Raw genomic sequence first — 144,179 nt, forward strand, 5'->3', positions numbered from 1 at the left:
TTTATTCTCTATAAAAATTGGAGCTATCTCCAAAATTAAGAGTTAGAGTTAAAAAAGGACCTAGGTGTAATTGAGTCTCAGTTTGGAGAACCAATTAAAAAAGGAAATAAACTGTTAGAATACAAGAGATGTTAATATATAAAGTATTAAACATAGATATAGTAAACCCAGATTAGTATTTCAGGGTAATTCAGGCCAGAGCACATATACCTGAATTAGTAAAAATTGTTGTTCTGATTGAAAAAATTCTGGGCTGGATTTTCTGAACAGCAGCAATCATCGTTGCATTGCTGCTCTGCTTAAACTTTCCCTCGGTCAATGTTGCTCCACATTTCATGTTGAATCTTCCAAACCTGGCTTTACCAGAAACGTGGAGCGGTGCCCTTGGAGAGCTCCATCGCAGCAGAGTTGCGGGAAGACAGGACACGCCCCCTTTTTACAGCACTAGCTGCCATATGGTCAGTTTAAAGGTCCAGTTTGAATGTTACTGAGTCAGATGACAGCTGGGTGAGGTGGCAGTTGGGTAAGGAGGTACGTAGGATGGGTGGTCAGGGGGTTGTAGACAAATGGAGTGGGGCGGGGAGAGAGGTAGTCAGATCTGAAATTACCCAGCAGTTGCACTAGGTATTTTCTGTCTAACTATTCAGGTAAGTAAATTGGAACTGTCCAAGTCTCCAACTCAGAGTCGGAGACATTCGCGGACGGTCCCGAGGAGCAGAATTGCCCATCGGCAGTTCAAACTTCCTGCCCAATACCCACGAACATCAGCACACCAGGACGTCTGGAGGGCAGCTCCAGTCATACGTTGAGCTGTTTTGACTATTTTATCTGGTCAAATTGTACCAATAGAGGGGATAAGCTTCAATGGCAGATTGTTTCTTCCCCTTGACCTGCATAAATTAGAATAAAAATGTTTTGTCATGCTTTTGTTGTTAAAAGGTTAGCAGCCACCTGATATAGTGAAAGGATATTTGGTTGTATAGGGTGACACCTAGTGGGAAAATGTGCTCAAAATTCGGAGAATCTAAATATCAGAGATCATTTAAAATACTAATTTATACTTCTTGACGTTCAAGGGACGTCAACACTGGGGAAAGAAAAATGTTTCTATTTTTGAAAACTTGTCTAGCAATCCTGGCGACTACAATGCAGAGAATGACAATAGACTAAAATTTGGTGAGAGATAAATCTTGAAGGCTTTTATAGAGGAGGGAGGTTTAATGAAGGAGCTCCAATGAGTAGGGCCAATTTGGCAAAAGTTAAAGATGATTAATTTGCCATCAATGGTGGGGTGAATTTAGGAGTGGAATAGAAAGGGCCAGAGTCAGAGGCTCTAACTGTGTGTTCTGGAGAAATTACAGCACTGTAGTAAGTAAATTGCAGAGAATGGTAGAATGAGGCCACAGAGGGAATTAAAGGCAATTTTGAATTTAACAGGTTGGAGAACCAGAAGACAGTTCAACCTACAAGGATGGCAGTGGTGGATCACTGATTTATTGCAGGATAGTAAGGGTTTTGGACAAATTGCTTTTCTGGAGGAAAGCATTAACATACTTGAGTCTGGAGATAACAAAAGCAGGTATAAGGGTTTCCAAGACAGAACAACTAAGGCAGGCAACATTGCGTTGGAAGAAATTGGCTTTGATGATGGCAATATCAGCTCAGGGTCAAACAGAATACCAAAATTATAAGCAACCTGTTTCAGCCTGTGTGAGACCAAGGAGAGGGATAGAATCAGTGACAAATGATTAATTTGTTTATTCCAATGTTAAGCTGGGGGAAGGTTTTGACTCATGCAAGTCAATATCTGACAGCACAGAGGCAATCGAGGTGTTGAAAGAAATTGTGGAGATAGAGCTGGGTATCATCACTGCATGAGAGGTAGCTGATCCTGTGTGATACCTTTTTAAGTGACAGGCTCAGCAGTAGCACTCTTGCCTCAAGTCAGGAGTTTTATGGGGTTTTGGTTTAATCCTGACACTTAAGCATCTAAGTCCTCCACCTCTAGGTCACTACGACAGCATTCTGCATTAGTGACATTATGAACCACATGCCAAACTTATTTTGACTGCACTGTCTAGCTCTACAACCTGTACTATCAAGGAAAAGAACAAAATCATGAGAACATCGCCATCCCTCGATCACACACCACCTTGTAAAATACTTTTCTTCATGATCTTTGCAAAATCCTGGAATTCCCTGCCTAACATTATCGTGGGAATGTTATCAACACCAGTGACTGAAATGGTGGAAGAAGGTCCACCACCAGTGCCACACCCAAGGCTACCATAGATGGACAATCAATACAGCCTACAGCATCACCCATATCCTAATGACATTTAGCTCATCAAACTTTGCCCCCAGTTTATTTCTTCTACTGTGCAGGCCCTTCAATTAATTTATATCTGAGTAAACAATCCACAAAGTTACACTCTGCTTGAAAAGTAAATCAAACAAAATTCCAGTAGATCTATTAAACTCTCTATCTTACATTGTTCCATCATTACTCAGTTACTGACGGGATAAAATGTCCGGGTCATCCTCTATGAAACTGAAGACATTTGATCATCATCTGACCAACAGGTTGGCTGCGATGATGGGAAAGATCTTTCAATCAAAGGATAAAAGGCTGATAAATGCTATACATTAGTGGACTTCCAATAGTTGTGACAGATCACAATGCAGTACAAGGATCCATGAACACATGTTGACCAAATAAAGTTCCACAGGAGGAAGAATAGCTGCAGTGTGATATTTGTATAAACAGAATGTCATATGGTTGAGCTATAAGTGTAGAATAAAGACAGACCAAAGTAATTTGTATTTATATTGTGTCTTTCAGGATATCCCAAAATGCTTCACAGAAAACGAAGCACTTTTGAAATGTAGTCTCTGTTCTAATGTGGGTGAGTGCAGCAACCACTCAAACAATGCAAATATGTTAGTGATATATTATAGAAAATGCTGGAAATACACAGCAGGTCTGAATGTTGTATTGAATAAAGATCATAGACCTGAAACATCAACTGTTTCTCTCTCCATAGATGTTGCCAGGCCTGTTGCGTGTTTCCAGCATTTTCTGGATTTATTTCAGATTTCCATTTACAATATTTTGCTTTTGTAAAATGTTAGCGGTAATAGTTGAGGGATAAATGTTGGCCATGAAAACAGGAGAACTCTTCTGTTCTTCAAATATTGTCACGGGACCTTTTATTCCCTTAGTGCTGCACTGGAATATCTATCTGGATTATGTACTCAAGTCTCTGAAGTAGTCTTGAACCATGACCTTCTTGTTCAGAAGGGAGTGTCACCATTGAGCCAAGGGTGACACCTAGGATTAAGATTTCTTTCACTACAAGTTGTTCCCGATTGCTCAAAAATTATTTCTAGTATGAATATTTCTTTTTGCAGCATTTGGTTCTAGACATGAAATGATATCGACAAGTTTAAGTCAAACAGTCCCCCTTATATACTAGAAAAAAGCTGAAGATTGTATTTGAAAGTCTCAACACTGGCTGAGCTGGGAACCTCTTCTCTTTGGTAGCGTTCCCAAGAAAAGTCCAAAGTTTGCAAAAAGCAGAGCCAACGTTTGACAAGACAATGGAAGCTGTGTCATTTGTTGGCAGAAGTTAATGTGGGATGAGATGTTTCAGAACAGATTCCAGTTTTTAAGTTTTGTTGCCTTTTAAACACCAGAAAACCATTCATGTCTATTTTAGTCACTTGATACAAATTGCCTTCCTGCACTGATTACAGATGTTAACAGCAAAGTATGACAGTTTGTATAAATCAAAACTTTTAAAACAGTGTAGTACAGCAAATGCAAAAAATTGATAGCAGTAATCAGACATGACACCAAAACAAATTCCCTTTTCAAGCAAACTAAATGAATATGAAAGAAATGATGCAAATAGCAGAATTAAAACAAACAATGCCTCTTGCCTATTTGATCCACAAAGAAAATGTCATACATGTTCTGAAGAGAAAGGGAATAGAAAGAGGAAACGATTGAGAAGTGTTCCCAAGGATCAAATAATTACAATGGAGTGGATTTTCAACTTGTCATCCAGTGTAAAAATAGCATTGCGGATTGGCTGCTCATTATAGAAAGTGGGCATTTTTACCCGGTGAAGTGTGCAGATCAATAAACAAATATGATAAACTATACAAAACTTAACATATACAAGTGGAAAGTATTATCATATGTTAAGTGTTCTCGGTGCAAACAAATATACCACTTTTACAGCTTAATAAAGGAATATTTTTATAAATGATTAAAAGGCTCATTCCTAGAATTGTTGTAGATAAATAAAACCATAGGTAGACTTTGTTCTCATGTAGCAGGAAATTGAGATCTGAGACAATAATGATCTTGCAAGCCCTCAAATCTGTTTGAGCAGGTGTCCATACTACAGGTCTTGTTGGAGTTCTGCTTCTGATTTCAAACCACCTCAGGGTTGCTTCACAGGAAAAACCACTGATTAACGTTTCTTCCATGTGAACTTCCTGCGGGCTCCCTCCTGACCAGGCTTCTTCCGCTCTCTCACACGAGGATCTGGAGTCAGCAAGCCAGCTGCAAGCAGTTGAAAAGAAAGTGAATGCAAAAGGTTAACTTTTTAGCTAAAAGAATTCCCAAAGGTATTGATCCTAATTTTTACTTCTCTTTATGAAATGATGTAAATGGGAAAAGAATCTAACGCACATTGGTTTAATCACTACTGTATATGTCGCAAGTTAAAAATCATTTTTAAATTTGAAACTGTTCAATGTTGCAGTGGCTTTCTATATGAACTGCATACAATTTTGAACTGATTAATACCCATGCCTGGATAAAAATCTCAAAGCATAAAATAAATGTTCATCTTTCTTTTTAAGGTGTACAAGTCACATTGGTGTAAAAATAATCCACTACCTCCAGGGTTTGGTGAGGGGGTGGGGGGGCAGCATCTGTGCAAGAGATCAGTTTCAATACGTTTTTTTTGTTTTCAATGCATCTTCCAAGGATGTAGTTTCTTAACAATCTGCGATGTACCTAAAATGGCAGCTCTACAGTAACTTGTGCTCAAAACCATTCACCATTATTTCTAATATTATTGCAACCAGTATCCAAACTGGTTGCTACCAATTTTACTTCAACAAAAGTAATACAAAAATTGGATGACAAAGTTGGTATAATGAATTTTATATTTGACTTATCTTTATCTGTTTTTTCCCCACAAACTTTCAGTGTACTGAACAAAATACATGCAATTATATCTATTTTAAAATTAGTACCAGAACACAAGGCAGAAAAATAATCCTGAGAGACTGGTACTTTTTTTTTGAGCTGGACATTTTAAACTTTGCCTCAATCTAATTGGAAAGGAAAGGCTGTCCATGTAGTAATATTTGCAACCAGCGGGTACCAGATGTAAACTATTTTGGAATTTAAACTGACATTTTAGTTACCTTGTCTCATGGATTCCACCTCTTTCTCAGTGATAAAGCTAAGCAGAGCCCTTGAAGAAGCCAAGCGAATAGCTCCTGCCTGTGCAGACGCGCCACCTGCATATACTGTACATTCCATGTCATGCATCCCAAGTCGATCCAGGAATTGGAAAGGGAACATCAATTGTTCTCTGGAAATCACAGGGGAAAATATATGCTAAAACAAAAGTATTGTACTTATATTGATGATATAAATGCATTTCTCATGGTGAGTCAGAAATTACACTGTTTAGAGACAGGAGATGCTGGTTACTGAATGAAAGTTGAGACATGCACTCAAACAGTTCAGTATTTTGTGATTGGTTCCTACAATATGTGAACCAGTAATTTTGTGACACTGAATATGCAAAAATTGAATGCATTGTTCATGGATAATTATATTTTAATAATGATGTACATTGTGTTTTCCTCAGTCACTTGAAGCAGATGAAGAATTAAACTTGTTTTCTCACATTATAGCTACATAAATAAATCTGGGCACATATAAGGTTACAACTTCAATTAAAATCATTTAAATATAGTTATAAACATCCTGTTAATATAGTTAGATACATCCTGTTACCTCAGATAAAGTTTTTCAAAAGTTCACATTGGTTTCAGAATACTAATAATGGCTTCCATTACTGGATAGAGGGAGGATCAGCAGCTTGCAAGAACTGACACTCTGAATGGCCAGTCTCGCTAAAATGAATGAAAAAAAAAGACATGTTTTTGCAGTTCTACAAGGGTAAAAATGTGATATTGCTCAAAGGATTTAGATGGAAGTTCTGGGAGTTGCAGTGCACATAATTTGAAAAGGTATTGGATTCTGGGAATTGTAGTTCATAACCCATTTGAGCTTTTCTATTCACTGGCTTGAGGAAGTCCAAGCCCAAGTTGAAGGGTCAGAGATCTGAAACATTATCTGTTTCTCTACACAAATGCTGCCTGACCTGCTGAGTATTTCCAGCATTTTCTGTTTTTATTTCAGATTTTCAGCACCTGCAGTATTTTGCGGTTATAGAAGCACTTTTATGTTAGTACTGGAAAAAAGGTTTCAAAGTTCCCAAGCTCAGGGGTAAATCAATATAGTGGCCAAATCAATCTTCCAAAAATATTTTGAGTGATTTATTTGGTTCCTTTTTTTTAAAAATTGGTAGCAGTTTGTTGAACAATTCTTGACTGATTGTTTAAAATTGCAAATGGAATAAAAACTGAGGTGCAACAGAGGAAGCACGAGTGCTGAAATGTGATTGAAAAGTACGCATCAGATATAACATATACACTTATATACACCAAAGGATCTCCAGTGGCTTTGTCTGTGACAGGTTGAATGATACACTGCTTCACAAGGATACCAGCATATACTGTACTATGTAATGTTCATTTTACAGTAAGCTTGACTGGTGTCCCTTTAAGGCATTAAAGTATAAAGAGCATCATGTCATTGAGTGTTTAATTTTCTTTTGGCTAGAGAATTGGATGGATTTTGGTAGCACTATTGAGTCCTGCGATTTAGTAGCAAAGTAATATCCAAGTGATTAACATCCCTGAGGGAGAATTCCTTGGGTTTCACAGCACTGAGTGAATGGTGTTAGAATTCTGTGGCTCTGGGTGGAGTTCCCAGGATGGGGGAAGAGAAGGAGAGCCTTGGATGTTATAGTATAAGGGTTAGGTGAGGGGGGAGGCTAGCAGTAATGGAAGGTGGGAAGGAGAACCACTTCCCTACTAAATGATCACCTCAGACCTATCCCTGGTCTCTCAGGATCTGTTTGTAGCACTAAATGTACCTACAAAATATTTGACATGAACATATAGTAAAATCACTTCTATATATCAAAATGTTACAAAGTCCAAGGCATAATGCCAAGCAATATTTAATAAGTAATTTCTCAACACAATGTTTAGTTACCAGACAAATTCTATTGTGGCAACTGTGATGATAGCACAAATCCAATCTGCACTAGTCTGGAACTATTTTCTATGCTATTATATATGCGTAGTAAACCTATTGCATTTTTCACAGAAAAGAATTTGTGGTAGCCAAAACAAAGCAATCACATTTGAAAACAAAACACAAAGCTATGCTTTGCAATTTTTAGACTGTGTTTCCTAAACCTGCCCATTATAAAACGTACACAACTCTGAAGTAAGTTTTCTTAGACATCGAAGTGTTGCAGAAGAAAATATTTGTTCCATCCCACTAGAAACAATTAGATGATTACCTTTCCTGTAGTGATGGAAAGTACAGCAAATAGTCCACCCCATTCACTGTTATCTTTCCACTTCCATGATCTCGAACTATGGCTGTTGCTTTTGCTGTTTTTCTTTGACCTAGAGTTAAGATCGATTATGATTATTAACACAACTCTGTTTCAATTTTCCTCAGTTAAGTACATCTAACAGACAAACTCCTTTGGCCAAGGGATATTTCTTTCGGAAGCTGCTAAATTAGCTGTTCACTCACTCGTGTTAAGTTCAAACATTTTACACTTTATCTATTTATCGAAATAAGAGTCAATCCATTGTATTTCTGGAATAAACAAAGTTTACGGCCCAAGACAGGTGAACTTTCTCATCTCCCAAGACTAATATCTCATAACTGAAAGTACTTTCAAACTGCTTCAAAAAAAAGTTATTTTTCTGAAATGTTGAACATTTCTATAAAAGAAAACTCCATCACCCATGAGGCCAAATGCTTTGCCCTGATTTTTTAAGGAGGTGCATGTCCTTTCTCAGTTAACGCTGAATTGAAATACTTTGAAGTATCAAATCAGAGATTCTGGAGGTTAGGAATGCAGACTTGAAGGAGTTCGGAAGCAGAGCAGCAGGGGAGAATATAGAGCAGGTCCTGGGAAGAGGCCTCAATTGGACAGCCAGGCATAAGGCAGAACAGCCAGAGTCCAGAGGAGCATCAGGAAGCAAGGTTTAAACAAAACCTAAAAAAAGTGATGTCAGCACAAGGGAAGCTGATTGATAAGTAGCTGGTGTTTTTTTTTATTGTTTAGTTTACTTATGTTAAGTTTAATTAGGAGTTACATAAGGGTAGAATGTGGTGGCCACCATGCACCACAGGTAGCTCAGCTATACAGGGGTGGGGAGGCAGAAAGATCGGGGACACATCAGTGATAGGAAATTCAATAGTTAGGGGAACAGCCAGGTAATTTTGTGGTTGCAGATGTAATTCCAGGATGGCTTGTTGACTCACTGGTGCCCAAGTCCAGGATGTCACTGAGTGGCTGCAAGAACATTCTGAGGGGGGAGGTTGAACAGCCGGAGGTCGTGGTCCATATCAGTACCAAAGACATGGTAGAACAAGGGATAAAGTCCAGGAGGCAAATTTTTGTCAGCTAGGGGAAAGATTAATAAGCAGAACCTCAAAAGGTAATAATCTCCAGACTGCTTTCAGTGCCAGGCACTAGTGAGTATAGGAATATGTGGATGAATATATGGATGAACATAAAGTAGATGAATATATAGCTGCAGAGTTGGTGCAGGAGGGGAGGCTTTATATTCCTGGGGCATTCTGTGGGTGGTGGAAAATGTACAGGCCAGAGAGGTTGCACCTCAACAGAGTTGGGACTAATGTTCTTGTGGAGTGGTTTGCGAGTTGTGTGAGGGAGGATTAAAACTAATTTGGCGGGGGAATGGGGGGCATAGATGTAGAAAGGAGAAACAAAGTGCACAAAGGATTGGGGGATACAGAGAGCAATAGGGAAAGAAATAGTAAGGTATTAGATGGGATCAGACTAAGAGCAAATACCGGGAGGTCTAAGATACATTTGAAGCGCATGTGTGTAAACACACAAAACACAGTAAATAAGGTTAATGTGCTGCAGGTACAAATAGCACCATGGGAATATGATGGTGTGCAAAATAGGAGACTTGATCCCAGAAAGGGTAAGGTTAAATACTAAATATTCCTGGATACAAGATATTCAGAAAAGATAAGGAAGGAAACAAAAGAGGATAGAGATGGGGGTGGTGACAATATTGATAAAAAAGAATATTACTGTGCTGGAGAGAAAGGATGCCCTGGAGAGGTCACGGACAGATGCTGGGCTGACTTATACGCCGCGATCTACTGTATTTTGCATCTGACTTTACCAAAGATGATGCTGTCAAAGAGAAGGCAATTGAGATACTGGATGGGCTAAAAACTGATAAAGAGGTGGAACTAGAAAGGCTGACTGTACATAAGATAGATAGGTCACTAGAGTCCAAATGAGATGCATCCAAGGATGCTGAGGGAATTAAGTGTGGAAATTGCCATAATCTTCCAATCCCTCTTAGATACAGGTGTTGTGCCAGAGAACTGGAGATAGAAAATGTTACACCCTGGTTCAAAAAAGGATGTAATAATAAACTCAGCAACTACAGACCCAGTCAATTTAACCTGGGTGGTAGGAAAGTTTTTAGAAACAATAATCCGGGGCAAAATTAACAGTCACTTGGACATATGTGGATTAATTAAGGAAAGTCAACACAGATTTGTTAAAGGCAAATTGTGTTTAACCAACTTGAGTTTCTTAAAGAAGTGAAAGAGAGGGTTTTTGAGGGTAATGCAGTTGATGTGGTTTTTAAGGACTTTCAGAAGTGATTTGACAAAGTGCCACATAACAGGCTTGTCAGCAAAGTTAAAGCTCAGGAAGTAAAAGGGGCAGTGGCAGCATAGATATGTGAATGGTTAAGCGACAGGAAACAGTGCAGTGTTGAACGATTATTTTTCAGGTTGTCGGTAGTAATAGCATTGTTCTCCAAGGGTCAATACTATAGCGCTGCTTTTGGTGATGTATATTAATGACTTGGACTTGAGTGCACAGGGCACAATTTCAATATTTGCAGATGACACAAAGTTTGTGAACAGTGAGGGGGATGGTGATAGACATGATTTTGGATGAAAGACATGAAACAGAGATTAGTGTGAACAGTTGTTTTTTGACAGAAGGAAGGATTCCCAAGGGTCGGTATTAGGAGTACTGCTTTTCTTGATCTATATTAATGATCTAGATTTGGATATGCAGGGCACAATATCAAATTTTTCAGGTGACACAACTTGGAAATATTGTGAACTGAGGAGGGTAGTGATGAACTTAGAGGACATAGACAGAAACATAACATAGCAACATAGAAAATAGGAGGAGTAGGCCATTTAGCCCTTCGAGCCTGCTCCGCCATTCATTATGATCATGGCTGATCATCCAACTCAATAGCCTGCTCCCACTTTCTACCCATATTCTTTGATCCCATTCATCCCAAGAGCTATATCTAACTCCTTCCTGAAAACATACAATGGGCAGAATTTTGCCGTCGGCAAGCAGGGGGCAGGGCCTGCTCGTCGACACGTAAAATGACGCGGGATGACGTCAGGCGGAACCCCCGACGTCACCCCACCCCCTTTAAATTTTCAGGAAGGCGGGGGCGCAGCAAAATCAGCTGTGGGCCCGCTGACCTGTCAATGGCCACTTGATGCCATTGACAGGATCATTTAACCAATTAAAGGACCTGCCCGTCCAACCTTAAGGTTGGTGGGTACGCCAGGAGCCCCGGCGGCAAATAGAGAAAACATGAAACCTCATTTGACAGCGGGATGAGGTTTCATGCAGGGTTTTAATTGTATAAGGTTTAAATTGTAATAAAGTTGTTCTGTAAATTATGAACATGTCCCAACTCATGTGACATTGTCACATGAGGGGACATGTAAGGGAATTTTTTTTTCTATCTTTCAAAGTCCAGGCGATCCCCCTGAGGCTGCACTTAGCCTCAGGGAGATTTGCGCTCTTCTGTGCGCATGCGCGAAAGAGCGCACTCTCAATTTCAGGGATTCCCACCTGCCCGCACAGGGAGCGCATAGTGCTTCCTGGCGGATGTCAAGCTGGGTGGGCCTTAATTGGCCTGTCCACGTAAAATGGCGGTGCGGCCCCGATTGCTGGCAGCGATCGGCTCTGCGCCCGCTGGAGATTGGGTTGGGCCCGCCCACCCAACAGGCAGAAAATTCTGCCCAATGTTTTGGCCTCAACTACTTTCTGTGGTAGCGAATTCCACAGGCTCATCACTCTCTGGGTGAAGAAATTTCTCCTCATCTCAGTCCTAAATAGTCTACCCCATATCCTCAGACTGTGACCCCTGGTTCTGGACCCCCCCACCATCAGGAACATCCTTCCTGCATCTACCCTGTCTAGTCCTGTTAGAATAGGTTTCTATGAGATCCCCCCTCATTCTTCTGCGCTCCAGCAAATATAATCCTAACAGATTCAATCTCTCCTCAGATGTCAGTCCAATGGAATAGATGAAATTTAATGCAGAGAAGTACAAAGTGATATATTTTGGTAGGAAGAAAGAGGGAAAGGCAATATAAACTAAAGCGTATAATTCTAAAGGGGGTGCAGAAACAGAGACTTGGGGTATATATGTGCAAATCGCTAAAGGCAACAGGGGAGGTTGAGAAAGCAATTTAAAAATAACAGAAGGGATCCCAGGCTTTATAAATAAAGGCATGGAGTACAAAAGCAAAGAAGTTATGATAAATCTTTATAAAACACTTGTTTGGCTACAACTGGAGTAGTGTGAACAATTCTGGGCACTCCACTTTAGGAAGAACATGAATATCTTAGAAAGGGTGCAGAAGAAATTTACTAGAATGGTTCCAGAACGAGGGACTTTCAGTTACATTAATGGATTGGAGAAGCTGCAAGTGTTCTGCTTAGAGCAGAGAAGATTGAGAGATTTGACAAAGGTGTTAAAAATCATGAGGGGTCTAGACAGGCAGGTAGAGAAACTGTTCCCATTGGCGGAAGGGCTGGAAGGGTAAAGAACCAGAGGACACAGATTAAAGGTTACTGGCAAAAGATGCAAAGGTGATGAGGAAACACTTTGTTATGCAGCGAGTGGTTATGATTTGGTTGCACTGCCTGGAGGCAGATTCAATCATGGATTTTAAAAGGGAATTAAATGGGTAATTGAAAGGAAAAATATTGCAGGGCTACAGGAAAAGGATGTGGGGATTGGGACTAGCTGGACTGCTCTTGCAGAGAGTTGGCATGAACTCGACAGGTTGCATGGCTTCTTTGCATGCTGTAAACCATTCTGTGATGATTCTATTCTGGCATGATATGGCACTATAAGAAGGCATGTTCTTAGTATAGATACAGAGTGTCTCCATGATCAAATTATTCTCAAAAGAGAAAAAGGATATTTCTGACATAGATTTCCACAAAGGTCTGTAGAGAATATTTTCCAATATTAAATCTTCTGGTCTCAAATGCTTACAGATCAGACATAGTCTAATTGAATGGTGAAAACAAATTCAAGAAGCTGTTCCAATGTTACTCCCTAGAATCCTATGAACTAGAGTCTTTACGTGTTTGTCCATGAATTACTTTTTGAAATGTAGTCACCGTTTTGGAGGCAAACATGGCAGTTAATTTGTGGACAGGAAGGTCTGACAAACAGCAAGAAAGATAAATAACTGGTTAATCTGTTTTTAACAACGTCAAGTCAACTATAACAGGATGAGAATGGAGCTGGCTTGGGTCAATTAGAATCAAAGGTTGATAGGCAAAACGGTATCTGAAAATGGGCTGCCTTTAGAGAAGAGTTAGTTCAGGCACAGACAAGGCATATTCCCACAAAGTGGAAAGGCAAGGCAAACAAATCCAGATCTCCTGGATGACAGAAGGGATTGTGATTAGCAATTAAGATGAAGGAAAAAAAGTGCATTTATGGCAGATGTCAGATGGACATTACAACCGTGAACCAGGCTGAATATAGAAGGTTCAGAGGAAGACTGAAAAGCAAATAAGCGAAGCAAAACAAGAATATGAAAAGAGGCTAGCAGCTAATATAAAAGGGAATTCAAAAGTCTTCTGTAGGCATATAAATAGTAAAAAGGTGAGTGGGGCCAATTAGGGACCCAAAAGGGGAGTTATGTATGGAGGCAGGGGGCAAGGCTGAGATTTAAAATGAATACTTTGCATCTGCCATTACCAAGGAACAAGATGTTGCACAATCACAGTGAATGAGGAGGTAATTCAGACATTTGAAAAGTTTAAAATTGATAAAGAGGTGGTATTGGATAGGCTGTCTGTACATAGAGCTGTGAAGGCAACAGGACCGAATGGAATGCACCCGAGGATACAAAGAGGAGTAAAGACGGAAATTGCAGAGGTACTGGCCATAATTTTCCAGTCTTTCTTAGGCTCAGGGATGGTGTCAGACGAATGGAGAATTGCAAATGTTGCATCCTTGTTCAAAAAAGGCTGTAAAGATAAGCCCAGCAACTACAGGCCATCAGTTTGACCTCAATGGTGGGGAATCTTCTAGAAACTATAATGCAAGACAAAATTAGTAGTCACTCTGGCAAATGTGGGTTAATTAAGGAAAGTCAGCACAAATTTGTTAAGGGAAAATGGTATTTAACCAGCTTGCTGGACGTTTTTGATGAAGTAACAAGAGGATTGATCAAGGTAATGTTGCTGATGTGATGTACACGGACTTCCAAATTACATTTGATAAAATGCTGCATAACGGATTTGTGGACAAGTTATAGCTCATGGAATAAAAGGGACAGTGGCAACATGTATACAAATTAGCTGAGTGACAGGAAAGAGTGTAATGGTTAATGGATGTTGTTTGGACTGAACAAAGGTTTGTCGTGGTGTTGGGACCCTCGCTCTTCGTGATATATATTAATGATCTTGACCTTGGTGTACAGGGCACAATTTCAAAATTTGCAGGTGATAGCAAACTTGGAAACATTGTGAACTGCAAGGAGGATAGTGTAGGACTTCAAAATGGACACAGGCAGATTGGTGTACTGGGCAGACAGATGAAATTTAATGCAGAGAAATATGAAGTGATTAAATTTGGTAGGAAGAACGCAGAAAGACAACATACAATAAAGGGTACAATTTTAAAGGAGGTGCAGATTGGGTATGTATGTGAAATATTAAATGAAGATGGCAGGATAAGTTGAGAGAGTGGTTAATAAAGCCTACAGCATCCTATGCTTTATCAATAGGGCCATAGTGTACAACAGCAAGGAAGTTATGTTAAACTGTATAGAACACTGGTTTGGCCTTAATTGGAGTATTGCACCCAGTTCTTTAGGAAAGGTGTGAAGGCATGATGGGAGAAAGAGCATGTGTGTGTGTGAGAGAGTGTATGTGAGAGAGAGAGAGAGAGAGAGAGAGTGTGAGAGTGTGTGTGAGAGAGTGTGTGTGTGTGTGAGAGAGAGAAAGAGAGAGAGAGAGAGAGAGAGAGCAGGCAGAAGATTTATAAGAATGGTCCCAAGGATGAGGAACTTCAGTTATGTAGGTAGATTGAAGCAGTTAGGGCTGTTTTCCTTGAAGAGAAGGTTGAGAGGAGATCTAATAGAGGTATTCAAAATCATGAGCGTTGGGCAAAGTAGATAGGGCAAAAATGTTTCTATTGGTTAAGGATCACGAACAAGAGGGCGCAGATATGATATGATTTGGCAAAAGAAGCAATGGCAACGTGAGGAAAAGCTTTTTCACGCAGTGAGTCGTTAAGATCTGGAATGCACTGCCTGAGAGAGCAGTGAAGACAGATTCAGTCGAGGTATTCAAAAAGGAATTGGATTGTTATCCCAAAAGTGCAAGTGGCATTAGCAAATTACCCCTAGGAGAACCAATATTGACATAATGGCCAGCAGCCTCCTTCTGTGCTGTAACAATTCCGTGATTCTGCGGTTGTGTTAGTTAAAGGAAAACAATTTGCCTAGAAAACAGGAAGAACTTCCTGCTCCTCTTCAAATAGTTCTATATGGTCTTTTGTATCTAACTAAGTTGGACGGCGTTTTAATTTAAAGTCTCATCCAAAAGAAGTCTTGAAAAGCTGAAGTAACACATAATTAAAGGCTGTCTGTGGCACTGACTGTGCCAATACGTAACATAATGCAGGTGCAACAGAGGTGCCCTGGGCCAAGCTTTACGCAGTGCTGGAATTAGAAGCAGCAGCCATACACTCTAGAGCCATAGCACCCTTCAAATTTACCATGTTACACAGAACACAGAATTGTACAAATCTGTGATCTAAATTTTATACAAATGTAAGATTTAATAATCTTTAGTGTTTGAAGTTCATTTCTATGACTCTCCTCAGGTGCTCATAGTTGATTTGGTAAAATAAAAGGAACTTTATTGAGGATTGGGAGCTTGGGTGTGTCTGCTTCTATATTTGTAACTGCTACTATAATGCATACCAAGTTCAATGTTCTATGTGCTGCAAGGATAAAATCTGTTGTGAAGTTCATATTGTATACATCAACAGTCAGTCATACTCATGCTGACATGCATGCCTTCTAGTAATACAGCTGTGACCCGCAACCAATAAATGCAGTTATCATTTATTCAGTTTTCATCGCATTGCAAAGTTGAGAAATTTCAAGCAGTCTGGTTTAATTTACATTACTGAGGAGTCCAGAATCTGTGAACCATATGTATAACTGGAATATATAACATGGCAAACTCTATGTACAAGATGACGCATGTCATATAAACAGCTGGAAGTCAGCCAAACTCCTTTCTTGCACAATCTTTCTTCCATTAGATGCCGTCTGTTAACTTAACTTCAGTAGAATTCCCATCCCCAAAGTAAGTAATATTATAAGTCTCACACACATTCAAAGTTCTGCTTAGCTGAAGAACGTGATGCATAGTTCTACTGAGATTTTGTTTTGGTGAGATGCCAGTAACTGAACACCAGAATGGCACTTACAGGCACATAATTATTTTAACAAAAATATAGAATTATGTAGAAAACTCTTAAATTTGAAGAATAAAGTACTTGCAATATATTTCCTCCAGAGCTAGCTTTCCCTTAATGGCTAATGGAACAGAGCTTGAACATGTGAATGGTGTACAAAAAGAAAACAAATGGGTCTTACCATTTAATAGTAATGGCATATCAATGGGACTTCAGAAGGCCAGAGCACCAGACTAGTAAAAAGGAACCTGAACCTCAACATATACTTTGCTGAATAGACAGAAATGAATGCCGGACTCTATGGCAGATTTTTTTTTTACCTTCTCCTTTACTGAAAGCTACTCCATTCTCATCAAACTGTAAAGGTTCAATTATCTGTTTCTTGGACTGATCTTCCAGCTTTCTGCGAAATTTCAACACATATTCTTCCTTAATACTGCAGTATGGTAAGGACAGCATACGCTCCAGTAACTGAAGAAAGTGCATGTACTGTTTAAAGCATAAAAGGAAAGACTAATGTTACTTAATAAAGGTCAACTATTTATTAAACAGGACAATCGACAATTAAACTCATTATCTCCTGCACAGTCCTACACTTAATATGGCACACATTAGCTCTGGCAGTTCCAAAACTGGGATTGGGTTGTAAATGGATAACAGTTGGGTTGGGAGAATAGTTTGAGCAATTTGCATTAATATACAGTAGAAACAATTTTCTAGCAAGGCAGCAATGAAATACCCACTAAGTAGGCTTTGATTATTCACCATGACTAGAATAGAAGCTGCAAACTAGCTTAAAACTCTTTTCTTCCACAGAGAATCGAGACTCTCAAATTAGAGCTGATGGATAAAAATTGTGTGGGATGTGGACAGAGATTGGTGGTTTGGCACTGGCTATTACATATCTCCAATTCATCTGGGAGGGATGTCAGTACATTGTTGGACTTTAACAATTAAAAGGATATCAAGTTAGAATTCTCACTGGATTGTGCACAATATTTTTTAAAAGTCTACAAACCACTGCCTTAAAAAGATTTTCCTTACATGATACAATTGTTTTCTAACAACAAAGCCTTCTGTTATGTGTTCCTTAACCTAGTGGAAATAATAGTGAGCCTTTAGACAAGTTTAGGAATATCATACCTAGGTAAACCCACTGGAGGCATGGTTTGCCAGAAAGGTACAAGTTCTTCTCTTGTGTCACCAGCAAGTGATTATTATACAGTTGTCTTTTTAAATGAAAAATGGCAAACTTAAAAATAACCAGAAGTCAGAAAGATAATACATACACTTCAGACAGGCATCTCTTTATAACGAATTAAATTTGAGCTCTAACATTGTTATTAATCTGTAATTAAAAATATTGGCTATTTTACAAGGTAATACATTCTATGTCTACAGTTATGCAATAGAAACAAGGAGCATGGACACATGAAAGCATATAATCAACTGCACAGCAGTAAACATTTAATTATTAAAAAGAAACAGCCAGTCCCTCCAGACCAACAATCTACAAGCAATGCTTTGAATGGCTGGAGAAGTGACAGCAAAGGAAGAGAAAAAGATTGTGCTTAATTCTTCATTAGCCTCCTTGTTAGGCTAGTGTAAAAATGGAATTAACCTAATTACAGGCCAAAGGGCTGTTTAAGTAGCATTTTACAGCTGTTTGATTAACCAGTTTGCACATATCTTGTACCAAGCAAGATCTATCTGTAAACATTCCATTCAAGTTTTAACACATGTTAAACACATTCATACTATGTTAAAGACATATAAATGCAAGTTGTTGTTATTTTATAATAGACTTATCTTCAGATTTTACATTTGGTTTGTCCTAGAACAAAAACTGAAAGGTATCAAAGCCAACAAGAATTTTCACATAATTAAGGTTTAATTGGATTCATAAAACCTGATTTTTGAGAATACAGTTTTGATAGGCAGAAATTAAGTGCACAATTTTTTGATAACTTTGAATTCAAATGAACTCTAATTTTATTTAAATTGATTTAAAACATGCTAATTTTAGTGAGGATAAATTAAATTGTATATAATTTAATTAAAAGAGATGAAAACAGGAATTCAACCAAATTAACATTTTTCTCATGTATGCTCTATTTATACTAGAATTCCAATTTTATTTTAAATGATATTGCATATAGTATTCTCTATAATGAGTATTCAATGAACATATCATAATGCCTTTTGAGTAGGGATAATTTCTTCAACTCAAATGTATGCACGTGTTTGTGTACATAAGAGTATAGGCACAGTTCAAAGTTCTCCTCCCGTAAACTCTTTTAAAAATATTGTCCACCTACAATAAGAAATTGTGAATATTCTAAACAAAGAAACTACCAAAATGTCTGGAGTTTTGGCATTAACTCTGCACACTCTGACTGCTTATTCAGGATAAACCAGATCACATGCAGCCTTGTGTTCTATTTGACCTGGGCCCGAGTTTCAACCTCCCAAATTTATTATCTATACTTTTGTTACCTACAGGCCTGGCTTCTCCAATGTCTTCCATGCTGGCCTCCTGAGTTCCATCCTCCACAAATTCTAGCAAACAAAATATTTCGACCCACATTCCGTCCTGTTCACCCATTTTCCTCATTCATTTGGTTATATGCCTTTCAAAACATTGAATTTTGAACTCCAGACCTCATGTACAAAATCTTTCACCAACCCTCTCCTCTCCCAGCTTCTCGCAGACTTATGTCTTGTCCTATTACCAATTATACTGATTCCAGCCTCCTATTTATTCAACCTGCCTCTATCTTGCATTGTGTCAGAGATTTTAGGCATTTCAGCTCTATACTTTGGAACTCTGCTCTAAATTCCATCCTAAACCCCTCCACTTAATTATTATTATTATTTTTAATCCAAATAATTAAATAAATGGTTCACTATGCTTTTTGACACCTTTGCTAACTCTTCAACCTGCCATCAGTTTTTTTTTGTTTGCGGAACTCTCAGATTTAGTGGAAGTCGTTGCAAATATGCAGTGCACGCAGTCTAGAGTACACCAGGTCAATACTCCTAGCTGGAGGAGATGCGTTTTTGTTATGTATTCAATGGGTCCAGTGGTGATCTGGATGAGTCTAAGTTGAGCAGAAATCCTTATTCTTCCTGGTGTTTCCCAATTAATACTATTTAGCTCCAGCTAAGGCTGAACTTTCTTCTTGCCCTCTGCTCCCTCCTACCCTCCCCACTATACTTCTCCTTATTTTCCCTCTCCTCCACCATAACGATAGTCTATGGTTGTGTTATCATTCCTTGGGCAACAGTGACTGCCCAGTATCTTACCAGAACACATTTCTTTATGCATTAACTTGAAGAGCAGTGTCAGTAGGCTACTCAACCATGCATGTCATCACAGATAAATTCACCAAACATCCACTCGCAAGCATCTTCCAGCAAGGACACCAACAGCGAATAGGAGCAAAAGTTCTAGCTTCCACTGGTTCTTTGGGCAATTTTGGCACCCAAACAGCTGTCCTGACTGAAGGCAACTAACTCAGTGAGGACTAGATGTTCCTGTTCCATACAACTCGATAGCACATTCTGTGACATATTTACCCACTAAGGTAGCAAATCAGATGTTAAGACTGCCATCAACATCAAGTTTAACATGAAGGACCTGAAAAGAATGCTGACCCTTGATCAACAGATCAAGAGAGGCCTACTGGGACTTTAGCAGCAAGTTAGCAGACATATGAATCTTCCATCAAGGTGGCCAGATATGGCAGATGAGAAATGGAGGACAGAAATTGACCTTTACAAGTAAAGAAAATTAAAAATTGTCTTAGCAAAATTAAATGATTGTATGGTATGAGAAGGAAGAGCAGTTTCAATTCCAAGTATATGGCTACCCTTCAAACAAAAAAGGAAAAGGAAACACATTTTGAGACCTTTATTTACAGCAGTTTCCTTACTGAATCTAGGTAATATTTTGATAGTATCAGCTGTACACTAGACACCTATAAAAATGAATGGAAATTTAAATAATCTTAGCAAGCATCAAGTATTCATGCATTCAATCAACAGTGTATTGTAAATTGTTCACTGTGGCACTTTAGACATCAACTATTATATCAGAAAATTAATTGTAGGATTATCAACAACTGTCGTTTCCACACAGAGCACCCGAGAGTATTGATACTCTATGTCAACACGTTACATAAAAATACCTATTATCTTAACACAATTTTTAAAAATAAGATAAGTTAAGCAAATGTGTGCCTCCAATTCTCTCATGAAAGACAATTAGGATGGGCTGAATAAGGACAAAGAAAATACTTTCTGAACTCAATTCCTGTCTTTAATTTGAATCTTTGAATATTTTTAGCTTTTAGCCAATGGCGAAATTGCTGTTTCAGGGTCCAATTCCAACAAGAGTTCAAATTAATCCTCAAGTAAAGCTCACTGGAAACTACTAGTAAGGTGGCTTTATTCAACATTACAGAAACCCACTTTGTCATATAGTTCAATTGTTTTGAAATTAGTCTTTCTAAAAATAATTTAATAGCCTCATTAAACTTTTATGAATTAGATTATGGTAGGCATGCAAGTTTTAAATACTCCGGGTAAACATCGGAGAACCTCTGGATCATTTGATCAACTGTAGTAATTATGAGAAAGCTCAACCACATGCATATAAACTCTGTAAACTGAATGTAAAGATGGACAGGATTTTTCCCAGGTTGCCAAAAGTTCCATTCCATTCATTTTCTGCAAATTCTTTTCCCCTCCAAATTTATACTGGTTGCTGAAGTTAGCATCCAGTTGGACTTTCACAATATTAAAATCACAAATTATCAACTTTAGAAACAACCTATAGGAAAATCCAGTGACATTTTTTGCAATTCTGCCTTATACTGCAAAGGCCAAATCTTTTAAGTAACATATAGTCCATAAAACACTATTACTCACGTCATGGTCAGAAATTTGTTCAACCAGCATCTCTTCCAGTTCTTCCTTTATCAACCATCTACTTCCAACTAAATTTCTATTCGGGAAAAAAAGAAAATCCAGTGATTCTACCTAATCCAGTGATACCTAAAAACTCTTATTCAGGTTTGCAATTACACTTCTCTATGTAAGAACACTGGTATTAATGGAGTTGTAGCCTGTGCATATGATCACAATTCAAGAGTTTAAAAGGGAAGGGATTTTTCCAATTCCATTGCTAGATATAAAAGCGTAGTTTAATCTACTTATTGAGAAAATAAAGTGCTAACTACTTAGATAAACTGTGACAAGGAAACTATGATGATATTATTCTAAATACCACAATACATGTGTCAGAAACAGGTAGGGAGGATTTTACAATAAATAAATTTCAGCAACTTGATCGTGAGATCATTAGCATTTTTAATTTAAAGATTTTTATCAGTGTGAATGAAATACATCAGTAAGATATTTGAATACTAAACATACAAATTTTTTTAAAAAAGTGTAATTTCAAATGATACGCAAGGTTGAGTGGGATCAACTACGACAGATGATGTGTTAAGTCTGAAAACGACATAACCCAATCAGAAACAAGAATCAATATTAAACAAAGCCAATTATACAGGTATGCGGGGACAGCTGGCTAAGGTTGATTTAGTAAATACATTGAAAGGCATGGTGGGAAACAAATAGTGGGAAAATGTTGAACCAGAATACATTCCACTGAAAAACAAAAACTCAGCAAGAAAGATCCAACGTTAGCTTATTGAGGTGGTTAAGTATAGTATTAGATTAAAACAAGAGGCTTATAATGTTGGAAAGAATTGTAGTAGGTCTGAGGATTGTGAGTGTTTTAGAAACCAGCAAAAGGCCACCAAAAGGATGATAAAAGGAAAAAAAATAGAATGAGAGTACAGTCAGAAATACAAAAACTGATTGTGAAGAGCTTTCACAAATATGTGAAAAGGATGACAGTAGCTTAAGTAAATATTGGTCCCTTAGAAGCAGAGACAGAAGAAATGATCATGGGGAATGAGGAAATGGCAGAGACATTGAACAAATATTTTGTGTCCATCTTCACAGAAGACACAAGTTATATGCCAGAAATAGAGGGTAACTTAGGTGTTAATATGAGTGAGGAAATTAAGGTAATTAATATCAGCAAAAAAAAACTAGAGGAACTCAAGGGACTAAAATCAGACAAATCCCCAGGGTCTGATGGTCTACATCCTAGGGTTCAAAAAGAGATAGCTACAGAGATAGTTAATATGCCGACTACAATTTTCCAAAATTCCATAGGTTCTGAAATGGTTCCAGCAGATTAGAAGTTATTAATATTGCTATTCAAGAAAGCAGGGAGAGAAAACAGGAACTATTGGCAAGTTAGCCTGTCAGTCATTGAGAAAGTGCTGGAATCAGTAATGCATTTAAAAAAGCATGATTAGAACAGATCAACATGGTTTTACAAACGGGTTAGATTTGAGGTTGTAACTAGTAGGAGTAGATGAAGGGGAACCAGTAGATGTAGTATACTTGGATTTCCAAAACGCATTCACTAAGTTTTTTTTTTAATATTCATTCATGGGATATGGACTTTGCTGGCTGGCCAGCATTTATTGCCCATCCCTAATTGCCCTCGAGAAGGTGATGGCGAGCTGCCTTCTTGAACTGCTGCAGTCATGTGTTGTAGGAACACCCATAGTGCTGTTAGAAAGGGTGTTCCAGGATTTTAACCCAGTGACAGTGAAGGAATGGTGTGTGACTTGGAAGGGAACTTGCAGGTGATGGTGTTCCTATGCATCTGCCTCCCATGTTCTTCTAGGTAGTAGAGGTCATGGGTTTGGAAGATGCCACACAAAAGGTTAACAGAAAATAATGGAGTTTGGGGTGATATATGAGCATTATTAGAGGATTACCTAACTTAATTGCTTACTTAAGGAAGCAGACATTTTCAAATTGGCAGGCTGTGACTAGTGGAGTGCCGCAAGAGTCAATGCTCAGGCCTCAACTATTTACAATCTATATTACTGACTTAGATGAAAAGATGGAGTGTAACGTATCTACGTTTGCTGATGATACAAAGCTAGGTGGAAATGCAAGCAGTGAGGAGGATACTAAGAGGCTGCAAGGAGATATAGACAGGTAAAGTTAGTTGACAGCAACATGGCTGATGGAGTATAATGGGAAAGGATCAAATTATTCACTTTGGTCATAAAAATGAAAAGCAGAATATTTTTTAAAAGGCTTGAAACTTGTAAATGTTGATGTTTAGAGAGACTTGGGTGCCCTCGTACAAGGAACACAAAAAGTTAGCATGCAGGTACAGCAAGCAATTAGGAAAGCAAACGGCATATTGGCCTTTATTGCAAAGGCATTAGAGTACCAGAATAAAGATGTCTTGTCCCATTTGTACAGGGTTTTAATGAGATCACACTTAGAATGCTGTGTGCAATTTTGGTCTTCATATTTAAGGAAGGATTCATTAGGCTGGTCCCTGGGAAGAGAGGGTTGTCCTATGATGAAAGTCTGAGTAAAGTGGGTCTATATTCCCTGCAGTTTAGAAGAACGAGAGGTGATCTCATTGAAAAATTCAAGATTATGAAGGGGCTTGACAGGGTAGATACGGAGACGTTGTTTCCCCGGCTGATGAATCTAGAACAAGTGGATACAGTTTCAAGATGAGGCGTCGATCATTTAGGATTGAGATGGGGAGAAGTTTCTTCACTCAAAGGGTTGTGAATCTTTGGAATTCTTTACTTCAGAAGGTTGTGAATATGCCATCATTGAATATATTTGAGGCTGAGATAGACAGATTTTTGGTGTCTCAGGGAAGGAAGTGGGAAAGTGGAGGTGAAGCCTAAGATCAGCCATGATCTTAGAGGAGCAGGATCAACAGCTCGTATGGTTCTCCTGTTCCTATTTCTTATGTTTAAGTGGTGATGTTGTTGCTGCTGCAGTCACCGACTTACAGCCAGTCAGCAGTTTTGGAAGATCTCTGTGTTAGTTGGAACTTGTTGCCAGGCTCTCTCTCACGCAGTTTCCCCTTCATTCAATTCCTCCAATGTTCCTCAGATCCTTCGAGGGCCCTCCCAGTGTGCCTGCATTAGATAATTTTGCTCTTTCCTAGTGCTCTTCTTAGTGTCAAAGGTTGGGAAATTTCACAGTTTCCCTTGTCCTCCGAAGCCAGTCTACTTGTGCAAAAAAAAAATCCTGATTCCAAGTGGAATCTAGGTTATTGACAGATGGCAGTGCTCTCAGTATATGCCTTGCTGGATTAATAAAAAAGTGATTTCTAAAACAGACAAATCATGCCCCAAAAGAAAAAGTGCACCCTAAACAAACAGCAACGAGAAATAGTTTACTCACAACTCTTGGAATTCGCCAGCAGTAAACTTTGAGGGGGTTTGGTCGAGGTGGGGAGTGGGAAGAGAGGAGGCGGGAGTGAACATCATAGATGCTTGATAGTTTGGAAATTGGACCATGTTAGCCGATTGCCATCTACTCTCCATTCAAAAATTAGGATCCACAAGGCAAAATATTACAGTAAGACTCTTCAAAGAAAAATGCACAACAAAAAAAATTGTCATCTATTTATCAACTGGATGATATCTTAGAGGTACCAGAGAAAGTGTTTGAAAAACAAAGATGCAACTTTCATTCAGTGTGCCCATCTGTGTCATGTTGACTAAAATAAACCCCATATGCATAACCACCATGTGGATTGCAAAGCAAAATGTTTTCAGCAATGATTTCTGCTTGTTAGTGGTATTAATGAGCTTTAGGGTCTATTGCTGCTGATTACTGAAACAACAGTCAGATAATCTGCAAATGTGCAATGTTGAGCAGCACTGGCTTCAATAGATCTCCTTTAAGTCACTTCTGAATTTGGCATAATTCTTACTGCAGTCCCCATTCCCAAGAAAACACCAGATGGCATTGTTGTGCAAAACAGGATCAACGCTGCAGCAAATTAAATTACAACGTCAGTGTCAATGATTCATGGCTGGGCACAGCAGGCAATGCATTTGCCTGGATGAGATGAGCAACGACCTAACCTTAATGTTCATGGGAGGAAGGATACTTTGACGCATGGACAGTTTCCAATAAGCCCCATCTTTGACATACAACTTAAGCTTAAAGAAACAAAAAATACACATTATGTTTGGTGACAATCTAATAAAACATCATGTTACATGGCACCTTTATAAATGTAGGAATGGGAATATGGGTATTTTCAAGCTACCTTGTTTTCGCAAGAAACCCGTGAAACTGCTGAGATGAAGTAACCTAACATTTCTGCGGAAAATTAATAGTTTTTAAATTATTGAAATCACAAATTAGTGCACTAAGGCAGAAATTACTAACATGTGGCATGGCAATTCCTCAGAAACCAAAAACAGTGCCTGAACCAGTACTCATTTATCAACATTGGTAAAGATCCATGGAGGTGTTTGAAAGCTGCTGCGGTGACAAATCGCTGTTTAAGGACAAAAACAGCTGCATAGGTAAGTCCCAACATACTCACTTACAAAAGAAGCCTGTTGAAAAGCAATTTCTCTCATCTGGAGTAAACAAATTTATTGGGGTGATAATTTGGTACTCATAAAGATGCATTAAAACAAATCACCTCTTCACACGAGCCAAACAAGACACAATGGTGATGATGGAAATGGAAAGGTAAAGCTATGCACTTGGGGGCCAGAATTACACAATATTGCGCAATTCTCGATTGAATGATCTGACTGCAAAGCAAAAACTGATACGTAACATTAAAGAGTTAATGAAGCTAGTAAATGGATAATGGGAAGAGATTTTCACTGCCATGGAATGGCAATTCCATGAATCATATAACCAATCAAATGTTGTGAACCTTTGTGGTAGCCATGGGTAAAATACTAAACACGACAAGCTCCTGCTAGTCCTCGAAGTATCTAATGATCATAGGAGTACAAAAAAAGAGTAGAAAGGATTTACGAATGTATTACTAAAATCAATTAGGAAAGGGGCTTTTTTTTTTCCTACAACAGAAAATGAAGCAGGGAAAGCAGAGAACCTTCTCAAATATAGCACTACTCCAGAATGGTTTTCCTCTTACTCTTCTTCCTCCAAAATAAAACTAGCTATTTTAATACAGCCTTATAAAAATCCAAGGAAAATTATCCAAATTAGGGGCATAATTTAATCTGAAACTATTAATGGCTGCAACCTATGCTGATAATGTCAAAAAAGCTTAAATTTCAATAAACATCATTACCCAAGTGTTTCTAATAATGTCCTAGCCAAATTCCACACCATGAAAACATGCAGATATACAAAACAGTAGATGCTTAGGCTCTCGAGGAATGTAGGCATCCTTGTAAGTGTCAGTTATTGCTCACTTCGTAGCACTCTCACTGAGTCAGAAGATTGTGGGGTTTAAGTCCCACTCCAAGATTTTCAGTGCAACAATATAGGCTGACACTCCAGTGCAGTACGGTGGGAATCCTTCACCGTCAGAGTCGTTAAAGAGAGGTCTTGTCTGCTGTCTCAGATGGGTGTAAAAGGTCCCATGCCGCTATTCCAAAGAAGAGTAGAAGAGTTATCCTGGTGTCCTGGCCAATGTTCATCTCTCAATCAACAAAATATTATCTGGTCATTATCACACTCCTGTACGTGGAGTCTGCTGTGCACAAATTAGCTGTCATGTTTCCTATGTTACATAGTGACCACACTCCAAAAAAGTACTTCATTGGCTGTAAAGCACTTTGGGACATCTGGTGGTCATGAAAAGCACTATATAAATGCAAGTCTTGTTACAGCAGAGCCACACTGCTAATTGGGATAGATTCAGAACAGATCTAGCAGCTCAAAACTGGGCATCCATGAGGCATCATGGGCCATCAACTGTAGCAGAATTATATTCAACCTCAATCTGTAACCTCATGGCCTGGCATATTCCTCACGCTACCACTACCATCAAGCCAAGGGATCAACCCTGGTTTAATGAAGGGTGCAGGAGGGCATACCAGGAGCAGGACCAAGCATACCTAAAAATGAGGCATCAACTTAGCGAAGCTATAACACAGGGTGACATGGAAGCAGCATGCGATGGACAGAGCTAATCCCACAACCAACAGATCAGATCAAAGCTCTGCAGTCGTGCCACATCCAGTTGTAAATGATGGTGGACAATTAAACAATTAACCAGAGGAGGCAGCTCCACAAATGTCCCCATCCTCAATGATGGGGAACACAGCACATCAGTGCGAAAGACAAGACTGAAGTACTTTCAGCCATCTTCGGCTGGAAATGCCAAATGGATGATCCATCTCACACTTCTCCGGAGGTCCCCAGCACCACAGATGCCAATCTTCAGCTAATTCAATTAACTCCACATGATATCAAGAATTGGCTGAAAGCAGTGAATGACTGCAAAGGCTATGGGCCCTGACAACATCCCAGCAATTGTACAGAAGAGTTTGGTCTCCAGAACTAGCCAACAATGTGGAAAATTGCCCAGGTATGTCCTACCCACAAAAAGCAAGACAAATCCAATCCTGCTAATTACCACCCTATCAGCCTCCTCTCAACCATCAGCAAAGTGATGGAAGGTGTCGTCCACAGTGCTATCATGCAGCACTTACACAGCAACAATCTGATCAATAATGCTCAGTTTGGGTTCTGCCAGGGCCACTTGGCTTCTGACTTCACTACAGCCTCGATCCAAACATGGACAAAAGAGCTGAACTTGAGGAGAGGTGAATGACTGACCTTGACATCAAAGCAACAATGACTGAGTGTGGCATCAAGGAGCCCTGGCAAAATTGAAGTCAATGGGAATCAGAGGGCAAGCTCTCCACTTGTTGGAATCATACCTAGCAGAAAGGAAGATGGTTGTGGTTGTTGGGAGCCATTCATCTCAGTCCCAGGAAATCGCTGCAGGAGTTCATCAGGGTAGTGTCCTATGCCCAACCATCTTCAGCAGCTTCATCAATGACCTTCCCTCCATCATAAGGTCAGAAGTGGGGATGTTCGTTGATGATTGCACAATGTTCAGCACCATTTGCAACTCCTTAGGCACCAAAGCAGTCCGTATCCGTATGCAGCAAGACTTAGACAACATTCAGGCTTGGGCTGATAAATGGCAAGTGACAGTCACGCCACACAAGTGCTGGGCAGTGAACATCCCCAACACAAGAGAATCTAACCATCTCCTCTTGACATTGAATCATATTACCATCACTGAAACCCCCGCTAATATCATAGGAACACAGGAGCAACATTCGGCCTGTCGAGCCTGCTTTGTCATTCAAATAGATCGTGGCTAATCATCTACCTCAACGCCACTTTTCTGAACTATCCCCATATCCCACAGGAACATAGGAGCAGGAGTAGGCCTTTTGGCCCATCAAGCCTGCTCCGCCATTCAATTAGGTCATGGCTGAACATCTTGGGATTACCAATGATCAGAAACTGAACTAGACCAGCAACATAAATACTGTGGTGACAAGAGCAGGGCGGAGGCTGAGAATTCTGAGGTGAGTAACTCACCTCCTGACTCCGCAAAGCCTGTCCACCATCTACTAGACACAAATCAGGAAATTGATAAAATACTCTACACTTGCCTGGAAGGTTGCAGCATCAACAGCACTCAAGAAGCTCAACATCCAGGACAAAGCAGCTCTCTTGATCAGCACCCATATCACCAATTCAATCATTCACTCCCTCCACCACCAACGCGAAGTGGCGGCAAAATGTATGTACCACATATAAGACGCACTGCTGCAACTCACCAAGGCTCTTTCGACAGCACCTTCCAAACCCATGATCTATGTCTACTAGAAGGACAAGGGAGCAGACACATGGGAACACCACCACCTGCAACGGCCACTCCAAGCAATATACCATCATGACTTGGAACTATATCACCATTTTTGATCGTTGCTGGATCAAAATCCTGGAACTCCCTTCCTAACAGCACTGTGGGTGTACCTACACCACATGGACTGCAGGGGTTCAAAAATTTGGCTCACTACCGCTTTGTCAAGGGCCATTAGGGATGGGCAACAAATGTATGCCTTGCCAGCGATGCTCATATCACATGAAAAAAAATATGTATCTGCTGCTCCAACGGCAGCCTATTAATGTGGAAACCCAGATTGCAAGAAAAAGTTTACTTTTTATTGTTCCATAATATAAACTAAATAGTACAATTTAGCCAGCACCTGGGTTTATTTCTAGAAGGATACAATTCAAAAGTAGAGAAGTTATGCTAAACTTGTGTTGAACCCTTATTAGATTACACTTGGAATATTGTATACAGTTCTGGTGCGCCATATTATAAAAGGATATAGGCACACTGGTGAGGGTGCAAAAAAGATTTACAAGGTCAATACCAGAACTGCGAAGTTTTAACTATCAGGAACGGCTGAACAGGCTGGGTCTCTTTTTCTTTGAAAAGAGAAGGCTTACTTAATACAGCCCTTTAAAATTATGAAAGGTTTTGATAGAGTTAACAAAATCTGTTTCCTCTTGTGGTTAAGAACAAAACTAAAGGCCATCAATATAAGACAGCCACCAAAAAATCTGATAGCAAATTCAGAAGAAATGTCTTTAGCCAGAAGGTGGTGAGAACTTGCCAGTTCTTTTGTACTGGGAGTAGTTGACGTGAATGGTGTAGTTGCATTTTGAAGAAAGGTAGGTAAGCATGAGGGAGAAAGGCATTGTGAGTTGTGCTGATAAGAGTTAGATGAGGAAGGCTGCGAGGAGACCCAAGTGGAGCATAAACGCTAGCATGGACAAATGTAATTCTATGTAAATCCAGGTAATTTTAAAGGGGGTGCAGGAACAGTTAGACAAAGGAGTGTATACACACAAATCTTTGAAGGTGGCAGGGCAAATTGAGAAAGCTGTTGAAAAATGCAAATTGAATTCTTGGCTTTATTAATAGAAGCATAGAGTACAAAAGCAAGGAAACTATGTTAGCCTTTGATAAAACACTAGTTAGACCTCAGGTGGAGTACTGTGTTCAATTCTGGGCATTGCACTTCAGGAAGAATATCAAGGTCTCAGTGAAATTGCAGAACAAATTTACTCGAATAATACCAAGGATGAAGATTTCAGTTGCATGGAGAGACTGGGACAAGTTAGGACTGTTCTCCTTCGAGCAGAGAAGTCAATGGGAGATTTGAGATTTTGATAGCGTAAATAGGGAGAAACTGTTTTCAACGGCAGATGAGTCCGTAATCTGTGGATCAGATTTAAGATGATAACTAAAAGAACCAGAGGTGATTTGAGTAAAAAGTTATGCAGCCAATTATGATGATCTGGAATGTACTGGCTGAAAGGGTGGTGGAAGATGATTTAATAATAACTTTCAAAAGGAAATTGGTTCCCTTCAAGTATTTATCCAAATTACAGGACTATGGGGAAAGAGTAGGAAAGTGCTACTAATTACAAAGCTCTACCAAAGAGCTGACAAAGGCGTGGTGGGTTGAATGATCTCCTTTTGACTGTAACATTCCATGATTCTATAATTCAACGATACAGTATACATTACAAATAAAATGTTACTGTTAAAAATAATTTAATGACAGATATGCAGTAGTTCAAGGAAACTTGCAGAATTGCCAATTCTGATTTTTTTTTTACTTAATATATTTTACACTCCAAGTTCTCAGATCTGATTTAGTCTTGGTTGACTACAAACTATATTATGTCACCTTTGTTGAAAGTACCCAAACTAGTGTGTGAAAATAAATCTATCAAGTAAAGTCTTGCTCATCTCAGTTGGTGTTATACTACCCAGGAAAGAGAGAGTAACCAAGAAGTGCACTGTGAAGAAAAGGAAACAGTAAACCAATTCAGCTAATTACCAGGAAGTGTGGTAATGTTCTTATCAATAAAATTGAGGAACTGTACTTTTCTTGTTACAAAGAGAATGAAAAGCTACATTTAACTGCACAATATGCCCAATAGGTCAAGGATGGTGTGGCAATGGTTTGAAACTTGACTAAACTGATGGGATGAAAGTGTCTTCTTTCTGGTGGTCTTCAACTAAATTAGTCTGCTGAGTTTCAGTCCAGGGCAGAAAAACCTGTAATTTAGCAAGTCATGTTTTGGTTTCTTTTGGCCATTTTTCCACAGAAATGATTTGATATGGATGTGGTGGTGGAAGAGAGTAACTTTAAATATCATGTATTAAAGTAAGGAGTCTAAGGCAGAAAGTAGTTAAGGTTCAAATGAGCTAGCTTTAATCTCATTTTCTCGTAGACTGTAAATAATAAACACCTCTTTTTTAAACTTGTGTCAGGGAGTCATCATTCCTGGGGACTTGGCATGAAATCTAGTCAACTGGCCTTTCCTTTCAACCTGTGAACAGTGAAAGATAAAACAAACACAAGATGCTACAGAGTAATAAGGCTGCAAAAGACAGAATATTTTTCCTTTATTGGCTGTGCATTTGCTCTGCCTTTTTTGCCTCTACCAGGAGCTGTGTGGCTGTGCAGTGTTGGGAGATGTAGGGAGTTTTATGATGGTCTGGTCATCAAGGTATGGGGCAAGCTTGATGGACCAGCTTGTTTTCTCCCTCTCCATCAGTACGCATGTTCATAAATTTCTGACAACATTCATTTGCATAATCACAAATATAAAATCTTCAATGAAGGAGAGCAATCAGGCAGCTTAACAAAATGCAATTGTTTCCTGACTTTCCAATAAAAGCACTCTTTGATGCATTCAAGTGTGGTAACCTGGTGCAATTTTATTGATACAACTAAAAATGGGTTTATCAACAAAATTCACCATTTTCAATAAGAATCAAGTTCTCCATCTGTGAGTAACTCAATTTAAAATCACTTTAACTAAACTGAACCATGTAATTTCATCAGTGCACACTATTTGATATGAAAAACATGTAAAACATCCCTACTGGTGCCTATGCGCCTAAAGCCTAAAGAAGTTAGTGCAATCTGAAGAGCCTTCCCTCACTCATGCAAAGGCATCTCATAACATTGACCCAGGGCATGGCCAATTTTGTGGACAGGGCTTGATCCCACTGAATTGAATCTTAAGTCAGCACAAAAAAAATGTGGTACATACAAAAGTCAGTGGTTTTGGCTGTAACTCCTTTACATTTAAAATTCCCCAGTCTTTTGTATTGGTTCGACCAATTTTGTCCCGATTATGCTGACATTATTAGCGGATGCTCTATCCTGGACTGATGTTGCAGAAATCCAAAACAGTATACAACTACTAAAGCTACCAAAATAAAAAGTAACTTTTGCTCCAGATAACCCACACTCAAAAAATACAAGATCTCAGGTGCAACTGGCAATTCTGATGCCAATTGTGCCAGTTTTATAAAGTATGCCCCAACCCCAGCATACTACCGAACACAAAACCATGAATTGGGCAGCGTTTTAAAAGTATTTTTTTTAAAAACACTTTGCTTTAAAAGTATTGTTATATTTAAGAATGCTAACTTGGTAAAGTTTGACTAATACAGCAGAAAATGGGTTTATCACAAAAAAATAAGCATTTTAAATCACAGTGTCAATCCATCGCCTGTGAATAACCAGATTTTAAATTACTGAAAATTACTTTGAAAAAATATAGTTGGGATATAGTAGTAAGTTCCTTCGAAATTTTTAAAAAAATCATTCAGAAACTTTTCAAAACGCATCTACTAGTGTTTTTGTGGCCAAAGGTTCAGTCTTAATAATCGCAGCCTCCTCGAAGGCCTGCAAATGAGAGCAATTAGCAGAAACTAGTGGTGATTAATTCACCTTGGGGGTGTGGTCAATTTTGTGGTAACAATCATTACAGAGATACTAGGGAAATGTTCTGAAAAGAAAACAGTGCGATCGAGAAGAAATTCCAGATCTCCTCCCCCACAGCCACTGCTTATATTTCCTCCCTGTAGTGATAAAGGGGAAGTAGGGAAAGCTATGGTGCCTTACATTAAGTTTGACATTTACCTGTGTTAGTTGGCGTTGATATTGCTTTGATCACATTGTAAATTTATTTTAAATCCCCTAATATTAATTGGAAGAATTTATATGAATAATTTTCTAAGAATCAATCTAAGGCTTTGCAGGATACATAAAAGATAATTTTATTTGTCTCGCAAATCCTATTACTACTCTACTGTAGCCCTGTATGATATCCAAGATGATATCTTACTGTAAACTCTTTCAATTCAAAAGTAACGTTCACGTACAAACATAGGAACTAGGAGCAGGAAGCGACCACTCGGCCCCTCAAGTCTGCTCCGCCATTCAACAACATCATGGCTGATCTGACTGCAACCTGAACTCCACATTGCCACCTACCCCCGATAACCTTTCGCCCTTGGTTACCAAGAATCTATCCAGCACTGCCTTAAAAATATTCAAAGGTTCTGCTTCCACTGCCTTTTGAGGAAGAGGGTTCCAAAGACTCTCTACCCTCAGAGGAAAAACTTCTCCTCATCTATGTCTTAAATGGTCGACCCCTTATTTTTAAATAGTGAAGCCTAGTCTGGATTCTCCCACAAGAGGAAACATCCTTTCCACAACCAACCTGTCAAGACCCTTCAGGGTCTTATATATTTCAATCAAGTCACCTTTTACTGTTCTAAACTCCAGTGGTACAAGCCTAGCCTGTCCAACCTTTCCTCATAAGATAACCCTCCCTTTCCAGGTATTAGTCTAGTAAACCTTCTCTGAGCTGCTTCCAATGCCTTTACATTCATCCTTAAATAAAGAGAGCAGCACTGTACACAAAGAAGTTCTATTTTCTTCAAAACAAAAATAGCTAACATTTTAACTTGCACAGTTGATGACTTTAACCAATAGTAAATTATTATAAACAACAGTTATAAACAGAGGCAGGCAAAAATATCAGATAATTAGGTTTAAATGATTCTGATAGGCTGAAAATTGCACAGTTACATTTTTCATGGTAAAATTATTCAAATGACTTAAGTAATTATTGTATATCAACATTAGTTATTGTGATTCACATGATTGTAAGTAATTCTTTCCCCATTGAAAGAGTCAAAGAATAGAACTAGTAAGTGAAACAGCCACTTATTTAAAATAAAAGGATGTTTTTTTGCAATTCTTGCTTTTCAATAGATCTATCCGAAATGCTGTCCACCCCCTCTAGTTAGGGTATGCAAATATGCTTTATATGTTAATAATAGATAGTTTTAGGATGCCTTCAATTTAAACACTCTTCCACAGTTATTGACAACTTGTCAAGAGGTTCTGGGTAAATGATTTGGTTCATTTTAAAACATTGATAGAAGGAAAAGAAAGACTTGCATTTATATAACACCTTTCACAAGTTTAGGACTTTTGAGCTTTAAAGCCAATGAAGTACCTTTGAAGCGAAGTCACTATTGTAATGCAAGAAACACTTCAGCAATTTGATGACAACAAGGTCCTATAAAAAGCAATGTGATTATGACCAGATAATCTCTTTTGAGTGTTGGTTGAGGGGAAAGTATTGGCCAGGATTGTTTACCCCTACTTGAAAGGGCAGACGAGACCTTGTTTTAACATCTCATCCAATAAGCAGCATTCCAACAGTGCAGCACTCAGTACTAAACTGAAGACTAGCATATTTTTTCCTCTTTTACCCTGTACACATTCACTCTTGCAACCAGAAACTTACACTGGCTTGTTATCCAAGGAAAATAGGCCATTGACTCTCATCTGATCTTCATATATCTGGATGTTTAGAAATTGTTCATAGGTATCCTACAAAAATTTAATGAAAAGGCTTTTGAGATTGGTTTTTAGTATAAAGGTAAAAAGGTAAAATTCTATTTCATGCATTATAACAATCAATTATAAACCAAAGCTTTTATACAGTAGGACAATGTACCTGATATGGGAGAAGCCAAAAATAGGGATGCAACAAGGGCTAGTATTTCTTGTATTTTTTTGTATTCCAAGAAATTTAAAAGATCATTCTTGACAAAACAGTAATGCTGAACGTAAGCATTGAATGATGAAAATACTGTTTATTCTAGATATTGAAATCAGCGTGTGGACATGTGTACAACTAGTCAAGTATATACAAGTATGCTTGAAACCCATTAACTCCAAAAATTCACATGCAAACACAGCGTAGGGACGTAGCACAATTATTGAGATTCACTACTTAGTACAAAGACATACAGAGTTCATTCTGGGGAATCAAGTGCTGCCCTGGCATGCTGCCCTGGCATGCATCCCTCGCACAGGCAATCAAGATGGGGGGCAGGGTAAGCGAGGGAAGTGGCCATGCATTAGGGACACCTGTATAAACTCACCATGCCTCTGCAATTGAGACAGATCAGGTGCAGCCACAGTGATATGGTTGGGTTCAGGCTCCTAGCCTGCTCGCCCAAGCAAGTAACGTAGAGGCACCAAAGGACCATGAGGCGCTCCATACCTTACCCCCCCATCCCCCCAGCACAGACTTCGAGTCTGCCACCACTTTATTGGATCGCTGAGCAGTTGGACTGTACTCGTTGTACAATCTCCTCGCCAACACTGGCCATGTAGCAGTCACTGCTGGAGGCCCTCACAGCCCCTTGCAATCTCAGCATCCTGGTTTGGACCAGTGACGCCCATGTCGCAGGTTGATAGGGCAGGCATGCAGTGCACTCATCTCTGGCCATCCGAGGGGTGACCAGCACTCTCCAGGAAGCATTAACGGGCTGTCACACACGGCCAGCAAAGTACAGCCTTGATAACCACATCTCTCTCTCTTTCATGCTGCAGGAGGACCACGTCAGAATCATGGATCCTGGTGACCTAGCTGTATGCCTGATGGCCTACTGAGACCGTAGAAGACGGAGGAGAGAGCGACTGAGGCACCTGGCTGGGCAAAGGCAGGAGTAGCAACCTCATGAAGAAGGGGCAGCAGGGGCTCCCACACACACTGCCCAAGAGCGACAGGGAGCCATGGCTGGTCGGCGCCTAGTGACACTCAGGGTCTATAGATGCCACCTGCAATTCCCGCAGATGACTGAGAACCAATGTCGTCGACAACTGCACATGTCTAGGGACCTGGTGGCTCACATCTGCCACTTACTGCAGGGCTTGGCGCCAAGCATGGAGGGCACCCACTGCCAGTGGCTGTGAAAGTGATCGTGGCGCTCAATTTCTACGCCAGTGGCTCCTTTCAGGGTCCATAGGTGACCTCTGTGGGATTTCACAATCCACCACCCACAAATGCATCCATAAGGTCACGGATACCATCTTCTCTATGCCATGCAACGTTGTGCATTTCTCCCGGGACTGGGTCAGCAGGATGCAAGGGCCATTGGATTCGTCCTGATCTCAGGATTCTCACAGGTGCAGGGTGCAATTGACTGCATTCATGTAACGCTCAGGTCTCTGTCGCTACACTCGGTGGACTTCATCAACTGCATGGGCTTTCACTCACTGAACGTGCAGCTGGTATGCAACCACCAGAAACACATCCTGCAAGTGTACGCAGTTTCCAGGGAGTGTGCACGATGCCTACATCCTGAGTCGCTCGCAGATCCGTGCAGTCTTCTAGGATCCACAGAGGCTGCAGAGTTGGCTCCTTGAGGACAAGAGCTACCCGCAGAAGCCATGGCTGATAGTGCCCATGCGGCCGCCTCAGACTGCAGCAGAGCGACGCTTAATGAGGCTCATGCAACAGCTTGCAACTTGGTGGAGCAGACCATCAGGATGCTGAAGATGCTGTTCCGGTGCCAGGACCGGTCTGGTGGAGCCCTGCAATACAGTCCGCAGAAGGTGTCACGCATAGTCATCGTTTGCTGCGCCCTTTACAACCTGGCACTGTAAAGGGGTGAGAAGCTGGCTGAGGAGGAGATACACGTCTCCTCCGATGAGGACGACGCCCTTGGTGGTGATGATGACGGGGTTGAGGCTCTCGCGCTTGCTGGACGAGGCAGGCGCGCTCAGGAGGGCCTCATAGCTGCTAGATTTGTGGAGGATGATGATGACATGCAGTCCCCAGAGATCCTCACATCGCAGTTGTGAACGTTTGACTCCAGTCTGACTTATTGCAGCATCAATACCCTCTATGAGAATGCTCCTGTCATGGGGATGCAATGAAGGCCCTAATAGTCGCTTGAGCGCAGGGGGATGATGACAACATGCAGCGAGGGCAATCCATAGATCTCCACACAGCCACTGAATGTCTGACTCCTGTCCGGCCCAGGGCAGATTGCTTGCGCTCCATGATTAGGGCCATCTCAGAGACGCAGCCATGAAACTTTAGACGCATCTGATGCTGTGTCCACCTTCAGCATCTCAGTCCTTCAGGAGCTGGAGCACAGCATCACTGGTCGCAGATGCTGATGTGATGGGGGCCAGCCCAACCTTAAAGGTGCTGAGAACACACAGAGAATGAGAGAGCTCTGTGGCGCCTTCCCACTACATTCTGACAGCAATGACCAGCACCAGCAGGCATCAGTAATGTTTCCAGGGAGTGTGAGGCTGGACCATCACTGTGTTCTGAAGGCTGAACAGAGCACAGGGAAGAGGCCCTGGACTAAGACACCAATTATCTTGTGCAGAAAGGTTTCACATCTCAGTGGCAAGAACACTGCTCATCAGAACAAGGAGCCAAAGGCAGGGTGATATTCTTAGGAGTTTATTGACAATAGTGAACAGTATGTACAAGTGATCAACACCCATGCCCAGGCTGTGCAACCACTGTTACCTAACTTTCCTAACCCTGCTGCTACATCTTGGTGCTCCCCAGACATCCACAACAGAATTGGAGGCAGTCTGCTGACTGTGACACCCTGTCTGTGATTAATTTGGCGGGTGTCCTCTGGAGGGCCGAGACTTGGAGGGCCCCAGCCTGCTTTCAGGGTCCTGCTGTGTGGCAGTGGCACCCTCCTCAGCCTGTGAAGCTGGAGCTGCAGAGGTCATGATAGATAGGATTCGGATGGGCCGGACACTCCCAGAGTCACCTGAGTGGGTGGCCCCCTGAGTGTGCACCTGCTGATCATCCTCCCTATAGGTGCCCGAGGGCCCCTGGCTGACTCAGTGAGCGGAAGGGGTAGCTGGAGTGTGATCGAGCTGCCCAGCACCCCTCTCGCGTCCACACTGTTGGAGGTCAACTTTGGCACCAGCGATGGCATTGAGCCCATGCAGCAGTGCAGGAATAACATCCTGGGCCAAGGTCTCCGTGGCGACTGCCATCCTGCCAGTGTTGACCTCGGTGCGTTGCAATGCTGGCGCTATCACCTCAGCCTGAAGACGAACGGGGTCTTCCATTGTGCCTTGCAATCTGAGGAGTGCAGCAGACATCCCTTCCTGTTATTCCCTAGCTTGCCTTTGCAGCTCCAGAGGCTTGTCATCTGATTCGGACTCAGCAATGTTCTGGCACCCAGCAATCCTCCAAGTGCTGGACAGCTGGCACCTGGGAAGTTCCTGCCTCTGCCTGCTGTGGATCAGAAAGTGCGACGTACTCACCAGATTGGGATCCCGAGGCTACTCTAAAGCTGGATCCCACCGAGGTGTGTCTCTGCGCTGGTGGAAGGTGTGGGTGAGCCCTGTGACAGACTTCAGGGAGGGTGCCTTCAAATTCCTCTTCAGAGGTTTCTTTGGAGCTTGATTGGAGGCCCTGGGTCATGGATTCTGTCAGCTATTTGGCAGATGTGCCCGCGAAAGCATGGGGAGGTTATTAGTGCATGGCAGTGGCCTGTGACAGAGGGCACATCACTCACAGCATGGTTGTCTGATGGATGTTGCACTGCTGCATCCTCGCTTGGTAGAGCAGTGCCGACCTTACCGTCAGCACAGGACCGGTCCCGGTCATCGCCAGGATGAGAGAGTTGGCAATGATGAAAAGAGTGACTTACCCTGGCAGAACGGAGGAGATCATTCATCCTTTTGCGGCACTGGGTGGCTGTCCTCCTCTGCAGGGTGTTTGCGCTGACCATCTTCTGCCGCCGCCTCCCAAGCCGGTTTGGTGACATTGCTACCCATCCTGCGGCCAAGAGGGGGTAGAGCAAATCTTGTCAGGCCTCTATGGCATCCAGCAGTCGCTCGAGGGATCTGTCGTTGAAGTAGGGGGCTGCAGTATTTTTTCCTTTGCTGGCCATGTCTCCCAGGCAGCAGTGGTGAGCTGGTGGCGATGAGCATTTTGCTGGTGGCTGCCTTTTAAAGATGACGGCTGGTGTGATGCAACAGTGGGGTGATAGCAGGTGGGCGAGAGAATCCGCCCGCCATGGAAATGGCATGTTTCACGGGAGTGAATAAATAATGGGGTGGGCTCGGGGCAATACGGCGTGAAAACCCACCATTTTTGTTGGCGGGTAGGAGCTGCCTGCTACTGCACTTAATGCAATTCTGGGAAAATTCCGCCCCAGATTCGGCTGCAATATCCCATGGTACAGTCTGCAGGCACTCAAACTACTGTAATACAAAAACCAACCATGGTACTGTGCTCCAACAATGAAAGAGAAAACTAGAGAAAGAGTTGGATACTTTTTAAAAGAAACGTTTGCAATTACAATAAGTGGTATGATACTGTGATTATTTTTCCACTATTATTTCTCAAATTTTCCAATAAATAAAGCTTTTATGTATTAGCAAAGAACATTTAACACATTTTTTCCCCAAAAAGACTGTTATTTAAAGTCAAACAGATTAAGGATTGTAAAAACTAAATTCCAACTAATGCATTAATTACATTCACTTCATTAAAAAGTCATTTTATTTTCAGTCTGATAGAGGATGCACAGTGGGACACCGTGGAATAAATGCCATATTCCACTATATTCTGTTTACCCAGCAAATGGGCTGAGAAAGTACTTTTAAAAATCAATTTAACAACTTAAAACTGCTTGGAAAAGATAAGAGACTCCTTAATACTATCACATAGTCAAATCTTTTTCTCCCCTCTCCTATACCTTCTTCTATATGACTGTGAAATGTGTACATGGCTGTCTAGCAATGAGCTCAGGCCTAAGATGTTGCAGCGACTCCAAACTTTGATCCACCCCTCCCCCCAACAAATCTGGCATGAAATTCTTCCACATGTTACATTTAGACCATGGGGACCACTATGGCAATTGTCTGAAGGGACAAAATGTTACACATGGAGGCATTTCTAATTAATCATGACCTGCATTAGTGCATGGTGAATAGCACAGACATAAACTACTATGTATCTGTTCCTAGAATTGGTTCAGTTTATTAAAAATGCTGCCAGAAATCTGTTGAAAAGAAAAATCTGATCAGGAATGAAAGGTCTACGAGGGAATAACTGTATGGCAGGGATCCAGCAATTACTTGGAAGAACTGTAATAGTAGTGTGATATCATGATTTTGCTCAGATCATGGATAGCTTGAAACAGAATAATTATACCATTCACAGTCATTCAGAACAAAGTGAAACAGCTAGAACAATTCCATGGGAAATTCAAATATTGGAATTTAATTCAAGGTTTAAATTTTTTGATACACTCATTTAATTGTATGAGCAGCATGAATGCCAAGTGAAGCAGTTTACAGCATCTGAGCCAGTTATCAACATAAATACATCCTCTTACTTATCCATTGTTCTATCAGCAGTATTTGAAAGAAAATATTTTGTTTAAATTAGGCAATGTAAAAAATTCTAATACAAAATCCCAGTTAAAAGTAAAAGCAAACATACAGATATTTCAAGTTGTGGTGGCCAACTCTAATCTTAATTACAAAAAATTTCATCTTCCTTTTATAGATTTCCAGATTAACCTAATTTAGGTTCATTTATACAAGTTACAAGACTAAAAACAACACAGGTTAGCAGAAATTTCCCAAATGATGCATGATTTCAATCTAGGACCAGAAATGGTACTCGTGTTGCTCCCTTTATAGCAATCCCCAAAAGGCAATGCAGCTGACCTTAACAAAGATATTCCTAGGTCAGTCTGGAGAGAGCAAGTCATCACTGAGGTACAGAAAATATATGAAATTATATAAGTCCTTACCAAGTAACAGTATAGAAATAATTTCTGTTTTAAAAGAATTGAACTGAACACTTGTAACAACAATTTGCCTTTATATAGTGGCTTTAAAGTAGAAATTTATCCATAGTCACTTCACAAACATAATTAGACATAAATCGATATTGAGCCGAAGAAGATGACACTAGGACAGGTGACGAACAGCTTGGTCAAAGAGGTTGGTTTTAAGGAACATCTTAGAGGAGACATGCTATAGAAATGGAGAGATTTAGGGAGGAACTAATGACAGCTGAAGGAGCAGCTGCCATTGTGTGGCAAAGGAAGTGAGGGATACACAGGTTAGAGATGGAGAAAATAGTTAAGAAGTGTGTGTTGAGGAAAGAGTTGCTAATTTCCTAATGCTAAGTGCTATTTTATCTGGTAGATTAAAGGGTGCTCTCATGTAAGGGAGGGGTATGATGCAGGTTGTCAGAAGTGAAATATTTCCCCAGCAAAAAAAAATTAAATTAAATTAAAATGTGCAATACATTGTGCAACAGCCGTTTACATTATGACATTGACTTCAGCGCAGGTTTTCAATTCAACCAAAGAAAAAATGATAAATACCCAAAAGGATTCTACTTTTGGAGTACAACACAGCACTAAGTTCCGTTCATCATGGCAAATATCTGGTGGCTTGAACCCCTGCTAGGCTAAGTTGATTGTATGTCTTAATTTGTCATCAGACGAATCTATCTTTAATCATTGTCTTCTGGACGTAAATGGTCTTAACTCAAAGCTGAAAGAATACAACTTGGTAGATTTGCTTGTAGAATGGCATTATTTCATCTGAAGAAACAATTTCAAATCCCAACTTGAACTGATACTATTATTCAGCACCCACCATAACCATGTTTCACTAGTTTTCAGCTGGATAATCAGGTGGAATGTCTTGAGGCGGCCACATACCTTAACTTAAGAGAGGGGATTTGTCAGGGATGCAAAGCTTTGCTTCTGCTGGCTGCTTCAGAACGGCAGCAAATATCCATAGGGAAGTCAGTATTTGAGATTATTCCATCATCCTGGTTAAATTGAACAGAGAATTGATGTGCAAATAAAATGGAGAGGCTGGAGGAAAATAAAGCACGGTGCGCACCACATACTCTCCATGCTTTATCATGGACACTTGCCTATAAATAGTATTATTACCAGTAAAGTCAACTTCAGAGATGCCACAAGCAACATGTTAAGTGTGTCAGTTGTTTCCTGCCACAGCAGACCTAATGATTGTTATCACTGATGTGATATTGGACTATGTGGCCAGAAGATATGGGAGATGGAAGCTTTGTCATATTAACGTTTACAAGCTGCCCAGGACTCAAAGAATATGGCTGAAATCCACCTTTACGAGGCCATCCTCTCTCTTGATGACAGCTTACTTTTTCAGCCAGCACCTCAGATGCCTGTTCACGTGGGCAACAGGATACAGGACCAGGGCTGCCCACGCAGCGAGAAGCTTAGATAAAGGCCACCTTGATCCCAATACCTCAACAGAGCTTGGTGCCACTGCCGCTTCTTGACTTTACGTGTCACCAGGATAGATTAGGAACAAAACTGAGAAGCACCTGAAGTTGGCGTGTGACTTCACTCGCCACCAACCCCCTAAACTGAATTAATATCTACTGTAGCATTGAGAATTAGAATTGTGTCCAGTGCCATATTTATACAATATCTGCATTTAAAAAAAATGCTTGCTTAAGGTACAAAGATTTTGCAAATTGTAAGGATAGTTATGTGAAATTCTCCGGTTAGTCAGTGTGTAAAGAGGGAGAATCTCAGCACAAGATGGGGAAAGACTAGAGATAGCAGTCAAGTTGTCAGTGAAATGAATAGATGTTTAATTGTATAACTAATTTTTATACGAAAATATACTTATGTTACAGTTTATGCATGGAATTTATAAAACACTGCTGGAAGGTTTGGGGGTGGGGGGGGCGTGCCTCAGAAGCAAAAAGGTGGAGAATCTCTGTTTGATGTCATCTTATTGAATCATTGCTTCCTTAATCAGAAAAGTTACCTGAAATATCATTAAGGGAATGGTGTAGTACATTGGCTCATTTCCTCTTTCTCCTGCCTGGAAGAAAAATGTTTCTAATCACTTTCATCAAAGCTTGTTTCAAACAATGTTAATGGACAAACAAAGTTTGAGCTCAACCTCTTGCTGACTGGACAAGCTACGCTGATAAACTATACCTACAGCAAACAAAAAAGGGTTAAGTTAGGTGCGCTTCAACTGCAAATGGAAGACTTTCTGGGACAACAGCTTTTGTCTTTTATTATATTGTCAGTATTTTGGCGGTCAGTGCATTTCAGGCAGCAAATTTATTTGAATTTATTGTGTAATAGAATGTTGTTAAATTGAGTGCACTTCAGGCACCATATTCCATTCCCCTAAACGTAAATTGCATGGGGAAAAATTTGGAAGTTTTAGAATCCAAAGAGTAAGCTGATCTGCACTGGAGTGCTGCTTTGGCCTGCATTAGAGTGCTTCAGTTGGAGTTTGGTGAGAGGGGGGCTTTTAAGGATTAATTTCTATCTAAAGTCTAATCTTTCTTTAATTTAGCAACTAAATTAAAGTTGCTCTTTGGGTTGTGAGAAGATGAGTTTTAGTCCAGCTTTAAAACAGAGGGTTATACAGGCTCTGCTTGTAGCTGCAGCTAGTTAATTAGTTAACTGGCTTAAACAGGTTTTCAGAAGCTAGATTCAGACAGCATAAAAGCAGGCCATCTGCAGTGCTGCTTTGGGTTGCATTAGAGTGCTTCAGTTGGGGTTAGGTGAGAGAGGGAGTTCGCAGAAGAGGGAAGGAGGGATCCTTTCATTTTCTACCTTTCCTCAGCAAGAAGAGTGGCGGCCTTGGTAAGTAGGGCCTGGTAAGTATTTCTTCTGTCCTTAACAGCCTCTAAACTAGAGGAAGCGAAAGTAACGGGAGCAATTTAAGAGTAAGTCATGGCAGGGCAGCTCAGCCAAGTGAAATGCTCCTCCTGTGCGATGTGGGTAGTCAGGGACATTTCCAGTATTCAGGGCAACCATGTGTGCAGGAAGTGTCCCCAGCTGCAGCTACTCAAAATCCGCATTTCGGAGCTGGAGCTGCAGCTGGAGTCACTGTGGAGCATCCGCAAAGATGAGATCTGGATAGCACGTACAGTGAGGTGGTCACACTGCAGGTAAAGAGTGCAGAAAGGGAATGGATAACTGGTAGTCAGAATAAAAGCATTAGGAGTCCCCTGAGTCCATCTCTCTCTCCAACAGATTTTCCATTTTGGGTACTGCTGGGGAAGATGGTTTCTCAGGGAAATGCAGCAAGAGCCAAGTCCGTAGCACCATGAGTGGATCAGCTGCACAGAAGGGGACAAAAGTTGGGAGAGCAATAATGATAGAGGATTCTACCGTATGGGGAACAGATAGACAGTTCTGTGACCATAGACGTGACACCAGAATAGTATGTTGCCTCCCTGGTGCCTGGGTCAAGGGCATCATTGAGCAGCCGCAGGACATTCTGAAGGGGAAGGGTGAACAACCAGAGGTCGTAGTCCATATCGATACCAACGACATAGGTAAAAAGAGGGCTGAGGTCCTGAAAGCAGAGTATAGGGAGCTAGGAAATAAATTAAAAAGCAGGACTTCAAAAGGTAGTAATCTCAGGATTACTCCCAGTTCCACATGCTAACGAGGTCAGGAATGGGAGAATAGACCAGATGAATGCGTGGCTGGAGAGATGGTGTAGGAGGGAGGGATTCAGATCCCTGAGGTATTGGGACCGATTCTGGGGAAGATGGGACCTGTACAAGCTGGACGGGTTTCGCCCCAGCAGGGCTGGGGCCAATATCCTCGCAGGGGTATTTGCTAGTACTGTGGGGGGGGGTTTAAAACTAGAGTGGCAGGGGGATGGGGACCTGAGAGGGGAGACACAAGAGGGAAAGAAAGATAGGAATGAAAGACAGAAAAGCAGAAAGCAAAAGTGGAAGGTGGGGGAAAACAAGGGCAGTAGCAAATAGGGCCATAGAACAAAAAAAATGGTGTAAAAATGTTAAGAAAGACAAGTCTAAAGGCACTGTATCTGAATGCACGGAGCATTCGCAAAAAGGTAGACTAATTAACAGTGTAAATGGGTACAATATGATTGCGGTTACAGAGACATGGCTGCAGGGTGACCAAGGCTGGGAACTAAATATCCAAAAGTAGCAATATTTAGGACAGACAGACAAAAAGGGAAAGGAGGTGGGGTGGCGTTGTTAGTTAAGGATGAAAGCAGTGCGATAGTGAGAAAGGATATTAGCTCAGAAAATCTGGATGTAGAATCAGTAGTCTCGGTGAAGCTAAGAAATAACAAGGGGTGGAAAACATTAGTGGGAGTTCTCCACAGGCCTCCAAACAGTAGTGAAAAGGTAGGGGATGGTATTAAACAGGAAATTAGAGATGCATGTAACAAGGGTGCTAACGTAATCATGGGCTACTTTAACCTACATATAGACTGGACAAATCAAATTAGCAATGATACTGCGGCGAATGAATTCCTGGGATGTGTACAAGATGGTTTTTTTAGACCAGTACGTTGAGGAACCGACTAGGAAACAGGCGATCCTAGATTTGGTATTGTGCAATGAGAAGCAGTTATCTTCCTCCTACCTCTCCCTGGACCATGACCCCACCACAGAACATCAAGCCATTGTTTCCAGGACTGTCACTGACCTCATCTCCTCTGGAGATCTTCCTCCCACAGCTTCCAACTTGATAGTCGCCCAACCTCGGACAGCCCGCTTCTACCTCCTACCCAAAATCCACAAACAGAACTGTCCTGGCAGACCGATCGTGTCAGCCTGTTCCTGCCCCACGGAACTCATTTCTCGTTATCTTGACTCCCTTCTCTCTCCCCTTGTCTAGTCCCTTCCCACCTACATCCGTGATTCCTCTGACACCTAACGTCACATCAACAATTTCCAGTTCCCTGGCCCCAACCGCTTCCTCTTCACCATGGATGTCCAATCCCTCTACACCTCCATCCCCCACCAGGATGGTCTGAGGGCCCTGAGCTTCTTCCTTGAACAGAGGCCCGAACAATCCCCATCCACCACTACTCTCCTCCGTCTGGCTGAACTTGTTCTCACACTGAACAATTTCTCCTTTAACTCCTCTCACTTCCTCCAAATAAAAGGTGTGGCTATGGGTACCCGCATGGGCCCCAGCTATGCCTGTCTCTTTATGGGGTATGTGGAACATTCCTTGTTCCAGTCCTACTCCGGCCCCCTTCCACAACTCTTTCTCCGGTACATCGATGATTACTTCGGTGCTTCTTCATGCTCTCGTCGGGACCTGGAAAAATTTATTAATTTTGCTTCCAATCTCCACCCCTCCATCATTTTCACACGGTCCATCTCTGACACTTCTCTTCCCTTCCTTGACCTCTCTGTCTCAATTTCTGATGATAGACTGTCCACCAATATCCATTACAAGCCTACCAACTCCCACAGCTACCTCGACTACAGCTCCTCACACCCCGCTTCCTGTAAGGACTCCATCCCATTCTCTCAGTTCCTTCGCCTCCGTCGCATCTGTTCTGATGACGCTACCTTCAAAAACAGCTCCTCTGACATGTCCTCCTTCTTCCTTAACCGAGGTTTTCCACCCACAGTCGTTGACAGGGCCCTCAACCGTGTCCGGCCCATATCCCGCGCATCCGCCCTCACGCCTTCTCCTCCTTCCCAGAAACATGATAGGGTCCCCCTTGTCCTCACTTATCACCCCACCAGCCTCCGCATTCAAAGGATCATCCTCCGCCATTTCCGCCAACTCCAGCATGATGCCACCACCAAACACATCTTCCCTTCACCCCCCCGGCGGCATTCCGTAGGGATCGTTCCCTCCGGGACACCCTGGTCCACTCCTCCATCACCCCCTACTCCTTAACCCCCACCTATGGCACCTCCCCATGCCCACGCAGAAGATGCAACACCTGCCCCTTCACTTCCTCTCTCCTCACCGTCCAAGGGCCCAAACACTCCTTTCAAGTGAAGCAGCATTTCACTTGCATTTCCCCTAACTTAGTCTACTGCATTCGCTGCTCCCAATGTGGTCTCTTCTACATTGGAGAGACCAAACGCAAACTGGGCGACCGCTTTGCAGAACACCTGCGGTCTGTCCGCAAGAAAGACCCAAACCTCCCTGTCGCTTGCCATTTTAACACTCTACCCTGTTCTCTTGCCCACATGTCTGTCCTTGGCTTGCTGCATTGTTCCAGTGAAGCCCAACGCAAACTGGAGGAACAGCACCTCATCTTCCGACTAGGCACTTTACAGCCTTCCGGGCTGAATATTGAATTCAACAACTTTAGATCTTAAACTCCCCCTCCCCCCATCCCCACCCCGTTTCTCCCCCCTCCCTTTTTTTTCAATAATTTATATAGATTCTTCTTTTCCCACCTATTTCCATTATTTTTAAATCTAAAACTAAAACTTTGTTAGCCTTTCCACCCCACCCCCACTAGAGCTGTACCTTGAGTATCCTGCCTTCCATTCTTAATTAGCACTTTTCTTAGATAATATCACCACCTTCAACACCTCTTTGATCCTTTTGTCTGTGACATCTTTTGATTATCTGCTCCTATCACTGCTTGCTTATCTCCACAATCATCCCACCCTCAACTTCTCTCTCCCCCCGCCCCCCCACCTTAGACCAGTTTATATTTCACCTTTCTCCTAACTATACTCAGTTCTGCCGAAGGGTCATGAAGACTCGAAACGTTAACTGATTTCTTCTCCACCGATGCTGCCAGACCTGCTGAGTTTTTCCAGGTAATTCTGTTTTTGTTATTAATAATCTTGTTGTGTGGGGTCCTTTAGAGGACATTGACCATAACATGAAAGAATTCTTCATTAGGATGGAAAGTGAAGCAGATAGTTTCCGATCCGAAACTAGGATCCTAAATCTTAAAAGGAAACTACAAAGGTATGAGGTGTGAGTTGGTTAAGATAGGGGAACTTCATTAAAAGGTGGATGGGCAATGGCTAATATTTAAGGAATGAACATATGCATTGCAACAGTTATACATTCTTTTCTGGTGCAAAAATACAACAGGAAAAGCAGCCCAACCATGACTAACAAAATAAATTAAGGATAGTATTAGATCCAAAGAGGAGTCATATAAAGTTGCGAGAAAACGTAGCAAGCCTGATGATTGGGAACAGTTTGGAATTCAGCAAAGGAGGACCAAGAGATTGATTGAGGGGAAAAATAGAGTATGAGAGTAAATTTGCAAGGAACATAAAAGCAGACTGCAGAAATGTCTTTAAGTATGTAAAAGGAAAAAGATTAGTGAAGACAAATGTAGATCCCTTACAGTCCAAAATGGGAGAATTTATAATAGAGAATATATAAGGAAATGGTAGATCAATTAAACAACTACTTCAGTTCTGTCTTCATGGAGGAAGAAACAAATAACTTTCCAGGAATGCTAGGGAACCAAGGGTCTAGTGAGGAGGAGGAATTGAAGGAAATTAGTATTACTAATTGCTGGAGAAATTAATAGGACTGGAAGCTGATAAATCCCCATGGCATGATAATCTACATCCCAGGGTACTAAAGGAGGTGGCCATGGAAAAGTGGGTGCGTTGGTTGTCATCTTCCAGAATTCTGTAGATTCTTGAACAGTCCCAGCAGATTGAAGGATGGCAAATGTAACCCCACTATTTAAAAAAGGTGGGAGAAAACAGGGAATTACAAACCGGCTAGCCTAACCTCAGTAGTATGGAAAATGCTAGAGTCTATTATAAAGGATGTGATAGCAGGACACTTAGAAAACATCAACAGGGTTGGGCAAAGTCAACATGGATTTATGAAAGGGAAATCATGTTGACAAACCTACAGGGATTTCTTGATGACGTTACTAGCAGAATATATAAGGGAGAACCAGTGGATGCGGTGTATTGGATTTTCAGAAAGATTTTGATAAAAGTCCCACACAAGAGGTTAGTGTGAAAAATTAAAGCACTTTGGATTAGGAGTAATATATTGGCATGGATTGAGAATTGGCTAGCAGACAGGAAACCAAGAGTAGGAATAAACGGGTGTTTTTGGAGTGGCAGGCAGTGATTAGTGGGGTACTGCAGGGATCAGTGCTTGGGCCCCAGCTATACACAATATATATCAATGATTTGGATGAGGGAACCCAATGTAATATTTTCAAGTTGCTGCTAACAACATGAAACTTGGTGGTAATGTGAGCAGTGAGGAGGGTGTTAAGAGGCTTCAAGATGATTTAGACAAGTTGAGTGAGTGGGCAAATACATAGCAGATGCAGTATAATGTGGATAAGTGTAAAATTATCCACTTTGGTAGGAAAAACAGAACGGAAGAGTATTATTTATATGGTGATAGTTTGGGAAACGTTGATGTACAAAGGGAACTGGGTGTCCTTGTACACCAATCACTGAAAACAAGCATGCAGGTGCAGCAAGCAGTTAAGGCGGTAAATGGGATGTTGGCCCTCATTGCAAGAGGATTTGAGTACAGGAGCAAGGATGTCTTACTACAGCTGTACAGGGCCTTGGTGGGACCACACCTGGAGTACTGTGTGCAGTTTTGGTCTCCTTACCTAAGAAAGGATATATCTACCATAGAGGGAGTGCAGTGAAGGTTCACCAAACTGCTCCCTGGGATGGCAGTATTGTCGTATGAGGAGAGATTGGGTCTACTAGACCTGTACTTACAGGAGTCTCAGGTTACAGGGTAGGCCATTTAGGACTGAGATGAGGAGAAACTTCTTCATTCAGAGGTGGTGAACCTATGGAATTCTCTACCAAAGAAGGCTGTGAAGGCCAAGTCACTGAATATATTTGAAAGGGGTATTAAGGGGTATGGGGAGAGCACGCGAGTACAGCGTTGAGATAGAGGATCAGCTATGATCATGTTGAATGATGGAACAGACTCGAAGGGCCGAATGACCTACTCGTGCTCCTATTTTGTGTGTTTCTGGTTAATGTTGAAACATACTAATGATGTAATATGTTAATAAGTGCTTCACAACTAATTAATAGCATAAAATATCAGTGAAAATACTTGCTAGGCTGATGATTTTTGGCAAAGAGAAGAGTTAAGAATAAGCAAAGATTACTTGTAAATTAAATACAAAATATCCCGTTTTTAAGTCTCTTTAAAGAAAACAGTGTTACCAGAAGTTGAAGAGATTCATTCACAGCAGTGTCATTCATTGGTCTCCTTCCCAAGTAATAAATCAAAATCAAGCATTGGAAACAAGATATGGCATAAAAGTACTCAAGTTACCATTTCTTTCACAATGCAAAATTATAATCTTCCTGAGTCAGCTTTTTTTAAAAACCAAAAATAACATAGCCTTATGTAATCTTATGTTATATGTTTAAATACATTTTACAGTGAAATAATTATTGATTAATTAGCAATGATTTTGCTGTTCCACTCCCAACTGACTGAATAGTTATGGAGAAGTGGGGGGAATGCAGAGGAATTGAAGTCCACAACTATCCTGTTAAAATTCACTCCTCTCCAACTAATTTTAGTTTTGGACAGCCCATTTTGCTGAATACTTCAATATAAAAACTATTTTAAAACATAATCCAAAATACATGGAATGCAGATAAAATAGCTAATCTAGCATACAGTTTGAAAGTTTAAATGATGACTGAATGGAAGGTTAAGCATAATTTGAGATTTGCACTGTGTTCTGCCCAACCATGTGAAAAGCTGACAGTGCCACATTTCAGCTACATCACCTTCACCGACAACTAAAATGTGGTGTTGCATCCTCTTGAAAATTTGTGTCTGCACTCTGAAGCGTTGTACATTATTTCTTGCCACTGCAGGGGTTCAAGTCCATATGGAACCGTCACAAATATTACCACAGATCAAACAGGCAGCATTTCAAGGCAGATTTGACATACCTATTTAAATGAACAGCAGGGGGCCTTGAGCTGCCTCAGGCTATAGAGGAATAAAACTCTGTGGAGAAGCCTTTGCTGCAGTCCCATTACTCAGCAAAGGCACTTTCTGCATTTATCATTCATTTCATTTCAGCTAGGGCAATAAGCTCATTTGCCCAAGGTCAATGAAGAGTGAAAGGGTTTCAAGAAATTAATGCGCCTGACAAGCCGAGATTTTGTCTTGTAGCTCTCCTCAGAAACAAGAGAAGACCCAAAGTGAATTCCTACTGTGCCTAAAGGTTCAAAACCTGTGTTTTAATACATTCTACAGACAGTATTCTGTAAGATTTCGAATATTAATGTGTTAAATGGGATTTGACAGTCATCATCCAATGTAACACTGCAGATCATAACCATCAACGAACTTAAACTAATCTCATTAATGTGCTCAAGAAGGACCGAAATCATAGCTCTTAACCCTCAGAAAAACATTTTGAAATTAAATCGGAGGATGGATCATAATCATTGATGGCTAAGGTAACAAACAAAAATCAATTTAGTCTGTGAAACTCCGCATAAAACAGCCCAGATTTAGCAGATGAGTAGCCCATGTTGTCAGAAATGTAAATACATCACACTGATCAAGTCTTGTGCTGGATTTTACTTAAGTATGGACTGCTTTTATGTTGTCTATGTAATGATATTCATTAAACATTTGTAAAGAAAATAGCTGTACAGTTTTTATAGTATTTTTGCCACTTAATTTTTGTGCAAGATTGTTTTGCAAAAACAAACATACCAGGGTTATTTATTCTGTTTTTCTGTTTTTATTCCAGGTAATTCTGTTTTTATTTATTCTATACCATTTTCCTGTGCAATACTCACTGGTCAAAAGCAGTTTAAAAATCCTAATAGTGAGCATTATACTGAAAATCATGCAGCCCTTAGCCAATTGGTTAACATCTGGAAATGAGAAAAGATTTGGCAAGTCTGTACAATAAAGCTAAATCAATACAACGATCTGAACTACAGCATCTAGATGGCATAGCTTCATTTTCTAAATAAACCTATGCCAAGCAAAATTTTTTAGAATGCCAACTACTTGCCATACTTTAGAGCTCCTTTATATTTTTCTAAATTACATGATTATTTTTGTATCCCATTAGGATGCCTGCATTAACACGATATAATAAAATACTTATGAGACAGGATATTAGTCTCAAAGGAAGCAGGTATCTCCTGTGGCTTTGAGATTGTTAAAACATGCAGCATACCAAGTCACCTAGCTGACTTAACATGTTAACATTTCAGCAAGTATTTTTAAGCTTTTCACAATAATGGATTAGAATTGAATTTTAGGCACAAATTTACCAACAGCTTCATATTGGAGAATGCAGTTTATAGGAAATTTTGAAAAAAAATAGTTCTAGCTATCTTTCATGAACCATTGGAAAATGGCTACTTTGTAGGCCAAATCACATTTTTCATACATTCTTTACAGCGCCACATTGTTCCCGTAAAACTTAAGTTTATTTTTTGATTCAAATACATTAAAAATTATTTGCATTGCAATCTGGGAGCATTATACAAATCTAATATATGAATTAATAAAACATGTAAGCCAATTGCAACCAGTGGGATTAAAGCTGTGTAATGGTTCTAAATTGTTTATTGGTAAGTACAAACCTGAGAGTAAGTACAAATATACACTGAAACAAATGCAAGGGCTACACAGTAATATATTCTCTAACACTAATTGTTGACTTCTACTAGGACTGAGACATTGATAAATTATGGATGTGATATTTCAAAATGTATAACATCAAAACTGACATCAGGTAATAGCGGAATGATTTACAGAAAGGATTTCCACATTCTGATTCCAAAACTTGTAAGCAACATTTGGAAAAAGATCTCAAAATGGAACATAAGAAGCATTGTTCAAGTGTTTTATGAACATCATCGTTACTCTGGATCAGTGTTAAACCCTCAACACAACCTTGGATAGACAGATAAAAAGCAAAATACTGCAGATGCTGGAAATTGGAAAAAAGAACAAAACACTGGAAAAACTCAGTAGGTCTGTCAACATCTGTGGAGAGAGAAACAGAGTTAACGTTTCGAGTCCGTACAGCTCTTATTCAGAGCTGGATATTTATTTACTCATTTGTGGTTTACAAATATTAGAAACTGAGTGAAAGAAAATATGCAAGAGGAAGTGTGTGTAAGGGAGCAACAGAAAAAGAAAAGGGAGAAAGTAAGTAAGGCAGAGAAGAGAGAGCAAGTGAGTGGAAGAGGAAAGCAATGCAGAAGAGAGAGACAGAGAAAATAGTTAGAAAAAGAGAGCACACATGCTACACATGCTAGTCAAAGTACATCTTTTCCAACTATATAATATGGTTGACACTTTAGGTAAAGGAAGTCAGTGAGAATATTGCAGGTGCCTTAATTATAATCATTCAAAGTCCTGTTGATTCAGGAATCATTCCTTTACATTGCAAAATTTCACATGTCACTCTGCTAGTTAAGAAAGATCAGGAGAATACCAGAGGATTATAGGCCAGTTAGCCTAACACCTCTTGCTGGGAAATTACTAGGGTCTATAATTAAGGATAGGGTGACTGAACACCTTAAAAATATTCAGCTGATCAGTGAGTCAGCAAGGATTTGTAATGGGTAGGGCCACCTGACAATCCTGACTAATCTTTTTGTACAGCTGACTATAGTGAACAGGGGACAGTCTATGGATGTTACTTAGTATGATGAAAGTATAATAATTTTTATAATATTTTCCTGGTTTATTGTGAAGCAGGTTTATGGGGGGATGGGTATAACTGGGTGTGTGTGTGAGATTTAATTACATTTGGAGTCATGTAGACTGCAAGTTTGAAACCAAAAGAAGCTAGGTGCTTGACATGCTAATGAGTAAACATGGATGCTGGTTTAGCATGTAAGGTGTGAAGAGAATTTGCATTTTTAGATCAATGAAGAGATTTGGATTTCAAAGGGATCTTAGTCTGTTTACAGCTAGCCAGATAAGCAAGGCTAAGGAATGTGTTTATTTTGCCCAAAGGTTAATGGCGATATATTGCCAACATGAAAGTTTTTATATTATGAGGAAGATACAGTTTCAAAGACATATGGAACAATAGAATTTACATATTAAAAAGAGAGAAACATATATAAAGGAGACCATGTAAGATCTAAGAGGAGTGTGTGAAATAGCTTTAATAAACCATAAGCCTGCTCAATAACGAAACTGAAGTTGGGGAAAAGCCATTTGGAATTCTGCTCCAAGTGGGTATTGTGTTAATTTGCTGGTTCTGTTTTAAATCTAAAATCTATTTTGGACTGTTGCCCTAAAGGGGGTGTAACTGGGGGTAAGGTTAATTAGGAATTTTAGGAATTATTATAATAGTAAGTAATTGTAGTCTTACGTATGTGCTTGAAATCTTTTATATTTTAATAAATATTTTAATCTAATTTTTAAAATCTCTAAAGATCTTGATGGACTTATTACTTCTGAATTCAGCGCACGTATCTCATAATAAATACAAATTGCAAAATGTTATGATAGCGCGACCAAGTTTCCTTTGTGGATTTGGTCCACCTGCCACACATCATCTGCCACACAGCATAACAAACATATTGACTTCTAGAAGGTGTTGGAAAAAGTTCCACTAAAAGAATGCTAACTAAATTTGGATTTCATAAAGGCAAATTATTGGTCTGGTTAGGTAATTGGTTGAGTAGGAATAATAGACAGGAGCTCTAATTGGTCGGATGTGACTGGCAGTGTACTGCAAGGATCTGTGTTGGGGCCTCAATTATTCATCGCATTCGCTGAACTTAGATGATGGAATAGAAAGTCACATTCCGAGTTTGTTGAAGACACAAAGGTAGGCAGCTTTGTAAGCAGTGTAGATGGAAGCTTAAAATTACAAAGAGCTATCAATAGGTTAACTGAATGGACAAAACTGTGGCAAATGGACATTAATGCAGACAAATGTGAGGTGTTCACTTTGGACCCAAACAGAAGAAAACAGAGTGCTTTCTAAATGGTGAAAAGCTAGAAATAGTGAAGGTCCAAAGAGGCTTGGCAGGGGGCCATGTATATATTTCATTAACATGTACAGAAAATAATCAAAAAGGCTAACTGGAATGCTGGCCTTCATTTTTAGAGGACTAGAATATAAGGGGACAGAAGTCATGCTTCAGCTATACAAAGTTCTGGTTAGACAACACTTGAAGTTCTGTGAACAATTCTGAACACACCTTAGGAAGAATACACTGGCCATGGAGAGAGTGCAACACAGATTTACCCAAATGATACCTGGACTCCCAAGGGTTAAATTATTTGGAGAGATTACATAAACTAGGGTTGCATTCCCTGGAATTTGTAAGGTTAAGAATGATTTGATTGAAGTTTACAAGATATTCAGCAGAGCAGATAGGGGAGATGGAGAGAATCTGTTTCTGCTGTTTGCGGAGTATAGGGCAGGGGGCATTGTCTATAAATTAGACAACCAGATCTTCTAGGAGTGGTTCGGAAACACTTATAAATGCAAAGTGTGATGGAAGTTTGAATCTCTCTTCCACAAACAGCAATTGATGCTAGGTCAATTGTTAATTTTAAATTTAAGATTGATACATTTTTGTCAACTTTAGTATTAAGGGATATGGGTCAAAATTCTGGAATTCCCTTCCTAACAGCACTGAGGGTGTGCCTACACCATATGGGCTTTTTCAAAATTCATTTACAGGATGTGGGCATCGTTAGCTAGGCCAGCATTTATTTCCTGTCCCTAATTGCCCTTGAGGTGGTGGTGGTGAGCTACTTTCTTAAAAGGCTGCAGTCCCTGAGGTGAAGGTACACCTACAGTGCTGTTTTGAAGGGAGTTCCAGGATTTTGACCCAGCGACCATGAAGGAATGGTGATATAGTTCCAAATCAGGATGGTAAGTGGCTTGGAGGGGAACTTCCAGGTGGTGGTATTGTCATGCACCTGTTGCCCTTGTTCTTCTAGATGGTAGCAGTCATGGGTTTGGAAGGTGCTGCCTAAGGAGCCTTGGTGAGTTCCTTATAAATGGTACACACTGCTGCCACTGTGCGTCGGTGGTAGAGGGAGTGAATGTTTGTGGAAGGGGTGCCAATCAAGTTTTGTCTTGGATGGTGTCAAGCTTCTTGAGTGTTGTTGGAGTGGCACTCATCCAGGCAAGTGGGGAGTCAGGTGGTGAGTTACATGCCAGCGGATACCTAGCCTCTGACCTGCTCTTGTAGCCACAGTATTTATATGGCTAGTCCAATTCAGTTTCTGGTCAAAGGTAACCACCAGAATGTTGATAATGGGGGATTCAGCGATGGTAATACCATGGAATGTCAAGAGGCAATGGTTAGATTCTCTCTTGTTGGAGATGGTCATTGCCTGGCACTTGTGTGGCGCGAATGTTACTTGCCACTTGTCAGCTCAAGCCTGGGTATTGTCCAGGTCTTGCTGCATTTGGATATGGATTGCTTCAGTACCTGAGGAGTTGTGAATGGAGCTGAACATTGTGTAATCATCAGCGAACATCCCCACTTCTGACCTAGATGGAAGGAAGGTCATTGATGAAGCGGCTGGTGATGGTTGGGCCGAGGACACTGCAGCAGTTCAAGGCAGCAGCTCACCACCACCTTCTTAAGGGCAATTAGGGATGGGCAATAGACGCTGGCCTAGCCAGCGGTGCCCACATTTCATGACAGTAAGGGTGGATTTATGAAGTTAGGTCACAGGTCATTCATGATCTCACTGAATGACAGAATGATTTGCTAAATAACCTCCTCCTGTTCCGAGGTTGGCAGTTCTCTGATCACAATTTGTGAAAGTATATTAATTGTCACTATATTGTGCCATCTTATTGAAGAGTTAAGTAATTCATACTAGTGTATTACATTTAACAGATAATTCTCAGTGAATTCTAAAGTGATGATTGAACTAAAGAGTTTGCTCTCAGTTTATAATGCCAGAAATTCCAAAAGCAAACAGACTTTGCTTAATGTCTTTAAAATCACTTATAATACTTTCATATCTTTAAAAATCGGTATTGATTTTCATTGCATTTCTGTTTGAAGATAGAAGTAATGTCATGTGATGTAGGACAAAGTATTATTGATTTTTTTGGCCGAGGAGCAGAAGGTATATTGAATTTGTGACACAAGACCCATAATATTACCAGTATCCTTTTAAAAACAAACTACAAGGTGTATATTTCCTAGTTGTAATCTATTTGCAGACTTGCAAAGGTAAAGTACGTAGTTTAAAAAATTGAACCAGGATGTATTAGGATTCTGGGTTGGAATTCATATGTATAAAAAATCAAAACAGCAATAAGGCATCATATAAATCTGTGTTTACTTCATCAATTCTTCATGGTTTATAATACATTTACAGGTTACTTTAACATGTTTTGCTTTATAAATATCATGAGTGACTGTACCTGCATTCATGTACAAAATATACACATCATAATTGTTTGTCTCTATTTCCTCTTTCGTATGTAAACTACAACTCAAATAGTACAAAATGCGTGTAAAAGAACATTAAAATTTTACTGGGAGAGGGAGAAAGAGGCAGAGAGATGGAGGGGGCTGTGGGAGAGGGAATGTAACAGGACAATCCAGACTTATTCTTTATCAGTCATTGCTCTTTGAAAGAAAATGCAACCTTTTACAAAGTAAAAGCTGCAACAAAAAACACATCAGCCCAAACACTAATTCCTTGTCTACCTGTACACGGAAAGCAGTGGTAAGAAAAACAGATGCCAACTTGGGTCAAATAATGTCTTACCCCAGCACATCAGCAGGAAATGTACTCAGGACAAACATATGCAATAGCAAAAATACTGCATTAGTGCAATCACAAGCAGTTTGCAAAACCCATTTTCCTACCCCCTACCCCAGAAAACACAGCTAAAATTTCCATCAAGTTCCATTTTACCTCATTTATTTAACCAAAATCTAAGTTTGCATCAGCAGAAAGTCTGAACTTACACAAATAACACACCTTTTAGACCAATACTTTTTTCACAAGGTTTGAAAAGGCACAGTTAGTTTACATTCAACTTGTGCAATTCAACTGAGCCCAGTGACTCAGAAAGATGGTACGCCAGATATGTCGGCTTGTTGATTGGTTACCTTTTGACAGCTTAGTTAATTGGATAACTGTCTAACTCAGGAAGTCCCTCAATAGAAATTTGGACATAAATAATTTCAGAAACTGTTTTTGTGCCAATATTGGGAGTAGCAGCTAAAAAAAAACCACAATTTATTTTCAACGTTCAAAGACTGAACCCATCAAACCACTCAATCCTGCAGTACACAATAACACTTCCTTCAATAGAATTCACTTTTCTTAAATAGGCAATATTTCAAACTTTTAATGTTCAAAACCATATGAAATATGATATTTCTATATATATTTTATATATAGTTATATCCCTTTTTGAATTTTTGAAATAAGATTTAAGCTATGAAACTAATGAAAACTGCAGTCAAGTAAAAAAAATCCAGACAGTTAATGATTACCTTATTCCAAGACTTTTCATATTCATTTATGCTAACACCACCAAAGAAGAAAGTAGATACATGTAGAGGAGTTAAGCAAGCCAAAATGTGGGAAAAAACAGTAGCAATTTGATTCATAAAGCTTGAAAGAAGTTTAGTAAGACACCACACTATGTAAATTATAAAAAGAGCACACAAATGTACATGTTTGGTGGACCACGCTATACTTGTGTCAGACTTCACTGTAATGTTTTATTTGACTGGCATAAATTTCAAATCATAATGAATGGGACTTGGTGCAGGAGAGGATACAGGCAAGCAGAATTTTGGATGAGCTGTAGTTTATGGCAGGAGAGCATGAGTAGCCATGTCTGGATTTACTTTGACAATGGAAATAAAACCAGTATGTTACAATATCAGAAATGGTTGGTTGTTTGCACATACACTTGCTCTCAAATTTTATTTAATTTTGAGAAGTAAATATTAATTTAAAAGATGCAAACACAGTCATTTAAAGATGTAATAAGTTATTGCCATTGCACCCGAATTGTTTGTACACTTACATGCATAAGTGAATAGTAGGACTGCTTTCCTGTGTAAAAAAGGTAACTGAAAGGACGACCATCTTCTCCCCATTGGATAGCTGTTAAACGTAGAAAAAATTGTATTTTAGTTTATCTAATACATATTTAAATATTCTAATGACAACAGTGAAGTAAATTTGTATCTAGCATTTTCAGTGCACCGAAGTACATATTGGGAATTTGGATGTCTGCTCATGATTTCTTGTCTTTTAATATTAGGGATCCAAATTTCCCATATTTGCCAATAACTCTGTATTTGAAGTGCTAAGGGCAAACATTTACAGTGCTATTATTTCAAGACAAGCTTATCAATACCAAATGCAACCATGTCAAATTTGCTGTCAACACAGAATTAATTACCCAATTGGATGCTGCTTGACTGTTAGCCAAACAGCCTTTTTTTTACCATTTTCAATAATTTTATATGTTGTAAAGACAAATATGCAAAGAAAATGACAAAAAACTAATCTTTTTAATATCGTGATGATTTTTCTCCAGGGTTGCACACTGCATTATCCTAGAGATTGATCTTCCATTCCTGGAGACTCCAGGGCAATCCTGGAGGGTTGGCAACACTAACTATTGCTCTTCCTGACAATTACCCAAGGCTGAATTGGACTCATTGCAAATTTGGTCTTCTATCTGACCAGGAGATAAGCTTCCAACCAAATAAGCACACCATCACCAAAACCACCTATTCCCACCTCCATAACATCATCCAATTCCACCATTGCCTCAATTCATCTGCTGTTGGAGCTCTCATTCATGCCTTCTTTACCTTTAGCCTTGGCTATTCCAATGCACTCCCAGCTGGCCACCCAGGTCCTACTCTCCACAGGCTTGAGGCCATCCAAAATTCTGCTACTCATATTTTAACTTGCACCACTCCCATTCATCCATCACCCTTGTGCTTACTGACCTACGATGAAGTTATTTAACCAGGAACTAATGTTAAAAATCTCATCCTTGTTTTCAGTTTTCTCCATGGTCTCACTCTTTCCCATCTCGCTAATTTCCTCCAGCCCCACACCTACAACCCTCTGAGACATTTGCACTCCTCCAATTCTGGCTTTGAGTGTTCCCAATTTAATTGTTCAAATATTGGCAGCCAATCTGTCAACTCCCAGGTGTTACAATCATGAAGTTTATAAAATTATGTTTTGGAACTGTATTTTTAAATTTAGGGTCATGAGATCTGTTCTGAAGTTTGTCTGACAGTATGCCTGGGTGGTTTGATAAAACAATGGAAGGCTTAGATTGTTTTACTGAAAATGTGCAAGGTATTTATACTTGGAGACAGTGTATGCGTGTGTGCATGTTTGTTTGTGTGGGGAAAATTGTTTGTATCCAGGAAACTGGCCCGCTCCTTCAGGGGTGAGCCGATCCCGATAGTGGCCTCCATCCGGGGAGGCGCCACCTGGCATTTCGACACAGTTGGCTACTGGAAGTGTTCAAGGGGCAGCCGCCATTGCATTAGGATGTGGTATACAGGAGTGCGCTACCAGCTCATTGAGAGAAAGACGCACTCTCTGCAGATAAATCCCTCACCCTAGCACTGAGGCGCAGCCAAATCAGTCCACTTCAAGCCTGCATTTCCCCAGAAAGAACAATGTACTCTGCTTTTTGATTAATGTCCTTTCTTCCTTTGTGTTATCGCAAGCTGGAGCAAATCAGGCAATAGCCTCTATTATAGTAGCTGATGTGGCTCCCACATTGCAGGTTTTTTGCTAAAGTGGCCCTCACTTGAAAAATCGTGAAGATCTCTGCTTTAGAGGCAGAGACAGGAGAAATTATAATGGGAATAAGGAATTGACAGAGATGTTAAACTAATACGTTGTAGCTGTCTCCATCCTAAAAGATATATTAAAAAAATGGAAATAGTGGGGAATCAAAGGTCTTGTAGGGTTGAGGCATTTACGAAATCAGTATTAGCAAAGAAATGGTACTAGAGAAATTAATGGGGCTAAAAGTTGACAAATCCACTGGACCTGAAGGTGCACATTCTCGGGTTTTGAGAGGTGGCTATAGAGATAGTGGTTTGATCTTCCAGGATTCCTCAGATTCTAGAACTCAACATGGATTGGAGGGTAAACCCCACTATTCAAGAAAGGAGAGAGAAAGACAACAGGAATGATAGGCAGTTAGTCTGACATCAGCAACAGGGAAAACGCTAAAATTTATTATTTGAGACATGGGAGCAGGGCACTTAAAAGTCATAACTTTTTTTGAGGTTGAAATAAGCAGGGTAGATAAAGGAGAAACCAGTGGATGTAGTGCATTTGAATTTTCAAATAGCATTCAGTAAGGTGCCACACAAGAGGCTATTACACAAAATTAGGGCTCATGGAATGGAGGGTGATACATTAGCATGCTCTAAGGATTGGTTAATGGACAGGAAACAGTAGAATGGGAATGAGCGAGCCATTTTCAGGTTGGCAGATTGTTAGTCAGGCAGCACAAGAATCAGCACTGAGGCCTCAGGTATTTATAATCTCGATCAAGGTGGAAATCAAGCAATCTAGGGATAATGCAGGAAAACGGGTTTATGATCTTATTGAATGGCAGAGTAGGCTCAAAGGGTCTATTCCTGCTCCTACTTCTTAAGCAAGTTGGTGTCAATAATAACACTTCTGTGAAGTGCCTTAGGATGTGTTATTAGGCTGAAGTCACGATTAAATCCATGTTGTTGATGATAACTATTGGGAAAGATACAGGGTACCACTGACATCTGTATCTGCTACAAAAGCAAGAGCTAACACCTTTTAGAGCAGGGATGTTCAACCTTCTTGCATGAGGGGCCACATTTCAATATTTTTCTCACTCACAGTGAGCACATTTTGAAAAGTTAAAGCATTAGAAATGTATCTTGCTATTATCAAAACAACAAAAAAAATGTGCATTTTTATGAACAAGCTATAAACAAGACAACTAATTTATTTGTTTACTTTCTTGTAACAATATTGAACACTGGTTTAATGAGATACCTGGCACTGTAGTCACTTGGTGGTAGGTAATTCCTAAATGACCCGACACTGCTTAAAACAACTGCCTGTCATGTATTTGACTACCTATACAGAAAATCATAGAGGGCACTATCAACTTCCTGACAGTTTCCTCCGCCAGTGACACCTGCCGCCTCCTTATAACCTCTTCCCCTACCACTTTCCCCCAGCAGGAAACCTCTTCCTTACCACCTCTTCCCCACCCTCCTCCCAGCAAGCAGCCTCTCCCCTGCAATCTCATCCTCCAACCTCTTCCGAGCAGACAGCCTCCTACTTGCACTCTCTTGCCCCTCATTCCCTCAGCAAGCAACCTCTCCAGTGCAATCTCGTCCCCCCACCTCTCCCGAGCAGACAGCCTCCCTTTTGCACTCTCTTTCCCCTCCCCTCCCAGCAGGCAGCCTCTCTTGCTCCCTTACAGACATGTCATCACCGACACGGCAATGCTCGGGCTGAAAAAAAGAGTTGATTCAAAAAGCAGATTTCTTTTTGGCTGTTTTCCATCTCTGGGCACACTGTTCAAAAACCCAAAACTGGAAGAGGGCTAGGTGCCTGACCTGCCTGAGGGAGGGTCTGTTTCTGAGGTGTGGTTTCAGAACACTGCTGAGATGAGCATTGCCATTTTTGGCTGCAAAGCTTTTAGTTCCAAAAGGTGGCCTTAATGAGCAAGAAATTGTGGATCAGCTCAGACCTCAGACTCACCTTCCCACGGCTCACTGCTCCTCCAATCACAGACTGTTTTCCTCCTGCATTTGCTGCTGATAGCTCACTAGTAAGCAGCATATGCAGGAGAGAAACAGCCTGTGATTGGAGGAGCAGCCCCTTGCAGAATCTGTCACTTCCATTTACCTGTATTTTGAACACTGGTCCGTGGGCCAATTAGAAACCCTGTTGTAGAGCACGGGAAGGAAATTGCAGGGCAGGGGGTTTAAGAGGGCAGAATCACAAAAGATCAGGGTGGGGTTGGAATGTGTATGAGATGTTACAGATAAATGCAGTAGCTATTCCATAACATGCCCCGGAAGAGTTTCAAAAATATTAACCATGGCAAGTGGCCATCTTTTGGGTATGTTACATGATTATCCTCCACCATTTCCTTCATGCTATTTATTGCCGTGACCAACAGCAATGTAACCTTCTTACTGGTCTTCATTTACCATTGAACATATTGATCGGAGATGTAGTAGTCCATTTTTCACTCCCCGAGTAGCGCACATCCAAAAATGAACATTGGGCACAGAATGTTACTCAACAAGAGGACAGATCAAAGAATGCAGTTATAGGTCACCAAACCATGCGAAAATATGAACTTACGAATTAGGAGTAGGTAACTCGGCCCATCGAGGCTGCTCCACCATTCAATAAGATCATGGCTGATCTGATTATATCCTCAACCCCACATTCCTGTGTACGGCCGATAATCTTTCACCCCCATGTTAATCAAGGATTTATCCTTCAAAATATTGAAAAACTCTGCTTCCACCACTTATTGAGGAAGTGAGTTCCAAAGACTCACGGCCCTGAGAGAAAAAAATTCTCCTCATCTCTGTCTTAAATGAGCAACCCCTTATTTTTAAACAGTGACCCCTAGTTCTAGATTCTCCCACAAGAGGTAATATCCTCTCCACATCCACCCTGTCAAGAACCCTCAGGATCTTAAAGGTTTCAATCAAGTCACCTCTTACTCTTCTAAACTCCAGTGGATACAAGCCTAACCTGTCCAACCTTTCCTCATAAGACAACCCGGCCATTCCCGGTATTAGACTAGTAAACCTTCTCTGAACTGCTTCTAATGCATTTACATCTTTCTTTAAATAAGGAGACCAGTACTGTACACAGTACTTCAGATGTGGTCTCACCAGTGCCCTGTACAACTGAAGCATAAACTCCCTACTTTTGTAATCAATTCTCCTCACAATAAATGATAACATTTTATTAGCTTTCCTAATTGCTTGCTGTACCTGCATTACTAGCCTTTTGTGATTCGTGCACGAGGACATCCGGATCCCTCTGAATCTCAGAGCTCTGCAATCTCTCACTATTTACATAATAAGCTTCTTTTTTATTCATCCTGCCAAAATAGACAAATTCACATTTGTCCACATTATACTCCATTTGCCAGGTCTTTGTCCACTTAACCTATCTATTTGTAGCCTCTTTAAATCCTCTTCACAATTTACTTTCCTACCTTTCTTTGTGTATTCAGCAAATTTAGCAACTATTCCTTCGGTCCCTTCAACCAAGTCATTTATATAAATTATAAAAAGTTGAAGCCCCAGCACTGATCCCTGTGGCAAACCACTTGTCACATCCTGCCAACCAGAAAAAGACCCATTTATGCCAACTCTCTGCTTCCTGTTAGCGAGCCAACCATACCAATATGTTACCCCCTATACAATGAGCTTTTATTTTCCGCAATAGCCTTTGATGCGCCACTTTATTAAATGCCTTCTGGAAATCGAAGTGCAGTACATCCACCAGTTTCTCTTTATTCACAGCACGTGACTCCTTCAAAGGACTCCAATAAATTGGTTAAACATGATTTCCCTTTCACAAAACCATGTTGACTCTGCTTGATTGCCTTGAATTTTTCCAAGTGCCCTGCTGCAACATAATAGCTTCTAACATTTTCCCTATGACATATGTTAGGCTATCTGGCCTGTAGTTTCCAGCTTTCTGTCTCTCTCCCTTTTTGAATAAAGGAGTTACATTTGCTATTTTCCAATCTAATAGAACCTTCCCCGAATTTAGGGAATTTTGGAAAATTTAAACCAATGCATCAACTATCTCACTAGCCATTTCTTCCAAGACCTTAGGGTGAAATCAATCCGGACCTGGGGATTTGTCAGCCCGCAGCCCCAGCAATTTGCTCAATAGCACTTCCCTGGTGATTGTAATTTTCCCCCGAATTCCTCCCTCCCATCCATTTCCTGATTTACAACTATTTCCGGGATGTTACTTGCTTCCTCTATAGTCAAGACCGAAGCAAAATACCTGTTTAATTCATCTGTCATCTCCCTACTTTCCATTGTCAATTCCCCAGACGTACTTTCTATAGGATCAACACTCACTTTGTTAACTCTTATCTTATTTATCTATAGAAACTTTTACTATCAGTCCTTATAGTACTAGCTAGCTTTCTCTCGTCCTCTAATTTTTCCCCCCTCATTAATCTTTTTGTCATTCTTTGCTGTTCTTTATATTCTTTCCAATCTTCTCATCTGCCACCCGTCTTTGTGTAATTATATGCTTTTCCTTTAAGTTTGATACTGTCTTTAACTTCTTTTTAGTTAACCACAGATGGTGGGCCCTCGCCTAGGAATTTTTCTCTCTCAATGGAATGTATCTATTCTGTATACTGTGAAATATCCCTTTAAATGTCTGTCACTGAACATCTATTGACCTATCCCTTAACCTCATTTGCCAATTCACTTTAGCTAGCTCCGCTTTCATGACCTCATAATTGCCATTATTTAAGTTCAAAATATGCCACTAAACTTCTGTTGTGCTGCCATGGGGGTGCTTGATGGTGAGAGGGTAGAGGGAGCTTTACTTTATGACTAACCTTGTGCTGTACTTGCCCTGGTAGTTTTTGATGGGGACAGAAATGAAATTTCTCCCTCAAAATTAATGTAAAATTCAATCATCTTATGATCGCTGCTACCTAGGAGTGCCTTCACTATGAGGATATTAATTAATCCTATCTTGTTGCTCAATACCAAGTCTAGTATAGCCTGCTCCCTGGTTGGCTCCAGAACTTGCTATTCTAAGAAACTATCCTGAAAACTTTCTATGAACTCCTCATCGACACTACCTTTGCCCATCTGATTTTTCCAGTCTATGTATAAATTAAAATCCCCCATGATTATTGCTGTACCTTTCAGACAAGCTCCCATTATCTCTTCTTTTATACTCTGTCCTACTCTGTTGTTACAATAGGGGGCCTGTACACCACTCCCACAAGTGACTTCTTGTCTTTATCATTCCTCATCTCAACCCAAACTGCTTCTACATCCTGGTTTCCTGAACTTAGGTCATCCCTCTCTATTGTGCTAATACCATCATTAATTAAAAGCCACCCCTCCACCTTTTCCTAACTTCCTGTCCTTCCTAAATGTCACGTTTAATATGTTAAATGTTTAATATTCAAGTCTCAATCTATGTCATCCTATAGCCATGTCTCTGTAATGGCTGCCAGGACATACTTATTTATTTCTATTTGTGCTGTCAGTTCATCTGTTTTGTGTCGAATGCTATGTGCGTTTAGATACAGAGCCTTTAGTTTTATCCTTTTATTATTTTTGTAGCATCTAGCGTTATCTGATTTACTCTTAGATTTGTACTCTGTCCTGTCGCTGTCTGTTTATCATTTCCCATATTAGTACCTTTCTCTCTTGCTTTGTCTCTACTCTTTGGTTTACCACATCTTCCCAAATTTGATCCCTTGTCCCCACTAATCAGTTTAAAACCCTCTCTACTTCCCTAGTTATGCAGCTTGTGAGGACACCAGCCCCAGCACGGTTCAGGGGTCGACCATTCCAACGGTACGGACCCCACTTTCCCCAATACTGGTGCCAGTGCCCCACGAACCAGAACCCATTTCTCCCACACCAGTGTTTGAGTCACGCATTCATTTCTCTAATCATATTTGTCCTGTGCCAACTTGCACATGGCTCAGGTAATAATCCAGAAATGATTACCTTTAAGGTTCTGCTTCTTAATTTGGTGCCTAGCTCATATACTGACTATGTAGAGCCTCATCCTACATGGACCACGACCACTGGAGCCTCCCCCAACTACTGCAGGTTCCTCTCCAGCCCTGAACAAATGTCCCGAACCCTGACACTGGGCAGGCAACACAGCTGCCTGGACTCTAGCTCCTTGCTACAAAGAATAGTGTCAATCCCCCTCACCATGCTGTCCCCTAATACCACTACATCCCTTTGTGGTCCCCCACTTGAATAGCTACCTGTACCACAGTGCCATAGTTAGTCAGCTCATCCACCCTACAGCCTGCACTCTCATCCAAACAAGCTGAATGAACCTCAAACTCTGTTGGACAACTGCAGAGGCAGACACTCCTGACCTCTCGGTGCCCTTACCTGCCTCAGCTACAGTCACACCCTCCTGTCCCTGACCACCTTCCAAATCAGAAGATCCTATCCTAAGGGGTGTGACCGCCTCTGGATACAAAGCATCCAGGTAACTTTCCCCCTCCCTGATGTGTCACAGTGTCTGCAACTCAGCCTCCAGCTCAATGACTCCGAGTCGAAGCTCCTCAAGCCACAGACACTTACTGCAGACGGGTTTGTCCTGGATAACACTGATAGCCAGGAACTCCCACATGCTGCAGCCATGACACATCACCTGTTCTGTCATGCCTATGTGCTTGAATTAATTACTTTACTATTTTATTTAATTATTTATTTTCTTTTATATATTTATTAATCTTAACAAATTCTGGCACTATTTCAAACCTCAGGAATAGAATAGACCTTGATCACTTACCCAGGTACTCACCAAACATCTAGCTTCTTCCCTGTAGCAGAGCAAGAACCAGTTCCTACAGGGTGAAAGAGTTAGAAAAAGCAAAGAAGCACCTCCTTCCCCATCTCAACAAACTCCCTCAGCTCACCAAGCTCCCGTACCCCCTTACATGTTCTAAACAAAGGGACTAACTGAGTCACTGGGTCCTCTTTTCACCCACTCTTCTAGGTGATGGTTGCTGTCGCTGGGTCCTCTTTTCGCCTGTTCTTCTAGGTGGTGGTTACTGTCTCCGGGTCCTCTCGCTCTTTTAGATGGTGGTTACTGTCTCCCGGTCCTATGTTCACTCACTCTTCTAGTTGGGGGTTACCGTCTCTGGGTCCTCTGGCTCTTCTAGGTGTTGGTGGTTACTATCTCTGGGTCCTCTCATTCTTCTAGGTTTTTTTAATGAAAAATATACTTTATTCATAAAATATCTGAAAGAACATTATGAAACATTTCTAAATCACCATCATAAAAAGTGCAATCATATTCATCTTTTACGCATGTATCACGAGGTGCTTCAATACAATCAATGACTATTACAGTCATTTCAATATGGTCATTACAGACAGCCAGACAGTGCAATGGTATTGGAGTTATCAACATACATCATGTTGCACTCTGAGGTGCTTCAATACAATTATAGTACGATCCTTTGTCCCCCTTCACCGTCTGTTCAGACGGCCTGGTGCTGGGGATATGGTTCGGAGTGACCGGGGCATGCGTTAGAAACTGGAAGGAGTGAGTGGCTATGGTGGAAAGAAAACTGGGCATGTGGGAGCGATGCTCCCTCTCCACTGCGGGTAAGAACCTGGTCATCAGGTGTGAGGCACTCTTGGTGTTGCTGCACGTGACGCAGGTCTGACCCATTCCTCACTCCTGTGCGATGGCGATTACCTGAGCCATCTTTCACTTTATCTGGAGGTCGAAAATGGATCTTGTCCGCAGGGCTGCGATGTACAAGCCTCTAGATAAAGGGTGAGAAAACGTGCCCAACATCATCCTCATCCTGAAGGCCACCTTTGTGTGCAGCTGCATCAAGCTGTGCATAGACCCTTGGTACGCAAACACCAAGTGTCACTATGTGCTGAGGTTCTACCTGTCCCCGGTGTTGTGAAGGATGGGTCTGACCACGCTGCCACGGAACGCTCTAAGTAGTTGGACCGTGTCTTACTACCTGTCTCACGTGGAAAAATTTATGCAGAGAAACACCTTTGACCACAAGTCCATCGGGCAGTGGTCGACACGTAACGTGCTAGAGGCCCTGCGGGAAAAGGAGATGGTGGATCCTGTCGGATGGTTCCCCGAGCAGACTGTCAAAGTCATTTGGCAGAATGCCTCATTGCCGGAACTTTCCAACAAGCACCAAGATGTAGCTTGGCTGGTGGTGAGAAAGGCTCTCCACGTCAGATCCTTCCTATATGCCAGGAGTCTCACCCCCTCTGCACATTGCCCTCGAGGTGGCTGTGGGGGGGAAGAGATCGTTGTTCGCCTCCTTGTGGAATGTGCCTTTGCAAAGGTGGTGAGAAATGCAGTGGTTTTGTCGAGGTTCATCCCGAGCAGTGCTGTGACACAGGACTCTGTGCTCTACGGGCTGTTCCCAGGGACACACACTGAGACAAACATCAACTGCAGCTGGAGGATCATCAACTCGGTGAAAGACGGTCTTTGGTCTGCCCGAAACTTGTTGGTCTCCCAGTGCAGAGTTGCCCCTGACCAAATGTTGCAGACTGGCACATTCCAAGGTCCAGGACTACGTGCTGAGGGACGCACTAAAGCTTGGGGCAGCCACCATAAAGGCGCACTGGGGAAAGGTGGCTGTCTAAGACCTTTCTGCCATAGTGCACCGAGTGACTGGGAAAACCCCCTCAGGCTGCACAGCTCGCAATGAATGTATGCATTGAATACTAATTGTATTACAATTGTATTGAAGCACCTCTCGCTCTTCTAGGTGGCGGTTACCATCTCCGGGTCCACTTTTCACTCGCTTTTCTAGTTGGGGGTTACTGTCTCTGGGTCCTCTTTTCACGCGATCTTCTAGGTGGTGGTTACTGTCTCCGGGTCCTCTTTTCACCTGATGTTCTAGGTGGTGGTTACTGCCACTGGGTCTTTTCCACTTGCTTTTCTAGGTGGTGGTTACTGGCTCTGGGTCCTCTTTTCGCCTGGTCTTCTAGGTGGTAGTTATTGTCTCCGGACCTCTCACTCTTCTAGGTGGGGATTTACTGCCTCAGGGTCCTCTTTTCACTCACTCTTGTAGGTGGTGGTTACTGTCTCCGGGACCCCTTTTCACCCACTCTCTTTGCAGTGCGGCCAATTTCAGTAACACAGCCTTGCATAATGTGCACTTCTGTCTCACCTTCCAATACCAGTACAGCTAAGATCCAAATAGTCATTGAGTGAAGGAAATTAAACCTGTATGTTGAATGTCTTGATGCCGCTTAAATGCTTGATTTGCCCAGCTTGTATTGTGAAAAGGAGCCTTTTTCCCCACCTAAATAATAAATTGAGTGATTGACATTCATAATCACCTTAAAACCTCCCACCTTCAAAATCCTGCACGTCACTGTTAACCAGAAACTGAACTGGACCAGCCACATAAATGTCATGGCTACTAAAGCAGTTCATGAGCTATGTATTCTGTGGTGAGTAGCTCACCTCTCAATGCCCCAAATTGCCACCATCACCTGCAAGGCTACAATGTGATGGAGGCAATTTGGGGCATGTGCCTCGACGGGTACAGCTGCAAGGCTACTTGTGAAGCTCAACACCCTCCAGGAAAAGCATTCCACTTGATCAGCATTTCACACTATAACCGAAATATTCTCCCCCTCCACCACCGATATAACGTGGCTGTAGCATGTAGTATTTACAGATGCACAGCAGCAACTCACCAAGGTTTATTTGGTAGGAACTCTGAAATCTGCAAATTCCACCAGCTAGCAGGACAAGGACAGCAGGTTAATGAGAACACAATCACCTGGAAGTTCCTCTCCTAGTTGCACACCACCCTGACTTGGGCCGTATCAGCATTCCTTCATTGCTGCTGAATCAAAATCCTGAAATTTCCTTACTTACAGCACATAGACAGAGGCAGATCAAAGAGGCGCAGCACCACCTTTCAGAACAATTATGGGTGGGCAATAAATGTTGACCCTGCCAGCAACAATAATATCCCAGGAATGAAAAAAGGCTCCTGTCTTTCATCATAAAGTTAAATCTACAACATAATGAAGATAGTTGTATTTTTATGAATTTTAAACTGTTGGGCTTTCCTTATTATCTTGCACTTAAGTGAATATCCTGCTCAAGTTAAGTGTACTTGAAAATGCAACATTAAAAAGAAAAGAGCAGCAATTCAGCAAAACAACTTATATTTATGTAGCACTTTTAAATGAATGAAACATCTCAAGGCACTTCATAAAAGCATTATAAATCTAAGTTATGACACCAAGCCAGGAGGCATTAGGTCAAATGGCCAAAAGTTTCAAAGAAGTTATTTTTAAGCAGTGTCTTAAAGGAGGAAAGTGAGGTAGAGACGCGGAGAGGTGTAGGGAGGACATTCCAGAGCTTGGGGCCTAGGCAGATGAAGGCATGGCCATCAATGGTGAAGCAATTAAAACTGGGGATGCACGAAAGGCCAGGATTAGAGGAGCGCGAATATCTTGGAAGGTTGTGGGGCTAGAGGAGATTACAGGGATAGGGAGTGGCGAGGCCACAGAGGGATTTGAAAACAAGGATGAGAATTTTAAAATCAAGGCGTTGCATGACTGGGAGCAGACATAGGTCAGTGAGTACAGGGGTAATAAGGAAACGGGACTTGGTGTGAATTAAGACACGGGCAGTGTTTCGGATGACCTCAAGTTTATTGAGGGAAGAATGTTGAAGACCAGCCAGAAGTGCATTGGAATAGACACATTTAGAGGTAACAAAGGCATGAATGAAGATTTCAGCAGCAAATTAGCTGAGACAGGGGTGAAGTTGGGTGATGTTACTGAGGTGGAAATAGGTGGCCGTAGGATGGCATGAATGAAGTCAGAAGCTCATCTCAGGATCAAAATGTGACACTAAGGTTGCAAACAGACAGGCTTAATCTCACACTGTTTGCAGGAAGAGGGATTATAGAGTTTCTAGTTAGGGAGCAGGGACCAAAAACAAATGCTTCAGTCTTCTCAATATTTAATTGGAGAAAATTTCTGCTCATCCAGTACTGGTTGCCAGATAACCAGTGTGATAATCTAGCAACAGTGGAGGAGTCAAGCGAGATGGTGCTGAGGTAGAGCTGGATATCATCAGAATACATGTGAAAATTAACGCTGTGCGTTCGGATGATATAATTGAGGGGCCGCATGTAGATGAAAAATAGGAGAGGCCAATGATAGATTATTGTGGGAATGCCAGAGGTGACAATATTGGAGTAGGAAGAGAGGCTCCTGAAAGTGGTTCTCTGGTGAAGGTATTTAAGATGATGGGGGGTGGGGGAGACTGTGGCATAGTGGTAATGTCACTGGACTAGTAATCCAGCAGCCCAGGCTAAAGCTCTGAGGACATGGGTTCAAATTCCACCATGGCAGCAGGTAACCATGAAACTATCATCGATTGTTGAAAAAAAAACAATCTGGTTCGCTAATCAGGAAATCTGCCATCCTTACCTGGTCTGGCTACATGTGACTCCAGACCCACAGCAATGTGGGTGACTCTTAACTGCTCTCTGAAATGGCCTCACAGCCACTCAGTTCAAGGGCAATTAGGGATGGGCAACATATGCTGCCCTTGCCAACGACACCCGCATCCCATGAAAGAATACATTTTTAAAAATTGGGAGCAGTCCCACACAGCTGGGTGATAGTGGAGAGGAGTTGGAAGAGGATGGCGTGATCAATATGTCAAAGGCTATGGGCAGGCCAAGAAGGATGAGGAGGGAAAACTTACCTTTGTCAGAGTCACATAGGATATCATACATTACTTTGATAAAAGCTGTTTCAGTACTGTGGTGATGTTGGGGTGAAACTAGGATGAAAGGTTTATTTGGCAGGAACTCTGAAATCTGCAAATTCCACCAGCTAGCAGGACAAGGATAGCAGGTTAATGAGAACACAATCACCTGAAAGTTCCTCTCCTAGTTGCACACCACCCTGACTTGGGCCGTATCAGCATTCCTTCATTGCTGCTGAATCAAAATCCTGAAATTTCCTTACTTACAGCACATAGACAGAGGCAGATCAAGGAGGCGCAACCTTTCAGAACAATTATGGGTGGGCAATAAATGTTGACCCTGCCAGCAACAATAATATCCCAGGAATGAAAAAAGGCTCCTGTCTTTCATCATAAAGTTAAATCTGCAACATAATGAAGATGGAGGATTTTAAACATGCAGCCCTGGAAAAGATAGGAATAGATCTGGGAGGCAACAATACGTTTCATGATTTTAGAGAGGAAAGGGAGGTTGGAGATAGGACAGTAGCTTGTGTGGACGGTGGAGTCAAGGGTTGTTTTTTCTGAGGAGTGGGATGATGATGGCAGTTTTAAAAGGAGAAGGGGACAACACCTGAAGAGAGGACACTATTTATAAATATCAGCTAACATGGAGGCTTGGGTTGGGGTGGGTGGACAGGGGACAAGGGACGGGCTCGGTGGGGAAGCTGGGTGATCAGCAGTTTAGTGGGAATAGGACTGAGGAAACAGAAGGTAGGTCTCATGGACAAGCTCGGAGAGAGCATGAAGGGAGATAGAGAAACTAGAGAAAGATGCGAGTTCAGGCCTGGGTATGGGGGAGCGCTAAAGGAAGTTTGGCCAGTGGACTAGTGGAAGGGAGGGATGTGGCAGAGGCAGCTGATCAGATTGTCTTAATCTCCTCACACTTAAGTTCCTCACACTTGTTGGAGGTAAGGATGAAGGGGACAGGGGTTTAAGAAGACAGTCTTCTCTGAAGACAGGAGAAAAGAAGCTGGGACTATCACAGAATTGTTACAGCATAGGGGGCGGCCATTCGGCCCATTGTGTCTACACTGGTCTCCGAATGAGCAATTCACCTAATTTATGTTAAAGATCTTGCTACCTCTCAAAAACTGTAGCAGTTTGATTTTTTCTCCATTTAGCCATTACTACAAGCTTTCATAACTGTAATTACTAATTACCAATTAGCACTGAGCAGTAGACAGCTTGGTGGTTCACAAACTATTGAGTTTCATCTGTTCATACTCATTTTACATAGGATCTGACTGCCAAGAACGGTAGATCACCCATTCCAGCAGACTTGGCTAGATTTGAACTCCACAGTCAGATATTAAGGAACAATAGTTGACAGACATTTTTTTAGAAGACAAACTAAGTTTGCTTCTTTTCATATCAAAGTTTCAGGGGAAAAAAAGGTTTCAATGCACAAAGTAGATGTGGATTTTTTTTATTCCAATGCATTCAGGATAGAACATTTCATGAACAGGTGAATGAGTAATAATTGAACCATGCAAATGACAGATGGTTACTTGATCTATTCCACTCCCCCACTAATAACACAACATCTACTAGTGGCAACACAAATTCCAAAATCCCAGCATGAGACTGTCAACAGTTTTTCTCATGGAAGAGCACAAGAAATTAGCCCTGGAGAGATTTTGCACTGTCATTCATTGTGAAGCTTACTGTAGACAGTTGATGGCTAAACTAGTGACTGTTAATGTAAAAAAAAACGACCCTCTACACATTCCATTTTATATTTTGCTGTAGGAGCTGAAAGCAAAAGAAATCCTAATTACAGCCAAAAAACAAGGTAAACAAAACAATTTTGTAAGACCATCAGTATAGTTCTGCCTACTTAAATGTGAGTAAGGTGCAATGCTCTAGAATTACTTACACAAATCCATTCTCTCCTCTTCTAAGACTTTCCTTAAAAGACACTTCTTTAACCACTTGAACTTTTTTTGACTACCTCTTCACATATTTATTTCTTTGGCTCAGCATCCATAAATTTCTGATTCCGCCTCTGAAGCACTTTGGGATGATTTCCTATATCAATAGGCATTATATGAATGCAAGTTCTAGTTGATTCTTTCATCTACCATTATTATTAAATGCCAAGTTGTGCCAGAGGACTACAGAGTTGTAACCTCTGTTTAAAATGGAAAGAAAGGCATAAATCGGGTAATGATGCTAGCTGGGCCAACATTGATAATGGAAAGCTTCTGAAGGACATATGGGGAAAAGATTAGAATTCACCTAAACACGAATGGGCTAATAAAAAGATAGCCTGCATGAATTTCTAAAATGCAAGTCATATCTGATAAATTTAAGAAACAGTCTGCACTGATAAAAGAAACACTATGGATGCTCTATATGCGTTTTTGAAAGACATTGATAAAATTAAGGGCTATTTTAAGAGTGAGTATGGCAGCATCGAAAGGCAGTTGTTAAAAGTGTTGACACTAGCTGGGCTAGCTCTGATCCATTCTTGCCAGCTTCCATGCTGCTCTAAGAACAGCCCCAGGTTCTCTTGTCACCCTGAGCAGAATTTTACAGGCCCCAGCCAGTCAATTGGCAGCAGGGACGCCCATAAAAATCCCAGGTGGCCCTCATGCCTATTTTACAGGAGGCGGATGAGACCTAGGGCTTCTGCCCTTACCCCAATTGAGGCCCATTAAGTGGCCAATTAATGGCCTCCCCTCCTGTCCCTGCCATGGCACCTCCCAGCATTTACTTCTATCTAGGCTCCAGGACTACCTTGTGGGACTGCTTACGTTCCAGCAGTGGCCATTGCTCCCAGTGGTGCTGCTGAGACTACAGAGCTGCTTGCTAATCAGATTGGCCAGCAGCTCTCTGAGACAGAACTTCTGCCCGAGTGATGGACAGAAGGCCCACCTCCAGTCAATTAACACTCCATGAAACGAAAACAAAAATACCTGGAGAAACTCAGCAGGTCTGACAGCATCTGCGGAGAGGAATACAGTTAATGTTTCATTAACATTAACTGTATTCCTCTCCGCAGATGCTGTCAGACCTGCTGAATTTTTAAAGGTATTTTTGTTTTTGTTTCGGATTTCCAGCATCCGCAGTTTTTTGCTTTTAACACTCCATGAAGTCTTAAATGGCTGAGGGGCAGCTGACATTGGTAAGGATGCATTCCCCATCAACTCTGCAAGTGACAGGGCAGGTAACTCCGCCACCTGTTAAATTCTGCACCAAGAAACTGATGCCCCACATCTGTGGTACCATTCCAGCAAATCCTCTCTTCCTCCTACCTACAGCCTTGACAGCCTTCCTAAAGTGTGGCATCTAGAATTGGACACAACACTCCAACTGCAGCCTAACCAGTGATTTATAAAGATTTAGCATAATGTCCTTGCTTCTGTACTCTCTATCTCTATAAAGCCAAGAATCCAGTGAGATTTTGTAACAGCCTTCACAATTTGCCTTGCCACCTTCAAAGACTTGTGTACTTACACCATCAAGTTCCTGCAGCCCATTGAAAATTGTACCATTTAATTTATATTGCCTCCCTTCATTCATCTGACCAAAGCACATCATAATTTTCAGCCTTAAATTGCATCTGCCATGTCTGCCCATTTTACTTGTTTGTCCTTCTGGAGTCTGTTGATGTCCCCACTGTTTACTACATTTTAGAGTTTCGGATTATCTGCAAACTTTGAGATTATAGTATACCCAAGTTCAAGACATTCATATATGATCAAAAAATAAAGCAGTGGAGCTAAAACCGACCCCTGAAGGATACCAATGTATATTTCAATTAAAGCAAAATACTGTAGATGCTGGAAATCTGCAATAAAAACAGAAAATGATGGAAATACTCACGATTTAGCAGCATCTGTGGAGAAGCCCAGTTAGACCTGACCTGAAATGCAAACTGTTTCTCTTTTCACAGATACTGCCAGACATTGAGTATTTCCAGCATTTTCTGTTTATTACTTTTATACTTCACTCTGGGATAAACTGATAGATGGTTGTGAAAAGCCAGAAATACAAAACAAACATAAGTTTATACCTCAATTTCTAACACATTGGTTGTCTCTATTGATGCCCACCATTCATGGATATGCTCAACTTATGCTGTGTTTCAGAATCCAGGTTGGTTAATGAAGGTCAAAAACAGTAGGCGCCTGAAATATAACTGGAATGATCCAATTAGCACTGCTCCCAAGTCAAAGATCATTCTTGACTATTGCCCGTTACTTTCTCTCTCTGAATCAAGGTTTTAAGGTTGTGTAGTAGCTTTAAAAGTATAGCTTTGTCCAAGGCCTTCTGGAATCATAAAGCCACAGAAGTCAGTGTGTATGCACTAGCTGTTTGTCAAAGAAATTCAAAAAATTAGTCCCACTGCCCTATTCTCTCCCTATAACCCTGTATCAGATGCTTCCAATATTTATACAACTTTCCCTTGAAAGATACAATAGCTCTTTCTTATTCAATCTATTAAACCCCTTTATAATTTATAAAACTCCTATTATTAAAACTTCTATTATCTCAGCCTATGCTCCAGTGTAAATTATCCAAAATCTTATGTCTCTCCTCCGAATTATAGCTTTCATCCCAGCACTATTCTGGTGAATTGGTTAATGTGCTTTTTATAATGGGGCATACAAAACTTCACATAATACGCACTACAGCCTAATCCATATTTGTACAAATTTGTTACATTTTTCCTTTTGTACACTATGACCCTATTTACGAAAGCCAAAATGCTATTGACCTTTCTTATGGCTTTTTCAATTTACACTCTAACTTTAATGGAGTTATATATTTGAACACCTTGTTCATTCTGTCCATCCACTCAGTACACTAGCTCAGAAATCTAGGTAAATCATGTCATTGGGCTTTCCCATATCCAGTTGGGATATCACATTCTCACAAGTCAAGGAAGTTGCTCAGGCAGGTTCAGGTTATTTTGAAACCGCGTTAGCTTATACCTATCTGGCTATTTTCTTACATGAAATCCTTAACTTTGCCACAAATATTTGATTCTACTAAGATATTAATTTCTGTACAAGGTTTCTGCAGCTGTAGTCATTCACATTTCTTTTGCAGTCTTTCTTCCACCACCCCCTCAACAGCCTCTGCATTCACAGAGTCGCCTTCTGCCGTTTCATGTGCCTCTAATGGAACTCCACCACCACACACATCCTCCCTTTGCTGAACATTTCCTTCCCAACAATGAGCACAACCCTGAGCTTCTGATCAATGGCCACTTGCATTCTCTGTGGCACTTCCACTCTGACTTTGGTCTCCTATATTTTCCCATGAAGCTCAACGCAAGCTGGAAAAACAGTGCTCTTCTTTTAACTGGACATTTCACAGACTTCTGGCCTTCACACTAGATTTAATTAACATCAGACCATCACCACCAGTCCAACTTTCTCATGGAGACTAGGTGCTGGCAATGTAGGATGAGTATACCAGTGCTTCCAGATTGGGGGCTGGTGCTTGGGATGGGGATCCAATCTGTTCACGGCCCGTGAGATAAACAACTTGTTTTAATTAAACATCTTTAATGCAATAAAACAACCATAGGTACTCCACAGGAGCATTATAAAGTAAAATATGACACAATCACACAAGGTGATATTAGGGCAGATGACCAAAATTTGGTCAAAGAGGTTTTAAGCAGCATCTTAAGAGGTGGAAAGAAAGATGGAGAGGTTTAGGGAGGGAACGCCAGAGGTTAGGGCCTTGACAGCTGAAGGCACAGTCATCAATGATAGAGTGATTAAAATTGAGGATGTTCAGGAAGCCAGAGTTAGGTGCAGATATCATTGAGGGTTGTAGGGTTGTAGGAGATTACGCAGAGTTTTGGGGGGGGGTGGGGGGAAGGCATGTAGGGATCTGAAAATAAGTGAGAGATTTTTAAAATTGAGGCACTGCTTAGCTGGGAACCAATATAGGCCAGCAAGCTCAGGGGTCATGCTTGAACAGGACTAGTGTGAATTAAGGCACAGGCAGCAGAGCTTTGGATGACCAAGTTTGAGGAGGGTCAAATGTGGGAGGCCTGTTAAGGAGTGGCAGAATTGTCAAGTTTAGAGCTAATAGCTGCATGGTTGAGAGTTTCAGCAGCAGATGAGATGAGGCAGATGCAGAATCAGGCAATGTTATGGAGGTGGAAATTGCTGGTCTTAGGGATGCATGGATGTGTGGTCAGAAGCTCATCTTGGGTCAAATATGACAGCAAGGTATGAACAGTCTGGTTCAGGCTCAGTTAGTTCCAGGAAGAGGGATGGAGTCAGTGTTGAGCTTGTTGCAGGTACCAAAGACAATGACTTAAAATCTTCTTAAAATTTAGCTGGAGTTTTTAGCCATTTAGTACTGGATGCCAGACAAGAAATCTGACAACTTGGAGAGGAATTGATGTTGGAGCGGAGGCGGTCATTTGAAAGGATGTAACTGCTAAGGGTTAGTTTTTTTTTGAGGAGAGTGGAACAGTACCTGGAGAGAGAGAACCATCACCAATATCAGCTAACATAGGAGCCAGGTAGGGATGCTGTGTGATCAGCAGGTTAGTGGGAACAGGGTTGAGGGAGCAGAATATAGGTCTCATGGACAAGCTGAGCTCGACAGAGTATAAAGGCAGGGGTGGAGAAACTTAAGAACAATGCAATTTCAAGACAAGGGCAGGAGGGAACCTTAGAGGAAGTTTAGTCCGGTGGACTAGGGGAAGGGAAGGAAGTGGCAGAGGCAATTGATCAAGGAGTCTCAATCATTGTGGTAAAGAAGTCCACGAGTTTCTTGCATGTTGCTGGAGGTGATGTGGAGGAGACAGGTAAGGAGGAATGTAAGACAACAATGTGCAGTAGGAAAAAACTGGGGTTAACTTACATTTCAAAATCATCCTGAAATAGTGAGCTGCTTTGGCAGACTAGAGCTGGACCTGGTATTGCTTTATTCTACTCAATTTCTCCTCATAAATGCAAACAAACCATGGCATTGAGAGGATTGCCCTAAGTGTTACAGGAGACATTACAAACTTTTTCTATAATTGTAACAAAATTCTTCAAGAAATGTGCCAAAGCACTTTACTAAAATTTCAATTAAAATCCCTAAGGCAATGAATTTGCATACCCTTAGTATTCTGTGCCCAAACCGCTCATCATTTTATAATAAAAAAGGGAAATATATTTTTGCTGTATGGTCACAGTTCTAAAATGTTACTTGAGGTGCTGTTATACGTGTGCATTGAAGTAAAAATCATTTGGGAGTCTTGTTTAGATTGGAGTTGGAAGCTTGCTAAAGCTAAGTGGTGTGACAGTCCCTTCAGGTAGCTTTCTCACATCGAGTTTGTACCAGAATTATAGAATAATTCTGTGGAAAAGATTGTAGTAAGCAGACAACACAGCAGAGCGTATTAATGAACAGATGGTAACTGTAATCTAAAACAATGAATAACTGACATCAGGATATATGTTACAAGTTTATGGTAATCTACATTCAGATGTTGCAAAGAATAATCAACACTCCTTCTTCCCACCATTGTTCATTTTTAAAACAAAGTCTTACCCCTCTGTTTTGGGAAGACCTCCAAAGGATGCTGCAATTAATCAGACAAATTAGAATTAGCAAATGTAAATAAGTAGATAATAAATGAATCAGAGTAGAATCTTGGAGAGATAAAACATTTTCATTACCTTCATGATTGGCCTAGCCTTCTTGTCAAACAAGCCAGATGGGAAAAGGTATCTGATAGCTCTCTGGAAAAAAAAGAGAAATAAAGGAATGCCCACAAGATTACAAAGAAAACCTTTGTGCAAGTATATTGCTATCAATTTTGCATAAATTGATGGCAATACTTTTTTTAAGCACCATTCACTTCAAGTTAGAGAGTCACATGAAAGCAAATCTTCTTAAAATTGTCTTTAAAAAATCACAACATAAGGAGGAAGAGTTACACAATAAAAATAAAATTAATTTTGAAACATGACCACCGGGGCAAAGTATTAGAGGCCACAGGTACTTGTGACACTATATCCCAAAATGACTCACCTTTCAGGTGTGGAACAGTTAAGAGATGAAGATGAGAGCAAATGTTGCTTAGAGGCGCATAAACAATTTATGTGCAGTGTGGGTCACCATTGTAGGAAGGACATTAAAACCACGGAGAATTTACAGCACTGATTGACTAGGATGTGGCAAGAAACTAGATTCTGAGGAAAGATTTGAAGTATTGGAATTATTTCCACTGAAACAGAAAATTAAGAGATTTAATAGAGTTTTTTAAAATTAAGGAGTATTTTGATAATGTGGATACAAAAACATGTTTTCCTCTGGTTAGAGAATCTGTAAAACAGATCAGCAATTTAAAATTGCCAGTCAAGAGAGCCGATAGAAATTTTTTTTATAATTGAGTGTTTTCAGAGCTTGGAATGCTTTTCCACAGGCAGTAGTCAGAGTAGAGACCATGTTATTAAGGGAAATGCAAATAAACATATGAGGAGAGAAAAGGGTAGAGGGATTAATTTTGGATTGCTCTAGGAAAGTTTATGAGCCAAATGACCACCTTCTGTGCACCATACACCAAATTCACAGCAATGTGCAGTTATCAGCAGATACATATACACATAAACACACACACGGCTACTAATGAAATAGAAAAATATAGTATATGAATATATGTATATAAAATTCTACGCATAGGTGACTTTAGAAACATGTATTAAAAACGCAATAAAATGTGGTAGGACTAGGCACAATTCATCCTGTTTTGATTTATCAGAAGTGTTATTATTTTCTGTCTAATTTGTAACAATGCCTAATATTGTAACAATTTAAAACAGTTCTGTTGACTACTTTCTGGAAGAGAACAGAGAAGGTACAATTGTCAGGAGAGAAACTGAATGGGCTGGAGTTCATTTTTCCAGAAAAGAGAAGACAGGAGTATATCTTGATAGTCTTAAAAATTATGAAGTTATTCAATGGGGCAGACAGAGATGCTTACATCTGTTAAAGAATCATAGGATGTTGCTGAAAAAAGAGAGATGTGCTGTCTAAGCTTTACATCTTGCACTCATCAGGACAGATCGCAAGACTACCAACACAGAAAGGGAACAACAATTTATTCTGCATGAGAAAGAGTGCTGATTGGTTGGTTGGCAAGTGGATGCCGATTGATTGAGGCATTGCCATGGACAAGAAAGCAGGGAACAGTTAACTGCCAAGCTTTTGTTCAAATTCAAACCAGACAGGTCAACTCTGATTGGTCAAGGCATTGCCATGGAGAATGAACCAGGGAATGGCTGTCACCCAAGCTTTTGTTTAGTTGAAAAAGGCACAATGCGTAGACAAGCACCTTCTGCCTACAAAGAACAAAGGCCATGTTTGAAAATATGTGGCTTCTAGCATGCGTAAGTGAGCCACGCTGTGAGCCTGACTGATAATCTTAAATTGTGCCAAGAAATACACTGAAAGCCAATCAGGATTGTTTAGCAAGTGTTGTCTAATCGTGGAATCACATATAATGATGGACACCATGTTTCAATTTTGCAAGTACAGGCAGGTTGGATATGGTCACTATTTTTGCCTGTTGCGAATAGCTGAAGTTATGTGCTGTTTGATATGATCCACCAGTTGTTGGGAAGTACGGCCTACAAACCTGACATCACAACCAGCACTGAATTCATATACAACATTACTCATTTGTGTGATAGGCAGAATGCCTTTTGGCTTGATGGCAGCATCCTGTTTGTGGAGAATACCACATGTTGCTACTGCATAGTAACAGTGTGAAACAGCTAGCTTCACCTGTTGCCATATGCATGTTAGAAGCCACGTATATTCACACACAGGGCCCTGTCCTTTGCAGACAGAAGGAAGATACACATGACTTTTTTTCATCTAAAAAAAAGCTTTGGGGAAATCCATTCCCTGGTTCATTCTCCATAGCAATGCCTTGACCAGAGTCAACCCTCCTGGTTTGAATTTGAACAAAAGCTTGGCAGTTAACTACTCCCTGCTGCATCCTCCAATGCAATGCCCCTACCAGAGTCCACTTGCCAATCAATACTCTCTTCTCATGCAGTATAAATTGTTGTTCCCTTTACTGTTGGTAATCTTTTGAACAGTTCCTACAGACTGGAGGGTAGCTAATGTAACCCCACTATTTAAAAAGGGAGGCAGAGAGAAAGCAGGGAATTATAGACCAGTCAGCCTGACATCGGTAGTGGGGAAAATTCTAGAGTCCATTATAAAGGATTTAATAGCTGAGCACGTGGAAAACAGTGGCAGATTCGGACAGAGTCAGCATGGATTCATAAAAGGGAAATCATGCTTGACAAATCTACTGGAATTTTTCGAGGATGTAACTAGTAGAGTTCATGAGGGGGAGCCAGTGGATGTGGTTTATTTGGACTTTCAGAAGGCTTTTGACAAAGTCCCACATAAGAGATTAGCGTGTAAAATTAAAGCGCATGGGATTGAGGGTAGTGTATTGAGATGGATAGAAAACTGGTTGGCAGACAGGAAACAAAGAGTAGGAATAAACGGGTCTTTTTCTGAATGGCAGGCAGTGGCTAGCGGGGTACCGCAGGGATCGGTGCTGGGACCCCAGTTATTCACAATATATATTAATGATTTAGATGAGGGAATTAAATATAATATCTCCAGATTTGCAGATGACACAAAGCTGGGTGGGAGGGTGAGTTGTGAGGAGGATGTAGAGATGCTTCAGTGTGATTTGGTCAAGCTGAGTGAGTGGGCAAATGCATGGCAGATGCAGTACAATGTGGATAAATGTGAGGTTATCCATTTTGGTAGCAAAAACAGGAAGGCAGATTATTATCTGAATGGCTATAAATTGAGAGAGGGGAATGTGCAATGAGACTTGGGTGTCCTCATACACCAGTCACTGAAGGTAAGCATGCAGGTGCAGCAGGCGCTAAAGAAGGCAAATGGTATGTTGGCCTTCATAGCCAGAGGATTCGAGTACAGGAACAGGGTGTCTTGCTGCAATTGTACAGGGCCTTGGTGAGACCACACCTGGAATAGTGTGTGCAGTTTTGGTCTCCTTATCTGAGGAAGGATGTACTTGCTATAGGGGGAGAGTAGCAAAGGTTTACCCAACTGATTCCTGGGATGGCAGGACTGACATATGAGGAGAGATTGAGTCAATTATGACTATATTCGCTGGAGTTCAGAAGAATGAGGGGGGATCTCAGAAACCTATAAAATTCTAACAGGACTAGACAGGGTAGATGCAGGAAGGATGTTCCCGATGGTGTGGGAGTCCAGAACCAGGGGTCACAGTCTGAGGATATGGGGTAGACCATTTAGGACTGAGATGAGGAGAAATTTCTTCACCCGGTATGTGGTGAGCCTGTGGAATTCGTTACCACAGAAAGTAGTTGAGACCAAAACACTGTATGTTTTCAAGAAGGAGTTAGGTATAGCTCTTGGGGCAAAAGGGATCAAAGGGTATGGGGAGAAAGCGGGAGCAGGCTATTGAGTTGGATGATCAGCCATGATCATAATGAATGGTGGAGCAGGCTCGAAGGGCCGAATGGCCTACTCCTGCTCCTAGTTTCTATGATCTGTCCTGACGAGTGTAAGATGAAAAGCTTAGACAGCATGTCTCTTTTTTCCAGCAATACTCAAGTTCTGTACTTCCAAACAACTAATCACAGAATGGTTACAGCACTGAGGGAGGCCCGTCAGCCCATTGTGAGTGTACTACTCTCTGCAAGAGCAATTTAGCTAATTCCACTCCATGCCCTGACCCCATAGAACTGTATTGTTTTTCTCTCTTCGGGTACTTATCAAATTCATTTTTAAAAGCCACAATTGCCTCCACCAGGCAATGCATTCCAGATCATAGCCACTCATTACCTAAAAACAACTCTTCTTCATGCGCCATTTCTTCTCTAGCCATTCATCTTAAATCAGTGCCCTCTGGTTCTTGATCCTTTTGCCAATAGGAACAGTTTCTTTTATCTACTCTGTCTCAGCCCTTCATGATTTTCAGCACCTCTATCAAGTCTCTCAATCTTCTCTTTCGTAAGGAGAAAAACCCCAGCTTCTCCATCTATCCACGTAACTGAAGTCCCTAATCTCTGCGCCAGATATCTGCACCATATCTGAAGTCTTCGCATCCTCCTAACGTGCGATGCCCAGAAGTGGACACAATTCTCCAGATAAAGCCGAACAGTTGAGGCGTCCAAAACTAGGGCCCACAATCAAATTCAATAAGGAATTCAGGACAAGTTTCTTTATTCGGACAGTGTTAAGAACATGGAATACGCTATTATGTGGAATGGTTAAAGCAAAGAACTTGGGTGCATTTAGAGGTAAACTAAATAAATATGAGGGAAATAGGAATAAAGATATATTGATAGGGGTGAGATATAGAGTGGGACAAGGTTCATGTGGATCGTAAGCACCAGCATGGTCTATTTTGTGCTGTAAATTCCATGTAAAGTCATTTTATGTCAATGTCCAAATCATCATTATATCACCTATATTTAAATTGCCCACAATTGAAATTAGACCAATTGGCCTACATAGTGACTTGCTTTATTATTTCCTTCCTTGTTGAATACATGAGTTATACTGGTTCCCTCTAGTCCTATAACATAATTGACAAATTGGGACCAGAAGTTCTGCTAGGTCCTCTCTTTTTTGTATAACTTGAAGAAGCTGTTGCAGATGATGGTGGTTCCATGCGTTTGCAGCCCTTGTTTATTTAGCTGGAAGAGGTTGCAGGTTTGGAAGGATTTGTCATAAGTCTTGGTGAGTTGCTGCAATGCATCTTGTAGATGGTACACACTGCCGCCACTGCCTGCCAGTTTTGGAGTAAGTGAATGTTTAAGGTGTTGGACGAGGTACCGATCAAGTGGGCTTCTTTGTTTTGATGGTGTAGAGCTTCAGTGTTGTTGGAGCTGCACTCATCCAAGCAAGTGGAGAGTATTGCATCACACTCCTGACTTGTGCCTTGTAGATGGTGGACAGGCTTTGGTCTTGCTCAATACAGACACAGACTGCTTCAGCATCTAAGGAGTTGAATGGTACTGAACATTACGCAATCATCAGGCATCATCCCCACTTCTGGTCTTATTCTGGAGGGTAGGTCAAGATGGTTGGCCTAGGACACTACTGCAGCAATGTCCTGGGGCTGAGATGATTGGCCTCCAACAATCACAACCACCATCCTTTGTGCTAGGTAGGACTCCAACCAGTGGGGGGGGGTTTTCCCCCCGATTCCCATTCAATTTTGCTAAGCCTGCTTGATGCCACACTCAAGTCAAATGTTGCCTTGATATCCAGGACAATCCATCTTACCTCACCTCTGGAATTCAGCTCTTTTGTCCATGTTTATAATGGCGTCTGAACCCAAGTGGCCCTTGCAGCTCCCAAACTGGTGAGTAGATTATCGCTGTGTGCTGCTTAATAACATTATCAATGACACCTTCCATCATTTTGCTGATAATTAAGAATAAACTGATGGGGTGGTAATTGGCTGGATTAGATTTGGCCTGCCTTTTGTAGACAGGGCATATCTGGGTATGTTTTCACATGCCAGTGTTGTAGCTGTTCTGGCATCGTTTGTTAGGATGTCAGCTTTTACAAACTTATGTTGAGTATGCAACTATTGAAAAGATGCTGAATGATTAAAAAATCTGTTAAATCATTGTTATGCATAGGATAAGGAATTGCTTTAAAAAAGTGGTCAGGCCAGGTTTGACCTCAAACCTATCTGCTCATCCAAACCATGTGATTGCAGAAGAGAACATTTGGGCAGTAAATTATGTTCATTTATCTGACAAACTACAAAAAAAAATCATGGAATCGAGTTAATATGCAATTATATTAACATGCATTGTTTTTAGGAATGAGGCACTGAAAATTAAAAGGAGGCAACTTCATGCTTGTAATGAGAAATGGAATACCCGAATCAGTAATTCAATACAAAGCATTTAAGAGCACTGGATCTTTACGTACAATTTAGGAATCAGGGTACTGTTTTGTCTCAAGATCGGGGTCTAATAGGATTTCTTTGGGTTTTTTTCCTGTTACCCTAAGAATGCTATCATAGGCTGTTAATTGTAAAAACCATTCTTGTTTATGTACAGAACTATGTACATCCCAGTACTCTACATGAGGTTGTACTTCTACTTCCCACCAGATCTCAGTCTCTTCGTCATGAGACATTGCATCATAGTTACATGAGCTCCTGATGTTAACCCTTTAGTTATTTGGAATTTACCATGAGCAATATTGAACTTTATTGCAAGTTTCATCACACTCTGCTGAATGAACAGGTAAATGATCTGTTGCAGGATAGATGCTGCAGTTGAAAGGATGTATATTTATGGAAACTGTAATGCTGTGCTCTTTACAAACATATAAACTTTAGATAGTTATTTCATCATCTGATGAAATGCTCCAAACGTCTTGTTTACACAATAACAAATCAAATGAATTATCAACTTTCCAAGGTTGCAAGCATAGAAATGCTGCATCACACTATATTTATTCTGACAACAATCCCTTTAATGGGCAGCAACTGCAGAAAAAAACTGCCTTCAACACTAAACTGTGCCAAATGTTGCTCTTAAGCCTAAATCATTCCAAGGATGAGGGGTCAAGTACCAATCCCCAACCAAGATATCAAACAGATCAGTTGATAACAGGCCCCTCTCAAAGTCCAAGGTTTGGGAAGGGGGCACCAAGATTGACATGGAATGAATAAAGCCTTCATGAGCTGAAGAAAAATAAGCTGTTGGTGCACACCTTGTTTCAACTTCCTAAATCCTTGGGTGATCTCAGTAAGGAGATCTCACTCAGTGGCAAATACGTGAGATAGAGGAAATCCACGTGTTTTCATAGCACTGTACTTCTACATTAATGTGCAATGTGATTAATATGCTATGTAGCCAAGCTACAGTGAGGAGATCTTGTGGCACAGTGGGTAGCGCCCTTGGCTCTAAGTCAGAAACTTCGGGTTCAAGTCCCACCCCAGAACTTGGTGGCCAAGGAAGGTGTGTTCATAACATGGCCGAACAGGTTGATCATCAGTCTACAAATCTTTCCAAAACATGCCAATGGTAGGCAGTAAGAATGGGAGAGATTCCTGGTCAGCCACATGATGGAAATAAAGCTGGAGTCTCTACAATCACTATCCACAGCTCCAGGCTACAGCATGCATGAGAAAATGTAAGTTGCCACAGCAATCAACTACCTGGGTGATCAGCAACACACACCAAAGCTATGGTCTGTGAACAAATCCTTTGCTTTCAAGCCCAAAAGTATTTTTGACTAATGAGGCATTTAGTAATATTTACCATGTTGATGGTACATTTGGCACTGCAAATTTGGCATTTGCACAAAGTAACTTTGGCTTTGCACTGACTCTAAACTTGGGTAGTGTAAATTAGGTGGCAAGTCCTGAACTGACTCCAAAACGAAGACTTAAGCTCCACTCTCTAGAAAGTCTCAATACAGGTTGTTGAGCTTGAATTTAGGCTGCCCTTGAATTGTAAGCAGCAGAGTTGGCAAAAAATGGCTTCAGACACTATGGGTATAGTGAAAATATAGATTAATGAGAAATTTAATCTATGTATTTTCTAATTTTATCAAATAAACTTAGCACCTTTATGCAATAATTTTATCATCTTACATAGCACATTAAAGCCTCAAGTTATCACAAATAGATTAAAACTCACAAATGCCTCTCCCCATGAATCATGTTGATTTTTTTTTGTATTAAAACTCCTTTCAAAATGTCAGCCCACAAAATCTATAGTGGTTACTTTTTTGTTCAAATACAACAATGTACAGATTTTACTTCTTTGCGGATACTAGGATAAAAAATAATTTGATACTAGAAATTATTTTACAAAGTAGCACTAACCCAAATTTGTGTTAAACTTTAGGAATATGATTTATAAATTAATTTAGCTAGCAAAATCCAGGGCAAGTTGACAGTAACTACATAGGCATCATTTCACCTGTTTTAGTGAGAGAATCTATCAGATTTCTAAAGATTAATTTAGCTAGCAAAATCCAAGCCAAGTGCCAGGTTGACAATGCATAAGTTGGCATCATTTCACCTTTTCTAGAAACAGAGAATTGAATATGACTGTACCATTGATTTGAGAAAAGCAGCAGGTCATGTTGGCCATCTCTAATAATTAGTTATTCTGCCTGGGTAGTGAAAATGCAGCTATTTACTTAATCAATGACTCAACCAAATGTCATTTCTACTGATTCGCTTATAAATTAATAGCAAGACCAGCTAATGTGCAGGTGCTAATTTATTTAAACTGTTCTCAGCAGATTCTTGGAGTTCCATAATCAACATCTGGCACTTAATGTTAGTTGTCAATTTCACTTAGACACGCTTGTCTTAACAACTTTACTTATTATAAATGAGTAGAAATCATAATATATCATGAATAATTGTATAATGGATGAAATAGGCAAAGTAAATCAATTAGAAAAAAGCATACCAATATATTTAAAGGCAAGTTTAATAGAGTTGCTCTGATTAGCGTCTTAAAATTCTTTTCTCATTTTGAAAATACTTGTTCAAATATCTTCTACTACAGCATAGCATACCTACTTGCATTGAAGCATCCCATGTTAAAGCAAGCTCCCTAATCTATAGCCAAGTCATAAAAATTAAAGAGATAACTATTACTGGTAGAAGTACTCTTACATCAAAAAGCAAGAAATGTCTTTGTTCCAAGAAGCTGTCCCATCAGTCACAATGTACCCTCCAGTGTATGAAATTTGAGTTGCTGTAATGTATTAGTGTGGCAGCACACTCAAGTTGTGGAAAGTGAAGCTAGAGACCAATGCAGCAGCGTGCAGTAAAATATTAAATTTGCAGGTGGGGAGCACTTTTTACAGAAAATTACCTTATCAAATGTCATTTTCTTCTCCTTAAAATCTGTTTTCTTGTGGTAAAGAAACTATTCTGTAAACCTCAGTCCACAAGGTCTACCTATGGTCATCACTGACTTTGTAAGTAAATAATGATAAACCACTATCTCACCAACTACTTCAAAAATAAAGTCACCAATTCTACCTTTGAATTTATTTGTTCTGACATAAACATAGTAACACATTATAACCCAACACTAATCCCATTTGTGTTAATTTAAAAAGTTAAGTTTAGTTTAGTTCATTCAGATATGCTTGCTTGACAATGAAGGGAAACATGCAACATTAAAAACTGCTGTGTTTGCCAACTGTCCTCCTGCCATGGAACGAACTTTCCTCATCTCCTGGGCTCAACTCTTGCTACCAGGCTAAACAGAGCTTGGTCCACTCAACAAACATCATAACTACATAGACCAAGGCTCACCTGCAGCACTATTACAATTGATGAGACAAAAAAGATAATGCAGATCCAGGAAATCAAACAAAAACAGAAAATGCAACTGTGGAGAGAAGAGACAAATTAACATGCCAGGCATAACTTCATCAGATTAGGTTTCAATTTGCTAATCATTTCCAACAATTGCTAAGTACAATTCCAGAAAGAACTTCTTTAAAATCATACTTCTTATATCTTTCCTGTTTTCAGCAAGCATAATCAGACAGTAGCAAAAATTACCAGAGAAAGTATCTGTGATATACAGTACTGTCCCACTTACAATGGTTAGCTTTTATAATAATCCATAATAATAAGACCCCCCAACTTTAATTCCCCAAATGAACATATTACATTGCATTACACTGACTCACTTCATAAATATACTGATCATTCCCCACAATTTGGAAGCTACAGGTCTACATCAATAGGAAAGGATTTAAGTATTTATCAGTTAGTACCAGCTATGTGCTGCAATTTTTTTTTCAAACAGATTGCTGTATGTGCTAATTACTGAACAAATGTTAGCTAGATATATATATCATGCATCAAGAAGAAACACTCATTTAATTTTACACACAATCACAGAATCTACAGCACACAACGAAGCTATCTGACCCATTGTCTGCTGCTGCTAGTTCTTCAAATAAATCATCCCCTGCATGAGATATTTTCTCTCTTTGCCTCTTTCAGCACTGAGTGACTCTTCATCCTCAGTAATTTCAATCTTCAGCTCAGCTCCCCATGCCCTTTGAATTCACTGCTCTTCTGTGCTCTATAAATTTCTCCCTCCATATAAACTTCTCTCCTACATACATAGTAAACCCTTTGACTGTGCCATATTCCATGGCTTCAATCAGTGGCAAGGCCAGCTCCAATCATTTCCTTGTATCCCTTACCGACCTCCTTCCAACTTCCGCTTCTTGTGCATTTACCCAGGGAAAAATACTTCCCCAAATAAATTACAACAGCACTTTCCAACTCCTAATTACATAGCCCTTGGCCCTCCATTCAACACAATACTTGTGCTAATCTTTGCCCCTTCACTTCATTCTTTGATGCCTTTGTACCCCCCAAAAAGTTACCCTCTCTCATTCCCATCAATCTCCTTGGTATGCCCCCAACTTTGCTCCCCGGGGTCAAAGAGGCACAGACATGAGGGTGTCTCATGTACAGCTGGTTTAGTCTTCCGTCAGAACATCTGGCTGGACTATATCAAGTGTCATTATACCTCTTATTTGCCAAAATAATCGTGGAGCATTTTGGAGAACAAACATAACCACTTACCCCCTCCCGCACCACCACCCACCATCTTCTTAAAACCTTCTTTCCTGCCCCTTTCACCCTCAGCTCCATCAAGTGCAGGGAGCTCATGGACTTCTTTGTTCTCAATCTTAGTGATATTTATTCAGCAAGTTACATCTTCCTCCAGTGCTCCATTCTGCTTACCCTTAAACCATTGTTTCTCTAGTTTCTTGAAGTTTGGGGCAAATTTGTAAAATGAGGCAAAGCAATGTCAGATTCAGAAAATTTACTTTTTATGATGTAACGGGCTAACCCTCCCAGAAGTGGGAGGATCACGCGCAGCATAAACACCAGCATAAACCAGCGAGTAACTCACCACCTGACTTCCCAAAGCCTGACTACCAACTACAAAGTACAAATTAGCAGTGTGACGGAATACTCTCCACTTGCCTGGATGAGTGCAGCTCCAACAGCACTTAAGAAGCTTGACACCATCCAGGACAAAGCAGCCCACTTGATTGGCACCTCATCCACTGCCATAAACCTTCATTCCATCCATCACTGGCGCACAGTGTCGGCAGTGTGTACTAAATATAAGATGCAGTGCAACAACTCAACAAGCCTCCTTCAACAGCACCTTCCAAACACGTGACCATTACCATTTAGAAAGAGCAGCAGCTGCATGGGAATAGCACCACCTGCAAGCTCCCCTCCAAGTCGCACACAATACTGACTTGGAACTGTACCGTCGTCATTCCTTCACTGTTGCTGGGTCAAGAGCCTGGAACTCCCTTCTTAATGGTATTGTGTGTACCTACATCACATGAACTGCAGCAGTTCAGGAAGACAACTCACCGCCACCTTCTCAGAGCAATTAGGGATAGGCAACAAATGTTGGTTTTGCCAACAATGCTCACATCCCGTGAATGAATAAAAACAAGCAAATCTGTTTGGCCAAATGGCCTGTTTCTGAGCAGTAAAATTCTATGTACTGACTTAACTCATCTATGTTTTTCTTTAAATGCCTCTGGTATGGTCTCGCCTTCATGTAGTTTCAGTGCAGATGCATCTCAACAATCACACTAAGCAAGGCTACAACTTGATCACTAGCTGAAAGTATAGAATTAAATACAGGGTGGGACAGAGTGAAAATGTGAAATTTATGGATAATAGAGTAAAAGAGACCAACTTACATCAATATCCTCCTGATTAATTGTTTCTGGATCCTCACCCATCATGTTAGCCAGATGCCTTTTCCCAATATTGAACTCTTCAACCTGCTGTTTTATGAATTCTTCAGTATATTTCGCATGGAATGTAGCAGCCATACTCTTTTTATGTAAAGAGGAGCTGCTGCAGATTAATCTCATTAGCTAGAATAAAACAAAAAAGGCATTATCTTTTAACTTACGATCTACGTAGTTCATTGCTTTGTTATAAAGTTAATCCAGTTTTCCATCTAAAACCATTTATACCATGCAAATCGAGCAAGATTGCCTTTCTAGTTTCCCCCTTGTGACACATTGACAAATTGCAAAGTCCCTCAAAAAATGAGTTTGAACATTCTCAACCCAATCCTAGAGCACAAGACTTTCCACAATTGAGTAAAAACTAAAGCTCTCGTCTTGAAGCCTAAGGATGTGGATGTGAGAACTGGAAATTTCACATTCAAGTAGTAGGACATGGTCTTCTGGGTGTTAAGAGACACTGATGAATGAGTAAGCAGAGGGATCTTTACTCTGTAGGTGGCTGTGTTTGATAACAGATGCCCAAATGCAAAACAAATGTTTTATTCTCTCCACTGATATTCTTTATTTTGATGAGCATAAAAATGTACCAATAATAAAAACACCAGTAAGGTGCACTGGCAAAGTTAGGATATGCTGTACTCTTTCAAGATGTCAGAGGTTAAAAAAAAAGACAGTGTTTAACACAGTCTCTGCAAGAGTATGACTGTTATATAAAGGGAAGCACTATCAGACAGCACTGAGACTTTTTGGATCAAGTCAGTGCCATCTACCAACACTATGCCAAATCTCTAGTGTCTTTTGGAACAAAAAATTCTTAGCACATTGCCATTCTTTCAATAAATACTGCATATGTTACACCTAATTTATGAAAATGTCCATTTCGTGAAAGGGACACTGGTAGAACCCATTTCATGAACTGAACAAACCCATTGCACGGATCATGAAATAGGTAGTTTGACTGCTCATTTCATGAAATGGCTAGTGCTATGTACGAGTTTTAAAATCTTATTTGTGGAATTGTTGCTCAAGCCTGTTGCTGTGTACAAACTTAACATCGTATACAAAGTTGCTCAATAACAGCATGAATATGGTAAAGCAAGTTTGTCTTTAAAGGCAGAAATGGTGGTTGGTGAGAGGTGTAAAATTTAATATAAGTTTCAAAAGGACCAGTTCGCATCTCCCTATTTGACTTAAATGGCTCACACAGGTGGTGATGGAAGGTGTAGAATTCCATGCTCATTCACCTTCTGAAATCGAGGTTGCCCATGAGCTGCTTCCATATTTCTAGATAACAGAAATCCACATATTCTTCAGTCAGATAATGGCAACATTCTGGGAAAAACTTGTGTTGGTTAATGGGGTGTCCCAAACATCCCCAGAGTCAAGGCTCTGTGGAACGCAGTAATGGTGACATGAAGCTGGAGCTAATGACTTGGATGTGTGACAACAACTGTGCTCAGTGGAGCTATGGTATCCATTGTGTTCAGTGGGCAGTGAGGTTATAACGATGGCTCCTTACCAAGCAGTCATTGGAAACAAACCACAGTGTGGCCTCAGATCAAAGTTGCCAGATGAGTTCCTCAACAGAATCTCCACATCATTGAAGAACTGGAAAGACTTCTTGAGGAGAACATGGAAAATCCTGATCCTGAAGGCCCCTGGCCCATCCTCCATGGACAATCCTGAGCTGGCTCCAGAACCATCCACCACAGACGACTGAGTCAGCCCCGGACCATCCAACATGGAAGATCTTGAGCGTCCCAGAACCATCCACCACAGGTGACCCCTGAGTTGGCGCCTGGACCACGCAACATGGACAACCCTGAACCTGCCCCGGGTCATTCAACATGGATGATCCTGAGACATCCCCGGGACCATCCTCCATTAACAACCCTGAGCAGGCCTCTGGATCATCCACTACAGATGACCTTAAATCTGATGAAGAACTTCATCCTGTCAGACGTGCAAGGTGGCACACCAGGGCATTACAAAGCAAGGCAAGCAGATGATGGCACGCAGCACAATGTCACTTCAGGCTGTTGGTGTTAGAGGTTAGTGGCTGTCCTAGTGTTAGCATTTGACTGCAGTAAAGGTGACTCACCAAATTGTATAGATGGGACTGGCTACACCACTAGAACAACTAAGGGAATTATAAAAGGAACACTTGCCAAGAATCTGTTTGAATTTGTGTAGAACAACTCAGCCTTCATGAGGCTTCCAGAGATGTCACTGCAGGAGTAACTGCTTATCAAGCAGGTATCCACTGCAACAGTGCCTGCCACAACTGCAAGTCCTGTGACAACGTTGACCAGTGCTGACAAATTAAGTGCGTATGAATTGTATTTATGCTGTTATTGTAAACATTGATGTATAAGCTTCTGAGTGGTTTGGGTGCGATCCTGAATGAAAAAGAACATAAACCAAAGAATTTGAAACGCTTGGATGTCACAATGAATCTGAAATATGCATAATATTCCTTTATTCAATGTATGTATGAATTGTTTCTTTATTTTTGCCATATTGTAATCATTGATGAATATAAGCTATATCTGGATAGTTTGGATATAATACTGAATAAAACATAAGAGCACAGTAAACAGAATTAAGCAGACTATACATTTGTGAAACAAAATTTTATTTTCCGTTCATAAAAGTTGGCCATTTCATGAACTGGGCAAGTTTTCCAATGCCCATTTCATGAACTGGGTGACCAAACTGCCAGTTTCATGAACTGTGCAGGGAGGATGCTCATTTCAAGAAATGGGCAATTTGACTGGCCATTTCATGAAATTAGGTGTAACACATACACACCATATGGTTCACAACTGACCAACTCACATAGGCTCATGTTATTATGTAATATAACCAGGTAGTGAAGGGCCCAAGATGACACAGATTTCTAAAATATATGTATTTCAAATAGCATTTAAATCTTATACATTGTTTTTTAAAGTTTATATATTCCACATAGAAGAGGTTGCTTTTCTGTTAGGTATCCGACCATGGCTCAGTGATCACACTTGTGTGTCTGGGCCAGCAGGTTGTCGGTTCACACTGCAATCCAGAGACTTTGGTATATAATCTATGCTAATAATTCAGGGCAGTAGTGCTGCATTGTTGGGATGTGGTGTTTTGCGGATGAGACGTTAAATCAAAGTCCAGTTTAACATCTCACGTGGACAGAAAAGATTCCACGGAACTATTCAATGAATAATAGGGCAGTTCTCCTAGTGTTTTAACCAATATTTATCCCTCAAGCAACATCATCAAAACTGATGAACGGGTGATTAACCTTGTACTCCAATTTCCAGAAGGCATTTGTCAAGATGCCACAAAGGTCACTACACAAAATAAGAGCTCATGGTGTAGGGGGTAATATATTAGCATGGATAGAGGATTGGTTAGCTAATAGGAAAGAGAGTAGGCATAAATAGGTCATTTATGGGTTGGCAAGATGCAACGAGTTGAGTGCTGCAGGGATCAGTGCTAGGGTCTCAACTATTTACAATTTATATCAATAGCATGGATGGAGGGACTGAACGTATAGTTGCTAAATTTGATGAACAACGATAGGTAAGAAAGTAAATTGTGGAGAGGACATAAGGAGTCTGCAAAGGGATACAGATAGGTTAAGTAAGTGGGTAAAAATTTGACAGATGAAGTATAAGGTAGAAAAATGTGAACTTGTCCACTATGGCAGGAAGAATAGAAAAGCAGCACATTTAAATAGAGAGAGATTAAGAACTCTGTGGTACAAAGGGATCTAGATGTTCTGGTACATAAATCACAAAAAGTTAATATGCAGGAACAGCAAGAGATTAGGAAAGCAAATGGAATGTTGTTGTTTATTGCAAGGAGAATGGAAGATAAAACTAGGGATGTTTTGCTACAGTTGCACAGGACATTGGTGAGACCAGATCTAGAGTACTGACTGAGAGAGGTTTTGGTCCCCTTATTTAAGAAAGGACATAACTGCATTAGAAGCAGTTCAGAGAAGGTTCGCTCAACTGATTCATGTGATGAGGGGGTTATCTTATGAGGAAAGGCAGCGCCTGTATCCATTGGAATTTAGATGGATGAGAGGTGATGCTATTGAAACATAGAAAATCCTAAGGGGACTTGACAGTGTGGATGCTGAGAACATGTTTCCCATTGTGGGAAAGACCAGAAACTAGGGGACACAGTTTAAAAATAAGGGGTCACCCATTTAAGATGGAGATATGGGGAAATGTTTTCTTTCAGAGGTCCAGGAGTCTGTGGAATTGTCTTCCTCAGAGGAGTAGAGACAGTGTCATTAAATATTAAGGTGGAGGTAGATAGAGTCTTGACTAACAAGGGAGTCAAAAAGTATTAGGGGTAGGCAGCAAAGTGGTATTGATAGATCAACCATCATCTTATTGAATGGCAAAACAAGTCTATGGGGCCAAATAACCTACTACTACTTCGTATGTTCATATGACCTTGCTGTTACATTAGTTATTTTAGTTGTTGCGTTAAGTACTTCACTATGAACAGACATATTGTTTCTTACCAAGTCTGTTCTGCATGCAACTTCAGCTAGGAGTACTCGACATTAAGCTAAACATCCCCAAAACTTTAGCCTTTACTTAATTTATCCTTTCATGGCATGTGGGTATCAAAGGGATGGGCAATGCTGACCTTGCCAAATTGCCATTGAACTGAGTGGCTTTCTAGGCCATTTCAGGCCGAGTCAACCACATTGCTGTGGGTTAGAGTCACATACATGCCAGACCAGGTAAGGACCAGAAGGTTTCCTTCCCGTCAGGGCATTAGTGGAGCAGATGGAGTTTATGACTATTGATGATAGTTTCATGGTCAGCATTACGGAGACTGGCTTTCAATTCCAGATTTTGTTAATGGAATTTAAATTCCACCAGCTGCCATGGTGGGATTTGAACCAGTGCCTGGGCCTCTTTACTAGTCCAGAGACATTACTCTTACACCATCTCCCTCTACCTGAGCCATTTACAGCAATGGTAAGTGAAGAAGGAGAAATTCCAGTTATTTACTGAAAGAATGAAACCACAAGATTCCACCGTTTAAAACAGAAGAATTTTTACTATACAAAGAGTTAAACAAAGCAAATACTACCTGCTAAAACCCAGAATGAACATAAGTTAAACATGAATTAAGCAGCAAATTGCGGCCAATTATAAACTACAAATTACACTTTAAATGGCAGATACACCCAAGACAGATCTCACTAATTGGCTCGGCAGTCCACCCAGCAAATATGTCATAAATCTTAGTCACAAAGTCCTTCAAAACTCAGTCTTCCTCATGAAGAATTTCAGCTCTTCTAGGGTTTAACCTGATCCTCAGCTGACAGCAGCGCAAAACAAACCCCAAGTTCTATGAGTTCGATCTTCATCAAAGATGGCACACATCTGCAGAACCTGCTCAACTTGGTCTGGGTGGTGTAGGTCCAATAATGTTATGCTCAAGTAACAGAAACAGCTGCAGCAATTATATCTTTGCTTATTCTCAGCTTCTGGATCTGGCCTGTGTCTCCTTTAGCCTGCCTGTACTGCACCATTGGAATCATCATTATCTGGGCTTTGAGCTTTTAAATGCTTTCAACCAGGAATTATGGTTTCCAATCTGTTTCAGTCTTAGTTTCCTTAGAAACCATGAGGTTCAGTTTTGGTTCCTCTTTTCAATTAGGGTCCGTCTCAAACAGTACAACGTTGAAACTATGGATTCCATCACTCAAGAACCTCAATTCACGTTGCAAGTAATAGATAATTATTTTCTGTTTGTAATGTAGAAAGATGTCCCAAGACACTCCACAGAGGTGGTTGCTAAGCCAAAGAAGTAGATATTAGATGGGATAACCAAAGCCTAGTGAAAGTGATGGGCTTTGTGAAGAAATTCCAGTGTTCACCCAGACAGCTGGAAGTATAACTGCCAATGGTGAGGTAAAGGGAGGGAAAATGCACAGGAAATCAGTGTTAGTGGAGCATAAGGTATTTGTGGGGAGGAGATGGGATTTGAAGGCTAGAGGAGATCACAGAGATAGGAACAGAGTCATGAATGGATTTAAACACAAGGATTTACCACTTCATATGCAGCGCCTGTGGCAGAACCTGATGGGACGCAATGTAGTTCAGCAAGGATAGGGTTTATGGGTGAGTGGGACTTGGTACAGGGCAAAATAAGGAAAGTAGTGTCCTGGATCAGCTGAGGTTTACAGAGGATGGAGAATAGGAGACCAGCCAGAAGAATATTGATGATGAAAAAAGCAGTGATTCAGCTGCAGATGACTGAGGCTGGAGGGGGGTGGGGTGCGGTTTGATCAAAGTAGATGGTCTTTGTCATGGAGAATGTAGGGTTGGAAGCTCAGCTTGTGATTAAATAGGTCACCACTAGTTTAGCCTGAAAATGGAGTGCAATTGGTGGCATGGATATGAAGATTACATGGATTTTCGCTTTTCTCTTCACAATGTTAACAGGAAGAAACTGCAGTTTACCCAAGACTTGGTTTCAGACAGGTAACCTTACAAAAGTAATCAAGAGTTAAAATTAGGTATCATTGGTGCAAATATGGAGCTTAACTACATGGCCGCAGATGATGCTGCTACAGGGTAGCATGTGGATGAGGGAGGCAAATGTATAGAATTTGGTCATCAGTTTAAAATAAAGCAAGCAAGAGTATGAAAGCTTTAGAGAAGGTGCAGAAAAGACTTACAACAATGGTTCCAGGGATGAGGAATTTCAGTTATGTGGATAGAGGGGACTGGCCTTCTTAGAGAAGATTAAGTGGAGATTTTATGGAGATGTTCAAAATCATGAGGGGTCTGGATAGATTAGATAGGGAGAAACCATTCCCGTTGTTGGAAAGGCCAAGAACCAGAGGATACCAATTTCAGATAATTCACAAAATTAGTAACTGTAACATGAGGAAAAACGTTTTTTTTTTAAACCTAGTGACTGGTTAGGATCCGGAATGCACTGCCTCAGAGTGCTGTGGAGGCAGATTCAAACCGAGGCTTTCGAAGAGAATTGGATAATGACCTGGAGGAGTGAAAAATTGCAGGGCTACAGGCAAAAAGGGGACGGGGTAGGGGGCGTGGTAGCATTACTAAGAGAGGTGTTCTTGCAGAGAGCCAGTACAGACCTGACAGGCCCTCCTACTTTCCGAAGCCATTCTGCAATTCTACGAACCGAAGAAAATGAAATAAACCTATGATTTATGATCAGCTTTAACTTGTTGTTGCTTGCAACGTAATAGAAAGCAAGATTTTAGTATTTTCAGAATGAGTCAGTCTACTGTACGATCTGACAGAGTCCACATGGTTTTATGAAAGTGAAATTATGTTTGGCAAATTTATTAGAGGTTTTTGAGAATGTAACTAGTAGGGTAGACAAGGTGGGTCCAGCAGTTGTTGTATACTTGGATTTCCAAAAGGCATTTGATAAGATGCCACATGAAAAGCTAATATGCAAGATAAGGGCACAGATTTGGGCATAATATATTAACATGGGTAGAGGATTGGTTAGCAGATAGGAAGCAGAGAGTAGGAATAAACAGGGCATTTTCAAGTTGACAGGCCTTGACTAATGGAATGCCACAACAATCAGTGCCAGGGCCTCAGCTATTTACAATCTACATTAATGACTAAGACAAAGAGAGAGCAAGTTTTCTGACTATACCAAGCTAATTGGGAATGTAAGCTGTGATGAGAACATAAAGAGGCTGCAAAGAGGTGTGGGCAGGTTAAGTGAATGGGCGAGAAGATGGCAGATGGAGTATAATGTGGGGAAGCATGAGGTTATTCACTTTGGTAATATTCTTCAGTTATGAAGAAGAGTCATAGGGGACACGAAACATTAACTATTTCTCTCTCCACAGGTGCTGCCAGGCCAGCTGAGTTTTTCCAGCACCGTGTTTTTATTTCAGGTCTCCAGCATCCGTAGTATTTTGCTTTTACTTTGGCAAGACCACACCTGGAGTACTGTGCATAGTTTTGGTTTCCAAATTTAAAAAGGATATATACTTGCATTGGAGATGGAACAGTGAAAGCTCATGAGATTGGGATGAGAGGGCTGTGCTATGGTGAGATGCTAAGTAAATTGGGCCTATATTCTCTGGGGTTTGGAGAATGAGCAATAATCTAATTGAAACATACATGAGTCTGAAGGAGCTTGACAGGGCAGACACTGAAAAGTAATTTTCCCTGGCTGTGGAATCTAGAACACAGGAACAGTCTCAGGGTAAGGGGTTGATCGTTTAGGACCAAGATGAGGAGAAATTACTTCATGCAAACGGTTGTGAATCTTTGGAATTCTCTACCCACAGGGTTGTGGATGCTCCATCGTTGAATATATTTGAGCCAGAGATAGATAGATTTTTTGGTCCTCAGGGAATCGAGAGATGAGGAGTGGGCAGGAAAGTGGAGATGAGGCAGAAGATCAGCCATGATCATACTGAATGGTGCAGCAAGCTTAAAAAGCCACATGATCTATCCCTGCTCCTGTTTATGTTCTTATTTATAATCACTAACTTCCGATGCTCAAAAATAGAAATTTCCATCACATATACACATTTAAAAAGTTTTAAATCATGCAAGGAGTACACAACTGTCAGTTGGCAGAGCAGGCCGGTCCCTTCTTTTGCAGTCAGCAAGTCATGATTCAAGCCTAGGACTTGAGTCCATAATCTGGGGTGACAATCCTTTGCATGTGAGGGAAGCCTACACAATCACAGATGTCTGTCTGAATAGATCATAATCAATATCTCATCTGTCTGCTCCTGTGGAGCTTAACGATCCTTCATGTAATAAAGAGGAGTTCTGGATTCTTCAGAAAATAAAACCAATGAAATGTCCATTCATCTCACTGCTATTTGTCTGATCTTGCTGTGCAGAAAAAAAGCTGTTACATTTATCCAAAGCATAGGGACTGCACAATGTAATTTTTTCAGATATTTACCCACTTTTCTAAGAAAAGCCCTGGATTATATTCCAACCATTGTGTCTGGTATGGCATTCCTAACCTCTCAGTTTGCTCTTTTGGCAATGACTTTAAACTAACGCAATTTAATTTTTAATTTCTTCTCCTCAGTTTCTGTCCCCTCCAGGTCAAATCTGCCATCTCCTCAAAAATCATCCTTGATCCTTTTGTCCTTGAAAAACTACCGTGCCATCCAACTCCCTTTCTTTCAAGAAGTCCTTGAATGTGCTTTCACCTTCCAAATATGTGTCAATCTTTCTGGCAACTCCATGATTGAACCCCATCAATTGTGTTTCCACTCTGGCCCCAGAACTGAAACTGCCTTTATCGAAGTCACAATTAACACCCTGTGTGCCTGTGACAGTGGTAAACTACATTCCTGAACCCACCTTCAGCCTCTGCACTGACACATTCTTCCTCCAATGTCTCTTCTGTCATTCAGCTGGGTGGGGCTGCCCTTGCTTGGTTTCATTTCTATTTGTCTAGTGGTAGCCAAAGAATCACCTGCAAATCCTTCTTCTGTGCCCATACTCTCTCTTGGATAGATACCAGAAGTATCTATCCTTGCTCCTTTCCATCTTCTAATCAAATGCTGCCTCAGTAACATCATTCGATAACATAATGTCACAATCCATATTTACGCTGATGACAGCCTGCTCGACCTCACCCAACCTCTTTCAACCCGGCATAGCATCCGATTTGTTCTGTTGCTTGTCTGACACACAGAGCTGGAAAATCAGAAATTTCCTTCAAATTAAATATCAGTCAGGACAAAGCCAATGTCTTCGGTCCCTACTATAAACTGAGCAAGCCACCAAACGCAAACCGTTTACTGGTCGCTATTTGAGATTGAACAAGATTGTTCACAGCCTCAATGTACTATTTGACCTTGAGCTTCCAATCCCATATCCGCTGCATTATCAAGACCACCCATTTACACTTCTGTAACATTACCCATATCCACCTTTCTCAATACATCTGCTGCTGAAACCCTGATCCACGCCTTTGTTACCTTCAGATTTGCTCATTCCAATTCTCCCCTGGTTGTCAACCCACCCCCTCCTAATCTTGCATCGTCGATAAAATTGAGATCATCCAAAACTCTGCTGCTGCCCATATTCATACTCACAAGCCATTCCCTCATCACCCGTGCACTCCTACATCAGGCTTACAATCCGGCAACATCTCTACCTCATCCTTGTTTTCAAATCCCTTCATGGCCTCACCCTACCCTTTATGTCTGTAGCCTCCTTGAAGCCTACAACATCGAGATCTTAGTACATCTCCATTTCTGGCCTCTTGCGCATCTCCAATTTTCATTGCTTCACCATTGCCTCTCCTCTACTCTCTTTAAACACCGTGTTGTTGACCAAGCTTTAGGTCACCTATCCTAATACCTCATGTGACTGTGTATCAAATTTTGTCTGGCATAGTACAACATCCCAGGATCATAATCATCAAGTTTAAAAAAAACATTCACGGGATATGAGGCTTTCTGGCAAGACCAGCATTCACTAATTGCCATAGAGAACTTTGCGTTGAGTCCCCTCTAACCACTGCAATCACATCGGGTAGGTACATCCATAGTGCTGTTAGGCAAGGATTTCAAGAATTAAAAGACACAATGAAAAAACAGCAATATACTTGCAAGTCAGGATGATGTGCGACTTGGAGGGGGAGTTTCCAGATGGCGGTGTTCATATGCATCTGCTGTCCTTGATCTTCTAGGTGGTAGAAGCCATGGGTTTGGAAGGTGCTGTCAAAAGGAGCTTTGGCAAGTTGCCACTGTGCATTTTGTAAATGGTACACACTACAGCCGTGTGCCAGTGGAGGGAGTAAATATTTAAAGTGACGAATGAAGCCGATCAAGCAGGCTGACGTGTCCTGGGTATTGTTAAGCTTCTTGATTATTGGTGCTACACTCATCCATCTAAGTGGAGAGTATTGCACCACACTCCTGACTTGCGCCTTGTAGATGTTAGACAGCTTTTGGGTGACAGGAGGGGAGTTACTCACCACAAAATTTGTATATTCTGACTCACTTTTGTAGCCACAGTATTCATGTGGCTGGTTCAGTAAAATTTCCAATCAACACCGCTGTTGTCGTCTGCTGTCCATGATTCGAGGATGATATCTACTCAGGGTTGAGGGTTTCTGCTATGGGTCTTCTCGTGACTGATCAGGGTGATTCTTCACCCACAGACCTCTGGGCACACGGGAAGGTTGTCGAGAGAGTGGGATCCGGAGGCAGGATTTGCTTCCTTTTCTTTCCTTCTCTGCCGTTGCTCTGCCTCAACACATTGTGACTCAAAGCGTGATGCAGCTTGAAAGACAAGTTGTTGCCATTTTAAACAATTGGTAGCAAGTTCTGCCCATTCATTAATGTCAATGCTGCGCTTCAAGGAGAGCTTCAGAAAGCTTTGCAGTGTTTCCTTTGTCCTTCCCTGGAATGTTGGCCACCTGAGAGTTGAGAAAACAAGAGCTGTCGGGAGAAAAACACTTTTTGGCCATCCAGTCACAAAGTTGATTTTGCACGAATGCTTGTGGAGCTGGCTTCAAGAAGGACACTAGCATTTGTTTGACAATCCTCCCATTGAATCCAGATGATGTGGCAGAGGCATTGCTGATGGAATTTCTTGAGCAATCTTGTGTTGCCAATATACGGTCCAGGTCTCACTGAAGTACAAGTGTGTGGTGGCAACAATTGCTCTTTACACTAGGACTTTTGCTGATTTACAAAGGTCTTCACCATCAAACACTCGCTACCACAGTTTGTAGAAGGCTGAGCTGGCACACCTGATCCGGCATTGGATCTCCTCTTCAAATGGTGACCTTTGAGTGGCGGCAGTCAAGTTATGGGAAGTGCGCAACGCATTCCCGAGTCTCTCCTTCAACATTTAGGGGAGTTACAATATTTGGCTGACCAAGTGGGGGGGGTTGCTGAATGTTGCCAAAAGAAAATTCATAAGGACAGGCTAAGTTTCTTGTATGTAGAATTGGAAGAGATCAAAAAAGTGGCTTGCAAATCTGGTGCAGAGTAAGTAACAACACTGCAGTCATCCATAAACTATAGATCATGTCTGTCTATTGCAATCAGTTTAATTGTGGCATGGAGGTGACAGAGATTAAAAAGTTTTCCATTTAAGTGGTATTTAATACTGACACTAGAGAGCTGATAGGAGGTGAACAGCCATTGTCAGGTAGATTTTATACAGTATGGGGGACTATCACACAGCCTTACTTGACCCCAGTCCGGATTTTGAAGGTGGTTGTTTCAGATCGCCCACTCAAGATAGCTGCAATCATATCACAAAGAAATTGCAGGATTGTGAAGAAGTTTCTTGGGCACCCAAATCTTTGGAGCACAATCTATAGAGCCTCGTGACTTAAGAGTCAAATGTTTTGTTCAGGTCGATCAATGCAATGCAGAGTTCCTAGTGTTGTCATCAACGTTTTTCTTGAATTTGTCTGGCAAAGACCATGACAGAGGGTCCTCTTGAAGGTCTAAAACCACACTGTCTCTGGGAGGATTTTCTCAGCCACAGGAAGTAGCTGATTCAGGAGAAGGAGTGTCAGGATTTTCCCTGCTATGGGCAAGAGGAAACTACCTCGATAAGCTTCACAGCGTGATTTATCTCCCTAGGTGGTCACATATTTCAGCATCATTTTCACTGAACCAGTCCTGGTGACAATGATGCTTGTACTCAATGGTCTAGCAAAGAAGCTGAGTACAGCTGACTTTATTTGATCCCACAGTTCTGGAATTGAATGTGTGAAGATTTTCCAGAATGGCCATGAGTTGCACTTGGAATTCTCTCTTCAATCAGGCTGCTTTAGAACTGAGACATTGATCATTTTCCTCTTAGGCTTTTGGGCCTTGCAATATCTTGTAGCTGGGTGAATGTTCAACACCTATCGAAGAAGTCGGTGATATGTCCAGCAGGCATTAATCCCCCTCATGGATCGAATGATACAGATATCACTTAGAACGTTGACCCAGTGACATGATCCAAGAGGTGCCAATGCTTTGATCTAGGATGCCTCCAAGTGATTTTGTATTTGTCCTTCTGGCAGAAGAGGATGTTTGTTATAATCAGGCCATGCTGAGCATGCTTTGTAAGGACGCCATTTGCATTGGCTTTACCCACCCCCTTTTTCCCCATTAGTGCACTCCAGATATTGAAGTCACGGCCAACTGGCATTAAAGTCTCCAGAAGCATGCATGATCTTTTCTTTTGGGAAGGCAGCAAGGACTTCAAGGTCAGGATTGAACTTTTCCTTAACATCTTCATCAGAGCCAAGGGTTGGAGCTTAGGCACTGACAACAGTGACATATTGGTTACGGCTGAGCTATAGGTAAAGTGTCATGATTCTTTCATTTATACAATTGGGGAATACAGGGAGTGCATCCAAAATCCAATTCTGGATAGCAAAATCAACTCCGTGGACGAGGGTCGCTGTCAAGTCTTTCCTTTCCGCTAGGTGTATCCCCCTGTTTGTTCCTTCAGCTGCCCTTCGCCAGGATGGTACATCTCAGAGTGTGATGTAAATTTGAAGTCTTGAAAGCTCAATTGATAGGATTGCAGTTTTTCTTTGCAGATGTTCACTTGAGATTATCCATGAGTGTTTTAACATTCCAAGCTGCAAAAATTCAAAATTTTCTTTCTTTGACCACAAAGATGTTGACCTGACAGGGGGTAGTTCCCCGGCCAGGGGGCAGGGGGACAGCCTACTTTTAGGGCAACTACATCCCTCCCCATTTGGGTTGAGCAGAGTGTATCCTGAAGAGGACTGCTTAGTCACAGATACTGAAGGCGTCCAGTGACCTTCACGCATCCATTGCCTGTGTATATTCTTGATGAGGGACTCCTAGGTCCACAGCCCTGTCCCTGACACCAATTCTCCATTGCCACACGACTTCGCAAATAGACCTGGTAGAAATCTGTACATAACTTTGTTTAACGTGGGGATCTTGGGGTACCATAATTGTCCACAAGGTTGCTGGTTAGATTATGGTGACATGTCATATCACAATGACCTTGTCCCTGCTGCCTTTTCCCATTTTCACAGCCAGTGAGACACACAGTCTCAGCGACCAGAAAGTACTCAACTGCAGACAATAGTAATGCCAAACGAAAGGACATGGTTCGATCCTCTGTTGTTGGAGATAGTCATTGCCTGGCACTTTTGTGGCACATATTACTTGCCACTTATCAACCCAAGCCTGAATGTTGTGCAGGTCTTACTGCATACGGACCATTTTGTTACAAGCAGTTGCAAATGCTGCTGAACACTTGCAATCACTTCTGATCTTATGGTGGAGAGAAGCTTGTTGATGAAGGGCTGAAGGAGGTTGAGCCTAAGACACTACCTGAGCAACTTCTACAGTGAAGTCCAGGGGCTGAGATGATTGGCCTCCAACAATCTTCCTTTGTGCTTGATGTGACTCCAATCATTGGAGCATTTTTCCCAATTCCCACTAGCTTCAAATTTTACTAGGACTTCTTGATGTGACACTCGATCAAATGCCGCCTTGATATCAAGTGCAGTCACACAATCTTCACTTCTAGAACTCAGCTCTTTTGCCCACACTTGAACTGGAGCTGAGGCCCCCTGGCAAGGCCCAAACCAATGATGTCTGGAGCTGAGGCCCCCTGGCAAGGCCCAAACCAAGCATCAGTGAGCAGGTTGTTGGTAAAGAAATGCCACTTGATAGCACTGTCAATGACAAATTCCATCACTTTGCTGAAGATTGAGAGGAGGCTGATGGGACAGTAATTGGCCAGATTGGTTTTGTCCTGTTTTTTGTGAACAGAATGTACCTGGCAATTTTCCACATTGCTGGATAGATGCCATTGTTGCAGCTGTACTGGAATAGCTTGGTTAGGGGTTCAGCTAGTTCTGGTGGCCAAGATGTCAAGGGCAGTCAACACTACCCTCACAATTACCAATTATTTACCTGCACTTTTAGCTGGCAAATATGCAGATCCATACAAATTTTAAAGTGGCTATTCATCTTGTAATTTTCAGAAAAAATTTACTTGATCTCCTCCTTTTAAGATTCTTATTTGTTTTATTTTCTTGCTGCCTATATTATATATTCATACATCCATTATTTTGAACTCCTGAATTCTATTCAGAGCTCACTTAAAGGACCTTTATGTCCTTACAGAAATTCCTAATATATACCTCAGTCTGAGCAGTACAGAACCTATGTCCTTCCAATTACTACCAATTAACAAACCTGATTTCACTGTCTCAAACCAGTGTAGTTTTGGACAAACAACCAAAAGGTGCCGAGTTCAAACCAAACTGTGCCAAGTTGGGATTCTGAATCTGAACTCAATAAAGCTGGTCAACTGTACGCTGACGCCACATAAGATAAATGACGGATTCTCATTAAAATCCTAAATGGTCCACTAACACCCTTCAGGAAAACACTGCCCATTTTCTACAGAGTCTGGCCTACATGTGATTCCAGTCCCACTACTTCGAAGGGCTTTAACAACAACTAAGGATGGACAATAAATATTGCCTCGCCAAGGTCACCCACAGCTTTTGAACACATTATAGGAGAATGGAAGACACTAATAACAAGGATATTGTACACATATTGTGAGAGGAAAGGGGAATCAGAGATAGATTTTAGAGATAGACCAAGATTTCATTGTACAGATGGCAGATCGCCCTGTTTGCAGATATCGCCAAGGTTATAGTATACAAAGAAGACAAAATAGATTCTTGGGGAACACAAGGTGACAGTGCAGAGATTGCACTGGCTGGTTTAGCACAGAAAGGAGTGGCAGAACCCAAATTAATAACACCTTTTGCTATTTTAGGGCATTCTAAACTGCTTCACAAACAATGAAGTACTTCTTTTTTTAAAAATGTGCAAAGTGGGGAAATAAATTTGCATATAACATGACCCCACAATCAGCAATTGAATGACTATTAAATTAGTTTAGTGATCTTGATCAGGACACCAGAAAAATTTCCCTGGCATTCCTTTAACATAGCGGGTGGGATTTTAAAAAAAAAGGGCAAGTGGGGCCTTGATTTAACATCTCGTCCTGAAAGGCCGCACCTTCGACAGTGCAGCATTCCCTCAGTGCTTGTGCTCAAATCTCTGGATTGAGGCATGGGCCCTGCGAACTTCCAACTCAGAGGTGAAAGAACTACAACGGAGCCAGGGTTGTGAAAGTGTTGGAGGTTACTGGAGCTGGTGAATAACCAGGTAGGAATGAGGTGAAGAAGCGGCACCCGAGACTCCAAAACTCGATTTTGAAACGTTTCACTCCCGCGAGAACCAACAGCGTCTGATTCCGAGTTAGGGCCAAAACAAACACTAAAACCCGACACTCACTGAAGACATCCTGACATAAGTAGGAATATTCCTCGCCGCCGCAGACCCGCAACATCTCCGCAGAAACCCAACGAAAATCCCGCTGCACGCCGCCATTTCTGCAGCCAGTAGAAAACGTCAGTGCGCATGCGGAACAGGTAACCTTTCACCCGTCAAATTGTTTTTTAAAAAAAATTGTAGTATACTAAGACGATAAAAAAGAATCAAACTTGACCGTATATCCTGTGGTTAATGTGTTTTTTTAAGAAAATGAGCCGTTGTTACTTGACTTTATCCAAAAGAATGCGAACATGCGCAATGAATAACAAACAGTCTTGGCAACGAGTGGCGTTTCTGGGACTGATGCGCATGCGCATTACGCTTTCTAGGGGCAAGTGATGAACTGCGCATGCGCGTCTGGCCAGCTCTGCAAACCAATAGTGGGATAAAAACAAAAAACTACTGCGGATGCTGGAAATCCAAAACAAAAACAGAATTACCTGGAAAAACTCAGCAGGTCTGGCAGCATCGGCGGAGAAGAAAAGAGTTGACGTTTCGAGTCCTCACGACCCCTCAACAGAACTGAGTATAGTTAGGAGAGGGGTGAAATATAAGCTGGTTTAAGGTGGGGGCGGGGGGGGGGGTGCGGGGGGTGGGGAGAGAAGTTGAGGGTGGGGTGGTTGTAGGGACAAGCAAGCAGTGATAGGAGCAGATAATCAAAAGATGTCACAGACAAAAGGATCAAAGAGGTGTTGAAGGTGATGATATTATCTAAGAAAATGTGCTAATTAAGAATGGATGGCAGGACACTCAAGGTACAGCTCTAGTGGGGGTGGGTTGGAAAGACTGACAAGGTATTAGTTGTAGATTTAAAAATAATGGAAATAGGTGGGAAAAGAAAAATCTATATAAATTATTGAAAAAAACAAAAGGGAGGGGGAAGAAAAGGCATGATGGTGATAGCACTGACAGCGCACTTTGTAACATCATTTATGGTGCTGTATTTATTTTCAATAGTGCCAAAATTTGGCAAACCAAGAGTGAGAATCCATTTTCATCCTACGTGAAGAGGTTAAGGCTGCCACTGTTGTTACACCTGAGGAACATAGGAACAGACTGAAAGCAAAATTCTTCAGATGCTGAAAAGCTAAAATAAAAACAAAAAATGCTGGACATACTGATCAGTCAGGAAGCAGCTGTGGTGCAAAATAGGTCAATGAGCTTTCTTCAGAACTCTATAGGAATAGTTCATCCAGCACCACAAGCCTGCTTCGCCCCAGGGCTCATCTGTACCCCAGTATTATTTTCCAGACAAGTTTCTCATGAGAAACAGTGAACTTTATTTACGGGGCTTCAGCAGCAGTTACATGCTTCCACCAAGAACCACAACTAGACACAAACTTCACCCCTAAGGTTCGCTGCACTTCAGGCTGATTCGTTCACACTGTCACATGATTCTACACAATACAATAAGTCTTAAAGCTACAGTCACTACATTCCTTAAAGCTACAGTTAATACATTCCTCCCCCTTTAAATTTTTTTCACAAGACATTACAAATATACACACAGGTTATGAAATTATAAGTTCGGTCTCTCAGGTGCTTTCTTAATCCAGGTGATACTTCGTAGCTCCACAACTTTAGAATCTCTTACTGAATCTTCATTTTCTGGAACTGCAGCGACATCAGATACCTCCTTAGGCACAGGCAATTCAGTGTTATCCACTCCAATAGAGACATCTGCTATGTCTATCCATGGCTGATCAATCACAACAGGGACCACAGGCTCTATAATGGTTACAGGTCGAACATTAGTTTGTTAGGGTATCTCCGTTCTTCTAAAATGATCCAAGTGTTTTTGGGTGACCTGGCCCTTCACTTCTACCTGATACGACAATGGTCCGGTCACAGAAACTATTACCAGGTAACCAACTCGATCTACCACCAAAGTTTCGTACAAATACTGTTTCACCGACAGTAAATTCTCGCTCTCGACTATGCAAAACATGAGTCACTTTTTGATTCCCTTGACTGTTCTCTACCTTCCCCTCCAAATTGGTAAGTACCAGGCTTAATCTTCTACAAAGGTGGTGCTTCATAAGTAATTCTGAAGTTGCTGGACCTGCAGTAGTGTGGGGGGTCATTCTATTGTGAAACAGGAAATGTGAAAGTTTAGTCTCCAATGACCCTCCTGATAATTTTTCATCCAAACTTTAAAAGTTTGAATTGCTCTCTCGGACAATCCATTAGACGAGGGATGATACGGTGCTGTCTTTACGTGTTTGACACAATTTATGCTCATGAACCTTTGAAATTCAGCACTAATAAATGCAGTACCATTGAGACAATGACTTCTGGCAATCCATGTAAAGAAAAACTTTGGCGTAATCCTATAGTCACACATGATGTTGGCGATCTAACTTCATACGCGTCTAACCATTTGGAATGTGCATCAATTATTAGTGAAAACATGGTGCCTAGAAATGGACTTACATAATCTATATGCAGTCTCACCCAGAGTCAACCAGGCCATTCCCACGGGTGCAGTGGGGCTGCAACAGGCAACTTCTGTAGATTCTAGCACTGGAGACAGTGTTTAACCATTTTTTCTATATCACTGTCTATACCTGGCTACCAGATATAGCTCCTTGCAAGCATTTTCATTTTGGAAATTCCAGAATATGCGCTATGCAACTCAGTAAAGAGTGGTTCCCTTGTGAAGGAATGACGACTCACGCACCCCATAATAGGATACCATCCTGACTACTCAATTCATTCCTTTGAGTGGAGAAAGGCTCTCTGAAGAAGAGTCATACAGACTCGAAACGTTAACTCTGTTTCTTTCTCCACAGGTGCTGTCAGACCTGCTGAGTTTTTCCAGCATTTTCTGTTTTTATTTCAGGTGTCCAGCTTCCGCAGTATTTTGCTTATATCAATTCTTCAGAGACTGGCTCCTTGGACCATCCTTTCAATACTTGGTCTTGTACTCTTGACAAGACTGGATCATGGTTCGTCCTGTTTCTTATTTGTCTTGTGCAAACTAGTGAAGAATCCAGGAAATCCATGTCTAACACAATCTCTTGGGGAGTTGGAGCATGTTCAATGTTCTCCTGCAAAGGAAGGCAGCTTAGGGCATCTGCATTGGCTATATACATCTCTGGTCTTTGCATAAAAGTATATTTATATGCCGATAAAATCAAAGCCCATCTTTGAATTCTTGTGGAAGCTATAGGAGGGACAGCTTTTTCTTTGCTAATCAGATCCAAGAGTGGTTTGTAATCAGATACTATCATGAAGTGTCGGCCATGTACATACCGATGGAATTTTTTTAACTCCGAAAATAATCGATAATCCTTCTTTTTCATTTTGTGAATAACTCTCCTTGGCTGTAGAGAGGGTTCTGGATACATAGCCTATTGGCCTTTCTGAACCATCATCCATCATGTGAGATAGTACCCCTCCCACGCCATGGGGGATGCGTCGCAAGTTAGCACCAATTCTTTTATCGCATTGTAGTGTACTAACAAGTGCAAGAGATGTTTAACTTTCATGAAGGCTTCTTCTTGAGGTGACTTCCATGACCAACATTGGTTTTTCTTTAATAATGAGTGTAGAAGGGCTAGGACCATTGATAAGTTGGGTAGGAATTGGCCACAGTAATTTACCATACCAAGAATGACTTGAACTCTGAGACATTTGTCGGTGAGGGTGAATTCTTAATAGCTTTGACTTTTTCTTCTACCAGGTGTAGCCCTTGGGCATCCACCCGATGGCCCAAGTAGAAAACTTCACTTGCCTGAAAGGTATACTTTTTCTTTTTCAAGCGCAACCCTGCTTCCAAGAATCATTTTAAGACTTCTTCCAAGTTAGTCAAGTGTTCTGCTTCGGTTAATCCAGTTATTAGGATGTCGTCCAGGCAGACCACGACTTGAGATAGTCCTTGCAGCAAGCTCTCCATCGTCGTCATGAAAATTGCGCGGACCGAAGAAACGCCAAAAGACAGGTGCATGCATTGATACAACCCTTTGTGTGTGTTTATGGTTACAAATCCTCTGAGTGTATCATCCAGTTCCAGCTGCTGATATGCGTGACTCATGTCTAATTTAGTGTAAGTTCTCCTCCTGCTAATTTGGCTTTCAGATCCTCAATCCTGGTGATAGGGTACTTGTTCAACTTGGCAGGTTTGTTTATTGTTAACTTAGAATCCCCACAGGTACGGATGGTCTGATCTATTTTCAAGACAGGGACAATGGGTGCTGCCCATTCCGAAAATTAAACCCGCTGAATAATACCCAGCTTCTTTAAATGGTTTAATTCAGTGTCAACCTTCTCTCTCAAGGCATAAGACACAGGCCCGGCTTTAAAAAAATGAGGAGTTGCTTCAGAGTCAACATAGGTCTTAGCCTGCAGGCCCTTGATTTTACCCAGTTCCTCTCGAAAGACCTTGTCATATTTCTTTATCAGCTCTGGCAGTCTTCCAGCTCTCAGCTGGAAAATCTCAGATCAATTTAGTTTAATTTCTTTTAGCCAGTCATTAGCCAGGCTTGGTCCTTCACCTTCCACTACAAGCACAGGGAGCTGCCCTGTCTGTTGCTTGTAATAAAGAGGTACTGTGGTGATACCTTTCACTTCAATGGCTTCACCAGTATACGTTTACAATTTGGCTGAAGTCTGCTCCATATTCAATGGTTGAGTACCCTTGTTTAAATATTTGAATGTGTGCTCCCCCACTACAGTGGTTGATGCACCAATATCCATTTCCATAATCAAAGGTTGTCCATTGACCTGCAGAGTAACAATGAGTGGCTCTGTTTTCTCTACTTTCACAATAAATAGAGAATAAACATCAGAATTAGTGGTTTCTGGTTCTTCCACATTATGTACTTTGATCAGTTTGGTTTGCTGCCTGGGAATCTGTCTCAATCTTGCTTTACATTGCTTCAGTATGTGCCCTCTTTTATGACAGCAATGGCACTCCACCTCTTTAAAATGGTACGTTTCAGGGATAAGGTTATTTCCACATCAGGAACAATTCATCTTCAGATTTCCGCTAAGATGTCTCCCGTATATTAAAAAAATTTTTGGGTAGCAGGGACTGTCTCCCGCTTTGCGGCTGACTCCCTGGTTTTCGCGCCACGCCTGGTGGTCTGTTCCCACCCCAACTGGAAAACGGCACCATTTTGTACACCCTGTAAGGCCTGCGATTCCCACTCGGCACTTTCCATCCGAAGCGCTATTTCCGAAGCTCTTTTAAAATCGATATTTACTTCAGCTAATAACTGTCATTGAATGACATCATTGTGCACACCGCAGACCAAACAATCCCTTAACATATTTAGGGTTTAGGGTCTCCCCGAAATCACAATGTTCAGTTAGCTGTTTCAACTTTGCTACGTATGTTGCTATGGTCTCTCCCGGCGCTCTTACTCCCGAATTAAATTTGAACCTCTGCATGATTACGGAGGGTTTGGGTTGAAAAATGACCTTTTCCAAGGGATACCAATCGCTGAAGGTCTTCGAATTGGGCATGTTCGGGGCCATCAAACTATGGATTAAATTATAAATTTTACTCCCAAAGACGCTTAGGAGAATTGCTTTCCTTTTTTCCTCCACCATTGTTTTGTTTGCTTGGAAAAAGAAACCGAGGCATTCTATATATTGGCTCCAATTCTCTGTGGATGAGCCGAATGGCTCGATCTTGCCAAAAAGTGGGATACCTGGTGAGTATATTTTCCCTTTCTCCTGTTTAAAACAAGACACTCACATTCACCGGGCGAGTGACAGCGCCGGAACCAATTTATCCTCATCGCCAGTTGTCATGGGCTTGATTTCCCAGGCTGGTTTCTCATAAGAAACAGATGAACTTTATTTACAGGGCTACAGCAGCAGTTACATGCTTCCATCAAGAACGACAACTAGACACAAACTTCACCCCTAGCCTCCCCGTGCTTTGGGCTGATTCGTTCACACTGTCATGTGACACTCTGCACAGTACAATAAGTCTTAAAGCTACAGTCACTACATTCCTTAAAGCTACAGTTACTACACCCAGGTCCCACCCCAGAGACTTGAGAACATAAATACAAAAGCAAAATACTGTGGACACTGGAAATCTGAAGTAAAAACTGAAAATGCTGAAGTAGTCAGTATAATCTCATTATAATTAATTCAAGGGATATGGGGATAGTGGGGAAAAATGGTGTAGAGGTAGATGATCAGCCATGACATGCTTGAATGGCAGAGCAGGTTCAATGGGTGGCGGAGCAGGGGTGAATGGCCTACACCTGCTTCTATTTCCTACATCCCTATAATCAGGCAGCAGCGGAGAAATAAAGAGTTAACATTTCAGGTTGATAAACTTTTTCAGAACTGTCTTCCTTTTCCCTCAACTGTCGATTTCCCTCCACTGTGGTTGACTGGGTCCTCGGCCATGCCCATTCCATTTCCTCTATGTCTGTTCTCACGCTTTTCCCTCCATCTCAGAACCATGTTAGGACTTACCTTGCCCTCATCTTCCACTCTAGCAGCTGCAACATTCAACTGAGTTAGATTTTTTATTTTTCATCCATAAGGCAGTCAAGGGGTTTTGGCGGGCAGGCAGGAAAGTGGAATTAAGGCCACATTCAGATCAGCCATGATCTTACTGAATGCAGAGCAGGCTTGAGGGGCCGAATGATCGACTCTTGCTCCAATTTCTTATGATCTTATGATCATCCTCTGTCATTTCCAGCATGAGGCCACCACCAAATACATCATGCCCTCCCCTACCCTTTCAGCATTCAGAAGAATCCATTCCTCCTGTGACACTCTGCTCTGCTGCTCAGTTGCCACTTTGCTTCCAAAGCAGCTTCCCTTCCAAGCACAAGATATGCAACACCTGCCCTTTATCTCCTTCCTCCCTTCTCACCAGGTCCAGGACCACATACATTCCTTCCTGATGAATTTGTGATTTACTTGTATTTATTATGATTTAGAATTCTATGTTCACTGCCTACGATGTGGTCTCATCTATACTGGGGACACCAAATACAGATTGTGTGATTGCTTTGCTTTGTTCAGTCCATAGGCATACAAACATACAAATTAGGAATAGGCTGTTCGGCCCCTCGAGGCTGCTCCACCATTTGATAAGAGCATGGCTGATCTGATCGTGGCCTCAACTCTACTTTCCTGTAACGCTGTATATTCTTTGACTCCCTTGTCAATCAAGAATCTATCTAACTCAGTATTAAAAATATTCAATGAGCCTGCCACCATTGATCTCTGGGGAAGAGAATTCCACAGACTAATGATGCTCTGAGAGAAAAAATTCTCCTCATCTCCGTCTTAAATGGGAGACCCCTTATTTTTAAACCATGCCTTCTAGTTCTTGTCATGATACCCTTGTGCTATCTATATGTAACACAAATGAGGTACGTGGATTCCATTCGCTTGAGGATCTCTGGTGAGATTTATTTACAGCTAAACCAGAAAAAGCAGTAGAACAATCTCTTGGCACATCCTGTTGTCCTGGGTACTAAAGCGCAAAGAGAGGCCGTGGCTTGTGGTTACATGATGACATCCAGATACCTGGTTCATCTGCATGTTGAGCTTCTTAAAGGGACATCATTCTTAAAGTGATATTACAATAGTTCTAGTCTCTTCCCTAAGGGGAAACGTCCTCTCAGTATCCACTCTGTCAAATCCCCTCAGTATCTTATATGTTTCAATAAGATTTTCTCCCCTTCTTCTAAAATCCAATGGACACAGGCCCAACCTGTCCAATCTTTCCTCATAAGATAACCCCTTCATCCCAAGGAATCAGTCAATCAACCTTCTCATGAAGGGCACTATATAAATGTAAGTTTGTTCCTTTATCTCAACTTTATTTACATTTCAGTGTATGTGCATGATTGGGCATTGCAAATGAATGATATAACATGTGCAAAGTGACTTAATTCAAAGGTTGCAGTCATTAACATTAGGGAAGTATCACCGAAGGAGTTCATTGAGTCATCATGCCAATGCCAATGCTCTCCAATTATCTAATCCAGTTTACTTGCTTTTTTTTTCACTGTAAACATTCCATTCAACATCACCAGATGGATTGCAAAACCGTTAAAATATATTGAACTGTTTTCTTAAGATTATGAAATAGATTGAAATAGATACTGTTTTTCTCACCGATCTTCTCCTCTGCCTTCTGAAAACATGGATACTGATTTACAGGTACCCTTTGGGACCTCACCCAGTGGCTTTTATTCAAGTTTGAGTCGGTTTCATTGTGGAGGATATCACAGCCAAGACTAATCCTTTTCAATATGTTGTGCACTTCAACAAGGCCACTGGATAGAGAAGAAGAATGTGTACAATTTTCTCCCTTAACTCAGGAAACTTGTAGCACCCTACCACCCCAAAACTGAAATTAGTTAACTCAGCACATTTCAGGCATTGAATCTATTCCCTTCTTAGTCTGTGTGGCTCAGTTACTCACTGCCTTCCTTCCTTCCCATCCACCCCCCAACCCCCAACACAAATACTGCCATTAAATATTGAAAATATCTTACTGCACACTTTTAAACTGTATACTTGAGAATTCCACTTGCACAGAGTGGTCGCCTGTCCAGTTTTCAGATAGATTACCAATCATCAGCTTTTTAATACCAGTCATTAAATAGGAAATTTTACCAAGCTGCCCTTACCCAGCAGCAATATCAAAAATGTACATCCACAGTATCCATGCTTTGCTAAAATTAAATCTAGTGTATGTCCATTTCTGATGCCAACTTTCTACCATTAGCTTGACTTTTAAAATTGTCCCTAAATATCTCGTTTTCCAGTAGAAGGACAAAAATTGCTCTGCACATGCAGAGATTGAAAGAATTTAAGTAGTTTAAATGTGTGATTTTGTGGAAGACATCACAGTGACAGCACTCAGCAGTGCTATTTGTTGATGTCCTGAAAGAGTGATCTGATTGACAGGTGAGGTATTTAAATATTCTCCATGGATGCATTAACAGGTTGGCCTATGGCTTTGTGCCCAGTGCTTTCATCCTGCCCAGTTTTGAACTGAGCAGAAGGTGGCAGCTGTTTCCTTCCTCTGTCTCCATCTTCTTTATTTCTCTTTCTTTCTTCACAGCCCATCTGGCTGTGAGATTTGCAAGTGTTTAGTTTTGCAATTGAGAGAAAGCAAGAGAGAGGAACGGAGGCAGGCTAATCCCAGTATTCAGTCAGGCTGGAATACAAATTGAATTTAGGGAACCAATGAAGCATACCGTATTAAGAAGTTAATCACTGGTTACTGATTACTAAAGTTTGCTAACCATGAAAACCCTATTAATTTTAATGCACAAATCCAAGGCCAAAATTTAGATACTGTGGCACATTTGTATTAGAGGTAGAAGGCAATTCGGCCCATTAAACTCATTCTTCTACAGAAAGCTAAGATCCCCTCTTCACAGCAGCTGTCTCTCGAATGATGGCACAATGTTTTGCTTCCACTCTTTTTGCATCTTTCCCACTCCTCCACAAACGTGTGTTTTTCCAGACTCAAAAAATTGGTGTCTGGGGTTCACGTCACAAAAAATTACAAATCAGGATGGTCATTTTGCCCATCTTTGTTGTTTAAAGAGCAATGGCAATATGAGCAAAAAACCCTTTTCACATAGTGAGTGGTCACAACCTGGAATGTGTTGCCTGAGAGGGTGGTGGAGGCAGATTCATTGTGGCTTTCAAAAAGGAATTGGATAAGCAGCTGAGAGGAAAAGAATTACCGGGCTACGGGGAACTGGGCAGGGAAGAGAGACTAACTTATTGTTTGTGCAGAGAGTCAACACAGGCTTGATGGGTTGAATGTTCTCCTGTGCTGTAACCATTCAATGATTCTTTCCAGAAAAGCCCTTAGGGGTATCCAGTTGTTTCTTAAAAGCTTCTCAGGTTCTTGTCTCTATACAGCAGTCTATTCCATTTGCTAATTTGTAAGGAGAAGAACTTCATATCAATCCTGGTGGTTTACTAGTTTCAACCTATGAACTCTGTCCTACTCTTGCAATTTAATTTGGTGTAATTTGCGAGGTGTACCCTTTAGTCATTTTACTGTCTTGTGTAAGGTCACTTTTCAGTCATGTCCTTTCGATTTTGAAAATCCCAAGTTTCTCCAGCATCTCCTCATATCTCAGATCTCTGACATGTGATTGGTCATGAGTCTTCTTTGAACTGACTCCAATTACTTAACATCTCCCATCTGTTTCAGTGAGAGCAATCTATAGTGTCAGCCTTAGTTGGCAGCACTATTGCCTTTGAGCCAGAAGGCTGTAGGTTCAAGTTCCACTCAAGCAAAAAAAATCTAGGTTGACACTTCAGTGCAGTACTGAAGGAATGCTGCAGTGTCAAAGGTGCCATCTTCTAAATGAGACATTAAACCAAGACTTTATCTGCTCTCTCAAGTGCATGCAAAAGATCCCATGGCACTATTTTGAAGAAGAGCACAAGAGTTATCCCTGATTTCATGCCTCTTGGTTGAGCCAATTTCCATTGAGTTTCTGAATTCAAGTCATTAATGTAAATTACAACAATAGTAGCCCTAATACTGATCCTTGGGGTATCCCCCAACATTACTACCCTGACATAATTCCTCTAACTAGTACCTGTTGTTTTCAATCCTTCAGTTAATTGCTTATTATTTCAAAGCTTACCTTGAATTCCCACTGCTAATGTCCCCACTAAGCAGCCTGAAAGTTACTGTGCAGACCTTGTAAGATTAACAATGTGTGTGCGGATGTGCAAAAAAATTTAAAGAATCTGTGCACTGAAGAAAAAGGCCCACTTACAACAAATAGATTTTAAAGGGAAAATTACTAATAGCTGTGTGGAAATTTATCTTTTTTTTTTGAAAGTCTAGCTGCACCATATTGTAGAGCCTTCCATATAGTACAATGAGTATGTGACTTCCTCAAAAGTTCAAGGAGTTTTGCAGGAAAATATGCTCAAGTTTACCATTTAGACCCATAGAGTCATAGGAATTTACAGGATAGAAGGGGGTCATTTGTGCCCTTGGCAAACTCTTTGCTAGAGCAATCTAAAACTGCCTGCACTCCCCTCATAATCTTGTATCTTCCTCTGTTTCAAATATAGATCCAGTTTTTCTTTAAAAAATTCAATTGTCTTTTTCTTAACAACTCCCTGTGACAAAGCATTTCATGCTTCAACAACCCTCATTGTAAAGAAATTTTTCCTAACCTCGTTCTTCATTTTCTTACTGTTAATTTTAAATTGATGACACCTTGTCACTGACTCTCCCAAACAGAAGAAATGGTCTTTCCCTATTTATTGTAATTCATCACAATTTAAAAACCTCTGTAAAGATTTATTTTAGCCTTCTCTGATTTAGTAGGAATAGCTCCAATATCTCAAATGTATCATCATAACTATAAATTCCCCAGTGTTATTCAAATTGCAACTATGAGGAACGATTGGATAGGCTGGGGTTATTTTCCTTGGAACTGAGGGGGCTGAGGGGTGACCTGATTATGAGTGGACAAGATTATGAGGGGCCTAGATAGAGTAGACAGGGATGCCCTGTTTCCCCTAGCAGAGAGGTCAATTACCAGGGGGCACAAATTTAAGGTGATCGGTAGAAGGATTAGAGGGGTCATGAGGAAAATCTTCTTCACCCAGAGGATGGTGGGTGTTTGGAATTCACTGCTTGGTTTGGTGGTGGGGGCAGAAACCCTCAATTCAGTTAAAAGATACCTGGATCTGTACCTAAAATGCTGTAACTTGCAAGACTACGGACCGGGTGCTGTAAGGTGGGTTTAGAATGTGGAGCTGTTTTTTTTATTTTTTATTTTTCCATTGGTGCAGACACAATGGGCTGAATGGCCTCTTACTATGCTGTAACTTTTCTATGGTTTCTATAGATGAATGTGTGTTGTATGCTCTCTATGGCTTTAATGCCCTTTCCATATTGGTGTCAGCAAACTCCAGATAGTACTTTAACTGTCACCTAACAAATTAGTTAGAAATTTATGGGAACTGGTAGGGATGCCTGTGACCAACCACATCACCCTGAGACCAGCGACCATTCCCAAAAGTCAGTGATCACCCCCCTCACCCTGTGACTAATAGCCAGGGACCAGCCCCAAGTGTCAGGGACCACTCCCAAGAGTCAAGGGCCACCCACAAGAGTCAAGGGCCATCTCCAAGAGTCAGGGACCACCCCCCAAGAACCTATCACCACCTCCAAGAATCAATGATCTCTCCTAAGAGCCTGTAACCAGCAACCATACACAATCAATGCAACAAAGCCACATTGGAAACCTGTTAGTGGGCATGGTAGAGCTTTGATCCTGGGTAGCCCCATGGTCCAGTGACAGCTTCCTCCATATTCTCCTCTAGGCTACTCGGGAAAGACAGGAGGTCCTCTTCCTCAGGAACAGAAAGAGGAGGCCTCCCTGTCTAACCGTGCAGCTCTGTATGGAGATCACAGAGGAGATTAGCAACAGTGGGATTGTCCATTGAACATGGCTGCAGTGCTGCAAATGGGTCAATGATTTCTCCAATCTGCCAGGGTAAGTGAAAAACCTCAGTTGTCTTTGGTGGGCAGCAAATGGGTAAATGAGAGGGTGGGAATGGTGGGGAGGGAGAGACTAGTATATCGGTGGCAGTCGGGTGAGGCAGCCACGTCTCCTTGGAAAGGAATGGCTGTAGCTCTATCAGGAGACATGAGCTTGGCACTGCCAATCCAGGCAAAGTCACTCTAGAGTGACCCAGTGCCACATGCATGCCATTGGCCACAGACACTGCAGCAAATCGGCTAGGCGATTAGGTATTGTGTTTGCCCAGTGCGGTCACTAACTTTATTCTTCTGACTTCCCGCAGGAGTAAAGGTCCTAGAACACAAGGGAGGGACACAGATGAGTGGCAGCATCCCAATCATCGCCATCCTGACTTCAATGGAAGAGGAGGCTCTGCAGCTGGCAAGTTACCATGGCGGACGGTGAGGCCGGAGTTCAATTAGAGGAGGGTGCTAGGAACTAGAGATAGTTTAAGTAAGTTATATTTGTGGGTGTTAGGAATGAATTTCAGCTTTAAGTTTAAGTTTACTTTGTGTTTCTGCATTGGTGTTAGGAAAGGGGGGATCTTGAGTTTTAGTTTAATTTTAAAAGTTGCCTGCAAGTGGGTTTGTTTGTATACCTGCATTTTAATGAGGTTTTGTGACTTTTGAAGTAGAAAACTGGGCTATTGCCTAGCAACAAGGGGCCACAGACACAGGGAGAGACAAAACAGTGGTTTTTTAGTCCAGTTGAAACCAGAAGCCAGGAGAAGCTGAACACAGCAGAGGGAACTGCAGAGAGCAGATTTCCTAAAAGAACTGAAAGGTCCCAAAGCCAAGGAGTGGCACAGAAAGGAGGGGTCCCCAGAAGACCTTCTAATCAAAGGAAAAGAACAGGAATCTGGAAAAGGCCCTGTTAAGTAAAGTTAAGAATGAGGCGCAGAGGAGGACTCCAAGCTTAAAGAGAGAAAGCTGCAGGACGCAGACTTAAAGCAATATAGGCTTGCAAGAAGCCAGAAGATCTGAGGAGACGGCCAAAATTTGGTGACTCCTTACTATGGGCATATGAAGCAATGGTGTCCTGTTAGCACAGCTGAGTATCTGAGAGAGAATGCGTGAAAGGCAAAACTTGAATGCACGTGGCGATCGGAGGAAGAATTTGAAACCCTGGGAGTTGGACCCTTGTGGAAGGCATCCGAGAGAAAGCGTCATTTGGGAGAAGATTCCAATGCGGGTTCTTCGAGAGCGGAGATTGGAAACCCATGTGTGAAAGACAGAGTTCAGTAAGACTGGCTGCCTCGTGGTGTGACAAGCATTTGGGGGGAGTTGATGAGGGATCCATAGCATCTGTTTAGGGTGGTATCTGTCACTTGGTTCTGGAGTGTGGTGTGCCTGGCCATAGTCGCCTATTGGTTTATATGGACTGTGTACTTACTGTGAACATGAGAGTATAAGATTGCTTTTGTAACTTGTGTTATACTTACGAATCTGTATATATCTGTAAAGGTATAGTTATGGCTGAAGGAGTATTGTAATATAGTTCATCTTTTCTTGTTTAATAAATGTTTTATTCTTTAGTTAAAAGTTCATCAGCTGACTCCTGTGAATCTGTTCAGTAGCCGCCCTCCATGTTTCTAAACAAAAAAATAAAAGTTAGGATCTATCAAGCCAGGTTCCGCCCTGGTTAGTCTGGTACTCACATCATCTGGGATAGTAACAATGGTGAGTGGCCTTAGAACCAGGCATGAGGGAAGACTCAAGTGAGCATAAGGATGGTTGTGCCCTCCGATGTGCAGGCATCGAAGTGAGCTGCAGCCAACCCTTTAGGCTCCTGTGTGGAGGAATGAGAAGCGTTGATCTTCCTGTTCTCTTTCACTGGTCAACTGCGAACACAAAGAGCTGCCGTTTCCGGGGGACACATTCACCTTTGAGGAAGAGGTGGGGACCTCAGAGGGTGCAGTGTCACACCATTCCCCATCACCCGCCACCAAAATAAATACTTTCACCTCAGTGGGCACGCCCTCGCGAATAGATTTGGGGTCACAACCTGATACAAGCACGTGTGCCTGATCAGCTGTCAGAGGCTGTGTCAGTCGAGACCACTGACAGTTGGAGGAATGTGAGAGGCCAAGTCAATGCTGAGTCCCAGATGACGTCCCTCTGGAGTTGTCCGCGAGGCAGCAAATACTGGAAGTACAGTGTGAATTGCGTGAAGATCTGGTGGATCTTCCAGAGCGTACCCATGACCTAGCTTAGACAGTGGGAGAGTTCATTCAGGTAATAAGTGCTGCAATCTCCCTCTCACCTGTGCATGTGGCCTCCTCCATTGAAAGATTGGTGACTTTCATGGTGAGCTACATCCAGCAGACCAGTCAGTGGATGTCAGAAATGCACGCAGTCCTGCATGCTATCGCCTTGCCCATGAACTCAAGGGAGCAGTGGCAAGGCATGTGTGGCCGAGGCGCCTGGAATCTGCCCCAGGTCCTCGCCCCTCTTGGGTCAACAGGGAGGTACAGGTGTGCCTTACAAGGGAGGAGGAGTGGCAGCCTTCCACTTCTGGGGTCCCTTTTAGGATGCTCCAAGCATGGACAGTGGCTCCTCAGCTCCTCTGATGGCAACCCCAGCACCTCTAGTTGCCGTGACATCAGAGCAGGCTTCTGCACCTGTCCATGAGTCCCTCAGTATGCCAGGATGCTGCAGGCAAGAGGAGGGCAACTAAGGTCATCCCAGGCTATGGGGAAGCAAGACCAGTAGCCTGCCTCTGGTGCAGCTGGCAGTGAAGGGGAGCACAACGAAGGAGCACACATAAAAGATTTAAGAAATTTAAGATATAGTGGGCCTCAGTTGCTCAGAAAAGTAATGAATATTCACTTGTGTGTTATGATTAATGTCATGAATGTCTAATTTGGTTTATGAACATTCCAATTCAGTGTTGGTGGCCATCCAACAGTGCAAGAGTGGGATGTGTCAACCCAGGGGCTGGCTAGTGTTGACCATGGCTTGTGTGTGCTCATTTTCACATTGCAAAAGCACCAGCTTCTAGTGGTCGAGTGGGTATGGCCTTCTAGCAGAGGTGAGTGCTTTCTGTGTGCTTGGAGTGTGGACCTTTATTTGACTGGTTGTGCAGTGGTAAGAGTCAAGCAAAACATGTGAGTATAAGTGCCTCCCAAGTCTTCCTTGCTCCTATATCTTGGTACCCTCCAAGCAGACCGTCATGTCTGTCAGAATGCTGTGAACCCTCTTCGGCTTTTTCATCCTTCTCGTCGTCTGAGGTTGCCTTGTGCTCCATTGTGTCTTCAGCAGCCAGGGCCTCCCCACTCTGCAGTGCCAGGTTGTGTAAAGCACAGCAGATCACCACGATCTGGGAGACCCTCAATGGGGTATATTGAAGCACACCACTTGATCAGTCCAGATGTCTGAATCTCATTTTGAGGAGGCTGATGGTCTGCTCAATGGCTGCTTTGGTTGCAGCTTGGCTCAAGTTATAGTGTTCCTCTGCCTGTGCTCTAAGTTTCCTCAGTGGTGTTAGCAGTCATCTCTTCAGCAGGTAACTCTTTTTGGCAAGTATCCATCCCTGCAGGATCACAGGGGGAGTGAAAAGCTGTGAAACCTAGGAATGCCAGAGAATGTGAGCATTGCAGCTGGTCCAGGGTAAACAAGCACAAAACACACCTACAGGATCCCCTGGTGGTGGTCACAGATGAGTTGGACATTGAGGGAATGAAATCTCTTCTTGTTCATGAAGGCCACTGGCTGGCCTGTGGGAGCCTTGATGGTCACGTGTGTGGTGTATGAAACCTTTCACCTGGGAAAATCCTGTCATGACATCGAGTCCTCTGGCTCTCTTGGCCTGATTGTCTGCATCAGTTCTGAACTTAATGTACTGGTTGACTATCCTGAAGAGGGCATCTGCCACTACCTTAATGCAGTGACGTGTGGCTGGTTGAGAGATTTCGTACATGTCTCCAGTGGGCCCCTGGAATGAACCTGAGGCACAGAAATTCAGGGCCACAGTGACCTTGAGAGCCATGGGCATCAGATGACCACCATTGCAATTGGAACTTACCTCCTCTGCCATCCATAGAACCATAGAACCATAAAAAAGTTACAGCACAGAAAGAGGCCATTCAGCCCATCTTGTCCATGCCAGCCCAAGGACACCCAGGTGCTCTTTCTAATCCCACCTTCCTGCACCCAGCCCATAGCCCTGCAGCTTACAGCACTTAAGGTGCAGATCCAGGTGCTTTTAAAATGGCACACAGATCAGCCACAGCCTTTCTGGATAGGCGCAGTCTTCAGTGACATTGCCAATCCAACATCTGGAGGTAGCTCATGCGTTATTTGTACACTCTGGCCATTGGGTACCTTCATTTCTGTGCTGCTCTCTGTGCCCAGTCCTTCAATGGCCTTCTGTTGCTTCACCATCATGAGGTTGCCCCTGCAGGTGGCCAAGAAGTTGCTGCTGTCCAGATCTGTGTGCCTGAACCTTCCTCAGGTTCTCCTCCTCACTGGAGGATCCTCCTCTGGAATCGGTAATGCCAAATTCACCTGGGCATTATCAGTCTAAAAGGGGCTCACCTTCCAGTAGGTGCTGCAACACTGCCAGCTCACCCCACCTCTAAGTCTATTAGGTGTATACTTCTATTCTGTTTTTTCCCTGAAAATTGGAGTACCTCAAACTTATGCATATATTTTGGACAGGACAGAGACAGACAGACTGCACTAATTTCCTCTTACCTGTTCGTAAGCAGAGGGTGTTTTAAATTAGCTTTTTAAAAGTAGGCGAGAGTGTGTTTTCCCAATCCCTCTGTTTTTGTGATCCCATTTACTAATAAGCCACAGGAAACTCAAGTTAGGATTAACTCAGAAGGTTAATTTATTTTCCACATTCAAAATGAAAGGAGTGTTTGCAACATCCCACTCCAAACACACAAACCCACACACAGTAAAGGGGGGATAGAGAAAAGGAGCTTTAATGTACAATAACCATTGAAATGAATATTAGTTCACGTGATTTCCAGAATCCAAAGTCAGGGTCCAATAAGGAGGTCTTTTATGTCGACGTTCGAGTTCAGCTGGCTGAAGGCTGGAGTTGTAGTATACGCTTTTCAGTTGGTGCTGAATGCAAGATAAAGTAGGTACACAGAGACTGAATCAGCTCTGTCGGCAATGGTGCAAAATCTTCCAGTAGAGACTGGCTTGATGAACAGGTGGTTGTTCTGCCTGGAGGGGCCTGCTTCTTGCTGGCTCACCAGTTGGATGTTAAAGCAGCAGACTGACTAGTTCCCAGTTCTCAAAGGCATGTAGGGATTTCAAAATGGTCCTTTGAGTCAAATGACCTTTCTTCTCCACAATGACTTCAAAAGGGATGTTTATCCACCGTCTGGAATTGGCTTTGATTTTGGGGTTGATAATGTCCCAGTCATTAGTTGTTGAAAGAGACGGGAGTTTACCTGTGAGGGAGCAGAGCGGCTATATAAAGAGCAGGAGCGGAGTTTACCTGTGAGGGAGCCGGTTCTCACCCAGACATTCGCCAGTGCTGGAATTCAAAAAGAGTGACATCAGGACAAGGGAGAGAGCTGATTGGTAGGCAGTGGGTAAGTTGTTTTTTTTCCACTTTAAAGCAACATTACAGAAGGTAAGAGTCTCAGCATTTGTTTTTTTAAGAAAAACTAAATAGTTTTCTACATGACATAAATTTAAGGAAATGGTCTTTCAATTAAAACAAACAAAAAGTATGGCAAGGGAGCTCAGTCCCGTGTGTTGTACGGCCTGCAACATATGGGAATTCTTAGATACTCCTTGCAGTCTGGATGACCGCATGTGCAGGAAGTGCCACTGGCTTGACCAGCTTGAGCAACAGGTTTCAGAGCTTGAGCATCAGCTGGAGACACAGCGGTGCATCTGCGATGCTGAGGGTTACGTGGATAGCACGTTTTTAGATGTGGTCACTCCACAGTTGAAGGAAGTGCAGTCAGAGAGGGAATGGGTGACCACCAGGCAGAAAAAGGAAGACAGGCAGGTAGTCAGAAAAGCCCCAGAGTGTATCTCACTCAAGAACCGTTTTTCTGTGTTTGAAAACGGTGAGGGTGAAGGTTCCTCTGGAGAGTGCAGCCAGAGCCAAGTTCACGGGCACTGTGGGTGGCTCAGCTGCACAAGGGGGGAGGAGTAAGAGTGCAAGAGCAATAGTGGTAGGAGACTCAATAGTGAGGGATACAGACAGGTGCTTCTACAGCCGTGGATGTGTCTCCAGAATGGTGTGTTGCCTCCCTGGTGCCAGGGTCAAGGATGTCACAGAACGGTTGCAAGGCATTATGAAGCGGGAGGGCGAACAGTCAGAGGTCATGGTTCACATTGGTACCAACGACATAGGTAGAAAGGGGGATGAGGTCCTGCAACAAGAATTTAGGGAGCTAGATAGCAGATTAAAAAGCAGGACCTCATAGGTTGTAATCTCTGCATTACTCCCTGTGCCACTTGCTAGTGAGTACAGGAGTTGGAGGATAGAGAGGATGAATGCATGGCTGAAGAGATGGTGCAGGAGGGAGGGCTTTAGTTTCCTGGATCACTGGGTTTGTTTCTGGTGAAGGTGGGGCCTGTACAAGTCGAGTAGGTTACACTTGAACCGGAACGGGACCAACATCCTTGCGGGGAGGTTTGCTAGCACTTTTGGGGGGGGGGGGGGGGGGGGGGGGAGCGGGGCGGGGGGTTAAATTAATTTGGCAGGGGGTTGGGATACAGAGTGGAGGTACAGTAGGGGGTGATGCACAACCAAATATAGAAGAGAAACTAAGTCAGCCTGAAAGGCAGAGCCAATTTAGACCTGTTAAGGCACAAGGGAATAATGCAAGGCTGGATTGCAATTATTTTAATGCAAGGAGTCTTACAAGTAAGGCAGATGAATTGAGGGTGTTGATTACCACATGGGAATATGATATTGTTGCTATCACAGAGACATAGTTGAGGGAAGGGCAGGACTGGGAGCTCAATATTCCAGGGTATAGAATCTTCAGGCATGAAGCCGTGTAAAAGAGGAGATGGCATTGCACTATTGATCATAGAGTCAATTACTGAAGTAAGGAGGGATGGTATCTTAGAAGGTTCCTCAAATGAGGCCATCTGGGTAGAACAAAAACAAAAAGGGGGAAATCACTTTGCTGGGAGTGTACTATAGGCCTCCAAACAGTCAGCGGGAGTTAGAGGAGCAGATATGTAGGCAAATCTCAGAGAAGTGTAAAAATAATAGGGTAATAATAGTAGGGGATTTCAACTTCCCCAATATTAACTGGGATAGTCTTAGTGTGAAAGACTTTGAGGGAGCGGAATTCTTAAAGTGCACCCAGGAGAGATTTTTGAGCCAGCACGTAGAAAATCCTACAAGAGAAGGGGCGGCACTGGACCTAATCTTAGGGAATGAAGCCGGGCAAGTGGTAGAAGTGTCAGTGGGGGAGCATTTTGGGGATAGTGACCATAAGCCTGTAGTTTTGGAAAAGGACAAAGATGGACCGGAAATAAAGTTCCTGAATTGGGGGAAGGCTGATTTCAATATGATAAGGCAGGATCTGGCCAAAGTGGATTGGGAGCAGCTACTTGTGGGAAAGTCTACATCAGACCAGTGGGAGTCATTCAAAAAGGAAATAGTGAGAGTTTAGGGTGAACATGTTCTCATAAAGGTGAAGGGTAGGACCAACAAGTCCAGGGAACCCTGGATGTCAAGGGATATAGTGGATTGGATAGGGAAAAAAAAAGAGGTTTATGGCAGACGCAGAAGGCTGAAAACAGCGGAAGCCCGAGAGGAGTATAGAAAGTGTAGGGGGTACTTTAAAAAAATTAATTAGGAAAGCGAAGAGGGGGCATGAAAAAACACTGGCGGGCAAGATAAAGGAAAATCCCAAGGCATTTTATAGATATATTAAGGGCAAGAGGATAACCAAGGAAAGAACATGGCCAAATAGGGACCAAAGTGGCAATCTGTGTGTGGAGCCAGAGGACATAGGTGAGGTTTTAAATGATTACTTTTCATCTATGTTCATTACGGAGAAGGACGATGTAGGTGTAGAAATCAGGGAGGGGGACTGTGATATACTTGAACAAATTAGCATTGAAAGGGAGGAGGTATTAGTGGTTTTAGCAGGCTTAAAAGTGGGCAAATCGCTAGGCCCAGATGAGATGTATCCCAGGTTGCTATGTGAGGCAAGGGGTTCTAACACTAATTTTCAAATCCTCTCTGGCCACAGGAGAGGTGCCAGAGGACTGGAGGACAGCGAATGTGGTACCATTATTCAAGAAGGGTAGTAGGGATAAACCGGGTAATTACAGGCCAGTGAGTCTAACATCAGTGGTAAGGAAACTATTGGAAAAAATTCTGAGGGACAGCATTAATCTCTACTTGGAGAGGCAGGGATTAATCAGGGATAGTCAGCATGGCTTTGTCAGGTGGAGATCATGTCTAACAAATTTGATTGAATTTTTCAAGGAGGTGACTAGTTGTATAGATGAGGGTAGTGCAGTTGATGTAGTTTACATGGACTTCAGTAAGCCTTTTGACAAGGTCCCGCATGGGAGAATGGTCAAGAAGATAAGAGCCCATGGGGTCCAGGGCAATTTGGCAAATTGGATCCAAAATTGGCTTAGTCGCAGGATGCAGAGGGTGATGTTTGAAGGTTGTTTTTGCAATTGGAAGCCTGTGACGAGCGGTGTACCGCAGGGATCAGTGCTGGGACATTTGCTGTTTGTAGTGTGCATTCATGATTTAAACATGAATATAGGAGGTATGATCAGTAAGTTCGCAGATAACACAAAAATTGGTGGTGTCGTAAATAGTGAGGAGGAAAGCCTTAGATTACAGGGTGATATAGATGGGCTGGTAAGATGGGCAGAGCAGTAGCAAATGGAATTTAATCCTGAGAAGCGTGAGGTAATGCAGTATGGGAGGACTAACACAGTAAGGGAATATACAATGAATGGTAGGACCCTAGGAAGTACAGAGGATCAGAGGGACCTGGGTGTGCATGTCCATATATCCCTGAAGGCAGCAGCACAGGTAGATAAGGTGGTTAAGAAGGCATATGGGATACTTGCCTTTATTAGCCGAGCCATAGAATATAAGAGCAGGGAGGTTATGTTGGAGTTGTATAAAATGCTAGTCAGGCCACAGCTGGAGTACTGTGTGCAGTTCTGGTTGCCACACTATAGGAAGGACGTGATTTCACTGGAAAGGGTGCAGAGGAGATTCTCTAGGATGATGCCTGGGCTGGAGGGTTTCAGCTATGAAGAGAGACTGGATAGGCTAGGGTTGTTTTCCTTTGAGCAGAGAAGGCTGAGGGGGAACCTGATAGAGGTATACAAAATTATGAAGGGCATAGATAGGGTAGATAGGAAAAAACTTTTTCCCTTGGCAGAGGTGTCAATAACCAGGGGGCATAGATTTAAGGTAAGAGGCAGGAGGTTTAGAGGGGATTTGAGGAAAAAACTTTTCACCCAGAAGGTGGTTGGAATCTGGAACACACTGCCTGAGGGGGTGGTAGTGGCAGGAAACCTCACAACATTTAAGAAGTATTTAGGTGAGCACTTGAAAAGCCATAGCATACAGGGCTATGGGCTAAGTGCTGGAAAAAGGATTAGAATAGATAGGTGCTTGATGGCCAGCATGGACACGATGGGCTGAAGGGCCTGTTTCTGTGCTGTGTAACTTTGACTCTATGACCATCTATGTTGAGGGTCTGGTGTTTGGGATGCCATTGTCAAGGCAGACCCACTGACTCCACTAGCAGGGTGAGCTTATCAGATGCAAATGACATCCCTGTGGTTCCATTTGAAGTAGGTCTGGACAGTCTCAGATGTGTTTGCAGCTCTCAAGGCATGACAAGGTTGGATGTGCAAGGCTGCTGGTCTTTGTGATTACAAGGGATACAATGAGGTGTGAGATTCCAGAAGCTGAGAAAATAATTTTTTGTTCTTAGAACTCCTGGTGGGGTCCTCAGACAAAGGGCCATCTCTGTGGTCAGGTGACTTGTGTCTTTTTGGTTCAGCAAAAGGTCCATTTTTAAAAATAGCAATAAGGATAAAGTTTTGAACATACGGTGTTGGACTACTTCTCATGTCACAGGAACCCAACAAATATTATATTGCCTCTACCACTTATCTGCCCATCCAATATTGCATATAGCTTCCTGGCATCTTTCACAGTTCTTGCAATTTACCAAACTTCATACTTTTATAACATCAGCTAATTTTATGTTCCAAATGCCCAAGTCCAAATCATAAAAATAGAATCATAAAAAGAATGATTTTGATAGTGAGCTTGAGAGTTAGTCTGAGTTTGAAAGTCCATTATGCTTGTGCTGCTTCTTTGAAGTGCTGTCCAATTAATCCGACTCCCCTACCTGCAATTTTGTTTCCCTTTTAAGTACATATCCACTTCTATTTTGAAAGTTACGATGGAATCTGCTTCGACCACCTTTTCAAATAATGAATTCCAGATCATAATCCACTGACCAAAACATTTCTCCTCATCTCCACTCAGTCTTCTTTGCTAATTACCTTAAATTTGTGACCTCTGGTTACCAGCTCACCTGTTGGTGGAAACAATGCCCCAAGAACAAAAATGTGCACCCGGTCCTGACTCTGCTCAATCTTCTCCAGCTCAGAAAAACACTCTTTTCCTTAACTCTATTTCCTATCAATCAACCAACTTTCTGGACTTGCTGCTATATTTCCTCTTGTACTATAAGCTTGAATTTTTCTAACAAGCCTCCCATGAGGCAGGTTATCTAATGCCTTCTGAAAACTTATATTTACTGCATCGACTGCACTCCCTTTATCCATACAATTGCCCACAACTTCAAAATATTCCATGAAATTTGTCAAATATGACTTGCTTTTAACAAATCTGTGCTGCTTGTCCAGCTCTTGACCTTGTCCAACAGGTACGAGGTACTTGCTCCCTGTGTGGATGAGGAACAGGGCTGTAGGGAGGATGAGCCAGCTGACCACGGCACCATGGCACAGGAGGCCATTCAAGAGGGGGGAGCAAAAAGACAAGTGGTAGTTGTAGGGGATTCTATAATTAGAGGAATTGATAGCTTCCTTTGTAAGCAGGATCGAGAGTCCCGCATGGTATGTTGCCTGCCCGGTGCCAGGATGAGGGACATCTCTGACCGGCTTGAAAGGATATTGGAGAGGGAGGGGGAGGAGCCAGTTGTTGTGGTCCATGTCGGGACAAGACTAGGAAAGAGGACCTGTTTGGGGATTATCAGGAACTAGGAACTAAATTAAAGAACAGGTCCTCAAGGGTTATAATCTCCGGATTACTACCCGAGCCACATGCAAATTGGCATAGAGGCACGAAAATAAGGGAAGTAAACACGTGGCTAAAGGAATGGAAAGAGAGGTTCCATTTCGTGGGGCACTGGCATCAGTATTGGAACAGGAGGGATTTGTACCATTGGGACGGTCTCCACCTGAACCGATCTGGGACCAATGTTCTAGCGAAAAGGGTAAATAGGGTGTTCAACAGGACTTTAAACTAGAAAGTAGGGGGGAGGGAAGGGTAAAACTCCAAGAAGTATGACTAATGGGAAACAAAGCAGCAGGTTAGCGTGTGGGGGGGTGGATTCAAATTCATGGAAAATTATGAAAAAACTGGAAAGAAAGGAGAGCCCAGGAGAGGCTATTAAAGTCTCCAGAACACAAAATAGGACAGAGTGTTTGGAAAGGGCTAGGAATCTAACTTCAAGCACATCAGATAAAGGGATGACAATGAGAAAGGGGACGGGAAATACAGGACTGAAGGTGTTGTATCTGAATGCATGCAGTATACGAAATAAGGTAAATGAGCTTGTGGCGCAGATTGAAATTGGCAGGCATGATGTGGTGGGCATTACGGAGACATGGCTGCAAGGGGATCAGGACTGGGAGCTAAATATCCAAGGATATACATCCTATCGAAAAGATAGGCAGGTTGGCAGAGGGGGTGGGGTTGCTTTGTTAGTAAGAAATGAAATTAAATCGATAGCAAGAAATGATGTAGGGTCAGATGATGTAGAATCTGTGTGGGTAGAGTTGAGGAACCGCAAAGGTAAAAAAACCATAATGGGAGTTATGTACAGGCCTCCGAACAGTAGTCAGGATGTGGGGCACAAGATACACCAGGAGATAGAAAAGCTGTGTAAGAAAGGCAAGGTTACAGTGATCATTGGGGATTTCAATATGCAAGTAGACTGGGAAAATCAGGTTGGTAGTGGATCCCAAGAAAAGGAATTTGTGGAATGTCTACAAGATGGCTTTTTGGAGCAGCTTGTGGTGGAGCCCACTAGGGAACAGGCAATTCTAGATTTAGTGATGTGTAATGAGGCAGATTTGATAAGGGAGCTTAAGGTGAAGGAACCCTTAGGAGGAAGTGACCATAATATGATAGAATTTACCCTGCAATTTGAGAGGAAAAAGCTGGAATCAGATGTAACGGTATTACAGTTGAATAAAGGCAACTACAGAGGCATGAGGGAGGAGCTGGCCAGAATTGACTGGGAGATGAGCCTAGCAGGAAAGACAGTGGAACAGCAATGGCAGGAGTTTCTGGGAGTAATTTGAGAGACACAGCAAAAATTCATCCCTAGGAAGAAGAAGCATACTAAAGGGAGGACGAGGCAACCATGGCTGACAAGGGAAGTCAGGGACAGCATAAAAGCTAAAGAGAAAGCATACCATGCGGCGAAGAGCAGTGGGAAACCAGAGGATTGGGAAGCCTACAAAGACCAACAGAGGACAACTAAAAAAGAAATAAGGAGGGAGAAGATTAAATATGAGGGTAAACTAGCCAGTAATATAAAAGAAGATTGCAAGAGTTTTTTTAGATATATAAAGGGTAAGAGAGAGGCAAAAGTGGACATTGGGCCGCTGGAAAATGATGCTGGAGAAGTAGTAGTGGGGAACAAAGAAATGGCGGAGGAACTGAATAGGTACTTTGCGTCAGTCTTCATGGTGGAAGACACGAGTGACATCCCCAAAGTTTAAGAGAGTCGGGTGGCAGAGGTGAGTATGGTGGCCATTACCAAGGAGAAGGTGCTAGGAGAACTGAAAGGTCTGAAGGTGGATAAATCACCTGGACCAGATGGATTACACCCCAGAGTTCTGAAGGAGATAGCTGAAGAGATAGTGGAGACGTTAGTGGCGATCTTTCAGGAATCACTGGAGTCAGGGAGGGTCCCAGAGGACTGGAAAATCGCTAATGTAACCCCCCTGTTTAAGAAGGGAGTGAGGCAAAAGACGGGAAATTATGGGCCGATTAGCCTGACCTCGGTCGTTGGTAAGATTTTAGAGTCCATTATTAAGGATGAGATTTTAGAATACTTGGAAGTGCATGGTAAAATCGGGCAAAGTCAGCATGGTTTCATCAAAGGGAGGTCATGCCTGACAAATCTGTTAGAATTCTTTGAGGAGGTAACGAGTAGGTTAGACAAAGGAGAGCCAATGGATGTTATCTACTTGGACTTCCAGAAGGCCTTTGACAAGGTGCCGCACAGGATGCTGCTCAGTAAGATAAGAGCCTATGGTGTTAGAGGCAAGGTACTAGCATGGATAGAAGGTTGGCTGTCTGGCAGGAGGCAGAGAGTGGGGATAAGGGGGTCCTTCTCAGGATGGCAGCCGGTGACTAGTGGAGTTCCGCAGGGGTCAGTGTTGGGACCACAACTTTTCACTTTATACATTAATGATCTAGATGAAGGAACTGACGGCATCCTGGCTAAGTTTGCAGATGATACAAAGATAGGTGGAGGGACAGGTAGTATTGAGGAGGCGGGGAGGCTGCAGAAGGATTTGGACAGGTTAGGAGAATGGGCAAAGATGTGGCAGATGGAATACAACGTGGGGAAGTGTGAGGTCATGCACTTTGGTAGGAAGAATAGAGGCATAGACTATTTTCTAAATGGGGAGAGAATTCAGAAATCTGGAGTCCAAAGGGACTTGGGAGTCCTAGTCCAGGATTCTCTTAAGGTTAACTTGCAGGTTGAGTCGGTAGTTAGGAAGGCAAATGCAATGTTGGCATTTATTTCGAGAGGACTAGAATATAAAAGCAGGGATGTGTTGCTGAGGCTTTATAAGGCTCTGGTCAGACCACACGTAGAATATTGTGAGCAATTTTGGGCCCCGTATCTCAGGAAGGATGTTCTGGCTCTGGAGATGGTCCAGAGGAGGTTCACGAGAATGACCCCAGGAATGAAAGGCTTAATATATGAGGAACGTTTGAGGACTCTGGGTCTAGACTTGATGGAGTTTAGAAGGATGAGGGGGGGATCTGATTGAAACTTACAAAATACTGAAAGGCCTGGATAGAGTGGACGTGGGGAAGATGCTTCCATTAGTAGGAGAGACTAAGACCCGAGGGCACAGCCTCAGAGTAAAGGGAAGACCTTTTAGAACAGAGATGAGGAGAAACTTCTTTAGCCAGAGAGTGGTGAATCTATGGAATTCATTGCCACAGAAGGCTGTGGAGGCCAGGTCATTGAGTGTATTTAAGACCGAGATAGATAGGTTCTTGATTGGTAAGGGGATCAAAGGTTACGGGGAGAAGGCGGGAGAATGGGGTTGAGAAATTTATCAGCCATGATTGAATGGCGGAGCAGACTCGATGGGCCGAATGGCCTAATTTCTGCTCCTATGTCTTATGGTTTTATGGTCTAATTAACTCTTGCATTTCTAAATGTTTACTACTTTGATCTCAAATTATGAATTCTAAGGTCACAAGATAATTGTACTACAAAGCTCAGGTCATAAGTGTCATAGAACGCTCAGCACGCCTACATAACACCATTGTGTTGGAACTATCAGAATCAGGACTGTAATGGTTATGAGACAATGCCTATCACCAGCTTCTTGACGCTACTAGGGATGAGCAGTGACTACAACTTCAGAGCTGAGAAAGGAGTGCATTGCCAATGGCTCCAAAAGTGATCATGGCATGAACTTTTATGCATTTGGCTCCTTCCAGCCTGGAGCTGTGGATACTTGAACCGTCTTGCAGTTTTACTTCCACTGTTGCATGAAGACTCTCTACTCAGTGAGAGCTAAATTCATATTATTCTGTCTTGCCAAGAAGAAAGAAGAAGGTGGTGCGAGCATGTAGCTTTACCAGGATTGAAGGATTCACCATGATTCAGAGTATCATTGACTACACGAACATTTCTTTGCTAGCACTGCATGTAATACTTTACCCAATATTGGATCCAAAAGGGATCCCACTCCCTCATTATCCAGCTGGGGGATGACCATAGGCAGCAAATCATGCTGGTCATATCCTGATATCCTGTGTGTCAGCAGTGACTCTGGTGACATCCAGGCTGCTCCTCCGCCAACCAGTACATTATTAACCATGGTCACCTTGACAGCCAGGCCCCCCCTCTCCACCTTCCTCATGAAACGGATGATGCAGAGGTGAAGGTTCCTGGGCAACCCAGAGGACAGCCACCACTCTAATGGGGGGGGAGCTCCAGCAGAAATCAACCATAATCCCAAGATCACGAGGAAGCATGGATACCCTGCAAGTTCCAGTCCCCTCACTCACAGCCCAAGTCTGTGCCCAGCCCCTTGGTCAAAGTGCAAGTTTCTGCACAGTCCCCCTAGCTAGGGTCTCAGCCTGTGCCCAGCCCCACTGCTCACAGCCTGAGTCTGTGTCCAGTCCCCTAGTTGCACCCCAGTCCATGCCCCTGGCCACACTCCGAGTTTCTGCCCAATACCCCAGGAGGGAAAAACAGTTCGGACCAGTACTCTTATTTGCCAGTTTTACTGGTGTTCCATTTTAAGGTATATAAGACCGATTCGGGTCAGTATTCTTATTTCCCAGTTTTTACTGTTTTTTTCCTTCTGGGACACTGGTCAGAGCCTGATATTGCACCTAGTCCCCAGATCTTAGCTCTAATCTATCCTCTAAGGTATGTGCTGTGTCAGTATCTGTGCTGGTGACTGTGAATGTGAAATCAAGGGTGCTGTTTCTTCATTGTTACTGTCTTCTTGGTGTTCATTCACTGCCTCGCCAGGTTGGATCACTTGGATATCTTAAAGGAAATGACACAGAGGTAAGACTATGGTGCCGGGAAAATAAGAGGTGCATGCTTGCATCACCTGCACCGTGAAAATCTGAAAAAAGTGTGAGATGAGGGGAAAGTGGGATATGAGAAAGAAGATTAGGATGAGGATACATTCACATTTGATGGTATCAGTCCACTGCTGGCCTTGACCTCTGCAATGGGTATCCCAATAATGACCAGCACCAACTCCTTCATAGGAGTTAGGGCATGTAAGGGTGCCTGTCTCTCTCCCGTTAGCTCCTGCTGCCTATGGTTATGTGCCACCTTTCTTGTAGGATGAGAGGAAAGTTTATGTCATGAAATCTATGTTGTTGATGTGGCAGTCATGGTTGAATAGCTGGCAGTGTGTGCAAGCTGTGAGGTGTGGGTGCGAAGTTTGAAGCAGTGCTAAGTGTGTGACGGCGAGGTGAAGCACATGAATGTTAGGCATGAGTCCTGGTTGATAGAGATTATTGGTAGGTGAGTGATCAGCAGCCGAGGCCACTGCTACAGTGGTGGGATATCACACTTGTAGATGCAATTATTGATCTTGACCACTCATGTGAGATCACTGAACTTCTTGCAGCACTACATCCAGATGCTCAGGGCTGTATTGCTGGCATTGGCTATCTGCTCTCATTGCCTTCACAGTGTTTGCATGGAGGGCTTCCATCTGCCCAAACCCTGCTCCCCCCCTCCAACTCCACCACCCTCGCACTACCACCACCGTGAGGATACAGGACATCTCTTCCTCTTTTCCACTGCCTCCACCAAGATCTCTGGTGCAGCGTCCAAAAACTTTGAGACCCGCACTCTCCCATTTTGCCATTCCTAACTTTTACCCAGGCCGGATTCTTGTCAACCACGACTCTCAGTACTTGTTGCGGCCATAATGGACATCCCCATTTAAGAGTGGCAGGCTAACTTTAAGCAGTGCGGGCTAGCTTTAAAAGTTGCTAACCAGTCATTATATTGGCCCCCTACTGATGGGCCCAACCAGTGATCAGTGTGTTAGCACTAGCTAGGTACAAAGCTCATTCATATGCACTAGCAGAATAAAGTTAGCATGCTTCCTTCTTTACAATAGACAGGAATGGGTTAATTAGTATCATGATTTCTGCACTCGTTTTCAGGGGCTATCCAATTTAGCCCCCAGGTTCTCTTACACCGTTCTAATTCATTCCGACACTATCTTTTTTTAAAAAAAGTTGGCATTGAACATATGAACATGCTATTGGCAATTAATAATAGACACAAAACTCTGGAAATGCAAAAATAGAAAAGAAATGTGGTATTAGAGATAAAACTATTTCAAAAATATGCGCTTTGTGATGCTAGATGATGCAAAATATGTTTTTTTCTGAAAACATAATACCTGAGCAGACAGATGTTTATATATCATCATTATCATCATCATTATCATCATCATCAGTGGTTTATCCAAGACAGGTTCTGGCTTAATTCTCACTTCTCCAAATCACACAGACTGAGCTTCTTACTTCAATTATCTATTTCATCTTCTATTCTTCTGGTGGTTTTGTAGCATCCTTCTCTTCCTTTCTCTTCCTTCTAATGCCTCTTTCAACATTCTATCCCCTCTTGGAACATACCCAGTCCAATTCTTTGTTTATTAATGATTAAATCAATTAAACTACATTCTTCATGTATCATTACCTTCCTCATTAATTTTCTTGTCTCTACTTCTTTTGGTCTTTACTTTTTCTATGCACCTCCAAAATCCAATTTACAATGCTGTTTAGAAGCCTGACCCCTTTCCTTGCTATTTTCAACACTGTACATTCGCACACTCCATATCAAACTCTTCACTAATTTTCCTTCAGTTCTCTAGTCAGCATGCCATCAATAGCCTCTTCCTTGTATTAAATGCAATTTGCTAATTATAATCCTAGCTCTCGTCTTGGCACATTGCCATCTCTCATTATGCTTCACGTTTTTAAATTATATCACCTGATCCAAATGTTCTTCATTATCAAAATGCTTGCCCTTTCACCTGTATTCCTAGAACATTTCTTATCCTTAGACTTGTCCACATTGATCTTTGTTCCATAATCCGTGCAGCATTCAGGTATCTGCAACAACTGCAGTCCATCAAAGTACATTCTATCAATGCTTTGCATTAAATAAATCAGACAGCTTGCACCAGCTGACCTGCAACTATTACTATTTGTCTGCATGGTTAAGCATCTCTCTTACCAATGTGTCTGCATACACATTGAACAACATTGGTGATGGACAGCAGCTAGGTTGCAATCCTCTTCTGATCACTTCTGGTTCTGACTCTCCATTTGCTACTCTAGCACTTGTCCCATATACAGGTAACATCTCTCCAATCCAGACCAATTTTCTTTAGTACCGCTATTAATTTAATTCAGTTTATCTTATCAAAGGCTTTTTAAAAATATCTACAAAGCAAATGTATACCTCTTGGTTGTGTTCTGCACTGTGACTCACCACCATCTTCTCAAGGGCAACTAATGATGAGCAACAAATGCTGGCCTTGCCAGCAATACACAGATCCCATGGGGGAAAAAAAACTCCTCTCACACAGAACAGACATTACAAGATCGAATGGGGGAAGATATTTGATAAATTAATCCAACTTGGAAAGGATTAAACCCATGGTCCAGATAGATTTCCTCCATGCATATTAAAAGAAATTAGGAAAGTGATAGCAGGGACGCCATTACGTACATATATAAATTCATTAGAAAAGGGAATAGTGCCAGAGGACTGACGGACAGTTAATGTGATTACTTTATTTAAAAAGAGAGATAAACCAAGTCCAAAGTACTATAGTCCAACAAGCTTAATGTTGTGGTGGAAAAGATAATGGAATTCTTTAATAGATAAATATAAAAAAATTGAAAATACAATAAAGAATAGTCTGCACTGATTTCAATGGGGAAGGTCATGCTTGACCAACTTTATTGAAGTGTAGCAGAAAGGGTAGATAAGAATAATGTAGAGGATGAAGTATATTTGGATTTTCAAAAGGTCTTCAATAAAGTACCACATATTAGGGCTTCAGAACCCCGCTGTTATGGTCAAATGGGGATCTGAAGTCTGCATTGTCTTGGGAACTCAGCTGTGATTTCCCCCAAATTGGCCAATTAATGGTCAGAGGCCAGGCTCAATGTCAAATTAAGAGTGGCGATTGGCTCTCAAAGCTGGGGGGTCAATAGAAGGGGGAAGTGTCCTTTCACCAATGTTTCAAACTTTAAATGAAAGAATGGAATCAGCAGTAGGGGCACCATTGTGGAGGGGCAACACTCCACAGGGTAGCCTGCAGCTGCAGCCAGGTAGGTAGAAAGAGCCTCTAATGGATATCCAACTACTTTTTAATGTGGTGAGAGTTTCTGCCTCCACCACCCTTTCTGGCAATGAGATCAAAGGCCCCTACTACTCTCTAGGCAAAAAAATGTTTCCTCATCTCCCCTCTAATCCTTCAACCAATTAATTTAAATCTATGCACCTTAGATTTCGTCCCCTCTGCTAAAGTAAATAGGTCATCCTTATTTACTCTTCCTAGGACTCTCATAATTCTATATGCCTTAGCTAAGTCACATTTCTTCCATAGCTTCTTTTTGGTATTATCCCCTCTTTGGATATATTTAATCTGGGCTTGGTGATTTCTCTACTTTCAAAGACATCAAATCCTTTAGTACTTCCTCTCTCCTTATTCCACTCAATATTTCACACTCTTCCTCCTTAACAATGCTATCATCATCAGACCCCTCTTTTGTGAAGACAGCTACAAAGTATTCATTAAGAACCTTACCCAAATCCTCTACCTCTACGCATAGGGGAGGATATTTCCCTTGTCAGGCAGGCATGGCAGGCGGGCCCGGGAGCAGCCGCAAAACAGCTCGTCGCCCGTGATCGGGCCCTGATCACGATTTCACGCTAGCTGGCCAATTAGCCACGCACTGAAATGCTCAGCATTGCCTGGGTGGGGAGGGAGGAGGGTGAGCGCGGAAGTCCACACATGCTCGCGGGTGTACTCACGGAAGGCTCCCTGAAGGCACAGAGCTGCCTCAGAGAGCTGAAGATTTTTAACTTAACAAATAAAGATTTTAAAATTAAGGAAAATGTGTCGCCTCATGTGACTCTGTCACATGAGCAGGGACATGTTAAAAATGAATTTTAAAAGTTTTTATTGTTTTTTTAATCAATCGTCGAAACCTCACCCTGCTCGTGGATGAGGTTTCACAAAAAATGCAAAGGCCACTTGGCCTTTTCGCCTGTCGCCAACTGTAAGGTTGAGCAGGCAGGGAAAAGTTCAATTCAATTAATTGATTAAGGACCTTAATAGGCCTCTTAATTGTCGGTGGGCGTGCTGCCGCCTCTCACACGCGCCCGCCGACTGAAATAACGCTGGGACGCTCGCCGGACATCATCGCGCACTATTTTTCTCCTGTTTGGGTCGGGCGCGCCTGATGAGGGAAAATTCTGCCCATAGGTTACTTTTTTGGTCCCTAATAGGACCTACTCTTTCCTCTTGCTCTTTATGTACATCTTTTGATTTTACTTGTCAGTAGTTTTTCATGCCCTCTCTTTGCTTTCCTAATTTCACCCCTACACTTGCTGTACTCTTCTCGGCTTTCTGCAGTATTGGGCTCTTGGTGTCTGACAAAATATTCCTTTCTTGCTTTATCCTACCATCTATCCATCTATGTACCTTGTAACCCTGAGGGCTCTAGATTTGGCTGTCCCACATTTCTCTTTGTTCACCCTGTTTCTTTTGAATCTCCTTGAATGCATCCCGTTTTTCTGACATCAATTTATTTTGAAGTTGTTATTTCCGGTCCATTTTTGCAAAATCACTCCTCAGCCTAGTAAAATTGGCCTTCCCCAAATTTAGAACCTTTACTCCTATTTTATATTTGTCCTTTTCCATAACTATGGTAAATCTAACTTAATTATGATCACTGCCACAAAGGTATTAACCCCCGATACTCCTTCCACCTGCCCAGCTACATTCCCTAAAACTAAATTCAGAATTGCTGCACTTTTAGCATTTGTCAAAAAATTGCCTACAGATTTGACCTTCTATTTCCCTCAGACTGTTTTGAAACCTGTAATTTATTCCTAACAGTGTGATTTCCCCTTTTTTTGCACCTTAAGTCAACCCATATAGCCTCACTTGATATAACTCTATCATATCATTTCTTCTCATGGCTGTAATTGTTCCTTTAATCAATATTGCCACCCCACCTCCTTTTCTATCCTCCTCGCAATGTCATTTGAAAACCCTGTAACCAAGAGCAATAAGCTGCCGTTCCTGCCTCTCTCTCAGCCATATTTCAGTAATAGCTAAAAAATCATGCTTCACTTGTCAATCTTTGCCCTCAGCTCATCTGTTCATGTGCCTTATTCATTTAATGGCTTGCATTTAGGTATATGCTATTAAGCACAACTGGATTCCTTTTTTGTCTATTTTCTAACCTTCATTTATTCTGCCTTCAAACCTTTGTTGCTTATTTTCTGCTTTCCATTTACAGTTGTGCTTTTCTCTCTTCTTAATCTATGCTCAATTTCTCATCCCCCTGCCTAGCTAGTTAAACCTTCCCCAGCAGCACGAGCAAACCTGTGCACAAGGATTTCAGTCCCAGCCTTGTTGAGATGCAATACGTGCAACCTGTACAGATCCCATCTTCCCCAGAACCAGTCCCAATGCTCCAAGAATCTAAAGCCTTCCCCCTACACCATCTCTCCAGTCATACATTCATCTGCTGTATCCTCCTATTTCTATACTCACTAGCACATGGAACTGGGAGTAATCCTGAGATTACTACCTTGAAGTCTTGCTTTCCTAACTCCATAGTTTATAATGGGGAGAAGCTAAATAATTATTAGGGCCAGGATTTTCAGCCTGGCGCATGCCCGAGCATGAAATAGCATGCGATGGCGTTGGGTGAGCGTCCCGACATCATCGCACACTCGCTCAATATTTTGGTGGGTGTGCGCAAGAGTTGGCAACGTGCCCGTTGACAATTAAGAGGTCTGTTAAGTCCCTTAAGCAGGTAATCAAGTAGAATTTTTCACTGCCCATACAACCTGTTAACTAAAACTAATAGCCCAGGCAGTCTTTGTATTTTTTGCGGGATTAGGCTTCCAACAATGAATAAAAATGAATAAAATGTGGGGACATGTTTATATTAATCGTAGATTCTTCATTTTTCATTTTATAAACCTTCAGCTCCCTGAGGCAGTTCTGTGCCTTCAGGGAGCTTTCAGTGAGCGCACCCGCACGCATGCGCCAACTTCAGTGCTCGCCCTCCTCCTGCCCTCACCCCCACAGCGCTGAAGCTATCAGTGCACGGTTCACATTTGCTGGCCATGAATTGGCAGTTGGGGCCCGATCGCAGGCGGCGGACCGTTTTGCAACCGCTCCCAGGCCCGCCGAGCATCCCCGTCCGATGATATGAGAAACCTCCCAGGAATAATAGACAACCGAGAGACTAGCGAGAATGAGGAACTGGACAAAATTAGTATTAGTGAAAAAGTAGTACTAGAGAAATTAATGGGACTGAAAGTTGATAAAACCCCCCTACCCAATGGTCTGCACCCCAGGGTGTTGAAGGAGGGTGGCTATAGAGATAGTGGATGTATTGGTGGTCATCTTTCAAAATTCTATAGATTCTGGAACAGTGCCAGCAGATTGGAAGGTTGCAAATGTAACCCCACTATTTAAGAAAGGAGGGAGAGAAAAAATAGAGAACTACAGACCTGTTAGCCTGATGTCAGTAGTAGAGGAAATACTAGAATCTATTCTAAAGGATCTGATAACTGGACACTTAGAAAATAATGGTCTAA

The 144,179-nt window shown here is 41.7% G+C and overlaps 1 protein-coding gene and 1 long non-coding RNA gene across 3 annotated transcripts; one reads left to right on the plus strand and one right to left on the minus strand.

The window, feature by feature from the left end:
- Window positions 1-2,813: 2,813 nt before the first annotated feature.
- mrps9 (mitochondrial ribosomal protein S9) lies at window positions 2,814-108,892 on the minus strand. Of its 2 annotated transcripts, XM_078545595.1 has the most exons (12): window positions 108,771-108,892; window positions 92,378-92,557; window positions 80,263-80,325; window positions 80,135-80,165; window positions 59,097-59,176; window positions 43,119-43,175; window positions 34,783-34,868; window positions 21,124-21,199; window positions 16,512-16,680; window positions 7,692-7,800; window positions 5,449-5,618; window positions 2,814-4,573 (listed from the first exon to the last, which is right to left on the minus strand). In XM_078545595.1, exons 1-12 carry the CDS (start codon window positions 108,864-108,866, stop codon window positions 4,482-4,484), a joined length of 1,209 nt encoding a protein of 402 aa, XP_078401721.1. In that variant the 5' UTR covers window positions 108,867-108,892; the 3' UTR covers window positions 2,814-4,481. The 2 variants fall into 2 exon arrangements, with proteins under 2 accessions (XP_078401721.1, XP_078401722.1); XM_078545596.1 differs by lacking the exon at window positions 43,119-43,175.
- Window positions 108,893-120,918: 12,026 nt separating this feature from the next.
- Window positions 120,919-122,869, plus strand: LOC144682474 (uncharacterized). Its single transcript, XR_013577049.1, has 3 exons — window positions 120,919-121,297; window positions 121,608-121,777; window positions 121,956-122,869. It is a non-coding gene; the product is annotated as an uncharacterized LOC144682474 (long non-coding RNA).
- Window positions 122,870-144,179: the final 21,310 nt, after the last annotated feature.

Source organism: Cetorhinus maximus, chromosome 7, assembly GCF_964194155.1.
Source record: "Cetorhinus maximus chromosome 7, sCetMax3.hap1.1, whole genome shotgun sequence".
NCBI lineage: Eukaryota > Metazoa > Chordata > Chondrichthyes > Lamniformes > Cetorhinidae > Cetorhinus > Cetorhinus maximus.

What these genes read in the sequence shown, in the direction of transcription:
- mrps9 (XM_078545595.1), bottom strand. Translation starts at nt 108,866, where the DNA reads ATGGCGGCGTGCAGCGGGATTTTCGTTGGGTTTCTGCGGAGATGTTGC. An exon ending in AGGCTAGGCCAATCATGAAG is followed by an intron (nt 80,166 to 80,262) that starts GTAATGAAAATG and finishes GATTAATTGCAG; the next exon opens with CATCCTTTGGAGGTCTTCCC. An exon ending in CCTACTATTCACTTATGCAT is followed by an intron (nt 43,176 to 59,096) that starts GTAAGTGTACAA and finishes TTTTTCTTCCAG; the next exon opens with GCAGGAGAAAGAGGAAATGA.